Raw genomic sequence first — 144179 nt, 5'->3', positions numbered from 1 at the left:
TACAGAAAGAAAAACTTTTGATGATACGGGTTTTAATTATCATGAATTTCAAAATAACTAATAATTATTTTCTTCACTGGCACTTATAAAACGCGTGTGCCAGAGGCGGTGTTGATAGTTCGGCAGCGGCCGCATCCTCTTCATATTCCCTACTCTTGTACTATTCACAATTTCCAGTGTCAATAGTACAAGACACTGATAATTCAATGCTTCCAATGGAGATAAAAAGCTGCCTACTTGATCATCTCATAATGCTGAAAGTTCATTACGAAAAATACTTTTGTGATGATTTTGATGAATTTTATTGGATTAAAAACCCATTCGGAAATGCACCTGGGCCATCATCTCTGAAGGCAAGAACAACTCATCGATCTCACTAGTCATACTTCACTGGAAAGTAAATTTAAGGAATTGTCTTTGTCAGAGTTCTGGGTATATATTGGCAAGGAATTCCCAACTTTGAACTGAAAAGCAATGAAGATCCTTATTCCTTTTGCAACAACTAATTTGTGCGAGAAAGGCTTTTCTTCTTTGGCAGCTATGAAGTCAAAGTATCGTTCAAGACTAAATATTGCTAAAGAACTTAGAGTAGCTATTTCTGATATTAGACCACGTTTTGATAAAATTTGCTCTCAAAAGAAGGCCTATCCATCACATAAGACTTTGACATTTAAATATTTGATTATTTTTACAGATAAAAATTAAATACTTTTAGTTAAATATTGTTTCATTTCAATACATATTTTGATTAATTGCACGTGTTTAAACTAATTTTTATTGTAGGCCTAATATTGTGATACTTTAATTATTTTGTATCAAAAACTGTTAAATAGTATATAGAAAACACAAAATAAACTGAATCAACCGTCAAACGTAGTATGACTCCTATTTTGATAAATAAAACCGGCGGGGGTGGCTGACAGTGGTTTCTCTTTTGTCAGTGGGCTCAGAGGTAAAACGTTTGAGAGCCACTGCATTAATGCAATAGGTACTGTTTGGTCTTCTAAATCCCAAATTTGCCAGCTCAACCTCGTCCGTTCCATATCGAGTCAAATACCCAACAGGGTACACCACAAGAAAGTGAGATTGGACATTAGGTCAAAAGTCCTTATCTGTTCTCCGCATTCCTTAAAATGCTACGTAGAGGTATTCTCCCAGTTATACAACTGTGACACTTAAGCATCCCTTGTACATTAATTAAAGAAATATAATCAGAAAAAGTGACTATTTACATGGACGAATAATATGCTTTAATCATATTATTTTACAGCCTCTGAAACCCACCACGAGCTAATAGACTGTGTTTTTGAGCATGCGTACGAAGAGGTAAGTACCTTATGCTTAAAAAAGTTCCTTTCCTTAATTTAAGTCAATGTGCTTTGTCGATTAAATAAGAAGCAAACAAAAGTATTTTAATTAGAGTAACTGTAAAAAAATCTACGTAACACTCAAAAGCGACCAGGATTTATTTTACACCAGTGTGTTACATAAATCATATCAGAATGTTTCTGTTATTAATCTTTCTAGAACCATTATTTATTATTATTAGTATTATAATAATTGCCATTATTAATATTATTTTTATTAATATGTCTCCATAATCGATTATTACATTTTTCATCAGGCTTGTGAGATTTAATTTGGTTTCACTTGTTTGGAAACATCTAAAGCGGGTCTTTGGAAGATGTCCCTTCTGTCCAGGTCTAAGGGCAGCACTGACTCAGACGACTGTCTGCTACAACGAGAATATTTACAATAGATGAGAAAGGTATCAGTGAGATAGATGAAAACAGATTATACCAAAAGACGATATGGCAGTGGGATATACAAGGGGTCTTAAGACTTCTTTAAGTTGATGCATATCTTTCTGTGCATAGATCAACACACTAAATTTTAATTTAATACTGCCATACTGCTATTTTGATAGATTTCGTTTTCAAGATGAATTTTTCTTATACCTCGATGGGATGCTAATGGGCGAACGCTTAAAGATGTAGGTAAAAAATTAGACCGTGTACTGCAATACACCAGATACTCCAATTGCGTCCGATCGACTTGAAAGTGATAGTCCGTACGTACTAATGCGTCGGATGGGGATGTATAACAGAATAATATAAACAATGGTCGGTGAATACAGAAGTTTTGGCATTTTTGAAGAAAAAATTCCAATGTTAAGTTGTTTTAATTGTGTTAGAGTATGCACAGTTACAGAGAACAATGTACAGAACGTCATGTTGTGTTCTGTTCACAATGCTCAACAGTACATTAAATCAGTAAACAAAAGTGTTCAGTGTTTGTCTGTTAGTTCAATTATCAGACGAAATGAGGAAGCTTATAATCAGCTCAACGTACAGAGGTGCGTTGGTTGTCAAAAGAAATTGCTTGCAATGTTTGAGTGGACTTTTGTGATTCTGTAATAGAATGTAAGAGCAATGGATAAAATGAAAGAAGATGCCAAAGGAATATCTGTACACGGAATGAGAATTAACAATCTGAGATTTGTAGATGACATTGTTATTATTGAAGAAGACGAAAGAGAACTACAAAAAACACTGAAACTGTTAAATGAGGAAGGGAAGAGATTTGGACTTGTTATGAACTTTGAAAAAACAAAGGAAATGGTATTTGCTGAGAAGAACAGGAAACAAAAGATAGAAGTGGATGGAACTGATGTAGAAAATGTAGAACTATTCACATATTTGGGAAGTAAACTGATATATGACTTGGACTGTAAAAAAGAAATAAAGATCAGGATTGCAAAGGGAAGAACAAATCTGAAGGCCATGGATAACATCTGGAAAAGTAAAGTGATCAGTCTGCAAACAAAACTAAGAGTATTGGAAACATGCATCTTCAGCGGTGTACTGTACGGATCTGAAACGTGGATAATAAATAAGGAATCAAGAAAAAGAATTTTGTCATTTGAAAGAACTTATTACAGGAAGATTCTAAGAATAGGATGGGTAATGAAAATCACCAATGAAGGGCTCTATCAGAAGATACAACCAAAACAGAATCTAATGCAGAAGATTATAAAACGGAAGCTGCAATTATTTGGACACATCTGTAGAATGAGTGAGAACCGGAAGATAAAGACATTTATGTTTGGTATTTTGGATGGTTTAAACAGAAGAGGTAGGCCATTCAGAGAATGGATAGACGATATAAAAGACTAGTGGGGAATGTGTGTACAAAAACTCCGACACTGTGCACTGGATAAAGAAAGGTGGAAGAAGATAGTGAAACAGGCATCAGACATCAACGGGCAGTGAGCCCATGGTTCGTGATGATGATGATGAATAGAATTTTCTCTTGAAATAAACGGTTATCTGCAAAACATTTGAAATCAAATTAGCCTTTGCTTTACGTGATTGATTTCTATCGAAGCGTCATGATATTCAAACAACATTGCAATGTTGAAATAGGAATATAATTCAAGTTTGGACAATTATTCTGGGATTTCGATCCAAAGTGGAACTATGCATAGCTGTTTAAACACGCGCGATTTCAGCCGGTTCGCTAACAAATCATGTCTGACAGTTATTGGAAGAAAGATGTAATGTCAGACGAGGAGTTGCTGTTGTACACGAGCCATTTGAAGAAGAGGAGGGATGATTTTGGCATTCGATTGGAAGATCTTCATAACATGATTGTACTAGAATGGCCTGTGATGTATCTAAAGTTGAATTTATTTTACGCAAGCAGTTAACCGAAATAGCAAAAGATTTAGAAGCTAAAACTGTAGTTCAAATAAAGGATGCACTGCTTATTTGAATTAGGAGTTTAGATATTATCCCTTAGGGGTCATCGAGGGAGAAATACTTGTATGAAGTGGTGGACAGGTAAAAAAAAAGGTTTGAAACTTCCAGAATACACATCCGTCAATATTCTCAACACTGTTAAAATGTTTAAGGTAACAGTGGGTTACACAAATTCAATTAACCAAACGAGGCTGTGAAAGTCCGTCAAGTTTAAATATAGTTTGACAATTTCTTGTGTTAAAGAATTTTTTAAAATTTATCTTATTTCTCTTACAGCTTAAAAATCATTCGATTGCATGCGTTAATGAAATTTCTGGAAGGGATATGAACACTACTGAGGAAATGGTGGAGTATGTGTGCGAAGGAGTTAACAATGGAACCGGAATTCCAGAAGTAAGTTAGTTTTATATTTCATTGAATCGACACTTCACAGTTATAAAGAATCTTCTGCGCATTTGATGTGGTACAGCAGGATGAAGCTGGCATTATATATTTCAAATTAAATAAAAGTAGTAATTAAATAATATCCACTGGAAAAACAAAGTTGAATAAATTCCGTATCAGAACATTTCAAAATTTGCAACCTGAAATCCTGAATATATCCATTATATATACGGGGTTGTACAAAGTGAAAACAGTAAGCCATTTAGGAATAGAATTTATTTGTGCTGGCTACACTGAAAAAATCTGTGGCAGCAGCACTGAATTTTCTTGTTTTGTGATTTGTTTACGCTCTCTAGTTTTCATGAAAATACGTTAATGATTGTACTGAGGGATAATTGGGGGGGGTCGGAAAAATGGGAGACTTGGCCGACTATGAAAGAAGACAAATCGTTGGTGCACCGATGTGCACTTCACATCGAACAGTTTTTCCGATGTGAAGTGCACATCCGAAAATCCAGTATTCATGGTAGAGCTACAATTGACAAACCTCTGATTACTGAAAAGAATGGTCAGATGAGTAAATGATGATGTCAAACCTGGACATTAGAACACCGAAAACAATGATAAGGTTAGATGAGTCCACCTTCACGCTGTTCCCTACATCAAGACGAGTTTATGTTCGGAGAACACCCAAGGAAGCCTTGAGTGTTCTCCGCTCACGTGATGAAGTTTTTGGGGATTTTGGGTAATCAAGTGCATCCCAGATCGAAACGTTATTTCCAAACAACAAAGCAGTAATCTAAGACGAAAATGTCCCCTTCACACAGCTTGGACTCTACAGTGGTGGTGGTTATGAGCATGAAGGTGAACTTCAACATCTTCCCTGACCAGTACGGTCACGATATTTGAACATCATTGAACCCCTCTAGCCAGTTTTGGAGACTGGAATAAGAAATTGTACCATTCTGCTTGTAGCACAACAATAGTAGTACAAAACTCCACTTGAAAACTATTCAAAACTTGAGTCATTCCAAGAAGAATTAAGGCTGTACTGAATGCAAAAGGTTGCTCAACACTGTATTAATAACGAAATACTTATGTATAACAAGCGTTTCCATTATTTTGTCAAACTCTTGCAAATATATATATATATATATATATATATATATATATATATATATATATATACTCGTATTATCACAAACCTTCAGAGGGTCAAGGACTCATCAAAAGTGATTACCCACACCAGATGTCTCACATTCTCTTAACCTCATTGAAACCGGATGCATTCACCACTTCAAAAGATACATTGTTGTACTCACTCAGTGGTTGTTAAGAGAAAAATCCAGGTCTCACTCCTTTCTTAAAGACCGCACAAACTTAACTTTCACGGATATCCCAGTGTTCTCTTCTCCCCACCCATATAACGATAAATCTCTTTCAGTTTTATATTTATTTCATGATATAAAGAACATTCTTTATATCATGAAATCCCAATAGGTTTCATGATATCATGAAACCTATTGGGAGCATGTTCCTCCAAGTTTTGTGTCGATATCCATTTAAGTCCTTACAGTGAAGATTACCTGGTACTTGTTTTGTGACAAGTTGCATTTGTATGAGGTAGGGTTGTCGTCTCCATGATCAACCCACAACCTGGAGGACCAGGATGATTCTCTTCGTCTGGTCGCTCTCCTGTGTCTTGTCTGACTTGGGAAGCCCAGCTGGTAGAAATGATACCGCCCCTATAGATCATCTCTCCCCACCTTCCATATAACGAAAACTGTCATCAACGCTATCCTATAATGCCATGTAAACTTTTGTAGACCTCTATCATATCACCTGTCCTTCTGTTAATCAGAGTCTGTAATCCAGATGCTCGCAGATTCATATCCTCATATACCACTCATTTACATTACCCAAGTCAAAAGTTGACAAAATACAGAGTGTCATATGGTATCCATTCTCTTTACCCAAATTAGCCGTAACGTTATCATAAAACACGAGAAAATTCTTCAGACGTAACCTCCCCTTAATAAACATATGATATTTCTATGCTAGTTCTTCAAACTATTTCCCTGCTTGTCAATTTACTTTCAGAAAACGTTCACACTCGATCCAGAGATACTGATTGTCAATAGCTTGATATATCCGTCATTGTACGTTCCTTGCGCAATGGGATGCTACTTCTTCTTCATGTAGCTTCCTCAGTGAGAGGGTTTCCTGCTGAACCTCTCAGTACATGTCTTGCCAATCTCATCTTTCTCTGAATCGTTTCCTGTAATAAAGATCTCTGTGTTCTCTTTCTCAGTAGGACATCTGTATTTGTCACATGTTCTGTCCATGGGTTTTCAGAGCTCTCCTATAGCACCACATTTCAAAGGCCATTTTCTGTTACCTTACTCTCTTCTTGAATATTCACGTCTCACTTCCATATGTGAAAATTGACCACACTAATGTTCATATCATTCTTTTATTTGTCTCGATACTCACAGTACTTCTGAGCAGATCTTTAGTTTTCCAGAAGGCACATTTATCTAGGGTTGTTCTTATTTTTATTTCTTGCTTTCCATCTGCAGCAAAGTAGGTGCCTAAATAATTGTATTCTGTTGTATGTTCAATTTTCATATTGTTTATGAATATTTCTGGCTCAGACCTGCTTTCTTTTCAGATTTTCATAAATTTGGTCTTTTTTGCATTTATATCTAATCCAAATTCTTTACCTTCTTCCATTAGTAGCTGCAGTAGTTTGATTAATTTGGTTCTGTTTTCTGCTATTACAATGGTATCATCATCATATCTAAGATTATTGTATTTTTAATTTTTGTAAGATCGTTGTAAGATTGTTACAATGGGATTGTGATATTTTAATTCGATTCATTTGGGATCTTTATTTAGGTAAAACACAAGTTATATACACGTCGATGCCTAACTATTTCAGCTAAACATTCTTCAGCCCACATTTTGAAAGCCCAATCCCCTCATCCAATCTAATAGTAGCGTGCACCGAGTTACAAAGTGAGAACTCTAACTGAAACGTCTCATCAGTTTCTGACACGTGAATACAATTCCACATTCATTCTTTCTTTTCATTGTAGAATAACGATAAACCTCTTTTAGGTTGCTTCTAGTCAGCGCAGCCAAATTCTTTTCAAAAAGCGAATTAATTAATTCTCAATACAGGAAACATTCGCTTGCGTCTTATATAAAGCAACAAGATATATAATATCACTATAGCCCTTTTACAGAGGTCAACCAACATTTATTTCATTTATTTATTTACAGGCTGTTTTCCATATAAAGAGATGCATCTTCGATAAAAAAGAATTATCCGACGAAGAAATTATGAACCACATTCGGAGAGCTTACCAGGTAATGTTATATAATGACGAAAAGGTCTGGTTAACGGTGTTGCATTCGTCTAACATGTACATCCGAAAATAACTTTAGTAGCTGTAATCATAACAGAAACATTAAACTCCCTATTTTTTTTCCAGGAATGTGGGTCTGTGTTTGGCGAGTAGGTAAGTATCCTGTTTCTAAAAGATTTCGTTCAGTCGATTTTAAGGAAATAAACTTCTCTCCTAAGAACGAGATTTAAACGACAATTTTAAATGTTAAAAGCTATTTGCATTATGCAGGTTTCTTTACTGAAGAATTTCATATTTTATTACGCAGTTCAATGTATTTTGATATTTCTAAAGAAAGCTTACATCATTAGACAAAAAAATAAATAAACTGGCCTATGGAGAACAAAGAGAACACTCGATATTTCAGTGTTATCTTCCTTAAGAAGGATATGGTACTTTTTACACATCTCATCGTCATATACACGTAGCAGCCTTCAATGTTCTCGGAAGGCTGCCCACTAGATTTTAGTACGCTGCTGCAGAATGATTAACACAAGCAGACATTGTCGTGTTCATGCAGGAAGGGGTCGTCGCTGGAGTGTTGCCATAAATATAGAAGCAGAAGGTTGTGCAGAATGTCATTGTAGGTTGCAGCGCAAAGATTGCCCTTCACTTGAACTATTGCGGCCTATCTCCAAACAGCTCCAGACCAGATGCTTTCTCCAAACCTAGTCATATACATAATAAATGCGTGACAAACAAATCACGTTGTCTTGTTGTTGGTTCTGATATTTTCGCTTCAATCACCTACAGATGACCCGGGCAGCTGCAGTAGAACCGAAATGTTCCTGAGTTGACGCATAGGTGGCTTCTTTTGATACTGCCACATCGAAAATCACCGAGCTTTTCGGTACAGCTCCTCCCCCCGGACACTGATAACTGTCATTGCATTGAAGAAATGTAGCTGTACGTAAAAGAGACAAAATATATTGTTATTAATGTTCTGTCAGCTTTTCATTTTATTTTACTTGAAACGTTTTGTAAACACGATCATAAACCCTCTTTGAAATGAAGTTTCGAATTTTCTTTTTCAGAAATCCTGACGAGTTTTGGAACCGACAAGAGAAAGTCGAATTTCGAGTAAAGACCAAAACAAAACAATCCAGTCGAGTGAAAAAAAAAAACTCCCTGTACTTTCTCTGAGGGTTCAAGTCAGGAATTTTTCACGACGACGATAATGATGATGAGTGGTGAACTAGAAATCCAATTCAGGTGCTATTATTGGAAACGGAAATGTAAACACTCGTAATCTTGTAAACGATACCTTCGCTCTGCACTCACTGTAATATAATATTTCAGTTCTTACGTAAAACTGTAAAATAAATTTTTTATTTTAAATACGTGCCTATCATTATAAAGCTAACAGGATTTGCTACTTATGGTTTCTAAATCAAAACTTGTGAACATTTTAACCCTCAGATCAATGTGCGTAGTTTTCGTTAATATCGCACTCTTGTGCAGTATTGTGGTTTGAGTTCTTTTCTCGATTAAGGCCGTTGGCAATATTGAATTTCTAGCCAAAGCAACTAACATCCTGACATTAAACCTATTCGTTTTTTCTATTCCTCTTTTAAGAAACGGAAAACCAGAATTTTCTCGAGTAAAAACCATCCGCATCCGTATAAAAACGAGTAAATGAACTTTAGGTGACAAATGTCTTATTAAGGTTCACCTCATAGATGGGATTCGAAATCAAGTCTGAAACAACCATAGGACAAGATCGATTTACTTTAAGGAAGAGAAAACGCAATTAATGAATGTAAACTGACGGTTTCTATATCTAACTTTATATATTTGAAATGATATGATATAAAGCAACCATATCAAATGGACGACAACTTTACCGCGCGTGCAACGGGGTATTTATTCGTCATACTATCTCGTTTCATTTTATTCATTCTAATAGCAACAGAACCGCTTGTTTCGCAAAAACCTCACTTCGATTCTGTTGTAGCAAAATAAGAAAATAATTCATAACATATTTGTAATAACTGAAATACATTGATTTCCACTAAAGAGGTTAGATGGTCTCATTCGCCTTTTTTTTTCTTGTAGTCCCAGATTTATTTCCTTTTTAATACAAACAAACAGACAAGAGAAAGACTTTTATTTGAGTGGAAAACGGGTCATGACTCGGTGAGTGGTAGAATTATTAAGCGAATCAGCCCTACGTAAATGGATTTGTGAAGATTAAAATTTATGAATCTATGAATACTTATATTTGCATTTTATTATTATTATTAGAAGTAAGAAAAATTACTAGAAACAAGGGGCATTACCAGAGTTTGTCGAGACGTAAAGTCAAACATTAAAACTCAGCGAGAAAAAAAATATATATAAGAAAGCAATAAAGAAAATTGAAGTATTCATACAAACAAGCTAAAATCCTTCGATAACAGAAAACACAACTTTATAGGTACAAAAAGGAAGGGTTTCTCAAAAAAAAAGCAGTGAAGAAGTAAGTCTGAGCCTTACAAAATAATAAGATAAGCCAAAAGAAACTACAATGGAAGAAAATTAAGGTCTACGAAATAATATAAGAAACAGGCATCAAATTAAGCAGATGACGGATTATACTCCTAAATCTACTGTTTACGGTTTTGAAACCATAAAAAAACATATTCTTTAACGAGACCAAACCTTAGTAACAGTTAGCAAATGATTTCAGTAAGTACTTTGTAGAATCCATCCAAGAACTCCCCCAACAATCCCTGTACGCATAAAACGTGACCTTCCACCAAGTGACCAAAGTCAGACATGATTTCCACCAGTAAGAGAAGCAGAACTCTTCTCTGCAATTATACACGCCAATGAAAGCAAAGGTCCAGGAATTGATGCCGTAAGATCCAAAGGCACTAAGCAACACACACTTAATACAGGTGCGATCAATGTAAAATAAGCATTAATTTTAGTTTTAATTAATTTTAATTTTAACAAAATCCTCATTAATGACAAACAAGGTAAAGAAATTCACTCAGCAACTACAGAATGACAGTTCCACTACTAATTATCTGCCAATTCGTGAGCAGATTCGTTCTTAACTAATTGCTACATATACAGAAACATTTCTTATCATTACTAAAACACAGAAGGCACAACAACACTCCTGGAGAGTTGATTTCTCCAGGAACAGTTCTAATGAACATTCTCTACGTCAAATAAAGATCACCATGATAGTGTTCTTTCTATCTAGTGAAACTTCACAGGCAAATGGTTACTCTGTACTATAGGATGATCTGTTGCATGTAATTTGTTTCCTGTGTCGGATGAATTTTCAATCCAACACTGGATACATAAAACATGAAATACTTCTAGAAACACTAAGACATGTTGGAAGTGGGATTCAGTACACATGGTTTAAAAATTCCTCCGACACAGGAAACAAATAACATGCATCCGATCATCCCATAAAACAGAGTAACCAGTAACCTGTGGAGTTCCACTGAAAGCTTTTATCCCTCCGATGCTTTCCAGCATCTATATGGATAATATTAACCAACTCTCTCTGAGAGATATGATCTTCAAATACACAGATTGCACAGCAATGGTATATATCTATAATGACATAAACACTATTCAAGAAAACGTGTAGCATGATATAAAATCCGTAACCTGATGGCTAGCCATAAACTCCATCCAGTTAAACTCTGACAAGACCAAATCAACCATTTTCAGAAATCCATTCACTCATAATCAGTTAACAAGTACATAACAATCCCAAATCTACTCTTCGATACTCGGTAGCCACACGTACCGTATAATAAACCTTTACACAAATAAATATTACATATTAATACAACAATCATTACGGAAAAGTCACCTGGAAGTTTATATTCCAGATATGTTAAACCAAGGGCCATTTGTAAACAGATGCATAGTAGAGTACTCTAAAACGAATCTCAAGATTACTACAAAGAGAAAGATAGCCACACCAGATTATCTACAGAACTAAAGCAAAGCATTATATTCAAGCTTCAAGTTAGTGACGCATCACCAAATTCCTTGGTGGTGCGTCACTAACTTGTTTCTCAAGCTGATGCAGGGATATATGTTTGAACTACTGCCAGCACAATAACAAGAAGTGATTAATGACATCCAAAGATAAACTTAGCACGAACTTAGAGGATACATGCAATTTATACCTCTTCCAGAAGAAAAAAAATAAAAAAAACTTTGTTGTGAAGAAAGACATCATATAATGTACAACACTTCACTCGTTGTAAATATAATATTACAAATGAGTACTAAAATACCTTCTACATTTGAATGTAGATGTCTACAGGCCATTTATAACAGTAGGAGGCCTTTACACCAGTGCTGTAAGATAGGATTGTTCTGTTGAACTCAGAATAAGACATTGTTTCTGATCCTTTCAGTAAAGAGATTCGAAGAAACATATTTGCCAGACTCATACCAGTAATTTCTTTACAAATCTGAGCATTTCAAACAGAAGTCTTTTTTTTCTTTTTTTTCTCTTTTCCTCTGGTAAAGTGGAAATGAGATTTAAAATTGACAAATGGAAGGAGGTAGGTCCAAAATGTGGATAGTGATCTGGAAACTTATTGCAAAGATGTCCTCCTACAAAACAGAATGGAGTTATAGAAATCAATTATTCTTAATTGCAGGCGTAGACTTCTGTGGCTAATTGGTTCAAAAGATATATTTCGGTGATTACCCCACATTTTTTATTATTCAATTATACAAAATACTGAAATAATAGTTCCCGACAAGTTTCGTAAATCGTAGGATTTACATCTTCAGGGAATAAATAGTATAACTTAAAGTTTAAAGAAGAGAATTAATAAATACAAATCATAACCGTCTGGGTATTCATAAACTCAAACAACAGAATGCAGATATAAAACTTTACTGACGTTGAACAATACTGAACGACATCACGTGTTCTTGTTCTCGTTCATACAGTCCGAGCTCAGATTGAGGTAGAATGTTTATTAGAGCTGACCACACTTGATGGAGAATTAAACCTTGATTTGTATTGCAGTGGGTTGGGTTTTTCAGCGTATTAGCAGCTTCTTTAAATTTTCTTATATAACTGTTGCTTTCTATGTACGACATCGTCGTTTATTGCCAGAGTACGGCGTGTCCAGTGGAAATGGTATGGAAAGCAAGACCCGTTTTTTGTTCTCTTTTGTATTGTACGTCTTTTTGGTGTCCAGCCATGCGTATTTCTCCAGATCCTCCTGTCTGTCCTACGTAGCAATTATTTCAGTATTTTGTGTAACTGAATAATAAAAAATGTGTTGTAATCACCGAAATATATCTTTTGAATTATTCTTGAGTTTTTGTGTGTCTATTGCTCACATGAAGTGGCCTCTTACTACGGGAACTCACCATATCTCTAACATTAATGAATCGCAAATGATTTTTGTGATGCATGGAATTATTTTCTGAGAATCGGTGGAGATAAGTCCCGTTGGATGAAGAGTTAAAGTACTACCCGGCGACATGGAACTTTAGAACAACTTGTAGTTGAACCAATGCAGTTTGGATCGGACTGTTAGAACATAACGCAGCACAGGAAATTAGAAAATTTTTACAGGAGTTTCAGTGGTATTAAATAGATAATCATTTCTGTATTCTGCAAGAGGACACGATCTAATGGAACAAGCATGCTGGGATATCTTGGATATAAAGGAGTTTGAATGTCAGAGCAAATCTCACGTAAATATTACACAAATGTTCAAGCAACGTATGACCGAAATCATGTTTTTTCGAAGAGTAGGTAGGGAATACATGTGAAGTAATGCGGCAAACCTTTGCAGCAGTTAGCGAATAACTATAATCAATACTTTCTACACTCTATCTAAGAACTGGAGAAAAAGATGTCTCTATTACAAAACTCGATCCTCCAATAGGACCACAATTGAGAGTGCACTTTTCATCAGTAAAAAATTTGAGGACCGGCCTCTAATATAAAACTCATTCATACAAGCAAAGATCTAGGAATCGATGCCGTAAGAGTTTATGGCATTACAAGATCGTATGTCCAATCACACCTGAAATTAATAATAACATTTTTGAAACTAAATATGTATCCAACATGAAAATCCTCGCTACCCATTCGTATATACCAACAAGGGAAAGAAATGCAGTCAGTAAACACAAGCGCCTAGCTTTTCCCATCCATGGTAAAATGTTCTCTATACCTTACAATTATTCGTGGGTGCATATAGAAAATATTAGTATAATTCATAAATCAAAATAGGAGTGAGAGAAGGGTAAACGAATAATAACTGTTTTGAAAATTTCACAGATCTAATTACCGCTGCCTTTATTTATTGAAAAGCATAGTATACAGTAAAGTATGAAACACTTCCAAAAAAGCTTAAGACATTTGTTAATAGGTGGACCACTGTGCACGCGGTTTACAAATTGTCTCCACAACAGGAAACTAATAACAAGCATGGGCAAATCCCATAGTCAGGAGTCACCAGTAATCTGTGGAGTTCTACTAAGAACTATACTTTCTGCTTGCTCTTCAATATCTGTATGTACAATAAAAGTCAATTACCTCTCAGAGAAAGATCATCCTATACGTAGATGACACAACAGTGATATCCATCGATGCAGATACGCAAGAGAATATGCAACACGATATCAATATTTTCTTCAGAACGTTGCCCATAAGCCATATTAACTTAATGTCTGAACAGGACAAAACCTATAATATGCTGAAAACCTCCCAGCTAGGCGGCTTACAATAAGTATATAACAATCCAACATTACACAAGGCAAATACATAAGTGAGACTAACACCATTACAGAGGATAATATATCACGACACCTTGGAATTTATGTTTATGCAATATAAAGTGGAACAGACCATAAAAAAACCAACAAAATGAGCTTCTATTAACAAAAAAGAAACGTACACTATCTGATCAAAAGTATTCGGACACCCCTCTGTAATTTGTAAACTCACGGCTAGATGAGATGTCACCACGAACTCAGTTACCGGTACAAAAGGAGGCAATGAGCTGTGTGTTCTTCAGCGATAAGTACGAGCAGAATGGGAAGGTCAAGGAAGCTGAGTGAATTTGAACGGGGACTAGTTATTGGTTGCTACATCACTAAGATTGACATATAACAGCGACGCCACTGGACAGTGGATAATTGGAAACGTGTTATTTGTAGTTATGAATCACGCTTTTCCATGTGGCAGTCCGATGGGAGGGCCTGGGTGTGGAGAATGCCTGGAAAACGATTCCTGCAAGCGTGTGTAGTGGCAACAGTGAAATGGAGTAGGTAGCGTTAGAGTGTGGGGGTGCTTTTCCTGAAATGGACTTGGGCCTGTCGTAAAACCACACGGAAATCTAAATGCGGAAGGGCACAAGGGCATCTTAACCGTTGGGTACTATCTACGGTAGAAGATCAATACGGTGATGACTATTGTCTGTATCAGCATGAAAGTTCTAACTGTCATAAAGCAAGGGCTGTGAGGGAATGGTTTGGTTTGTGGACAATTACCTTCCAGAAATGGACTGGCCGACCCAGAGCCCTGACTTGAATCCCATAGAAACTTTTGGGATGAATTAGAACGCTGACTTCGGTACAGAGCCCAACGACCCACATCGCAAACTGCTCTGGCTACAGCTCTTCAGGAAGAATGGGCTGCCATTCCTCCAGATACGTTCCGACACCTTATAGAAAGCCTTCCCGACAGAGTTAGAGCTGTCACAGAAGCAAAGGGTGATATAATCCGTATTAATGTCTACTACGGGAAAGTGTGTCACAGGAAATGTCTGATTAGAGTTTCTAGTAGGTGTCCGGATACGTTTCTTCCCATAGTGTAAGTAGAATGCAATTTCTAGAACTTTGATACAAAAAAGATCTTACATACATATATACAAGGTATTGTGTAACATCGCATGAAATTATACTATAGCAACGTGTTCATTATGAGCAGTTATGGTAAACTAAAGAGGTTAATATCACTGCAGTATAAGACGATAAATCCCAATGTTTGGGAGAAAACAGATGGTGCCAACTTTACTTGAACTGCAATGACAGCGCATAAAATATGAACAGCAAATCATCTATGCTACTACACAGTTACGCTAGAGCATTACCATGTGCTAACCACAGAAACAGCATCTTACAGTAGACCTCAAACAAACGTAAATACAAAATCGTTACGGAAAAAACAACACGGAAATTCTATCGTTCGATATAGTAAAGAAATTACCATTTTCGAATAGGAGCTTTCCAACGTAGAGCACATTACAACGAGCGTCAAGATTATCATTAATCAAAGAAAGAGAAACAAGCTCACACTAGATAACTTGCAGATCTAAAACAACACAGTATACTAGCTCCGGGTTTCAGTCTCTGGAAGCCGAAGTCCGCTGTGTCCTGTGCGCGCGCGCGAGTGTGTGTGTGTCCGTCCAGTTACTGAGCACGCATACACAAACACACACCGAATTCCCGATTATCGGTTGTGCGTGTGTTTCTGAAGCTGATGTGGGCGTATATGTCTTAAGTAATGCCAACACATCAACAATAAATGATCAATAACATCTTTATTAAACTTAGCACGAGCTTCGAGGATGATACAATTTATACCTCATACAGAAAGAAAAAAATAAGAAAGGGTAAAAATATAAGTTATTGCAAATAACAGACTTTATTTCGCATAAAATTATTTACTGATTGTAAATATTCCATTGAAAATACGTATTCAAATGATTGCTACATCATAATTCACTTGTAAGAGTGGATATGTTTGTAGGCTTTTCATACCCCGTATTACGAAATAGAGTGCTCTTTTGAGCTAAGAATGAAGTATGTTTCTAAAACATTTGAGACTCAAATCAGTAGCTTGTTATCTGCTTTAAAATTTTGAGCATTCCAAACAGCCTATATTAGGAAAAGATGGAAAACCTAATGGTCGGTAGTCCTAAAATAAGATAGTAATCTCGACAAGCTATCGGAGAAAGGTTCCCCTTTCCTACAGAATCCGAGTATGGAGTTATAACAGGTGAACGCCCTTAAGGGTATCTACCCCCCCCCCCGAAGCAGTGTTATTGTAGAAGAAAACAGAGTGTATGTCTAACACTAATGAATCTTGACTATTCTGTGTGATGCATGATTTGTTCTCTCATGAAGACCGCTAGAAAAGGGTCCTGCTGAGTGGAATTGCAGCTATCCAGCTCAGAGATGCGATGGATTGCGATTAGATAACGGTAATAAGACACGTTGTGCCAAGTTGTAGTTGAAACAATGGAGTTTGGATCGAATTTCAATAACATGGATCACTGTATAATTAGAAAATGAAGACAGCTAGAATCCCAGGGGAATGAAATGTACGAACGGTGTGCTTCGAAGTTGTGATAATCACCATGAAGCAATTGAGATAGGCCCTTGAAACTTACACATTATTCTTCGTATTCCCCACGAAGTGTTGTACTCTTGTTACAATGCTTCTGCATGATTTGCAGTCAATCATCTGAGAAAAATGTCTTTCCCTTGTTGCACAGAGCAGTCGTTTTTGTTCATGGTGTTTATCAGAACTATTCACCCCCCCCCCCCGTATTTTTACTGTATTTTGTAAGAGGATGTAACCTAACGGAATGAGGATCCTGGCATAACTTGGATATAAAGGAGGTTGAATGTCACAGTACATCTTGAGTAAATGTTAACATAAATATTGAAGCAATATACAACAGACTGAATATTTTATGCAAGAGTATTTAGGGAGTAGTTAGGAAGTAAATCGTTAATGAATTAAGTAACAACAATCTGTGCTTTAGACACGAAATATATTTCTTTCCTAAGCCACTTCAAGTATAGCATTAAACAGTGATGGTCCCACACTAAGTGTTAGAAAACAACTACTACCTGCAAATATACAAATATACTAAGTAATGTTGGAGTATTTCTAATGCATTCTTAAATCCTGGCTTACATATTCGATTTTATTATCGCATTTTTCGTGAGTGTTTCTGAATGGATGCTTATAATACCCCAGGAAAGTTGCGTGCGTGTGTGTGTTTCGATATTTATTTGTCTCACGCTTGATTCAATGACAACAAAATATTTTCGTACACAAACTGTACTAGAAAACACTTATCCACAAATATATTAAAGATATTTCTTCATGTGTTGCTTCCTTAAAAAAGTTATCCCATTGTGCCCACTGCTGATGGGTATGCGATTGTTGAGTGCAAATTCATGATATCAAACTTGCCTAAAATAACTTCATTACATTACAACCTTCGCTGTAGAGAATCTGGTAAAAGGGCAGATTTCTTTTCCAGGTACCACATCAGTGAAAATCCTCAGACGTATAGCAGTTGATGGCGGATAGGCTCATCTTCATAGAAACTGCATCACCTAACATAAGTATAGTTTTTAGTAGTTAAATGATAATTTTCATTAGTTTATCACAAATATTTCGTTGTACTGCATCATCTATTATTCCCACAGGTTTCTGTATAATCGAACAGTTGCTGATATTGCGTTAGAATTTACTTACATAGCTATAAACAGACAGCAAGAGATAGCTTTGCAAGCATATCTTCCTAGTGAGATTATCGCTTTAACATATGTCACAGACACTAATGTGAGAACAGAGGTGGATGAATTGGAGGCTCTTAGGATATTGCAGAATCTCAATGTAAATACAGCTGAGGGATTAGATGCGATATCAGCTAGAGTTTTGAGAGAATGTGCAAGGCGACTGGCAATGCTTTTGACAAAGCTGTTTGATTTAAGCCTCATGTCTGGTAGAGTCCCAAGTGAGTGGAAAGAGGGAAAATATTCCTTAGCATAAGGAAGTTCTAAGACTATAGTACGAAATTATAGATCAATTAGTATCTCGTGCTTAGTGATAACAGATAAATTTGGTGATACTAGAAAAAATGGTACAACAGAAATCAAGAATGGGTAGATAAAATATAATATTGTATGAGGATTAACAAGGCTTTGTGAAGGGTCGGTCATGCCTCAGTAATTTACTAACATTTTTTATAATCGAGTAACAGCTGAGTTGGATAAAGGAAATGGCTACGGAATGATTTTGCTAGATTTTGCAAAGGAACATATGAAACGCTGTTACGTAAATTAGAACAAATTGGGATGGATATGACACTGGTTAAGTGGATAAGAGGGTGGCTGCTGGACAGATATCAAAAAGTGATATGTGGAGGTGCAGAATCGAGGCGAAAACAGGTGATTTGTGTCAAAAGGTTCAGTACTGGGACCATTGCTGTTTAATTTGTACACAAAGGATATAACCTGAAAGGAAATATTCAGTTGTTTGCTGATTACGCTGGATTAGGAAGAGCAATAGTTAATCAAGAAGATGTGGAGAGCTTGCAGGACGATTTACATAACTGTCAATATGGATAAAATTTAGTGAGTGTCAGTTTATTAGAGGACATATTGCTAAGGTTGCTAAGATTGCCCATAATATTACTTGGTTATTGAAGAAAACATTATCAAGCAGATGTTTTCTTGAATAAGAAATTTTGACAAAACAAAAATAAAAGCTCTATGCTTGCTGTTTGTCTTATGCTACATAAAATATACTCCTATTCTGATGAATCTTTTATATCGATATTTTATACCGATAAACTTAGTGTTTCGTGCATTTTGGAGGAAGGAATTTCTTAGAATGTTTCGTGAAGCTGAGAATTGCAGCTGTTTGGGAATACTTCATGTGGAAGGCTGTTCGTCAGGAGAGATGTAGATCGATAAAAGAGGAAGAGTGGAAACAGATCCTTGAAGGTTTTCAGAAAGAGAATGTTGGGCTGCTGTTCTAGCTCGTCTTTTCACAGACCTGACAGAAATCTGAGGGAAGATGCGAGTTCAGTGAAGCAGCGTGCATGAAAGACTTTTCCAAAAACACAGAACGAAGACTGTGCGTTTTTTGAGGAAGTGAGTGAAGTACGAAGGAGGAAAATGTTTCAACATTTGGTGTTGGAATTGGTGTTGTCTGACACCAAGAAATTTTACAGAGGCTTTAATCCATATAAATTGTATTTTAAGGAGGAAGATAGGGATTTGGGATTGTAATAAAGTTAGTAACTGGATGGGTTGAAATTAGCGTCTGCATAGGAGCAGAAAACCGATGTTTTAAGAATTGGAAAAGCTATTGGGGTAATGTGGTTAGGGCAGAGGACGCTGCTAAAATAGTTAAAGATGAGCGACCAGATCATGACAGGTGGTCTGCATATTACTGAGGTAAAGTGCAGGTAAGGAAATTTCTATTTCCAATAAAGACAAAATACGTATTTCGTATCATGTACGCGTAATTTACAAAATGACCCTCGTGTCATTTAAAGATGATTTCCTGATCAGTTTTCGAAGCATTTCGTGCAGAGGTTTTTAAACATATGATGTCTGAGTCCTGCATACCTTGTTAAATGCATAGTAGGGATGAAGACTGCACTTCCCACATTGCAATAAGAGAAAGAGAGCAGGTGATAGAAGAAAGCCCACCGCCACCTATATTGGGAGGCAATTCGAATGGAGAAACTCATCCCTCATGACACGCATTTTACGATCGGAGATAATTTAGCTATTTAGCTATAAAAGTAGGCAGGTAGACCGCACGATCGATTTATTCGGCAGACTTTGACATCAAAGTTGATGAAATGTTCTGGAAATCTTACAGAAAATCACAGTTTTCTTTATAGCTTATCTTATATAGCGTGTCTAGTGATTGGTGATATAGGAAAAGATATGAAGGGTGGATCGAGATTGGTGATAACTATAACAGCGAACTTCGATTCACATCTAGGCATTTATGTAAGGAAGAAGTAATCTGAATTTTGAAGATTTTCTTCGTTAGTTTGGAGAGAAGAAAACGATCGGTCGATAATTGGACGGTTGAATATTTCCTTGTATTTTTGGGTTGGATCACATGCTGCTTGCTTCCATGCATGGTGAAAAGCGACAAAAAAGGTGTAAAATATTGACCACACAATGCAGGAGGGGCGTTATTTCTGGAGCATATGGAGAGATGCCATTGAGAGGGACAGTCTTTAACAGCTAAGATGTTTAGTTTTCATCAGATGTCTTTGTTGGCGAAGACATGGATCGAGCGTAAAGTTTCTCTTAGAAATTTGCCCTCTGAGCAACGATTTGCTTTTAAGTTCAGAATATAACGTTTTTTTCCGAAAATAATTTCCTAACATTTAGTCACTACTACTGTTACTAACTGGAGGTAGCACGGTTATATTTTAAAATAAAACTCCTTTTGACGCCCGCCATAAACATATCTTATATTCTTTGAAGTCGAGTTTCTTCCGTCGCATGATGCTTAAAGAAGATGTCTCACATAAGACCTCAATTCATTCAGCTTCAACGTCACCTGATATTTCACTGCCACCCATTTCATGTTCGGGTAATGAAAACCATCCACGAGGAATAATCACTTAGTCCCTATCAAGGGTATTTGGCGAGGAATTGATTTGTGATTAGCAGCTGATCCACTAAGTTGGTGGCAACAACATCCACGTGTTCGATATTGTTACACTCACCTCAAGAACTTACCGATGAATTTCAGCTGGTTTAACGTTCCTCGCTTCAAGGAACGGATAAACGACCTAATTTCACATGCGACGTATGATTCGATTTACATACGGCTGGCGATTGATTTACTTAGACATTACAAAGACACACCAAGAAACTTATGCACTGCGGGAATGTCTGAAAATGGCACCAACGCCTTGCTAATGAATCAACAAACTCAGCACGCATGGCATCATTGCGATCACAGCACTGCAGTCAAAATATTTAAAAACGGATCTTATTTCCTGGACGTACCTCGTATAATAGTAATAATAATTATTATTATTACTATTTGCAGAGCTATCGAAGAAGGCCGCATACTACACGCACCAACTATCATATTTATTCTTGAATTCATTCACGTTGCTTGCACTTACAACATCCAATAGCAATCCATTACAATCAAGCACCAACCCAGGAGTGAAAAATCTAGACTTCACCCCTTTTTTTAGCGGAATTCCTTTTCAGCTTCTGGATACCGTCTTGTCCTTGTGCTACCCTTTCGGAAGTTTTTCGTCTTAGTCATATCATCCCTATTTCTGCTGTCTGCTAGTGTTTGCCGTCTACATTTTCTCAATCTGTCTTCATAATCAGTAATCCATAATCTTGCTATAATTTTTAACACATTCGTTTCACTCTCTCCAGTGTATGAGAATCACAATGGAACCCATAAAACCAGATCAGTGCACAATAGTCCAAGTGAGGTCTTATCATGTCCTTGCAAAGAGGAAAAAATGACAACCTTATCATTACATGTGAAAGTTCATTTCAGCATTGCAGTTACGCACTGCGAGAATGTCTGAAAATGGCACCAACGCCTAGCAAAGATTGTGTATCTTCATTAATTTGTGTATCTCAGTAATATCACCACTTTCGCACCTGGATTCCGAATCACTCCAACATGCATGACTTTACATTTACTCACATTGAGCTGACATCCATATTCCCATGATGCCCACAATTCGAACGTATTCAAATCATTCTGCAGGTACTGAATTTCTACCGCATTCCTGATTTCAATACCTATCTTTGCATCATCAGTAAATAGCTGTATGTCACTTGTCAAATCCTTCTCAGTATCTTTAATGTACAGATTGAATAACAGTGGACCTAGGATTCATCCTATTGTACACCGCTGCTTTTTGTTTTAATATTTGAACTGGTTATGGGCAGTTCTATACTTACGTCACGTCCACACATCTCGTCCAGACTTGGTATAGGCCTAAGCCTTTACAAGTGTTTTACCCTATGCCTGTTCTAGGTGTCATTGTAGTCATTCTCTGGAGGCAACGGCATGCCACCAGTGAGCTCTGTAGGGCCCTCAAGGAAAGAACGTTTATATACTTCTGCGTAAGCCCAAGCTGTTTTAAGTCCTTGTAACTGTCTGCCCCATGCTCCTCCTGTATCTTACTAACTAGACCTTGGTTATTTTTATAATAGTTTAGTTTATTATTATGGCTATAGCTTAGTGGGCACCACACTGGGCATCAACTACCCAAACGTCACCATCTCTTTTAATCACCAAATCTGGCTCACGCAAACCCGCGGAGGTCCTATAATCCTTCAGACTCACTACACCCATACACCACTTTTTGATATCTGTCAGTCTGCCATCCTCTTATCCACCCAAATATTTTATTATTCAGTCACATGTGCTTCAATCTATACACCAGATGTCTTTGCAGAATTCTGCCGAAAGCCTTAGCGATATTCAATGGAATCATAGGGTATTCATTCCACGTGTCTTTTTTAACATTTATTATAGAATGTGAGTAAATTTCTAAAACATGACTTTCTCTTAGCAACTCCATGCTGTTCATTGCAAAGAAATCATATGCTGTCAACCAAGCTCTCAATGTGAACCCTAACGAGCTTTACCAAAATCTTCACCACCACATATCGACCTGAGATCCTGGTTGGTCGATAGTTATATTCATCTGTACTTGCACCACCCTTGTGCAATGGGATTACCACACATTCGTTTCATTCACATGGGATCTTTCCTGTTCTGGGACTCAAACCATATAAATTGGTTAAATGGCTGTGCTGTTGAAACATGTTTCAGCATCCGTGCTGAAAGATGTTTGATCTGATCAGTTGCTATTGCTGAATTCTTATTCAGTTTGTGCAATAGCTCTAATCCCTGTTCCTCACATACTTGAGTTCCTTCATCCAGTGAAGAGGTAGCAGTGTGCTCCATATTATACGAGGGTGGTCCAAAACGTTCTCGGATTAAATTGTAAAAACGTATTTATAATTTTAAAATTATTTTTGTTTTTCAACATAATCTCCTTTAAGGCTAATACATTTATGCAAGCGAGGCTCCAGCGCCATTATCCCGTCCGTGTAGTGGTTTTCAGTAAGATCTGCAAAATACTTATCTACAGCTGCAATCACCTCTTGATTCGAAGAAAAACGTTGAAAGAGAGAAGAGTTTTAGTTTTGGAAGAGATAGAAGTCAGAAGAAGCTAAATCGGTGGAATAGGGTGGATGTTTCAACAATTCATAGTGCAGATCCCTAATTTTTCCCATTGCTAAAACTCTTTTGTTGGCAGGTGCATTGTCCTGATGAAAGATGATATTTTTCTTCAGCAAAGCTGGTCTTTTTTCACGAATTTCTTCGTCTACTCTGGTTTAAAGTTCGGAATAATATTCCCCTGTTATTGTTTACCGTTTTCAATATAATTAATAAAAAATGCCTTTAACATCCAAAAACACCGATGCCATGACCTTTCCTGCTGATGGAACCCAATTTGTCTTCTTTGGCGCTGAAAAGGCGGCTTCTATCCACTGTTTGGAGTAGTGTTTGGATTTTGGTGTGTAATGGTGAATTCATGTCTCAGCCATAGTAATAAATCTACGCAAAAAATTAGTTTTATTCTTGTTAAAATGCTCCAAGCACTGTTCAGAGATTTTCATGCGAGTGTGTTTTTGATCTGCTGTGAGCAAGTGGCACCCATCTTGCGTAAATCGTTTTCATTTGCCATTCTTCCTGCAAAATATATCCCACGCGTTCTTTTGAAATGTATATAGTGTCAGCAATATCACGCACTTTGACGTGCCGGTCAAATAATCCAATAACATATCGTGCACTTGATCATTGATTTCTAGTGTTGTTACACTTTTTGGACGTCCTTCACTTGGATCATCTTCAAGTACGGCCACGTTTAAATTCGTCAGTCCATTTCTTAATTGTCGAATACGAAGGAGAAGAGAGCCCATAAATTTTTATGAGCTTCGAATGAATTTCTCTTTGCGTTATTAAACCTTCTTTTGCAAAAGTATTTTATAACTGCACGATACATTATTTTATCCATTGCTAGATATACAAATAACACTTTTGCTTCAGACAGCGTTAAAAAACAAACTGCTCGATAGAGTGACTTGCAATTTTACATGGATGCTTATGACAGATCTGCCAAAGTAGAATAAAATCTTGCCGATAGTGTTGATATTTATGGGCGATGCCTAGAACCTTTCAGAGCACCTTCATGTATAATAGGTTGATCGCTTTAAGCAGAATGGGCAAGCATTATTTGAACAATCACTTCAGCATCTATCATCCTCACCCTGTCTGCCTTCAGTTTCTTACATTTTCATTTTTCTTCTACATGCAGCATAACGATAGAATTCTTTAGGGTTATATTCAGTTTTCAGGGCACTTTTCTTTCCTTCGGACAGCATCGCGATTAAGACGGACCTTCTACATCACATTTTCTATCTTTTGATTTTTAAGATTACAGACCCATCTGACTTCCACTTTGTTTGTTCTTCGAATCTCGGGAAACCTTCTGATTTTGCATCATTTAGCAACCGAACAACCGAACTCAACGAGCAATCGACAACGTTGTCCTGAGCAGAATATATTCCTCAGTTAGTCATATTTTCTTGCGTTGTAGTTCAGCATTTAACCTTTTCTGAATGGAACCGTCATAAAGGTCGCCATTTCCTAGGTGAGTACTAATGTTCACTGTCACCAATCTGAGGCAAAATAAGTGTGTCTTTAACTGAAATACCCTCTGACACTATAACAAATCTAAGACCCTTTGCCATCGTCTCGAGTTCTTAGTGTCTCATGCTCTTAGAGAATATTGTCTCACAACTGCTCAATTCATCGAGTAATATTACGCAGTTGAAATGTGTTTCAAATTTAATAAAAGTAGTGGAAATTTCTGAAGGCGATATCCACAACACACGTATATAAAAATATCATTCTTCTCATACCTGCTACTAAATAGAAACTTTTATGGAGATGATTCAGATGCTGCATATGAATTTTAAATATGATTTTATTCATAATTAATATGCAGCATATGAATTAGGAATTAAAGATGATTTTATTCATATGCAGCATACTTGTTCACGAGCGTTGCACTGCGATCTATTTCCGAATGCTGCTGGCCTGGAATCGTCAGTAGTGTTAATCACAATGAAAAAAAGAAAGGATCTTCCGGAGTTCGACGAAGATGTTTTCGCCAAAGTTAAGATATCCCAAGTGTTTATCCAGTGGGGAAGTAGCCTACATTGACCGTCTAAGACGTGTCATTGTGATCCTAAGATAGTCTGTCAGGAACGAGATAAGTCGTTCTGAGAAGGATTATACAGACAAACAGAAGTTCGTGCATGCAGCAATGATCGAAGCGTTTGATGAAGGCTGCTCCGAACCCATATCTCAAATAAATGAGAAGAGGAACTGCATTGGCAGTCGCATGCTTCTACAGAAACCACTCATTTCTGCAAAAAATCAGAAAGACTGGACAATGGAAGAATGGAAATATTAACGGGACCTGACGAGTCACAGGCATTTGTTCTGTACTGACGGTAGTAAGCGAGTTTAGCGGAATCGCCATGAAGATATGAATCCAGTGTTTCTTGTAAACGCAACTTCAGATTCTGAAGGTGTTGTCGTGGTGTAGGGAATGTTCTCTTGTATAGAACTTCTCATCATGTTACAAGATGGTCGGGTCCCCAAAGAGTATCCGAACATTGTTGTGAATCAAGGTCGTCCTGCAAAATTAAATTTTAAGCCAACAGGTGATGGTTATTTCATGGAGGACAATGCTACTGTCCTTTGCACCAGAATCGTCCAGCAATGGTTCTACTAATATGATAGCAACTTACTTCTATCTCCTTCCCTGACCACCACAAAGCCATTGGCTATATCCATTAAGAATGGAGTCAGAGAAACAGATCCGGGAGCAAAGTTCCCTCCTTCAAATCTCAGCAATCTAAATGGTTAGTGTTACGGGAGAGGATGGTGTCTTGTAGATGGATATGCAATCAGGCGCATTGAAGACATGTCAGTTAGCATAGAACGAACACTAATCCAGAAAATTTGTGAAGTTCAGAAATTTTCATTACAGGTTGATGAATCAACAGATGCTAACAACGGTTGTCAGCTAATTGCACTTGTTCGAATTCCTGATGAGAAACAGTTGAAAGAGAATTATTTATTTTGCAAAGAACTTCAGAAACAAACAACTGGGAAGGAAATCATTAAAGCGATCAATGAATACTTTGATATAAACAAAATTTAATGGAAAAATTGCCTAAGTTTATATACTGATGGCGCGGCTGCAATGACAGGAAAGGTCAGAAGCTTGGCGTCCGAAGTTCGGTCTGAAAACCCTGATGTTCAAATAATACACTGCTTTATTCATAGAGAAGCTCTGATGTGAAATAGTTTACCTCTAGAATTAAAGTCCACACTCAATGACATTATAAAGATGGTGAATTTGATCAAAAGTATTTATATCTTTCTATTCAATGGCTTGTTTATTTGCATATATTTTAATTCTATTAAATTTACTTTTCAATTACCCACAATAATGGACAAATATTTAAAACAAAAATCAGAAAATCCATCAAATTCGCGAGCCCAACATAGTCATAGACTATATAAAGAGGATTATCTGAAATTTGGTTTCGTGTGTTCTGATAATTCTTCAATCGCATCTTTTTTCAATTTTATGTGGCGAAATGGGATCAGAGCATCAATCTTTGCTCTTCCATACTAAAGTTCGTTGGCTGTCGAGAGGGAGAGTTCTGTGCAGAGTTCATGAGGTGAAAGAAGAATTAAAAGTATTTTTTGAGGGTAACTCTCAGTATTCAGCTAAGTTGGAAGACAATTACTGGTTGCAAAAAATGGCCTACTTAGCTGACATATTTGAATACCTAAATGAACTTAATCGAAAAATGAAAGGACCGCTTGAGACTATATTAACTTGCAATGGCAAAATTAATGTATTCAAAAAGAAAATTCAATTTTGGAAAGATGTGGTGAAAAATGTTTGCCTTGAAATATTCAGTCGGTGTTGTAGATCGAATCCTAAAAAAGAACTACTAGAACTTGTAGATCAACACATATGCATGCTTGAGAGAAAGCTTCATCACTACTTTGAATTAACGGAAACGAAGAAATTCGATTGGGTTCGAAATCCATTTGCATCTTCATTAGATCACATGGCATTCGATTTATCAGTGAAAGAAAAGGAGGAGTTATTAGACTTAAAAAGTGATCGTACCCTTGAAGTGGCGTTTAAGGATGTCTCATTATCTCAATTCTGGGTAACTGCAAAAAAGGAGTTTCCATCCATCGGCTAAAAAGCTATAAACATTCTTTTACCATTTACTACAATATACATGTGTGAACAAAGTTTCTCTTCTATGCTCACTGTCAAGAATATAAAGAGATCATCATTAGAAATAGAAGAAATTAATCATGTTAAGAGAAAAATGTTTCTTCATAGTCTGTCGTGAAATTATTTATGCTTTTGAGGGGCGCCGTGACGTGAAAAAGGTTGGGAAGCAGTGCTTTAAGAGAAAGACCATCCAATACTCAGATGACAGAGCAGTGGTATGCAACCGTGCTGATATAAACATTGCTCGATAAAACATGCAATACGACATTAATGTTGTCGCTAGATGGCTTCTCATAAACCTCATTAACCTAAATTCTGAAAAGACAAAATCTGTGATATGCTACAACCCTCTCAGCAAGCAGCTGAGAAATTTTTAAATAAGTATATAACAACTGAACATCAGTTCTGCTTCAAACAAGGCAAATACATAATCAAAATTATCAGCATAATATGCATATGAATAGCCAGACAAACACCTGCAAGAAGATTTCCGGTTAATAAAAAGCAAGCTGTATTGACCGAAATATCTAGGTCGTAGATTTAGCCAGCAATATCTAGGTCATAGATACATAGAATATATTATATACAAGACATGCCTTGTATGACACAGTATTAAGTTATGCTCTGGCAACGTATTCATTCTTCACAGATATAGTAGAGCAACCAGATTAATAACGTCGTGGTATAACATGATAACATTTGAGAGCAAAGAGATGATGTCAACTTTATTCGCTTTACAATGATAGCGCATAAAATATGAACGAATCATCTATACGCAAGAGCTTTACCTAGTTTTTACTTTTTTTACAAGAGCTTTACTTTTTTTCAGGTCTTGATACACGTGCCGTATAACAAGACAAATATAAGTACAAAATTTTTACGGAGAACATACACCTAAATTCTTATTTTCCCTATATATTAAACAAATTTCCATTTTGAAACAGAAGCCTTTGTAAAGTAGAGACTTTAAGATGTACCTCAAGGTTATTACACTATGAAAGAGAAAGAATCACACCAGATAATCTTCAGGGGTAATACAACGCAGTACATGCACCATCAAATTGCTTGGTATCATGGTAATCTGTGTGTTTGATTACAAACTGGAAAAGTGATATATGTCTTCACTTCTGTCAGCAGATAAACAATATATGGCGGTTGACATCCTCAGATAAACTTAGTAGGAGCTTCGTGGGTGCATATAATTTACAAGTCTTCCAGAACAAAAAAAAAGTAGAAATAGAATTAAAATTCAGCTATTGTATATAACAGGCTTTATGATGTATAAAATCGTTTACGTATTGTAAATATAGCATTGAGAATAAGTACTTAAATAATTACTACTACTGTATAATATAGTTGTTCTAGGGTATACATGCTTGCCGCGCCGTTATTCCCGTTGTATAACATAGAGTGCTGTTTTGATCCAAGATTGAAGTATGTTTCTAAAACGTGTCAGACTTCTAAGACGTGTCATACCAGTACTTTATTGTCGTTTATGTTTTAAAATATGAACATTCCAAACAGAAGCAAGCGTATCTGAGCAAAAGACAGAAATCTACAGAAATATTCGGTAGTGGGAACATAAGGATAGTGGCCTGGAAAGCTATAGAGAAAGGACCCATCCCACCATACAAAATCTGAGTATGAAAGTATGCAGTTAAACTACACTTCATGTATTCTACTGTCCACAAGTAGTGCCATGGTAGAAGGTAAATCCAACATATATCTAACGCTAATGAATCTTTATTATTCTACGTAATGCAAAAGTTGTTTTCTCACTCAGCACCGGTAGAAAAAATAGAAAAAGGTCCTGTTAATAAATAACTTCCACTACACGGAGTAGGGATGTGATTGGTTGCTTTTAAATAATGGTAATAAGACACGTTTCACCAAGTTGTAATTGAAACAATGAGAATTTGTTCGAAGTTTATGAATATTTAATATTCACCTGTCGTCGATCTGCAGTAATCTACATCCAATAAATATTTTAAACTTCACGCAATAACCAACATTGAATTTCTTTATCACTCGGATCAGCTCTCATCATTCACCATCATCCAGTGCGGACTCAATCCTTGCTCACGTCGCATTTCTCGCAGTATGAACTACACTAAAACTTTAGGAAACGAATGCAATGAACTATAATGCATTTGATAATTTTTTCCTTATCAGATTCGTTTGATGTTCCTTCTATCCTAGTGCAGGAGTTCATCGGTGAGAAGAAGCAGATTGATACCTTGTTAGAGGTGAACTGTTCATAAAAACAGCTATAAAATCCAGAAAGATAGAATATGTAGAAAATTGATTGGATAGAGTCCAAGAAAGAACGGCCGTTATCACTGAGAGAGAGAGAGAGAGAGAGAGAGAGAGAGAGAGAGAGAGAAAACAATTCTCTCATTGATTCCATCCAATGAGAGACTGGTAGTCTCTTATGGGAAAATCTTCTGTAGATACTGAGTGAGCCTTAAATGCGACAAAAATTTCGAAGAAGTTGGAATTTTCTTGTGACAAATTGTCGCACTACTGAGCAGCAATTGACCAGAAGAAAAGAATCGCGTGCAAGGAAAAAAATAAAGGTTTTTTGAATGCTGAACAAGATAAAGATGGTTGTGTTTAACATTTAAAAAGGATATGAATGAATTGCCAAACAGAAGCAATATGAGCGAAAGATAAACACTACATAAATATTCGGTAGTGCGAAAATTGGATTACTGGTTATAATTAGTGATAAATTTGAGAGTCGATTGAGAGTAATAAGCAAGTATGGGATAGAGAAGAGCTCCCAGGTACTCCAGTATTCGAGGATAGGCTAGAAGGTAGGATTCATCCAGCGCGATTCTCATTGGGCGATTAGAGAAAAGTTAGCTCCTCAGTTACAGAGGGTGGCCGGTAGGCCAACGGTCTGTTTACTAATAAAACGGTGATATCAAACTTGAACAAATACTCTGGAAATGCCAAGAGTGAGAGCATAATTTATATCCAAATTAAGTGGATATGGAATCCACATTGTTTCAAAATCCGAGTAGAGAAACTACAAGAGTTTTGTGTTGAATATATAGAAACTATAAAAGCGTCAGCAAACCTTTCATGATAGGGGAAACTCGTAGTAAAGGTGGAGTAAGAACTGATCACTATCCTTAGTATTTCCCATAATGTAAAGCACATCTCCTAGTGGACATGTATGATGTTATACATTATGGGGGGGGGGTCACTACCTAGACCGGTTTCGATTTTTGTTGAGGTCTCATCAATGAGTAGGCAGACCCGAAATGTAAATACACAGGTTGTAGTGATACAGAGGTTATACTTTACCATACAAATTGGCAAGAGGTGTCAAATCACAAAAGGCACAAAGAATTACTGAAATGGAGAGCCAAAATGCTTCACCGCTAGGATATGTGTTTTACATTATGGGAAATACTGAGGATAGTGATCAGAGCTTACACCACCTTTACTACGAGTTGTCTCTATCATGAAAGGTTTGCTTACGCTTGGACCCTCCGAAACGTTTATAGTTTCTATATATTCGGGAGGAAACTCTTGTAGTTTCTCTATTCGGCTTTTAAACCATGTTGGATTCAATAGCGACTTAATTTGAATAATTTTGCATCGCCGAAGTGAAGCATTTTGGCTCTCTTATTTCAATAATTTTTATCATTTCATATACTCCTAAATATTCAACCTTTTATATCGATCCCAGACAACAGATGTCGAAGAATCTATAAACTCATATGCGTCGTGGAGGACGAATCTGTTTTGTTGGAATTTTTTTTGAAGTTGCAGGTTATTGCTGTTTGGGAATACTTCGTGAAGAGGGCTGCTCCGCAGGATAGATGAGGAAAAGAGGAAAAGAAGAAGTTGGCCCTTGATTTTTACTGAAATGGCATGTCAGGCTGCTGCTGCTACTCTTGTTTTTCAGGAAATGAGAGAGAACTGAGGGATGATGGTAGTTATTGTTCGTCAATGAAAACATATTTTCCAAAAACAGAGAGCGAATATTATGCTTCTGTGATGTAGTGAGAAGTACAAAAAAGGATTATCTTTCAACCGAATCGCTGTTGCCTGGCACCAAGAATTTCAGAGGTTTTAGGTGCACATAGTCGCATTTTAAGGAAGGATAGGTAGATTTGTGATTTGTATGAAATTAATAACCTGATAAGTATAAATTAGTATTTTCAGATCAAAGTGGTTAACTAGCTTTTAAGAAAGCGTAGAAGCTATTGCTATAAGAGCCTCTGTAGCTCAGTCGATAGAGACTAAACCATTCGCAAAGAGCTGGGTTCGATTCCTATCCAAGACGCGACTTATCTTCATCTGGTCTCTTTCGACAAAAGGTGAGTTAGCAGGTGTCGTACGAAAGTAGGAAGTTTCTCACCCGGAAACCAGGGATTTCGTCTCCAGAACAGGCAAACCACCCCCTTAACACATGCATTTACAGAAATAGCTCACGGGTAAGTATAGAGCAACCACCTTATCCTCGAGAAGGTCGCAGTTGTGAAGTCCACAGCCAAGAACTTTAATGATCCGTGAAAGATTAAGAAGAATCTGTTGCTATAATATGGTTAGGGCAGAGAAGGCCACCAAAAAGCAGTAAAAGATGGATCAGAACATGTCTGCCGGGTTTTAGATTAAAGCAAGATCCCTTATTTCAAGAGAGGCGAAACTACGTTTTCGTAGCATTGAAGGTTAACTGTTTACCTCGTCTCATTCAAGGATGATTTACTGATCAGAGTTTGAAGAATTTCTCGCACTGATCTTGAAACTTGTGACGTTTAAGCGCTGCATGGTTTGTTAAATGCATAGCACTGATGAAGGGTGCTGTCTTCACATTGCTATGGTCAGGATTAGTGATACTGAGGGAGGTCACACAGGCATCACCCATCCACTATGACACGTAGTGAACAATCGGAGAAAATTCGAGCTAACGAATTAAAGAAAGTGGAGGATAAACTGAACAATCGATTTATTCAGTAGACCTTGTTCAAATGTTCTGGAAATGTCAAAGAAACAGACAACTCTATTCATGACATCACTTGTATCTAGAGATTGGTGATGTACGCTAAGATATCAAGGGCGGATCTAGAATCGCGGAAGTACAGGGTGGCCATAAAATAACTTTACCTCTTTGTAGGCATCTGAGCTAAAACCAATAAACGGAATGAGACCAAATTTTATATTGAGACTTTTGAAGGTAAGAGGAGACGAATTCCGCGAAAAAAAATATTTAGTAGCAAAAGTCGCCGATAGGAGAATTGGAGCTGGCAGAGCCGAAAACAAGCGGATAATTACCTTAAAGGAAGATAAAATGGAATAATAACATTTTGACGGCTTAAGCGACAACCGCGTCACTCATTCCAGCTTGATGTGTGGCGCGTTGTAATGATAATAATAATAATGATAATAATAATAATAATAATTATAATAATAATAATAATTAAACTAAAAGTATACAACTTGCGAGAGCCACAGAAATTAATGTAGTGATTGAACTTACAAGAAATAATGCTTTATTCATCAGAATCAGAATCGCCTGGACCACATACACGATTTTCAATGTGCTGACCTTTCTTGTGTACGACAAATTGCTTCCGGTGTGCGACATGCTCTCCAACTGAGCGTAAGGAGTCGGATTGGATGTACATAACAGCCCGTTTTATGTTCTCTTTCAAGACATGCAAGTTGGGAACGCCACCAACACAGATAACGGATTTCAAATACACCCACAGCCAAAAGTCACATGGGATGATATACGAGGATCGAGGCGTCCATGCCGACGGAAAAAACTGCCTGAACGTTCCCAATCCCGTTTTGTGTAGAATTGGTGACGCTGCTATCACGTAAGCACAGTAAAGTTTGCACAATCCTTTTTACATGCGTTTACTGCAAACATTTGACTGCTTTCGGCTCCGCCATCGCCAAAATTTCTCCCAACGGCGACTTTTGGTACTAAATCTTTTTTTCACGCAATTCATGTCCCCCATGCCTTCGAGAGTCTCAATATAAAATGTGGTCTCATTCCGAGTATTAGTTTTAGCTACAAATAGCTCCAAAGAGGGAAAGTTAAATTATGTCCACTCTGTATAATGGTGTTATTGATTAACTTATTGGTATGGCTTGACGTCGAGAGTCTTCTGTCGCATGATGCTATAGGACGTTGTGTCACACAAGAAGTTAATAAAAATCCATCTTTATTATTTTCATGATACTTCACTGCTTCTTCATTAATACTCGACCAATGAGAGCCATCCGCGATGAATAATCGTTTGAATAATCATTTGAAAAGGCACAACACATGCACTTCCGTTTATTTCTGAATCATAATTTCACTCTAACTTCATTTTCTCTGCATAATAAAAGAGAAAATTTAGAGAGAATAAAACATGCATTCAGAAACAAATCGACGGAAATCGATTTAATTAAAAATTAAACTTTTCTTTCTTTCGTCAGTTTGTTCCTCTTCCAGAGCAACTGAGAAACAGGTCACAAGTCACAGAAAGAAGATTTCCATATAAATGCAATACTCCTAAATCACTGTATTGTGTAGGCTTTGTCTTAAAGAGTTTCTAGTTAATTTCTGTATGCAAATAAACAACCTCTTGATGAATGTAAGCATTAGTTTTGTAATTTAAATTACCAACGTAATAAACACAAAATGCCCACTTGTATTTTATGGATTACTTTTACAAAAAATCAGAGGTGAAACAAACGAGCGTTTAGTGTTGAACAAATTACTTCTTAAAACAAAAATCGTTCTTTAATAACAAAAGAGGACATCTCACTTTGTTTTTCACAAATATGGGGATTATTTTTTTTTCAAAACTGTTCTTTAATATTTAATCAGTGACATTGGCTTTGCGAACTGATAAGGCCAAACATATCTGTTGGAAAACTGTATAGATTTTTAATCTTTTGCTACCTTTGGTTTATGTGATGTTTATATCCGTTGTTCATAACCATACGCAACTGATTAACATCTTTAAAATTCCCAGCTACTCTAGTAAGAAATACGTTGGCAGAACAGATATAATAGAGATAATAAATAATGCATAGATATAATTATCTCGTGTAAGCAAAATGTCCTTAATTTGATGACAAAGAGATATTGCAACAGGTGCTGCTCTTTACAGTTTTTTCAACTCTGTATAGATTATCATCGGTTCTGCCTTTCACTTTACATTTCTGGCGAAAATGACTTCAAGAGTATTTCTCTTTGTTCTTGCGGTGATCGCGGCCAATGTTAGGGCGAACGACGAATCTTTTTCCAAGACAAGAGCGAGATTTTCATGAGTTTATTGGTTTTTATAATTCTCATTATTTCATTTTATCCTTTAATTAATGAATTGCAATTGAATGCATAAACACATATTTAATTGTTTATAGCTTGCCCATTTATCCCTCATTCCACACCAAAGGATATATAACATTTAGTGATATTATAAAAACACATTTCCTTGCACTTACAATGATCTAATACTTTGTTGTTATTATTGTTATTTATTCACATAATCGATACACAGTCAATACAAGACATCATTTAAACAAAAAATTGACTGGTGATACAGAGCAATTTGGATTCAGCAATCCAAGACTCTTAAGAATAGTCTGTAAGGTAGTATTTAGTATTTAGTAAATTCGTAAACTATCGACTGTTCTAGTAATGCTGTTTGTTAGATCATACGGAGTCTCTGCTTAGATGTTTAATTTGCTATAATTAGTCGGAGAGCTTCTCTGAAATTGCATCAAGTGCACCGATAACTATTGGGATAACTTTGGTGTGTTTAAACAAACTTCGGTCAACTTCGATTGCCAGATCTCAATATTTAGTAATTGTTTCTAATTCTTTGTTATTAATGTTGTTATCAATGGGTACTGCGATATCGATAATGCAAACCTGTCGATGTTCGATAATTGTGATGTCAGGCAGGTTGTGTTCCAAATGCCGATCAGTTTGTATTCGAAAGTCCCAGAGAATTTTTGCTCTTTCGTTTTCCAGTACTGTCTCTATTTTATGCTGCCGCCAATTATCAGATGTAGGAAAGCCATATTTTTTGCATACAAGCAAATGAATTGTTTTGGCCACTTGATCATGGGGGTATTTACAATCAGTGACTACCTGATTGCTGATTGCTGCAGGCACTGATTAGATGTTCTACAGTCTCATCTTTCTGATAAATTCTGATCAAATGGCTAATCATTTACTGAACTCCTACAAGATAAGTCCCAGGTCTACCAGGAAAATAACTGTGCAATCTTCCATCAGAAAAAACCTGAAGATGGCCTCCGAGCTTCCTGAACTTGTACAGCCAGTTTCTCTTGAACAGGTACAAGAAGCCTTAAACGTCAACAAGCATGGCAAGGCTGAAGGAGTGGATGGTATCCTATCCCAGTTTCTAAAACCTCTCGGACAACGGGGTCAAACATGGCTGATCGCCCTTTTTTCAAAAATAATAACACCTGAAAAACTCCCAATACCGTGGCGAGAAGCCAAAATAATTGCTGTGCCCAAACCACAGAAAGATCCAAATAATGTGAAAAATCTACGACCTATCTCCTTGCTTTGCTCCACCTTTGAGCTCTTTGAAAGTATTCTACTTAAAAGAGTTTCGCCACTAATCGAAAGAGCACTCCGATTGAACAAGCTGGCTTCAGGGTTGGAAGATGTTGCTGTGATCAGATCATGTCCCTGACAATACAGATTGAAGCAGGCGTCCAGAAGAAACTTAAATCCAGAGTCACTTTCATCGGCCTAACATCGGCTTATGACACAGTCTGAATCAGGGGCCTCCTAAAGCTAAGCAATATCATAAGGCGCAAAACAAATTTCCAGCTTTTTGAATCCATTCTCTCCAACAGAGAGATCCTGGTCCATATTGGTGGAAGAAAGAGCAGGCCCAGATTCCACACAATGATCTTTCACAGAGCTCTGTGTTATCCCCTTTACTATTGAACATTTATATGTCTCACTAACCGCATACCCGCTCAAGCAGATATGTATACTTCGATGATCTCGCTATCCTACCTTCTTTGCCAACCTCCTTTGCGAACCTGAAAACAACCTTGAACACAGACCTGAGTATCCTGAAGGTGTACTTCAAGCAGTGGTATCTGAAGCCAAATCCAAGAAAAACTGTGTTCACCACATTCCACCTGAACAACGCAGAGGCGAATCGAAGACTCAACCTGTCCTTTGGTGGCAAAATGGTAGAACATGAGCCTCACTCGAAATACCTTGGAGTGAGCCTGTACAGAAGCCTAACCTATAAAGAAGCATCACCAACCTGTCGAACAAAATTAAAACGAGAAATTATATCATCTCACGACTTGCTGAGACAACCTGGAGTTGCGGTGCTAATGTCTTAAGGTCGTCTTCAATAGCCCTTGCGTTCTCTGCAGCAGAATACTGATTTTGTTTCCCTGTCTCGGAAAGAAGTGCACACACACACTATCATAACAGACAACCAGTCTGGGTGTCTATCATTATAGACACCCAGACATCCCATTCATAACAAGAGTGACTTAATAACAAATAACCGTCACTGTCGAAAATGGGCAAACCATGCAGGAGTTCAGAGCCGAAACTTTACGAAAGAAACTTTGGATTATTACTGAAGATTATTACACATTATTATTATTATTATTATTATTATTATTATTATTATTATTATTATTATTATTATTATTATTATTATTATTATTATTATTACTAGAAATACACATAAATATTGCAAATGAAAACCAGAACAACACTGTACAATACCTAGACACACTATCCATGTACAATCTAATACCAACAATAACATCATGTACTAGAGACGAAATATTCGGAAATACTATCACTGCCTCCTGTCTAGATCATATAAACGTCCGAGTACCAACCAAATAGTTACACTGCATCAGTCATAAAGTGCAAAGTAGCAGACCATTACTTCTCCGCTCTAAACCTGAACACCAAGACAATACCCATGCAACGTCCCACAGAAGAAAAGCGACAGAAAACAATAATAGACGAAGAAATAGTCAACCACGAAATAAGAAAAACAGACTGGGAACACCTGGCATCAGATTCAGCAGATATCTTATACAACAACATTAAACTCACACTGGAGGAAATATATACGAAAGCTACAAAGAAAGTCCGAATTCGATCAAAAACAACACAAAATCCCTGGATAACACAAAACTTAATCCTAGAAATACACAGAAAGGACGCTTTATGGAAAGAATTAAAGCGATATTCAAATAACACAACTTTAAAAACTGAATATAAGATAACAAGGAATCACCTTACAACAGAAATCAGAAATGCAAAAAGAAGCTACTACAGAGACAAACTAACCTCCGCACAAAACAACATGAAACAAACCTGGCATCTGATTAATGAGATGCTAGATTCTGTTCCCAACACCACCGCCTCCGAAACCATAAAACACACCTCCATGAAAGACGCAAAACCTATCCAACAACTAGCAAATGACTTTAACCAATACTTTGCAGACTCCATCCAAGACCTTCACAGAAATATTCCCCCAATCACAAAACGAGACCCTCCACTTGGACCGCAATCAAAACAGACATTATGGTTCCCAACCATAAAAGAAGCAGAACTTCTCTCAGCAATACATCAAATCAAACCAAACAAAGGCCCAGGAATAGTTGGTATCAGACCTAAAGATATAAAGCAACACGCAACTAGTTTGTCTTATCTATCAACTAGTAAGTCCTATCCTACTAAAATTACTAAATAAAATATTTAAAACAGGACAGATACCAAGTATGCTAAAGACCACCATAATCACACCCATATACAAACAAGGAAAAAGAAATTTAATCAGCAATTACAGACCCATAGCAACATTACCAATTATCAATCAAATTATGGAGCGGATCATACTGAAGAAACTCACAGCATACACTGAGATCTTTCATCTTATCCCCAAAACACAATATGATTTTCAGAAAAATAAGGGAACAACATCTCTCTTGGAAGACTTTACAGACTTAATTAATACCGGCTTAAGCAAAAACAAAATTGCCATGGTAGTCTTTATAGATCTAACCAAAGCATTCGATACACTTACACATCAAATCTTGTTAGAAAAGCTGAGGCATGTTGGAATAGACGGGCCTCTTCACAGGTGGTTTACAAACTACCTCCAAAATAGAAAGCATATCACAGGCATCGGATAAAACCGAAGCAGAGAGCTACCAGTAACCTGTGGAGTGCCACAGGGAGCTGTCTCTCCCCAACTCTATTCAACATTTACACGCACGATATTAATCAGTTACCACTCAAAGGTAAGATATTCCAATACGCAGACGATACAGCAATAATATCCATTCATAATAACGCAAGCATAGCCCAAACAAATATGCAACATGATATAAATCTGATCATAGACTGGCTCACGAAAAATTCCATACACCTAAACTCAGAAAAGAAAAAATTAATGATATTCAGAAATCCACTGACTCGACCAGTTGATAACAAATATATAACCATCCAACATCCACTTTCCAACATAAAAAACACACAGAACAGCAAAACCACTACAATCACTCAGGTTGAAACAATACAATACCTTGGAATTTACTTCGATGCAGATATGAACTGGAATAGCCACATAAACCATCTACACAACAAACTCCGAACAATAACTGGCAAACTCTACAGGTTAAAAGACATAGTTCCGATACGCCTAAAAACACTAATATACAAAGCACTATGCCAAAATATACTAAGATACGCTATAACAACGTATGCTTTCTGTGCACCTTACAAATTAAATAGATTAATGTCGCTACAGTACAAAATGACAAAACTGATCTTTTGGAAACAAAGAGAAAATCACGACCTTATAAACATCGCAATGGCAGAACACAAAATATTGACAGCAAAACATTTATGTCACTATGCAGCCTTGCTAAAACATTATTTCGATGCAAACTACAGTACAGTTATAAATACATACTGTATAACAAGACCTCAGACTACTAATTATATCACATATAAATACAATAATCACTACGGAAAGGCCACGCGAAACTTCTACATCCCAGACATGATAAACAAATTACCTTTTGAATAAAGAAACCTTAGAAACTACAATAGCCTGAAAAGAGCTCTAAGGACATACTACGAACAAGAAACACGCACCCAAAATACCATACAGACTTAATGAAACACAATATATTCGCTCAGGCGTCCAGTTCAGCGACGCATCAATACATTCCGAGTTATTGTTTGTCTGTGTGTGTGTGTGTGTGTGTGTGTGTGTGTGTGTGTGTGTGTGTGTGTGTGTGTGTGTGTGTGTGTGTGTGTGTGTGTGCGTGCGTGCGTGCTCGTGTGAGTGCGCGCACGCGAATTTCTCAATCATAGATTTCGTAGCTTCCCAACACAGCAAAATAAAAAAAAACAATACAAAATAACCAACTGGTGTCATCCTCAGATAAGCTTACATATAAGCTTCGAGGATGAAAGCAAAACAAAAATTAGTTCTCATCCAAGATATATCATATGTAACCAAATGCATGTAATATACGTATTGCATGAAAACCAATGTAAGTAATGTAAATATCAGATGTAAACAAATGTAAGTAATGTCATATATAAACAAATGTATGTAATGTATATAATAATTGTAACAAATGTATGTAATGTATATAATAATTGTAACAAATGTATGTAATGTATATAATAATTATAACAAATGTATGTAATGTATATAATAACTGTAACAAATGTATGCAATGTAAAAAAAAATAATTCTTCTATAAGTAAATCATGAGTTTACACCATATGTTTGTGAAAATAAGGAAAAATAATATTTAGATTGCATATGTGTAAATCCTTTTTAGGACTTCCAGGGTAACAAATGGCAATGCTGTAGTCAATGAAGTTTTAACTGAGGCTCGGCTATTCCCGTTACCCAGCCAGGACTAGAGCTTTTTAGCTCAATAACACTCCATCCACACAGATTTACTTCATTCAGATGACGGGATAAAGAGTCAAGGACTCAGTCCATCGCCCAGTTCTTATAAGAACTATAAGAACTAAATACTGTTGTATATAATCACACATTTTCAAACTTGGGAAAAAAAAATAGTAAACCACAACATGTAATATTATACAACTTATGTAACTCTGAACAATATAATTGTAAATTATTATTATGATTGTTATATAAAAAAAAAACTGTTATCATCATTACTATTTAAATCTCATTATATGTAGCACAAAGTGCTGAACCTTGTAAAATAATATAGTGAATAGATGATCATTGTACATATGTAAATATTTGAAAGAACAATAAAAAAAAATATTATTAGCAGTAGCATTTTATAGTCGGGAATCCCAGATAGAAAACAAATACTTCGGCCAGAATGAATGAGGAGACTGCTAACTAACTTTGAATTGATCCTGCTGTTTTATATAGACTTATCTAAGGATAGAGTGGCGCAGTATAATAGAAATTTCTCTACCCTTGGATTGGTGATCAATTTACAATTAGTTGTGTTTTATTTTATGAAAGTGACTTAAACAAGATGGCGGATTCGAACACGAAGAGAACAACTTTACGACAATAACATGCAAACTAGCAGACCATTATTTCACAGCATTATAGTTACACACTGAACCAGAACCCATAAAATCACTGAGACTACAAAACAGTATCTAAACGAATTGTAAATAGCATTGTAAACGAAGCAATAGTGAACGATGAAATCAGAAAAACAGACTGGATGCGGATTGCATCTTTAGACTCTGCTGAAGCTGTATATAATAATCTTAAACTTGCATTTAACAAAATATACAACAAAGCATTAACAAAAATAAAAATACGCCCCCAAACGAAACAGAATCCATGGATAACAGAAACATATTAACAGACATACAAAGAAAAGATGCCCTACGGAAACTACTTAAGTGTCCAAACAATATTGCTTTACAAGCTGAATACAAGAGGAAGCGGAATCTCCTAACAACACAGATTAAAACGGCAAAAAGAAACTATTACAGCATTAAGCACTATTACAATATAAAGGAAACTTCACCTGATTAATGAAATGCTGGGCAATATACACAGAACCATTGCCTCAGAAACAATAAAACACAGCTTTGCCTGCGACCTCTAATCTCTCAAACAGTTGGAAAACAACTGTAATCAGCACTTCCTGAACTCTGTCCAAAAACTACAAGAAACAGCCTTTCCTTATACCAAGAAGCATTCCCCACTAGGTCCACGAGCAACCCAGTCGATGTGGTTCCCCACAGTAATAAAAGAAGAATTATCACTGGCAATTCAACAAATTAATCCTAACAAAGGACCGGGGATAGATGGAATCAGACCAAAAGACATCAAGAAACACTCAACCGACCTACTTCTAGTTATACAAAAACTGTTAAATAAAATCTTCGAAACGGGACACATACCTGAAACACTGAAGACTGCATTAATCACACCCATAGACAAACAGGGAAAAATAAAACATAAATAATTACACACCAATCGCCACGCTGTCTGTAATCAACCAAATCATGGAGCGCATCGTGCATCAGAAACTCTCCGCATACGTTGAAAAATTTCAAATAATCCCCAAAACATAATATGGCTTCGAAAAAAATAAAGTAACAGTAACGCTCCTGGAAGATTTCACAGACCTAATAAACGCTGCATTGGATAAGAATAGAATAACATTGGTCGTTTTCATTGACCTAACAAACGCATTTGACACACTAACACACAAAACCTTGTTAAGGAAATTAACAAACATCGGAATCAGATATTGCCTATTCCAGTGGTTTTAAAGTATACATGAAAATCAGGAAGCACATTGCACGTATAGGATCAGCATACACAAAGCGGTACATGTAACCTGTGGAGTACCGCAAGGAGCTGTTTTATCTCCCATCCTATTTAACATATACACACACAACATAAGCCAACTCTCACTAAAAAGAAAATCTTCCAGTATGCAGACGACACGGCCATAGTATCCGTTCGCAACAATGCAAATATCGCTTATTGAAATATGCAACATGACATCAATCAAATCGCTAACTGGTTAACTGAAAATGGCATATACAGAAATAACTTTCCCTCTTTGTAGGATCTGTAGCTAAAACCAATAAACGGAATGAGACCAAATTTTATGTTGAGACTTTTGAAGGCATGCAGAGATGATTTCCGAAAAAAAAGAAAAAAGATTTAGTAACAAAAGTCGCCAATTGGGGAACGTTTGGCGCTGGCGGAGCCTTAAACAAGCGGATACTTACATTAAAGGTAGATAAAATGGAAGAGGCAAGGTAGGACGCATATTGAGCACAATTCGTCAGTCATTCGAATAACTGCCTGAACGTTCCCAATCCCTTTTTAAGTGGAATTGTTGGTGCTGCTCTCACGTACGCACAGTGAAATTTGCACAATACTTTTTACCTGCGTATACTGCAAATATTTGACTGCTTTCGCCTCTGCCAGCGCCAAAATTTCCCTTATCGGAGACTTTTGGTACTAAATCTTTTTTTTCATGGAATTCATCTCTCCATGCCTTTGAAAGTCTCGATATAAAGTGTGGTCTCATTCCAAGGATTAGTTTTAGCTACAGATGCCTCCAATGAGGGAAAGTTATTTTATGGTCACCCTGTATATAAACCCCGGAAAAACAAAGCTAATGGTATTTAAAAAACCCCAAACCCTGCCCATATAAGCTAAATACCTCACTATCCGACATTCATCCTCCTGTACACAAAAAGCGCTAAACCTAAAACCACATCCATCACACCGGTGAAAACAACACGCTTCCTCTAACTTCCCTTCGATGCTGATCAAAGTTGGAACAGCCATATAAACTACCTAAACACCAAGCTTAGGATAATAGCAAGCAAACTACACAGATTAAAAGACATTGCCCCAACCCACATAAAAATACTAATCTATAAAGCATTATGTGAAAACATTTTAAGATATGCAATCACATCATACGCATTTTGCGCAGACTACAGACTTAACAGTCTACAATGGTTGCAAGATAAAATGATAGAACTGATATTCTGGGAAGAACCCACTGTTATGCAGGAAGCACGGACAGACAATAAAATATTTAAGGTGAAACACTTATGCCACTACACAGTCATGTTAAAACACTACTACAGCCCAACCTATAGAATAACCAGAACAACATATCAGATAACAAGTCCACAGTCAACAAACTACATAACATATAAGTACAACAATCATCACGGCAAAGCCACCCGAAACTTCTGCGTACCTCACATAATAAACAAACTGCCGTTCAACAACAGAAACCTTGGGAGGACATACAGAGAGCTGCAACAGGCACTATATAAATATTATAATGAGAATGAAAATTAGAAAAATTCCTCTTACCCTCTCTCTCTCTCTCTCTCTCTTTCACTCTCTCTCTCTCTCACACACACACAACCTATGACAAACCCCCCTCTCAAAAACCATCACTACGAGAACACAAAGAAGCAAACACACCATGTCTAAATCCAACCCTACTTCAAATAAAAAGTAAAACTGTGTAACAGCAGTCGAAGTCTTCCAAGCACGTACCAACAAACAGTAAAATCAATGCCTGGCTTACGACCGCTATAGAAGCATAACCATGAAACCACCACCCTCTGTCATCTATTATCTTCCTCAGATAAACTCTGCAAAGTTTCGAGGAAGAAATCAGAAAGCCTCCGAGAGAAACAGAAGAAACAATTATTATTTTATTCTTATTATTATTAATTGTGTATATGTATATAGGCTATATAAAATCAGCGTTTAAATCAGCAACAACATAAAGAAGATCTTGTCATAAACGGTCTTCCTGAAACTGCACCTACAGAAAACCTCGGAGACGTAATTCTAAAATTAGGCCATGCAATTGATATCCCTCTACATGTTAACGACATTCAGACCATAAATCAGATTCCTAGGAAGAGCAAAAAACAAGGCTTGCCACGACCTGCACCAGTGATAGTTCGCCTTACAAGCAAGTCCACAAGAGACAATCTCATAAAACCCAGCAGATAGAAAAAACCAGTTGCCAAAGACTGGAACGCACAGCAAGACAATACACCAATCTTCCTATCCAAATATTTAACACCATTCAACCAGAATCTGTTGTACCAAGCAAGAAAAGTAAAAACAGAAAACAATTATCAATTTTTGTGGATCAGAGATGCCAAGATATCATTGAGGACGTCACACACCTCATTGCCGATACTAATTAAAACTTCAGAAGACGTAGAAAGCTGTCACAGTGAAAAACAAAAAGTATCCAAAATTAGTCCAGAAAGAAGACCACAATAAAACTGAATGTGAACCATCAAGATAGATGCAGTAACACCAGAATATATCGTCAATTTCACTTTGATCAGACTTTTCAGATCATTCATTTGACCCTCAAACATCAGCCTACTTCCAACACAGCAATCAAACTGAAAAAAAAAATCTAACCGGGGTCATCCACAGATAAACTTATTACAAAGCTTTGAGGAAATCTCAACCGAGATCAACAGAAAGGAAAAAAAAAAATATATATATATATATATATATATATATATATACTGTATATATATATATATATACGTTTATATATGTTTATATATATATATATATACAGGGTGTTCGGGATAAATTTGACATATTTATAATTAATTATATTTTTCCGTACGTTACATGTATTAACACACACTTCTCTTCATTTAAAAGTTTGGACCCTTCTTCATTCATATACAAGATGTCAGAAAGGATGGATAGCTGGAACCCACCTGAATCATGGAAGAGAATAACTTGTATCATGATGATTCGTGCCCGCCATCAAAATAAGGATATTACGACTGCTGCCCAATGCTCCCTGAATACAGTAAAAACAATCAGGCATGAACTAGAGACTTGCAATGGTGACTACGAGGATGTAGCAAGAAGAAAGATCCCTAGCAGACGATCTGATTGCGTTCGTACAGCAGAATTCCTCGCAAATCTGCAGGAACAGGTGTTGAAGAACCCTGGCATTGGAATTCGGGCTTTGTTCGTGGAGTTACTAACTGTAGTCAAGCCCTGGATAACAAGGGTAGCCAATGGTAGGCCGTATGAATGGCAGCAGGATTCGGCCCCTTGCCACACCTCTGGGAAAAGTCAAAAATGGTTGTCTGAAAATTTCTACGACTTCACCAGTCCAAATGTTTGGCCTCCAAACTCCCCAGACCTTAACCCCATGGATTATTTTGTATGGGGCGCAGTTGAAAAAGACACCAATCGCACTTCCAGTAATACAAAAGCCCAGTTAATGGATAAAATTAAAACAGTTTTTGCGGCCCTTCCCAGGGAGACTGTAGCATCAGCTTGTTCGAGGTTCCGAAGCAGAATTGAAGCTGTGATCGATGCTAATGGTGGTTATTTTGAGTAAATCTTGTTGATAGTATTGTAATTAACTCTGCCTGTAATGTTTTTTTGTCAATTCATTAAATTTAATAGATACAAAGAAGATTTTCTTTTTCCTTACGAAACTGTCAAATTTATCCCGAACACCCTGTATATAAACAAACTTAAATATATATATATATATATATATATATATATATATATATATATATATATATATATATATTTAAGTTATAACATCCCAGATAGCCATGCTGCAGTTATTCAATATTGGCGTTCACGTGAACTTGCACGCACAATTGCAACAAACAATGGCACGCCAGTTGGAACAACTTGAAAAATACAACGTTTTTATGTATCGATTATGTGAGGCAATTTGTACCTGTAATTTCCAGTTTGTTTATTTAAATAATTCAATGTTTATTAGTATTCCTTTCCTTTATAAATACCTGAAGAAGGCTGCTATATGCCGAAACTAGTAGTATTTATCATTAAAATCTTTATATGTTATCTCGGTCTTGGAGTCATTAAATCTATTTTTTGAAATGTATAACAACCGAGTAAAAACTAATCGCCACATATATATATATATATATATATATATATAAATTGGACCATCCAATACACTAGGCCAGGTGTTCTCAACGTGGATGATAGACTTGAAAGAAGTATAAGGTGTCCCAAAATTCATGCAAGAAGTAATTTTAATAGAAAACACAGGTTTTTAATTAAAAATTGTAATTTCTTATTGATTCATGAAGTATACAGTATAGGGTTATGCATGGAATAGCAAATGGGGTAAATGGCCTCCACGGCTTTGCTGGCACATACACACTCTTTTGTCCTAATTTTCCATGATACAGCGCTCAATCTCCTCCTTCAAGGCGTGGGTGGTAGTGGGCTTGTTGGCATAAACCTTAGACTTCAAAAAACCCCAAAGAAAAATGTCCAACGGCGTTAAGTCACATGATCTGGGCGGCAAATTCTGATCACCAAAACGGGAAATTACACGACCAGGAAATGACTCATGCAGTAATTGAATTGTTTCTCGGGCTGTATCGCATATGGCACCGTCTTGTTGAAACCACATGTCCTCCGCATCCATATCTTGCAATTTAGGCACAAAAAACTGGATTATCATGTCGCGATAGCGAGCACCATTAACTGTTATTGCCTTACCAGCCGCATTTTCGAAGAAGAATGGACCGATGATGCCTCCAGCCCAAAATCTGCACCAAACAGTGACACGTTGTGGATGCATTTGTTTCTCAACAATCACTCGTGGATTTTCTGAACCCCAAATGCGACAATTTTGTCGATTAACGAAGCCATCAAGATGAAAATGAGCCTCATCGCTGAAGATGATTGTTCGAAAAAAAAAAGCATCCACTTGTTGTTCCATAATCTATTCAACGAATTCTCTTCGCTGTGTGTGGTCAGTAGGCTTCAGTTCTTGAGTCAATTGAACTATGTAAGCATAAAGATGCAAATCTTTCGTGAGAATACGCTGTAGAGAGCTTCTCGAAATGCCCAGTTCAAGACCACGTTGCCGAATTGATGTTCCTGGACTCTCAGCAATACTCTAACGAACTGCTTCGATGTTTTTTGTTGAACGACTTGTTGAAGGACGGCCAGAGTGTATAAGATCACTAATTGATCCAGTTAATTGAATTTTTTAATTAATCTTTTCACAGTTGATGAAGTTAAATCACTATTCCGACCATATTATGTACGAAAATTGCGAACTGTAGCTGCCAAACCTTCATCATTTTTAAAATATTGCTCAACAATGGAAATGCATTGTGCTTTTGTGTAGCGCTCCATTTTTAAGAACCCTGACCTGTCAGCTGTCACGCTGTCTTTTCTTTTTCTCGTTGGCAACACTCTACCGCACAAATGGCGCTAAATTTAAATCTTGCGTGAATTTTGGGACACCCTGTAGTAGGTAGGTAGATAGTAATTGGTCGAATGAGATTTGAATGCCAATTATGTATAATATAATAATAATAAATATAAACAAATTATCATCAAGAGCAGCTTTCGGCATTTTGTAAAATAAAAATTCCTTAATTAACAATGTGTACACTGCGTTACAGTAATCTACAGTTCTGTAGATTTTTGTGCGGTTGTAGATTACTGTACCGCAATAAACCAATGCTGCAACTGCAGAACACAAGGAAAGAAAAACGATTCGATGTTGAACATAACGCACTAGACGAAACTGAAACAATATTTTATTTTCCGATTTGAAGGTGTTCATAATGTGATTATACTAGAATGTGACTGTGATGCATCGAATGTTGAATTTGTTTTATTAAAACTGAAAGTACGAAAGAGTTTGTCTGACAGATCTGTAGTCTAAACTAAAGTGTATGCTACTCATGTGATTTAGAGGATAAGGTGTTACTTCCGAGGCGGTCAGAAAAGGAAAACTGATTCTACGAAGGGCTCGTCAGGTAAAAATCCTCCCCTAAAATATACAAAGTTCATTATTTTGTACACTTTTTTAAAATATGTATTTCAGAACTCGCTTACACAAACTGAAATGTGCAAATTTGAATATGGCTTGACCAGTTCTTGGGTTACCGTTTTTATTTTAATTTCTATTTTCGTTACACTTTAAAAACGACTGGCTGCATTGCGCCAGAGAAGTTGGACAAAGAGAGATCTCAAACATCGAAGAACTGCTGAGCTTTTTGTGCTATAGAATTCTCCTTATGAACGGAATAAAAGAGGTAACCTCAGCTTTATATTGCACTGAATAAATACTCAGCTGTTTAGATTTTAATCGGTATAAATTAATCTTAAAATGGTCTTAAGACTTGTTTTGGTCACCTTATCAGTATTAACAATCCGAAAATCTTCACCATGAATAAAAATTAACCACAAAAGTGCTCATATTCATAGTTAATTTCTTTAGCATCCATACCGAATTTTGAACAGTTGTTCGCTATCTGTGGGGAGATTATTGTGTTCATACAGGAAAGAGACTTCAAAGAACTTCTGCCATAAAACGGAAAGCACAGAAACCTGTAGAATGTCATTATCGGCTGCAGACTTCACAGTACATTCAGCAAGTAGTATTTTCAGACGTACACGAAATCCAGAAAGGCCCATTTGAAATGCTTTATTAATAAGCGTGATTTATCTCGGAAGAGAGAGTCTTTTTTATTTTCCGTTCTCAAGTTCAAAGGCGCCAGGTTTTACTATTGTCCTGCCCCTATCGCTTGATTTTTCTTAATAAAGGTCGTTTGCTGATCTTTAATTGCATTTTTAATGCACACAACGCTCCAACTGTAGGGTTCTCTCACTACACAGATTATCCTTAGCCGCAACTAATAAACAGCGATAATATAAGAGAGTGTTAATATACAAGATATATAATAGAGATAATATATCTACATATCTATTCTTTTAGTTATCTGGTGTGATTACAAAATGACCTTCATTTGAATGTCACTTTGTTGTGTAAAATATGACCGATAAAATATGACCGATAAAAACGAAAACCGAAATTACAACAGGTGCTCCTCCTTTGCATCGTATATAAATTGGCGTGGTTTTTGCCTTTCACAGGACATTGATGGCGAAAATGAATTCCGCATTATTTCTCATCCTTCTTGGGACGGTTGTGGCTTGTCAAGGGTTTAACCTCAAACCTTTTATAATGACGATGGAGTGAGATTGCCGTAAGTTTATTCGTTTTATAATTCTCATTACTTATTTTTTACCTTTAATTTATCATTTGCGAATGAATTCATATGTAATTATTTATATCTTGTCCACGTATCCCTCGTCCGCTCCAAAAGATGTAAAACAAAATCATAATATTATCAAAACATATTTCGCTGTATCTAAAAGCACGTAATACTTATTATTATTATTATTATTATTATTATTATTATTATCATTATTATTATTATTATTAAAGAAACATTTCCTGGAGTCACGACTCATCCATTTAGACAATAGTATGACTCATTCTAATGGAAATAATATTTATCCTAACTCGTCTTCAATTTATTCAATGTTGGACACTCACTACCTCATTCACGAATACATTCTCCTCATCAACCATGCAAAAAGGCACGCTCTCATGTAGTAAATAGGCAGTCAGGGAAAAGAATAAAGCATGTCGAATGTTCTTAGCAAATAGTTAAGCTTTTGCTCTTACAGAATACATAGACCACGAATTGCCTAGACTTGCACTACTTTGCCGGTCACCTAGACTTGCACTATGTGCAGGCGAAAACTTGACTTATTTTTCTGTTTGCTTACTTGGGAACTGGAGTAAAACCAGGTTTAAAACGACTTGGCATCTTTAACATATATTATACCCAGGCAAAAAACTTTCTACATCTATCTCTCATCCTGAGATTTTTATTTAATAAGATCAAAGCACCTTATGATAACTTGTGTTGGTAAAATACTTATAAGCTCTGTATTACTTAACCTTGGTATTTCTAAGCCCGGCTCCCACTGATGAGACCTCAATAAAGGTCGAAACCGGTTGGGTCGTGGCCCCTTGCCTTTAATGCATAGCATCATGCATCTCCTCAAGGAGATGTGCTTTGCATTAAGGGTAAATATTAAGAATAATGATCAGAGCTTATTCTAACTTTACAACGAGTTGACTAGACTTGCACTACTTTGCGAGTCACCTAGACTTGCACTACGTGCAGGCGCAAACGTGACTTATTTGTCTGTTTGCTTACTTGGAAAAACGAGTAAAACCACGTTTAAAAGAGCTTTGCATCTTTAACACAAAACTATTTGGAAGACTTTGGTAAGAATATAGAAAAAAATATCAGAAAGGTGGAAAATATACTCGAGGCTATTAAAAACGTTAGTTGAGGGAAAATTCGGGAAAGTGTAATATAAAAGGAATCAGAGATGATAAAGGTGACATCGAAACTGGAGATAAAAATATCCGTGATGTATGGAGTAATTACCAAGAAAAATTGCTAAAGGAAACAAACAGTGACTGCACAGTGGGAAAAAACACTCAACAGATAATCAGGAATACGTATCCATACTTGAAATACAAAAAGCCACCAAAAGCCTGAAATGTGGAAAGACCGCTGGAGAAAATGATATTCGAGCAGATATTCTCAGGTGGAAGGTATAAAAGTTTCACAGTGTCATATTGAATAACATAGAATCCCGAGCGAGATGGTCGATTTTCAGTTGATTGCAGCAGACCACTCAAAGTAGTCATCTAAAAGAACGAAAATTGGAAAATAATGGGAGAATCACAGAGGTATTTGCATACTGAGTATTCCCAGTACGAGTTATACAATCTTTATACTTCGGAAACGATTAAAAATTTGCTTTAGGAAAGCTTGTTGAACAATAAGCTGGATTCAACACAAACAAAGGTTATTGCGATCAGAGTTTCATATTAAGACAAATAATTGTGAATATAACAGCGATCTCTATTTAAGTATCGTAGATCTGGAAAAGATATACGACAAGGTAGCAAGGGGAAAGCTATTCAAGGCTACAATTTATTGGGTGTCAAGGAGACATTATGTCAAGCAATACGTAGTCTTTGTTTGAGTAGTAAATCAACAGTTTGAATTGAAATAGGTATTGGAAGATGGCGTCATGTGAAATCAGGTGTCAGAAGGATGCATGTCATACCCTCTGGTATTTTCGTCTATATGAATCGCATTATGAAGGATAGTGGTATTAAACGTGATGTCAAAATTGAAGATTTAAGCTCAGGTCTTTAATTCAAGCAGATGATGTTATTTTTCTAAATAAAGGCACAAACGTCTTTAACATTCCCTGAATGAAGTGAATAACTGTTATTACATATTAGATACAAAAATATTTTGGGAAAATTTGAAGAAAAGAGAAAAGCTAATAATAATGGCAAATACCTATTGGATATCTGCTCAGGATGCGGACTGGTGATTACTAACACCATATTCCAACATAAAAATGTGCACAAATTCACATGTAGAGAAGAGGCAAGGAATAAGAAAAGTCTCATTGACTATGTTATTGTTGAGAGTGGTTCAGTACACCAGAGTGCACAGAGGATTTAAAATTGGAAGCGATCACTATTTAGTCTTGAGCAGGAAAAAATTGTATTTCATATTGAAAAGAATGACATGTAATAAAGTTTTAAAGCGGATAAAATTTGAGCAGCTCTCAGATGTGAACTGTAGACTAAAATACACAAAGATTATTGAAGAAAAAATGAAAGAATTTGAGAACAGGAATCAAACCTTGGAGATTCAGTGGCAAACTCTGAAGAAAGCATTGATTGATTCTGCCATAGAGGCATGTGGTGAGGTTGTCTGCAAGGATAAAAAAATCCGAACTCCATGGTGAACAGGGAAGTTAAAGAGGCAGTGAAGGAAAAGAAGAAAGCGTATCAAAAGTTCTTGGCACATAATTCAGCTTGTACTCTTAGAGAACACAGAGACAAAAGTAAGAAAGCTAAATAGTGTGTAAAACTAGCTAAAAAATTCATGGGAGGACTTTGACAAGAACATAGAAAATAAATATCAAGAAGGTGGTAAGATATTCTGTAGGTTGTTGAAGAAGCTTAGAAATGCAGGAAAGAGTGCTGTAAAAGGAGTTAGAGATGATAAAGGTGACATGAAAAGATATCCTTGAAGTATGGAGTAATTACTTTGAAAAATTGCTAAATGAAACAAGCAATGATAGCAAAATGGTAAAAAATACTCAACTGGCATACAGTCAGGAATACATATCCATACTTGAAGTAGAAAAAGCCATCAAAGGCTTCAAATGTGGAAAGGCAGCATGAATAGATGATATTCGACCAGAATTGGTGAAGTACGCTCGTATAAAAGTTTTACAGTGACTGCACTGCCTAGCTCAGAAGGCCTGGACAGAGGGACGAATTCCCGATGATGGGAGTAGAGCCCAGATAGTACCTATATATAAAAACGGAAATAAAACTGAATGTGAGAATTACAAAGGTATTTCCCTACTGAGTGTTCCGGGTAAGATTTGTGCCAGTATACTTGAGAAACGGTTGAGAAGAATTGTGGAAGAAAAGCTTGGTGAAGAACAACTGGATTCAGGCCAAATAGAGGCTGTCAGGATCAGAACTTCACTTTACGACAAATAGTCGAGAAAGCATGGAATACAACAAAGATCTGTATTTAAGTTCTGTCGATCTGGAAAAGACATACGACAAGGTGCCACGAGAGAAGCTATTCAATACGCTACAGTTATATGGTGTCAATGGGGCATTATATCAAGCAATACTTAGTCGTTATTTGAGTGGCAATTTAGCAGTTAGAATTGAAGAAAGTGCAGGAAGACGGTTTAATGTTAAATCTGGTGTGAGACAAGGATGTACATTATCCCCTCTGTTCTTCCTGATCTATATGGACCACACTATGAAGGAAAGTGGCATTAAACATGATATCAGAATTGGAGATTTTATAATGCGGACCATGTTATACTTCTAAATAAATCCGCTACATGTCTGCAGGATTCCCTGACTAAATTGAATAGCTGTTGTAAGAGATATGGTATGAAGGTTCAGCAATAAAAAGACAAAGACAATGAAAATAGGTAGAATCGTTAAAAATGTCAACTGTGTTTTGAATGAGGAACCTGTGGAATAAGTAAAACATTTCAGCTACTTAGGCAAGAATTTAGTGAAAATGGTAAATTAAATATTAGTCGGAACACTAAATTAGCTGTATACAACACAACATTCAAACCAGTTTTAACTTATGGATCTGAGAGCTGGGTCAGAAATAAAACACTTGACCAAAGACTAGAGACCACAGATATGAGAATCCTGAGAAAGATTAGAGGTGTGAACAGATGGCGTCAATGGCAATATCATATTAAAAACGAGGATATTAGGAAAGAACTTGACATTGTTAGCATCCAGGAATGCGTTAGCAGAGCTAATATCAGGTGGTATGGTCACTTAAACAGAATGGGCGAGGAAAGATTGGCAAGACTCTCTGCCAGGTTGTTCTCTGCCAGGTTGGCAGGAAAACGACCCAGAGGAAGACCAAGGTATAGGTGGATTGATACGGTACAAAGTGCCTTAGACGATTGAAATATAAGATCTGATAATGGTGGAGTCTTGACAAGTTGCAGACTGATTTGGAGGAAAATTGTAGATAGGAAGTTAGTAATGATGCAATTTTTTCATGTAGTACTATCATATCCTGTACACCCCCTTGAGGATACATGGCAGAAATTTGATGATGATGATGATGATGATGATGATGATGATAATAACATATTAGCTACGAAATCAGGAATGAAAATACAAAGAAAATAGTCAGAAACATTGAAAATATTAAACGCATCCTAAGTGGTGAACCTACAGAACAAATGTAACATTTCAGCTATTTAGGCACAATTTTAAGTGAAATGGCTAATTAAATATGGAAATAGATAACATAATTCGTGAAGCTGGTATGGTTGGAAGTTAGCTGAAGACAGTTATATGGAATAAGAGAGAACTTAGTCAAACACCAAACTAACAGTACACAAGATGTAGTTTGAAAAAAAAATCACTAATGGATCTCAGAGCTTGGTTAGAAATAAAACGCTTGATGAAAGATTGGAGGCCAGAGATATGACATATCTGAGGAAGATTAGGAGAGTGAACATATCGCATCACTGCTGCAATATCATATTAAAAATGAGGATATTAGGAAAGAACTTGGCATTCTTAACATTTATGAAAGTTTAAGCAGAGCTAATATGAGGTGGCATGGTTCCTTAAACAGAATGGGAGAGAATGGGAGAGAAAAGAATGTGAAAATATGAGCAGAAGAGGTGTTCTTTTTATGACTGGCAGAAAATGACCCAAGCGAAGAACAAGATGCACTTCAATTAGTAAAATAAAAGTTACCTTATAAAACTTAAGATCCGATAATGTGGGATTCATGAGAGACAACAGATTAACTTGGAGGAAAATTTTTGATAGGAGTTCAGTAATGGTATATGGTTTTCATGTAGTACTTTCATAACTAACCTGAACACCCCTTATTTTTACATTGGGAGGAATTTGAGGATTATGATGGTGGTGATATTGTGCGTATTCTTAATAAAAGAAATGTTTAAATTGTTTTCCATGTTTCTGCATTTCTACATTGGTTAAAGAACTATAATCAAAAGAAGTGATTTTTTGCATAGATGAAGATGATACATTTTGATTTTGTTATATTTTAGCTACCAATACCCATCTGGAGCTTATGGATTGCATTTTTAAGCAAATAGTCCAACTGGTAAGTAGATTAGGCTTTACTTCACTTAAATGTTTATATGGTGTATTGTTCTAAGTAGAGTATTTATAAAAAATCTATCAGACAGGCAAGTGAGGTTTGCTTATTGCCACCGAGTTAAATAATTATTGGTATGATAAGTGTTCATATACATCCAGAAAATAACTTCTTTCCGTCGATAGGCTTTCTTAGAGTATGAATTATTATTATTATTATTATTATTATTAAAATCTCTAAACAGTTAACAGATGATTAAAATAAGGACTGTAGAAATAGTATCGACAAACGTAATTTATCAACAGTTGATATTCATATCACAAGAAGCACAGTAACCAAGAAAACGCAATTAATACGCAAGCGCCACCACCATCACTAAGAACACAAATAAAGTTATCGCGAAACCAAGTGTCTTCAAAAAATGTAACTGGAGCTTCGAAATCAGTGGGATTGCTCCGTATCATCATCCTTCAGCAGAAATATTATCAACCAACGCATTTCATAAAATATCATTTAGTTTTCTTTACTTTATGCTTTGCATAATTTTTACACACATAAACATAAAAAAATCACGTGATGCACGTTATATGTGATTTGTACCTTCAGATCATACGTTGATAGTAACTTCATGAAAATTCACGAGTTTATTCATCCTACTCTCTTTCACTAGTTTGGCAAATAGAAAAAGTAAGTTTGTTAAATTATTAACGGGAACACATTTGTGGCACCCAAGATAAAGACATTTCAATTGCTGATAAGCTCCTCACATTCTTTTCAAGTTACATACGGCTAAAACGGCGTAGAGCTCCCTACAAGGAATAAAAGGAGTATCGTGATTTTTTTTTATTTTAATATGGGTGACAACAAACGTGTTGCTGCAGTAGAAAACCACTCTTGATAATATTTAACTAATAATTGTAAGAAATTGTTGATTTACGTCCCTCGTTATTAACTGAATAACATAAAATAAATCGCAGATCACATTCATAATAAGATTGAATTTAAAATAAATAGCAGTTATTGTTGAAAACGGGCTGATCATGCAGTAGTTCACAGGTGAACTTTGTAAAAGCAACTTGGATTATCATGTTGCACTTATATGCACCTATCACACGTATGTAAATATTGCAAACATCAATGAAGAGATAAATAAATATTCTTCTTCTTCTTATTATTATTATTAGCACTAGTACTTTATAATGTAAATGTATAGGCTACTAATGTTATATTAGAAATTAAAGATACTAAGAAATTATATACTTGGTTTAATCCTTTATCCAAGTGTAAGCAAACAAAGTTTGCGTCTGAAGCATTTTCAGGACTGGGACAACTCGTGGCAGAGGTGGTATAACTTCTCATCACTTGCCTTGGTATCCCATAATGCAAAACTCATTTCCTTGCACATATATAAAAATGGGCATTATGGGAAGAGTCACTACCCAGACCGGATACGACCTTTATTGAGGTCTCATCAGACGGATCAAGACCCAGAGGTGATACTAATGTTCGAAAAAGAACTCGGAGATGGACTGAGTCGAGGACTCAGCCCATCTTTCTCCGTCCTTAATCTGAATGAAGAAAATCTATGTGGATGGGGTGTTATTGAACTAAAAGCTCAATAACACCCGAAGGGCCGAAGCGCCCTTCGGATGTTATTGAATTTATTCGGATGTTAGTGAGTTTAAAAGCACCCGAAGGAATTTAGAAGGCTTCATAACCTATGTATACAGGTCCTGGGTCAGATGTAGCACTGAGAGCTATGATTAAGAAGTTTGAAGAAATTCGATCACTAGGAGTTCGACCTGGTAGAAAACGGAAAGCAGAGCAAGAATAAGACAGTAAAAGACGTTGCTACTGCAGTTTTCGACGACACAGGGACCAGTATGGTTCCTGTGTCGTCGAAATCACTTCAATGTTCCATTGAAGCCTCAAAAAAAGGCTGGAACCGTTCTGGGTAGTGACCTCCCACCATAACGTAATAACAGCATACATTATGGAAAATACCAAGAATAGCGATCAGAACTTTACCACCTTTGCTGCGAATTGTACTACGTACTAGGACTACTTGCATTAGCTCACGCTAGTAGTCGCCGATACTTTTATAGTTTATTATACTATATTCGGCATGAAATTCTCTGATTCCAATCTTTAACTTTCTTAGTCAGTTTTAAAACAATGTGGGATTTAATATCCCCTTAATTTAAATAATGTTTTTAGTTTATTTTCCTATATCTCGTTTTGACTTTTTGTAATTTTTTTAAAAGCCTATGTAGAAATTACTAACATTTCGGAAACACTGTGCCATTTATAACATAATAATAATAAAAGCATGGTTTGAATATATATGGAAAATAATTAATTAAATTGGAAGTAAACGATTAAAAGTGTATCATCATTGAACAAATTTTAATTTTTATTAAACAAATAAATAATATGATATAATATTTATTACTACTTACTTTTAATGAGATGTTTGAGCTTCTCGGCCCTTGCAGAGTTTCTGGATATCTGGCTCAATATTGGTCAACTTGAGTCGAAGGCACACACACACACACTAACACGATTTCTGTATTTTGTTTTTACTTGAAGGAGCGATGAAAATCCTTTCTCACAAAGATAGATTGTAGAAAACTGCATGTCTTTTTTCAATGCTTCTTCAGATAATTCAGGAAATTCACTTCTTACTGAAGGCGAGATCCAAAATCAAGCCAAACCAAGATCATGGAATTGCATTTTAAGTCCGTTGTCACTTGAAAGCTCGATTAACTGTTCTTTATCGATAACGAAAGAATGTTCTCGTGACTGCAAGCCTGAATTGAATTCCGAACCCATAGAAATTTCTTATAAACGTTATTCGGAAAGTATGTTTCAAAATTCCGTTTCAGATTTTTGAGGTGGTCACAAACCTTTTCCAGAAACTCAGAATCAACAAGAATATCATTGTTCACTAAAAGGGATTCCAATGTTGGAAAAGGTGCAAATTGCCAGTCTTTTAGTGGAAAATGATATTGTCCACTAAAAGACAATCCATAAACCTCAAAAACCCGTTTTTTCCAGAACACCTTTATTTTTTCGTAGGAATCAAGAACAGTTAAATAATTTCCCTGAAGGGAGAGATTTAGTTCATTTAATTTCGAAAAAATGTCTGAAAGATAGGAGAGTGTTGATAACCATTCTCCGTCAACAAGGAGTGATGCAAAATCAGAATTACGTTCATTTACAAATAATAAAACTTCATGCCTTAATTCAAGTAACCTTGTTAGTACTTTGCCCCTGGAATGCCAGAAAATTTCAGAATGAAACAAGCTTTAATAAAATTAACCAGCTTTACAGTTGTATAGCACTTTTAAATTCTGGTGGCATTTCTTTGGAGGCCAACGCTTCCCTTTGTATGAAACAATGCACCCAATTCATATTCGGAACTGCTTCATTGACCATAGAAACAGCCGTACTATGCCTGCCTGCAAGGGCTCAAGCTCCATTCAAACAGAAGTCTATATATTTTCCCCACTGCATCCCTTTGTATATTATGTAATTATTGAGAGTGTGAAATATTTCTTCTCCAGTTGTTCGGGAGGGCAAAGTTCTACAAAACAGAATATCATCATGAATGTTGTTATCATGCGCATATCTTACGTAGCATATTAACTGAGCATATTTTGTAATATCAGCAGTCTCGTCTATTTGTAACGCATAATACCGGCTCTTCTTAAATCTTTCGATTAACTGAGATTCTTTTTCATCTGTCATATCATTAATTCTGAGACCGACAGTGTCATTTGAATGAGGAATCAAATCAACTTGTTGCCAAACATAGTTTTACCACATCTTTTATAAATGGAAGTAGCAAATTTTCCCCGATAGAATGAGGTTCACTGTTTTTGCTATACGCAAATTTAAGAGATAGGATGCTTCCAGTGCCTTGCTATTAATGGAACCCATGGCCGAAACTATATCTTTCCCATGATTTAATATCCCGAAGCGTCGCTGAAAAAATTCAATGAAAAATTCAAATTTTCACATCACAATGTTTAGTTTCTAAACATTGTGATGTGAAAGTTTTGCTGGTTTCATGCACTCGTTCAACAATACTTCATAACACAAAACACATTGAGGTTCCTGTTCACTTTCATCTCCACACCAAGTAAACCCGAATTTCAAATATGAACTTTTATATTTCCTACTGTATTTTTTTTCTCTGAATAGCTTGTTTATTCTACTTTAATAGTATCAGATTTACTTGCCGTTACCACATGTGTATCACAATTAGGGGTGGTATCACTTGTTTCATTTGCCCTTCTTTTCAAAGTCTTAGTTCTAAGCCACTTTTCCATTATTAAAAAAAAAAACGTTTCCGAAAAATATATAAATACTGGTGGCAACTCACGACACACTTTGTCCAAGTATCACTTAGCACTTCTGAAGATATACTGAGCCTTGGTTGAAGGAGGCAAGCCTTCGATAATAAAATTCAATAAACAACAAGCCATTGGTTGAAATGTGGATAGCACATGTTTACTTCAAATCTGACAAAACAGCAAGGGAATGCGGAAACAATAAAACTATATTGTTGTTCACTTCATCCTCTTATTAATCGTCATTCTGCCCCTAAATCTGTAGCGGCAGAATGACGAAAATAAAAAGGGTAAATTCTCGGTATAACGGAGAACCCACACCTAACATAAATTCTATATTCTCTATATATTAAATAAATTTTCATTTAAATATTCATTCAGAGTACATCATAAAGTACTCTACTTCACGTAGAGTACTTTATGATGTACCTGAAGATTATTACGCTCTGACAGAGAAATAATCACACCAGATAACCTACAGGGGTAAACCAACGTAGTACATGCATCCTCAAATTTCTGGGTTTCATGTGAATATGTGTGTTTGTTTCTCAATGTGATGAAGAGGTATTTGTGTGAACTACTGTCAAGACATCAACAATAAATGATGGTTGACATCCGGAGATTAACTTAGTGCGAGTTTAGAGGATGCATATAAATTATGCATCATCCAGAAGGAAATTTAAAACTAGAAATAAAAAAATATAAATAGAAATATTGTAAATAACAGACTTTACTTTGTATAAAATCCTTTACCCATTTTAAATATAACACTGGGAATAGGTACCTAAATAATTACTAGATTATAATATAGTTGTTCTAATTTACATGCGTGCATGCCCGTTATACCGGTAGTATTAATAGAACTCTTTTGAACTAAGATTGAAGTATGTTACTAAAACTCGTCAGACTGTTTACAGTAATTTATTGTCGTATTCTGCAAACGTGAGCATTCCAAACATAAGCCTATATTAGGAAAAGTTCGAAAACCTCAGAAATGGTCGGTAGTCCGAATTTAAGGACAGTGATCTGAAAAGCTATCAGAGAATGGACCCACCCCCACCATACAAAATCAGAGTACAATTGTACAGTTCTACGCCACTAAGTGTATCTTCTGCCCACAAGTAGTGCCATGGTAGCAGGGGAACACAGCATATATTTAACACTAATGAATCTTTACAATTCTACGTGATGTAAGATTTGTTCTCTCACTCAAGACCGGTAAAAACAGGTCCTTCACACAAAAAATGTTTTAAAATCGTTACTTAAGAGAAAGGAAACAATAGCCTGTGCTTTAGATACCAAGTATAGTACTTTTCTAAGCCACATCAAGTATAAAATTAAATAGTGCTGGTCTCACGGTGAATGATGGAAGGTATCCACTACCCACAATAGAAAGAAAATGCAGTAAATAGTGGATGGGAGACGCGGAATGTTGGTTTATTTGTTGAAGAAAATAAGGTTTGTATACTATTCGATACTTATTACGCTATATTGTTGTCAGTTTCCTAAATTTCTGTATGGTAGGCTTACAATATGACAATTAATTTGTGTTTCGATTTTTCTTTGATCAAGCTTGATTTAATGACAACAAAGAGTTTTCATAAAAAATACTACTAACAAGGAGAAGGAAACGTTAGAAAAAAGGAAAGTCGAAAAAATATGGAATAAATAATATTTTAAATATTTTGTGTACGAGAAGGTATTTTCTATAGCTCACAGAATGTAATCGGTTCAGACCAGGGGAAGCAATAATTAGCACTTGGAAAGAAAGAGTTTTCCTTCTGGAGGTCGTCGCATTTGTTCTTTGTTAGAGGATTCTGATTCGTAATTAACTGGCAAGCAGAGTTGATTGAGAGCAAACGGGTATACAAAATATTTGGATAATGCATCTTTGATGTATTTTTTAAATACCTCCTATGGCTGATATCTTTCCCGTCTAGTGAAAGATTCCATCAAATTGAACATAGTAATCTCTTCCTTTGGTTTGAATTTATTGCTTTGGAGTTTAACATGTAACTTTTTCTAAAGGAAATATCTAAAGGACCATAATTCAGAGTTCACTTTCCATCAGTAAAAAAAATCGAGGACCGGCCTCTAATATAAAACTCATTCATACAAGCAAAGATATAGGAATCAATGCCATTAGAGTTTATGGCATTACACAATCGTATGTCCGATCACACTAAAATTAATAATAATATTTTTAAAACTAAATAAATTTTCATGTTGTATCCAACATGAAAAATCCTCTCTAACCATTCGCATATACCAACAAGGGAAAGAAATGCAGTCAGCAATCACAATCGCCTAGCTTTGCCCATCCATGGTAATAAAATGTTCTCTACACCTTCCAGAATTATTCGTGGGTACATATAGAAAAATTTAATATCATTCATAAGACACAATACAAGAGAGAGAGAGAAGGGTAAAGGAACAATAACTCCCTTGAAAATTTTCAGATCTAATTACCGTTGCCTTTATTTATTGAAAAGCATCGCATCCAGTAAAGCATGAAACACTTCCAGCCAGAAAACCTAAGACGTTTGTTAATAGGTGGACACTGTGCACACAGTTTACAAATTGCCTCCACAACAAGAAACAAATAACAAGCATGGGAAAATCACATAGTCAGGAGTCTCCAGTAATCTGTGGAGTTCCACTGAGAACTCTACTATCTGCTTGCTCTTCAATATCTGTATGTACAATAAAAGTCAATTACCTCTCAGAGAAAGATCATCCTATGCGCAGATGATACAGCAGTGATATCCGTCCATGGAGATATAGGCTTTACGCAAGAAATCATGCAAAACGATATTAATATTTTCTTCAGAAGACTGCCCGTAAACCGTATTATCCTAATGTCTGCACAATACAAAATCTATGATATCCTGAAACCCTACCAGCTAGGAAGTTAAGTGCACAACAATCCAACATCACACCAGGCAAATGCATAAGCGAAACTAACGCCATTACAGAGGTTAATATATTACGACACGTTGGAATTTATGTTCATGCAATATAAAATGGGAACAGCCCCATAAACACCCACAAAATGAACTTCTGTTAATAGCAATAAATGCACTATCTGATTAAAAGTATCCGGACACTCCTCTGTAATTCGTAAGCTGACGCTTAGATGAGATGTCACCCCGACCTCACTTCTCAGTACAAAAGGAGGCAAGGAGCTGTATGTTGTTCAGCGATAAGAAGTACGAGCAGAATGGGAAGGTCAAGGAAGCTGAGTGACCTCGAACGGGGACTAGTTATTGGTTGCCACATCAGTAAGATTGCCACATAACTCGACGTCACTGCACAGTGGATAATTGGAAACATATTATTTGGAGTAATGAATAACGCTTTTCCATGTGGCATTTCGATGGCAGTATCTGGGTTTGGCGAATGCCTGGGAACGATTCCTGCAAACTTGTACTGCCAACAATAAAATTTCGAGGAGGTAGCATTAAAGTCTGGGGTGCTTTTCATGGAATGGACTTGGGCCTCTCGTAAAACTACACGGAAATCTAAATGAAGAAGTGAACAAGGACATCTTACCATTTGCGCACTATCTACGGTAGAAGATCAATACGGTGATGGCTATTGTCTGTATCAGCATGACAATTCTATCTACCATAAAGCAAGGCTGAGAGAGAATGGTTTCTGGACCTGATTTGAATTCTATAGAACACTTTTTGGGATGAATTAGAATGCCGATTTCGCTCAAGACCCCAACAACCCACATCACGATCTGCTCTGGCTACAGCTCTCAGGAAGAATGGGCTGCCATTCCTCTAGATTCGTTCCGACACCTTATAGAAAGCCTCCCCGACAGAGTTAGAGCTGTCATGGAATCAAAGGATGGACCCACCCAGTATTAATGTCTACTACCGGAAAGTGTGTCACAGGAAATGTCTGCTTAGAGTTTCCAGTAGGTGTCCAGATACGTTTGCATTCCATAGCGTATATAGAATGCAATTTCTAGATATTTGACACAAAAAACATCTTACATACATACTGTATATACAAGGTATTATATGACATCGTATGAAGTTATACTATATCAACGCATTCATTCTGAGAAGTTATAGTAAACTAAACAGGTTAATACCACTGCGGTATAAGACGATAAGTCATAATGTTTGGACGAAAACAGATGGTGCCAACTTTATTTGCACTTCAATGACGCGCATAAAATGTGAACAGCAAATCATGAATACTAATATGCAGTTACGCAAGAGATTACCTACTTCCTGACGACAGAAACAATACCGTACAATAGACCTCAAACAAATGTAAATACAAAATCGTTATGGAAAAAACCACACGGAAATTCTATCGTCCTGATATAGTCCATAACAAATTCACCACTCTCCATGTAAAAAACCTAGCTCTAACACCCTTGCTAACCACAATCATGCCAAGCATCCATGTATGGCCCCTCGTCCTCCCATCACCAGTCCTATTCTAAAAAACATCTTCTGGGTTAATCTTATAGAAACCCTTCAGTGATTTGGATGCATCAACCATATCATCCCTTTTCTGCCTATCAACCAATTTCTGCAACCCACCAATCTTCAACCTGTTCTCATAAGGTTCATTCCTTATACCTGCTATAATCTTGGTCACACATCTCTGGATCCTCTCCACCTCCTCCCCATCAAGAAGAAACCCTGGCGTCCATACCTGGGTACAGTAATCCAGATGTGATCTTATCAAGGCTCGATATAGGGGAACAATATCCTGTTTGTCTCTGCTTATTAAAGTATTTTTCAGCAACCAAGTGATTTTATGAGCTGGTTTAGCCACTTTTGCGATGTTCTCCCTAAACTTCAACTCCCTATCCACCAACACTCCCAAATCCCTGGCTTTATCTATCTCATGGAGTATGGTTCCACCAATGTGATATACTGCTGCTAATCTTTTCACTCCAAAATGCATAATCTTACAGTTGGCCACATTAAATTGACATCCATTCTTCTTAGCCAAGTCCTCCAAAGTATCCAAATCGTCTTGCAAAATTTTGACATCCTGTGCATTCACTATTGCTCTACCCAACTGTGCATCATCAGCAAATAAATGAACAGTTCCCCTTCGATCCTTTCCTATATCGTTAATGAACAAATTGAAAAGTAGTGGTCCAAGAACCGAACCCTCCGACACACCATTAGTCACAGGTCGTCTTCTGGATTTTACTTCTGAATAAATCACTCTCTGATATCTCTCCATCAACCACCCTCCTATCCATCTCACCAACCCTATATCCATCCCCATATGCTGCAGTTTACTTATTAGAATTCCATGTGGTATCCTGTCAAAGGCCTTAGCAGTGTCCAGTAGAATCACTGTAAACGCATTACTCTTATCCAGTTCAGCCGTCACTGTGTTAAAAACGTGAGCAAGTTACTGAGGCATGATCTACCCTTCACAAAAACATTCTGTCCCATTCTATCCAATCCTGTATTTTTCTCTTGACTATTTTCTCCAAGATCTTGACAATGATTCCTGATATGCTGATCGGTCGGTAATTTACAACAGCAGTCTTGGAACCTCCTTTATGCAGTGGAATTATTTTCCCCTCTTTCCACCCCCTCGGAACTAACCCAGACCCGAGACTCAAATTAATTAAAATGGTGAAGGACACTAAACAATTCTTTCGGCGCTTCACGTACGACACGAGCTGGTATACGATCCAATCCCACAGATGAATTGACATTGAGCTTTTGTAATAGACTACTCACTTCCACTTCATTCACCACAATTCCGTATAAGCTATTGGTTCATTCATTCCTGCAATGTCACCACCTGGATGATATACTCTTGCAAAGTGCTCGCTCAATAATTCCACTATATCAACTGATTCGGTTACCTCCCTACCATCGGCATTCTTTAAAATCATTCTGCCATATACATTTTTTATTTTACTTGCAACATATCTAAAAAACTGTTTGGGATTCTCTTTAGCCTGCATGTCTAATGTTCTTTCCTAATCCGTTTTTGCTTTTCTTACCACACTCGTTACCCTTCTGGACTGCGCTTTATACCGTTCATGTGCCTGTCGGTAACCTATCTCCTTAAATTCCCTCCACAGTTGTTGCTTTTCTTGCAGCTCAGGCGTAATGGTATTATTCATCCATTTAACCACCAAATGATTTAATATTCGGACTCTAGGTATAAAGTCAGCCATTTTCATATGCAAACACTTCTTTACCGCCTCCCGTGCGCTATCAACATCCAGCCCTTGCAGTTTTACATGCCATGGCACTGAACCAAGCAAACTCCTAAGCTTGTCATACTTACCAGCCCGGTAATTCCACATGTACTGTCTTAATTGTAAATTCCACTCCTTTTGCCACCTCCCAAGTCAAGACCCTATGATCACTCTCACCAATTGGTGGCAACGTGGTCATGTTACAGCCAAATTCTCAGATGCAATTACTAGGTCAAGCACTCTTTGGCCCCTAGTATTTTCCATTACATGCCATGCTGACGCAGATAGTTTTCCTTTAATAACCGCATAAAATCCAATTCCTTCCTCTCAATCAATGCTACCATAGTTGAAATCTCCCATAATAATTACCCTCCTTCCACTCATTTCTTCTATTTGCTTATGCATACTATCTCCGCCATCTATTCCATCACCTGGTCTGCAGCAGAACCCAACTGTATATTTTGTTCTGCTAGTTTCAATCTCACACCAAATAGCTTCAAATGTGCTCTTTTCTCTATCCTGCAGTTCCACTTCTATTCTCCTTGGCTGTAGCTTATCAGCTATCATCAATAACACTCCCCCCCATTTTATTCTCCCTGTCACTCCTGAACACACCATGCTCCTCCCATTCAATCGCACTGGCTATATCATGTTTTGTCAGCGCCATGTTTCGCTAATGCCAATAACCTGTGGCCTGGAAATGCCAACCAAGGCCAAAAATTCTTCCTTCTTGTTCTTAATACTTCTGGCATTAGTATACATTAATTGCCGAAGCCCATTTGTTCCATCCCTATTTTGATGCCTTATACTAACTATCCCATTCTGATTCGTAGCCTTTCCTACTCGCTTGGGTATATTACACACATTCATATACTGAACTGTCTCCCTAAAGTCTGCATATATACTCCCCCACCCCTTAACAACTCTAGTTTCCGTGATTCTGTACATCCACTTCCACATCATTCAACAACACCTTTTCAAGCCTCCGTACACGAAATCCATTCAAAGGTAAACTATCTATCATATATAAATCCTTTTACCCATCGAACTCACTCCACACATCCACAAATTCCAAACCACTCCTCCTGCATAATCCGTCCATGAAGTAATTAGCAATTTTGGCCTTCCTTCTATACTTTTCACTGTCATACTGCAGCAACCCTCACCATCCTAATTCTCTCACTCTTCTCGTTTGTTACCTCAAGCAATTCCTTCAAATCCTCTCTCATAGCCATTTTGTCTCCTTTCAAATCATTCGTTCCGGCTACTACTATCAATTCTTTCTCCCTCTGCTTTTGCATTCTAATTGACTCACTTACATCCTTAACCTTCGCACCAGGTTGGTACGATTTTGTTAAACACTCATCTATCACACCTCTTACTAAAGCATCTTCATACAACACTCGCTCTTTCATTTGGTTTGCACTCACTAACATACTCTTATTTTTCTTATCATACTTTTACCGTTTATTAGTTGGTACGCTAGGTAAACATTTTTGCCAATGCCCCAGCTGCGGATTTGCCCTGTGTATCGCTCCGCATAACCTAGCGATCTCACTCATTGCATCTGTCTCATCATTTTTATTATCCGTTAATTCATTCATTCGTTCTGTATGTTTACTTTCATTCTCATTTTCAACGCCATTCTCACAGCTATTTGGTACTACCTGGCAAATATCAATATTCATTTCTCGCATATCACCATTTTCTACATTCTCACTTATAACAACGATATCACTCTCACGACCTGAAACACCCTTTAAATCCTGACATTCCTTACACTTTCTGCACAAATTCACTCCAGTATCATTATCTAACCAGACTCCAATCGCTCTCCTCAAAGCATACATTTCACAAACGGTACACTGAATAAAATCCTTTAGATTAAAATTTTTGGACAAAGATGGTGACCTAGACGCCATTGTATTCCTCCTTATCGGCGTCATGTGCAAAAGTAATCGTATCTATCAAATTACTAATTGAAATAACTCAGAAAACACACAGAAATCACCCAGACAAGCTAAGATATGAAAAGTAAATAATACTACGTAAGATTCAAGCAAATTTATCGATTATTACTTAAAATAATACTTATCTGTTCAGGAGCTCTCTACAAACACTACACACCATTCAGCTCTCTAGTGGCGATTCAAAAAAAATTCACCTGGCAGTGATGGGATCCGAACCGATGCCTCAATGAGACTGGTGGCATAGTCCATAATATTACAGTACTTGATTATTGAAGAAAACATTATCTACTTCATAATGTTTTCTTCAATAAGAAAGTTTGAAAAAACAAAAATCAAAGCGCTATAATTAATGTTTGTCTTCTGATACATAAAAGTATATTCCTATTCTGCTGAACCTTTTATATCGATATTTTACACCTATAAACTTAGTGTTGTGTGCAAGTTTGAGGTTGGAATTTGATTGAATTTTTGTTGAAGCTGAGAATTGCAGCTGTTTGGGAATACTTCATGTGGAAGACTGTTCGTCAGGAGAGATGTAGATCGATAAAAGGGGAAGAGGGGAAACAGATCCTTGAAGGATTACAGAAATTGAATGTTGGGCTGGTGTTCTAGCTCGTGTTTTGACAGACCTGACAAAAATCTGAGGGATGATACCAGTTCGGTGAAGCAGCGTCTATGAAAGACCCTTTTCAAAAACACAGAACGAAGATTGTGCTTGTTTTTGATGAAGTGACTGAAGTACAAAGGAGGAATATGTTTCAACTGAATTGCTGTTATCTGACACCAAGAATTTTACAGAGGCTTTAAGGAGAATATATAAATAGTATTTTAAGGAGGAAGATGGAGATTTGGGATTTGAATAAAGTTAGTAACCGGATGGGTAGAAATTAGGGTCTTAATAGGAACAGAAAACCTAGCTATTTAGAAATGGAGAAGCTATTTCGGTAATGTGATTAGGGCAGAGGACGCCACGAAAATAACTATTAAAGATGAGCGACCAGATCATGACAGGTGGTCTGTATATTACTGAGGTAAAGGGCAGGGAAGGAAACTCTTATTTCCAAGAAAGGCAAAATACGTATTTTAGATGTAAGTTTACCAAATGACTCTCTTGTCATTCAAGGATGTTTTAATGATCAGTTTTCGAAGCATTTCTCGCATTGATTTTGAAACTTGTGATGTATGACCTGAATACCTTGTTAAATGCATAGTAGGGATGAAGTGTGCTGTTCTCACATTGCTAAGAGAAAGAGAGCAGGTGACCAAAGAAAGCCCTCAGCCACCTATATTGGGAGGCAATTCGAATGGAGAAACTCATCCCTAATTTAGCGATCGGAGATAATTTAGCTACTTAGCTATATCAGTAAGCAGGTAGAGCACACGATCGATTTAGTCTGCAGACTTTGACATGAAGCTTGATGAAATGCTCTGGAAGTCTTACAGAAAATTACATTTTTAACATCATAGCTTATCTTGAATCTTGACGTGTGTCTAGATTGGTGATGTAGGCAAAGATATGAAAGGTGGATCTAGAATGGCGGAAACTATAATAGTGGACGTTGATTAACATCTACGCATTTATCTAAGGAAGAAGTAAACTGAATATTGACTATTTTCGTTGTTATTTTGGAGAGAAGATAGCGATCAGTCGGTAATTGGACGGTTGAATATTTCCTTGGATTTTAGGGTTGGATTACATGCTGCTTGCTTCCATCATGGCCAAAAGCGACAAAAGGATGTAAATTGTTGAACACACAATGCAGGTGGAGTGTTATTTCTGGAGCATATGGAGAAATGCCATTGGGAGGATCGGTCTTTAACAGCTATGATATTTAATTTTCATCTGATGTGTTTCTTGGCGAAGAAACTCTTCGAGCATAAAAAGTTTCTCTTCGAAATTTGCACTCTGAGCAAATATATGCTTTAAAGTTCAGAATATAACTTTTTTTTCTGAAAAGAATTTCCGGACATTTATCCACTACCACTGTTACCAACTGGAGGTAGCGCGGTTATAATTTAAACTAATACTCTTTCTGGTTCTATAAACATAACTTGAAGTCGAGTTTCTTCTCACATGATGCTTAAGGGAGATGTCTCACATAAGAGCCAATGAAAGCCATCCATGAGAAGTAATCGCTTAGTGCCCATTTGTTATATTTGGCGATGAATTGATTTTTCATTAGCAGATAACCCACTAAGTTTGTAGCAAAAACATCCACGTGTGAGATATTGCTAGGCTCCCCTTAACACTTCAAACCTTCAAACTATGCTGCTACATGGAAAGTCGTTACCACTACTGAAGACACAGATTTTCTACTGAGAACACTCAAATCATCCAATATCTTCAATATCTTTAGCATCATACCCCCCCCTTCTGCTCATATGTTGTCTGTCCTTCCAAAAATACTGAATGATATATGCACGTAAACACAAGAAAGATATATAATTAACCAAATATTTCGGTCAGGAAATAGCAGACCAACTTCAGTGGTATTACAAGAACAGTTTTTAAAAATACAAGCTAGAATACTAACAATAGATCGTTAAAAATAGAACACGCCGCATGATGTTATATCACTAAGTATTAAGTATAAAACGGAATATTTTGAAGTAGAGACATGATTGGAAAAAAATTAATGAGTAATCTTGATTAGACTTTTCCAGATTTTTGATATAGATATACAGTCATTACTATTCAGGTTGGGACGATGGAGTAAGGCCTCCACGCTTTCCTTGAAGAAACGTGCGAACCTATAACGGTATCTATGTAAGAGACGAGTCCTGGATCAAAATATGCTGTGTCAGTTTCAATCCCGTGTTGAGCCAATCCAGACTTTACAGGTTTGTTGTCAAGAATGGAGGATTGATGTTCTTGGATTCTTTTTTCAAGAGAGCGTCCAGTCTGTCCAAAATAGGAGAGATCACAGTTGCAAGGAATTTGATAAACTCCAGGAAGAGATAAAGTTCAGCGTTTGTCTTTAGGAGAAGGAAAATGAGAAGACAATTTGTTGATAGGTGAATACGTAGTTTTTAAATCATATTTCTTTAAAATTCTTGCGATAGGTTCTGAATACCGGAGATATAAGGAATAGGCACTCGACGTATTGAAACTTTGTTGTTTTGTGGAGGATTATAAGAATTGAGAAGATGTTGAGTACTTATTTAGAAAAGCCATTAAGTTTCATGTGTTGTTGGATACTAGAAAGTTCTCTCTGTAGATAATCAAAACTAGAACAATTAGTTTTCGCTCTTCTCATGAGGCATTTTATAATTCCTGTTTATTAACATGGATGATGGGCTGATTCTTTAAGAATATAACGGCCTGTGAACGTTGGTTTCCTGTATACTGTAGTTGTAAGAATATTTGAAGGTGACCGGATGAGGAGAATGTCTAAAAAAGATAACTGGTTGTTTTCTTCTATTTCCATAGTAAACTTTATACGATGATGCAAGGAATTAATACTGTTCAAAAAAGAAGGTAAAGAGTTTTTGATGTGAGGCCAAATAGTAAAGATGTCATCTATATATTTTACCCAAAAGGATGGTTGAGGGAAAATAGATGAGAAGATAATCAAAAGTTCTGTTTTTGATTATCTACAGAGAGGACTTTCTACTATCCAACAACACATGAAACTCAATGGCTTTTCTAAAAAAGTACTCAACATCTTCTCAATTCTTATAATCCTCCACAAAACAACAAAGTTTCAATACGTCGAGTGCCTATTCCTTATATCTCCGGTATTTCAGAACCTATCGCAAGAATTTTAAAGAAATATGATTTAACAACTACGTATTCACCTATCAACAAATTGTCTTCTCATTTTCCTTCTCCTAAAGACAAACGCTCAACTTTATCTCTTCCTGGAGTTTATCACATTCCGTGCAACTGTGATCTCTCCTATTTTGGACAGACTGGACATTCTCTTGAAAAAAGAATCCAAGAACATCAATCCTCCATTCTTCACAACAAACCTGAAAAGTCTGGATTGGCTCAACACGGGATTGAAACTGACCACAGCATCTTTTGGTCCAGGACTCGTCTCTTACATAGATCCCGTTATAGGTTCTCACGTTTCTTCAAGGAAAGCGCGAAGGCCTTGCTCCATCGTCCCAACCTGAATCGTAATGACTGTATATCGAAATCAAAAATCTGGAAAAGTCTAATCAAGAATTCTCATTAATTTTTTTTCCCCAATCATCTCTCTACTTCAAAATATTACGTTTCATACTTAGTGATATAACATCACGCGGCGTGTTCTATTTTTAACGATCTATTGTTAGTATTCTAGCTTGTATTTATTTTTTGAAAACTGTTCTTGTAATACCACTGAGGATGGTCTGCTATTTCCAGACCGAAATATTTGGTTAATTAAATATCTTTCTTGTTTTTACGTGCATTTATCATTCAGTCTTATGTTACAAGTATCCTTAAAACACCAAATTCCTAAAATACCGTTTTTACTCATTATTTGATTATCAAAGGACACATAACATCTACATGCATTTATTTCTGAATAATAATTAATTTTAACTTGATTTTCTCTTGCATAATTAACGAGAAACAATTTCTAGAGGATAAAATATGCTTTTCAGAAATAGATCTACGGAACGAATGATTTAAAAATGAACCTTCGCTTTCTTTGGTGAATTAGATCCTTTTCCAGAGTAATTAAGAAGAAAGTCGCAAAACACAGAAAGGAGATTTCCATCTGCTTTTGCATTTGTGAATGTACAAGATGCACGATATTAAATATTTAATCGATTTAAATAAAAATTGCAATCTTCCTAAATCACTGTTTGTGTAATCCTTGTCCCAAAGAGTTCCTCGATAAGTTCTGTATGCAATTTTAGAAGATCTCGATTAAATAATGCATACAAGCATTACTTTTGTAATTCAGATTATCAAAGCGATAAAACAAAATGTCCACTCAAAGGATTGAGTTGTATTTTATGTTTTACTTTTAAAAAATATCCAAGGACAAAAACACGAGTGTTTATTGGAGAACAAGTTAATTTATTAATTAATAAGTTAAGAAAGTAACAACAGGATTGCTTTAATATCTAACAGGGTTAATCGTAGCGCTGATACGATAACCTCGTACTTTGGTTTTCTTGAAATGATAAGGCAAAAAACATCTGTTCGAAAACTGTCTTTTTAATTTTATATCTCCGATAACGATTGGTTACATCATTTGGAGATCACTTTCGTTTAATAATACAACTGATTAACATCTTTAGAATTCACAGCCTACTTTAAGAAGAATCTTATCCGCATCTGATAAAACAGCGTAATATAAGATAGCGTTAATATAAAAGAGTTACAATGAAGATAATATATAATATATATATATATATCCTGTTAGTTATCTTGTGTGAACACAAAATGACCTTCATTTGAAGGTCATTTTGTTTACACGAGAAAATTAAATTTAATAGAGATAATACGAAAGAGATATAATAGAGATAATCTGTAAGGATTTAATTTTCTTGTGTAAAATATGACCTTGATTTGAAGGCGAAAGCAGATATTACAACGGATGCTCCTCCTTTGCATCGTATATAAATTAACGTGGCTTTTGCCTTTCACAGGACATTGCTGGCGAAAATGACTTCCGCAGTATTTCTCATCCTTCTTGGGGCTGTCGTGGCTTGTGAAGGGATTAACATCGAATCTTTTAAAATGACGATGGAGCGAGATTGCCGTAAGTTTATTTATTTTATAATTCTCATTACTTGATTTTATCCTTTAATTTATCATTTGCGATTGAATTCATAAATTTATATTTAATTATTTATGTCTTTTTCATGTATCCCTCGTTCCCCTCCAAAAGATGTAAAACATAATCATAATATTATGATTATGTCTTACATGCCTTACTTCATGTAATATACATCTGTTATTTTATCTATAGAACGGTTCCTCCCTTTCTTTCTTCTCTCTTGCTCCTTACCCCCAATGCTATTAGAATATTCGAGGGCTAGCGGTGAATCCTTCCTATCTTGCTATGTCATTTGGCCTTATGCAGCCGCCGAAGGGAGCAAGTTAGTCCCAGTAAGTGCCGGTCCCAATCCCGGATAAATGGCGAGGCTTGACGTCAGGAAGAGTATCCAGTCGTAAAACTTCACTACCAGCTCTAGCTATGATCAAATTATACAAGGGCTAGGCCGTACCCCTTAAGCGACGCGCAGCCACATCGCACTACAGCTGCGAGAAGTGGACATGGGCTACTGCATCAAGGGCAGGTGCGGTTAAAGAAGCGAGCCAAGCAAGTGGAGAAAATGTTGCGAGTGGGAACGTTGAATGTTGGAAGCATTACTGGAAGGGGAAGAGAGGTGGCAGACATGAAGAGGAAGTTGGACGTTTTATGCGTACTGGAGATAAGGTGGAAGAGGGAAAAGGCGAAGGAACTAGGAGACGGGTATAAGTTGTTCTATTCTGGAGCGAATAAAGACGGGAAAATGGTGTCCCAATTGTGGTGTCTGGCAGAATGAAGGACGAAGTACTGGAAGTGGGTAGGAACAACAACAGAAGGATCATGCGAATAAAAATGGGTCTTGGAGAAGAGCATTTGGTGGTCTTATGTGTATACGCCCCACAAGTTGGCTGTAAAGCCAACTTGTGGGGCGTATACACATAAGAGGAGAAAGATGAATTCTGGAACGTACTAAATGAAGAAATGAGGGAACGGGAAGAAAATGAGATGGTGATTGTCGGAGGAGATTTGCACGGTCACTTAGGGAAACAGAATAGGGACTGCGAAAGGGTGCAAGGCAGCCGTGAAGTGGAAAGGATGAACCAGGAAGGAGAGATGATTTTAGACTTCGCATTAGTTTAATCTGACAAATGTGAACTCCTTTTTCTAAGAGGGAAGAGCATTTACTAACATTTAGAAGTGGTTACAACAGTTCACAAATTGATTATATTTTGACTAGAAGAAAACAGAAAATAAGGGGATAAACATCCTTTGTTGTTTTATAGCCAGTAAGCGAAACTAAAGATCGATAACTACATTCTATACCATTGCCAGAAAACTAGCCATTTTGGCTTTTTATCTTAACTAGAAGAAACCATCGTAAGGTTTTGAGAAATTGTAAAGTAATCCCTTCAGATCAAATGACGCAGTGACACCGGCTGCTGTGCGCAGACTTTGAAATATAGTTGAAGATAAAAACCTTTGGAAACCATTGGAGAAAGACAATTAAGTGGTTTCACTTAAAAGAAGAGAGTGTGAGGAACCGTTTTAGGGAGTAGATGTTAGAGAGGATTTAGGATGGTCTAGAAAGTGTACAAGATAGGTGGAGACATAACTCAAAAGCAATTCTAAGCTGTGCAATTGAGGTGCTTGATGAAACATCCGGAAAGATTAGAGAGCAGAAGGAGGGTTGGTGGTGGAATAATAACGTATAAGAAGCAGCGACTGCTAAGAGGGAAACAAAGCAGAAGTGGGACTAGTCAAGAGTGGATGAGGACAAAGAGGAGTATAGAGAAAAAAAGCGAGAAGCCAAGAAAGTTGTTACACAGGCGAAGGCCATGGCATATGACCTTTATGATAAATTAGAAACAAAGGAATGACCGAGAAAGATTTATCGATTGGCAAAATGTAGAAATAAGGCATCAAAGGACATCGTACATGTGAGGCAGATTAAAAACTCTAGAGGAAGAGTATTGAGGAGGGATGTGGATATAAGAAACAGATGGAGAATATATTTTGAAGGGCTCTTGAATGAAGAAAATGTAAGGGATATTCTGCACCATCTCCTTCTGAGGTGAAAGAGGTGAAGGAGGCGTTAAAGAGGATGAAGAATGGAAAATCGGTGGGCCCTGACACGATCCCAGAAGAGGCATTGAATGCACTGGGGGAAGAGGGAATTGACTTGCTGTGGGACCTGTTAATAAAAGTTAGTCAACAGGAAAATATACCCAAGGAATGGATGGAAAGTACTCTTGTCCCCATCTATAAGAGTAAAGGGGATGCACAAGACTGTAAGAATTATAGAGGAATAAAGTTGATGTCCCACAAATGAAAATCCTAGAGAGGGTTCTTGATGGAAGACTGAGGAAGGAAGTGTAGATTGCAAAGGAGCAATTTGGATTCATGCCTGGTTGATCGAGGACAGATGCTATCTTTGGGTTACGGCAGATGATGGAAACGTTTCGAGAGAAGTAACGGTAGCTACATCTGATATTTACTGATCTGGAGAAAGCATATGATATAATGACAAGGCAGGAAGTCTGGAGATGTCTGAGGGAGAACAAGGTACCGGAGAAATATATTAGCCTGGTGCATGAGATGTACAGAAAGAAAAAGACAAGAGTTCAGACTTGCCTGGGAGAGACAGAAAGTTTTCCAGTGACAGTTGGCTTGCATTAGAGGTCAGCATTAAATCTGTTCCTGTTTATTATTGTGATGAGGTGGTAACAGAGTAGGAGAGAAAAGACGAGCCTTGGAATATGTTGTATGCAGATGACATCGTGTTGTGAGCAGAATCAAGAGAAGAAGTGGCAACTAAACTGGAAAGTTGGAGGAAATTACCAGAAGAGAGAGGTACGAAGCTGAGCAGGAGTAAGACAGAATATACAGTATGTGTTGCAAAGTAGATGGCAGCCAGGAGACAGATCTGGAGCTGGAAGTTAATGTCATCAGGAAGGTGAGGGACTTTAGATACTTAGGTTCAACAATGAAAGAGGATGGTGAGGCTGAGAAGGAAGTGGGATGCAGGATAAAAGCATCTCTTTCTATAATTCCTCTGATGGAGGAACTGGGGAGAGAGATGGATTGAGTGCTATGCGATAAGAGGGTGCCGATCAATCAAAAAGGCAAAATATATAGGACAGTGCTGAGACCAGCTATGGCGTATGCTATGGAAACTGTGGTCCTGAGGAAAGATAACATCAGCAGGATGGAGGTAGCGGAGATGAGAATGCTTAGGTGGATGTGCAGTGTGATCAGAAAGGATCATCTGAGAAATGACTATGTAAGTGGAATGGTAAAAGTTGCGAACTTAGGAGCAAAGATACAGGAGGCAAGGACGAAATGGTTTGGTCATGTGATGAGGAGGGAGGAAGAGTATGTGGAAAGAAAGGTCATGCAGATGGATGCGCAGGGGAGGAGGAGGAGCCAAAGAAGAGATGAAGGGAGATGGTGAAGGAGGATTTCAGGATGAAGGATGTAGCTATATTCCAAGACAGGAGGTTGTGGAGGAGGCTCACTACAAACAGTGATCCTACTTAAGTGAGAAAACCTGAAGAAGAAGAAGAAGAAGAAGATTTCGCTGTACCTATGAGCAATGTAATACTTATTATTATTATTTTTTTAAGGAACGTTTCCTGGAGTCAGGACTCGTCACTGTAGATAATAGTATGATTCATTCTAATAAAATAATGTTTATCTTATCTCGTCTTCAATTTATTTAATGTTGGGCACTCACTACTTCATTCGGAAATACATTCCCCTCATCAACCATGCAAAAAAGTAATGCCGCACTCCCTTATGTAGTAAGTAGGCAGTCAGGGAAACGAATAAAACATGTAGAAAGTTCTTAGGAAATAAGTAAGCGTGTGCTCTTACAGAATACACAGACAATATATATATATATATATATATATATACAGGGTGTTCGGGATAAATTTGACATATTTATAATTAATTATATTTTTCCGTAAGTTACATGTATTAACACACACTTCTCTTCATTTAAAAGTTTGGACCCTTCTTCATTCATATACAAGATGTCAGAAAGGATGGATAGCTGGAACCCACCTGAATCATGGAAGAGAATAACTTGTATCATGATGATTCGTGCCCGTCATCAAAATAAGGATATTACGACTGCTGCCCAATGCTCCCTGAATACAGTAAAAACAATCAGGCATGAACTAGAGACTTGCAATGGTGACTACGAGGATGTAGCAAGAAGAAAGATCCCTAGCAGACGATCTAATTGCGTTCGTACAGCAGAATTCCTCGCAAATCTGCAGGAACAGGTGTTGAAGAACCCTGGCATTGGAATTCGGGCTTTGTTCGTGGAGTTGCTAACTGTAGTCAAGCCCTGGATAACAAGGGTAGCCAATGGTAGGCCGTATGTATGGCAGCAGGATTCGGCCCCTTGCCACACCTCTGGGAAAAGTCAAAAATGGTTGTCTGAAAATTTCTACGACTTCACCAGTCCAAATGTTTGGCCTCCAAACTCCCCAGACCTTAACCCCATGGATTATTTTGTATGGGGCGCAGTTGAAAAAGACACCAATCGCACTTCCAGTAATACAAAAGCCCAGTTAATGGATAAAATTAAAACAGTTTTTGCGGCCCTTCCCAGGGAGACTGTAGCATCAGCTTGTTCGAGGTTCCGAAGCAGAATTGAAGCTGTGATCGATGCTAATGGTGGTTATTTTGAGTAAATCTTGTTGATAGTATTGCAATTAACTCTGCCTGTAATGTTTTTTTGTCAATTCATTAAATTTAATAGATACAAAGAAGATTTTCTTTTTCCTTACGAAACTGTCAAATTTATCCCGAACACCCTGTATATATATATATATATATATATATATATATATATTAAAACAAAAAAAGTGTGTGAAAAGCTAAACAAAAGTCTTAGCAAGACTTGGGTAAAATGTCGAAAAAATATCAGGAGGTGGAAAATATACAGGAGGCTATTATAAAGGTTAGTGGAGGAAAGATTCAGGAAAGAATAATATAAAAGGAATTAATGATGATAAAGCTGAGATGAAAACTGGAGATAAAGATATCCGTAATGAATGGAGTAATTACCACGAAAAGGTACTAAAGGAAACTAACAGTGGCTGCAGAGTGGGAAAAAACTCAAGAGGTATGCAATCAGGAATACCTATCCAAACTTGAAGTACAAAAAGCCACCAAAAGCCTGAAATGTGGAAAGGCAGCTGGAGAAATGATATTCCAGCAGAAAGTTTCAGGTTGGAGGTAAAAACGTTTTGCAGTGTCCGCATTGAATAATTTAGAATCCCGAGCGAGATGGTCGAATTTCAGTTAATTGCAGCAGACCACTCAAAGTAGCCATCTATAAGAATAAAAATGGGAAAATTAATGGGGGATTTACAAGGGTAATTCCCTACTGAGTGTTCGTAGCACGATGCATTTAATGTTGACTTGGGGAAAGGGTTAAAAAATGCTTAAGGGAAGCTTGTTAAACAATAAGCTGGATCCAACCCAAACAAAGGTTGCTGCAATCAGAGTTACATTTTAAGACAAATAGTTGTGAATATAACAGCGATCTCTATTTAAGTTTCGTAGATCTGGAAAAGGTATATGACAAGGTAGCAAGGGGAAAGCAATTCAAACGCTACAATTTATTGGGTGTCAATGAGACATTATATCAAGCAATAAGTAGTGTTTGTTTGAGTTAAATCAACAGTTAGAATTGAAATAGGTATAGGAGATGGCCTCATGTGAAATCAAGTGTCAGGCAAGGATGCATATTATACCCGCCGGTATTCATCGTCTATATGAATCACATCGTGAAGGATAGTGGTATTAAACGTGATGTCAAAATTGAAGATTTAAGCTCAGCTCTTTACTTTAAGCAGATGATGTTATTTTCTAAATAACATCATCTGCATAAAGTCTTTATACGTCTTTAACATTCTCTGAATAAATTGTATAAGTGGCAGACATTATAATAGTAACAAACATTGAAAATATCAAATGCACCCTGAGTGGAGAACCAATAGAACAAATATAACATTTCAGCTATTTAGATGCAATTTTAAGTGAAAATGGCAAATTAAATATCGAAAGAGACAACAGGATTAGTGAAACTGGTATGGTTGGAAACTAGTTGAAGAGAGTTATATCGAATAAGAGAGAAATTAGTCAAACACCAAACTAACAGTATACAAGATTTACATGGTAAACAATTTCACTTACGGATCTCAGATCTTAGTTGAAATAAAATACTTCATGAAAGATTTCTCAGAGCTGCCAGAGATGTAGCAGCTCTGAGAAAGATTAGGAGAGCGAACAGATCGTATCAGTGAAATATCATATTAAAAATGAGGATATTAGGAAAGAACTTGATATTCTTATGGATGTTTTTAGCAGAGCTAATATGAGGTGACATGGTCCCTTAAACAGAATGCGAGAGAAAATATGAGCAGAACAGAGATTCTTTTTAAGACTGCAGAAAATGACCCGAAGGAAGAACAAGATGTACTTCAATTGGTAAAATTAAACTTACCTTATAAAGATTAAGATCCGATAATGTGAGACTCTTGAGAGACAACAGATTAACTTGGAGAAAATTTTTGATAGACGTTCAGTAATGGTATATCGTTTTCATGTAGTACTTTCATAATTAACTGTAAATTGGGAGGAATTTGAGGATGATGATGATGATATTGTGCGTATTCTTAATAACAGAAATGTTGTAATTGTTTTCCATGTTTCTTTATTTCTACATTGGTTAAAGAACTGTAATCAAAAGAAGTGATTTTTTGCATAGATGAAGATGATACATTTTGATTTCGTTATTTTTTAGCCACCGATACGCATCACGAGCTTGCAGATTGTGTTTTTAACCAAGTAGGCCAACTGGTAAGTAGTTCATGCTTTAACAAATTCCTTCACTTAAATATTCATATGGTGTGTTGTTTATAAAGTACAGTATTTATAAACAAAATTCTAGCAGACAGGCAAGTGAGGTTTGTTTATTGCCACCGAGTTAAATAAAGCTTATTGGTGTGATGTGTTCATATACATCCAGAAAATAACTGCTTTCCATCGATAGGCTTTCTTAGAGTATGAATTCAAATGGAGCACATGCTACAAAAAGAAAGAAAAAAGGAATTCAAACTAGGGGAATAACAGAACAAAAGATAGATGACTTAAGCAACATAATTCAACTGATCGGCAGCAAAATTGGGATTCAAGTCGCAACCACAGACATCATCTCTATTAATCGAGGCCCACAAAAAAACAAAGAGAGACCGCCGCCAATCATCGCTCGTTTTAACGGAAATCTAAGAGAGACTCCATTCTTGCAGCAAGCAAGAAAACAAGGCCGACAACAACGATCCTAACTGATAAGAAACTCCCAACACCAATCTATATAACGGAGCACTGGACTCCATACTTCAAGAATCTTTTATACCAAACAAGGAAGACAAAAACGGAGAAAACTACAAGTTCCTGTGGACTAAGGATTCACAGATATTTATCGAAAGAATGAAAACACTGGAGTTTATATAATTACATGTGAACCCGACATACACAGCCTACCAATATAATACACTAACTCTTCACATCCATAAGAACAAGAATTAGAAATCACTTACAAACTATATAATGGAGATCCCAAATATATCCAGTCAGACAATATAAACTTTAGGTCTTTGACTCTTTGAAGAAATGGTCAGACAACATTTCCACCAATACCAACTTCACTATCGTACACACAAACATAAGAAATATAAAAAAACACTGCCTTACATTGATAACACAGCTCAACTACATCATGATAAACATAGATGCGCTAATACTGACCGACGTTGCAATAAACGACACAGAAATTTACGCATTCAACATAAATAATTACCAAACCTACAACTTATGTACACCAAACAAAAGAGGAGGCATCGTGGCATTTATCAAAGGGAAATACAATGTAACAGAAAAACAAACGCACTTCGAACATGCGGAAACACTAATTTCGGAAATCACAAATAGCCACAAACGTAGTATCAAATACACAATAAACACAATATACAGACCCCCAGATAAGAATCCGCTCAGCTTTCTTCATGAGTTAGAAGCATGGCTAAGCGGCATTGAACCCCGTACAGCACATAGGCTCATCCTAATAGGAGACATTAACATAAATACTCTTGACCAGGCTTCTTCAACCACTAACACATATCTTGATATACTAAGTCAGTACAACATAACCCCTACCATTAACTCCCCAACAAGAGAAGAAATACTCAATAACTCACTAACAAAATCATGCATTGATCATATCGACATATACGGGCTCCCATCCATACATATACATGATCAGTAATTAATGCCAAAATTGCCGATCACTACTTTGTTTCAACTTCGTTTTATTACATTTCCTACCCCCTTCCCTCCCACCACCGCAAAAGTCGACAAAACTCGATCATAATAAAGAGCATTGTCGATAACCAAATAAAGAATAAAGGCTGGAATTGCTTACTTAAAATAAATGATCCTGTTACATTATATGAGAATTTCCAACTAAAATTCACAGAAATATACAAAAAAAGCAACAAAGCCTACACAAACAAGGCGACAAACAGACAACTATCCATGGATAAATGACGATGTACTAAATACTATTACTGTTAAAGAAAATCTATGGAAAAAATTCAAAAGTCACCCACTAACACACATTTACAAACCTTATACAAAAACACAAGAAATAAACTAACAACAAAAATTCGGACGACAAAAAAGACTGTAATATTTCCAACCATTCATGGAATATAACGACATGAAGCAAACATGGGATACACTCAACGAATTAGTAACTCGAAAAAAGAAACTTCAGCACAACATTTTATTGTAGAAAGCTTCGGTCAGGACACAAACCAAGAGGAACTAGCAGACTCATTCAACCATGCTTTCAGAAACAACATCACACAACTCAAAAAAGACAAACTTCAACGATCAACAAAAAACTACCGACACAAAGTCAACAATAAACGATGTATTTTCCACCATAACAAAACAGGAACTGAAGGAATCAATACTACAACTAAACCCAAAAACCACATCCGGGAATAGACACAATAGGATTCACAGACCTTATAGCACACTTTGAGCAAATAAATCAAATTTTTTGAGACTTGTGAACATAATATTCGACACCAGCATTATTCCACAACAACTAAAGACTGCAATAATTACGCCAATATACAAACACGATAAAAGAATCGATACCCAGAACTACAGACCAATAGCTACCCTACCGGTCACCTCAAAAAGTCTAGAAGAATAACGCACGCCAGACTACAGAACTATTTACAGAAGTTCAACATCATCTCACAAAACCAATATGGATTTCAGAAAACAAAAAAGCACCATTACTTTATTAGAAGACATCGCCGACACAATAAACAAAGCTCTCGACAAAAACAAGTACGCCCGCATAATACTACTTGACTTAACCAAAGCATTTGATACATTTGAACGTGACATACTACTCACCAAACTATACTCAATAGGTATAAGAGGAGCACTGCATACATGGTTCAGAAACTACCTCTCAAACAGAACACAAGTAACAAAAATAGGTACATGTCACAGCCGGGGTATACAAATACAACGCGGTGTTCCTCAAGGCACCATATTATCACCCACTCTATTCAACGTATACATTAACGATGTTCATAACATATCGATAAGAAGTCAAATATTTCAGTAAGCAGATGACACCGCACTGTTAGCAATCCACACAGACATCAACCGGCTCTCTGCAAAGCACAACAAGACCTAAATGAAACCACAACATACTTCCACCAAAACGCACTTCTAATGAACGGCACCAAAAAAACACAGATGATGATAATACACAACCCAAGAATCATGCGTCCCGCACCACTATCGATACACTGTCATACATACCGCTGCATTCACAATACAAATACCTGCAAATGTCCCGATATCAAACCTGTAACACATGCAAAATACCTTGGTCTCTTTATAATTTGCCACCTTAAATGGACAAAACATAGAATACTTACATACCAAACTGCGGATCATCGCAGTAAAACTGCGTAAAAGTAAAAGTAAAAGCACCAAGTAAAAGACATTATTCCATCCAACATAAAAAACCTCCTATATCGCGGTATCTGCGAATCTCTATTCAGATAATGGTATAACAGTCTATGAAAACACATCAAATAACCACCTAACAAAATTAGAAATATTACATAGGAAAATTGTGTTAACACTGATTTGGTCACCTTACACGCATCAACCAATATCCGACAAGCACATGGCGATACACAGAATTCTGAGCATTAAAAACCTGAAAAACTACATGACATTAACAAGGAATTACTTCAACATCACCTATCGAAACAACAGAGACACATAATTCTATAACGCGACCCATAACATCTCTCTACATCCCTGCACCCTTCAACAACTCATACGATTCTTTTGTGAGATCACATCAGATACCCACGCAACTCAACAACTTACCAAGAAATGTAAAACACATAGATAACTACAGAACATTAAAAATGAACTCTGAAAAATATACCAACAAAATTAATATTCCGTTAACACTAATATACACATCACAAATCACAAGCATCTAATGCCTACAGCCCTTGCATAAAGAGTAACAACATAAATAGTGAAGGCTAATCCCACTCTCTTCATAAAAGCTAACCCAAGCTTCGAAGTTCGTGGGATTGACTTGCCTCACCCATCTACACGTAATCCTTATAATCAAATGCAGAAATCTAACAAAACAGTCAGTAAAGTATATAACAATAAAGAGGATACTGAAGATACTGATTATTATGTGATAATATCATTAATATAATATTAATACGTAACATGAAAAAAATAATGTAATAAATTATTCTTCTTTTTTAAAAATATGTAAATAATATGTTTACATTGTATGTTTGTGAGAAATAGGAAATATATTTTAATTGCACATGTGTAAAGTGTGATTATACTGTTGTATTATCACTCTTTCTCAAACTTTGAAAAAAAAAATAGTAAACTACATGTAATATTATATAATTTGTGTAATTATGAACTATATAATAGTAAATTATTACTGTGATTGTTATTTTAAAAGGTAGCAAAAAAACTATGTTATCATCATTATTATTGAAATTTCATTACATGTAGCACTCAGTGCTGAACCTTGTAAAATAATATATTGAATGTTACTCAAGATGATGATTGTATATATGTAAATATTTCACAGATCAGTTAAAAATATATTATTATTATTATTATTATTATTATTATTATTATTATTATTATTATTATTATTATTATTATTATTAAAACCTCTAAACAGTTACACAGAAGATTAAAATACGAACTGTAGAAATAGTATCAACACACGTAGGTTATCAACAGTTGATATTCATATCACACGAAGCACAGTAACCAATAAAACGGTATTAATACGAAAGCGCCACCACCACCTCCACCAGTAATCGCGAATAATAATAATAATAAAATAATAATAATAATCGCGAAACCATCTGTCTTCAAAAAATGTAACTGGAGCTTTGAAGTCAGTGGGATTACTCGTTATCATCATCCTTCAGCAGTAATATTATCACCCAACTCATAACATTCATAACAAGAGTTAATAAATAACCCTCAATGTCGAAAATGAACAAATTATGCACTAGTCGAAAGCTGAACTTTGTAAGAGAAACCTCGGATTATTACACAAGGCTATTGAAATATTGCAAATAATAATGAAGAAATAGTGAAATATTGCAAACCTCAATGATGGGATAAATAAATATTCTTCCGCCTATCATTATTATTAGCAGTAGTATTTTATATTTGTAATGTAAATGTCTCGCCTACAAATGTTTTGTTAGAAATTAAAGATACGAAGAAGTTATATTCTTGGTTTAATCCTTTATCCAAGTGTAAGCAAACACGTTTGCGCCTGAACTATTTTCAGAACGAGGCAACTCTTATAAAGAACCTAAGACCTTCACATCACTTGCTTTATTATCAAATCTGCTTGCAGATATATATAATAATATGCATTATGGGTAGGGTCACTACCAAGACCGGTTTCCCTTTGTTCAAGTGCGGGGATACCATTCCAAAAGCTCGTACAATCTCCAGGATCACCCAATAATGAGCGACCCCTAGGACCAGAAACGCTCATTTTCTCATCTGGAAGGATAACAGCAACAGCCGTGCCTCAGATAACTTCACCGGCACCACGTAGGCCCTGGGTGATGACAGCAACAGCCGAGTCTCAGTTAAAACTTCACGGGCTAGAGGATTGCCATTCATCACCAAAGCTTCCAATCAGTTTCGACCTTTGTATAGGTGAAGCGGGCTATAAAAATAAGACTATCCCGAAAGATCGCCCAACTCAGCGTTGTTCCACTTAGTGACAGGCTCATCCCATCATCGAGAAGAACTTCTCAGCATTGGCTCTACCCAGTGGTAAGCTCACCCCACCACCAAGCAGAACCATAATCTCAGCCGCATCCCCACTCAGAGAGAGGCAAAAACTTACCCCGCAAGCAGACCCTCTCAAATCAGAAAGAAAAAGACATTCTTCTCATCTGCGCAACCATCATGTAATTTAACAGCATCAGTTTATAGAAAACTCACTTTCAGTGGACGTTATATTTTTCAACAATCTGCATATCATCCTTCTCAAAACACAGGAATGATAAAGTGTTTAATTCAGTGAGCAAAGACTAATTGTTCAACTTCCCATCATTTACAGGAAAAACTCTCAACTAGCAAGCAATATATGAAATTAAATGGCTTCTCCGAAAGAACTACACGTCATCTGTTTGACTGCTACAAACCTAACCCAAACAACAAGGACTACGTCGGGATCCAATTCTATACATCTCCTGCATTTCAGAATGATTTTAAGAATTCTAAAGAAATATGATTTAATAGCGACTTTTATTACCATGAATAAACCCTGAACGTACTGTGTTTCCCCTCTTCTAAAGATAAACGCTCTTATGTCTCTTTCGGATGTATACCACGTTCTATGTGACTTCTATCATTCCCCTTTGGAGAAAGTAAACGATCAATAGAAAAAAAAAAGTATAAGATCATGAATCATATCTTTTGCACAAATTAAGTAATGAGTCTGGATTAGCACAACACGCAATAGAGGCAGACCACAACTTTCTTTGGTCTGCATATATATAGGTGATAATATAAATATTATCATCAAAGAGAGTTTGGAGCATTTTTTAAAATAACAAATCGTAAATAATGTCCAGAACAGTACGTTGTGTTTTGTTGGTAGCATTTAGTGGGAAAAACGATTCGATGTTTATTCAACAACCTCAGAAAACTGAAATAAGATCTGAAGATCTTCATCATATGATTATCCTGGAATGTGACTGCGATGGTTCTAATGTTGAATTCAGTTTATTCAAATAGAAATGGCAAAGATTTGGATGGCTAATTCTGTAGGGGAAACTAAGGTGTATGTTGTTCATTTGATTTAGAAGATAAGCTGTTGTTTAGGTGATGAGACAAGAAGAAACTGCTTCAACGAAGCGGTCGTGAGGTAAAAAAGCAATCATCTCCAGAATATACGTAGTTTTATTCCACATACTTTATTAAAATATTTATTGCAGAAATGGCTTACACAAATTGAAATGTGCAAATGTCAATCTGAATATGAATTATTTAGTTCCTATGTTAAAGTTTTTATTTATTTTTATTTTATTTTCCATACAGGCGAAAGACCTTTGGCTGGATTGCGCCAGAGCTTTCTCAGTCCCAGAGCTATCATCCACTGCAGACTTAATCGGCTTTTGGTGCCATGGAATTCTCAATGGTGATGGAATATCAGAGGTAACCCGAGATTCATATTGGACGGAATATAAACTTAGTAGTAAATATTTTACTTGCTATGAAAGATTAATACTAAAAATGGTTTGAAGTCTAGTTTAGATAACTTTTACAATATTAATTATCGCATATGTAAATCATAATTTTCTCCTGGATTAAGAATTAACTTCAAAGAGGCTCATATTCATAACGATTACTGAACGAGGATTTATCTCACTAAGCACTTATTTCTATTCTCTCGAATGATATTATATATATATATATATATATATACACTAGGGACCTCCAGAAAGTAAGTTAAGATGGGTCGTCAGAGAAACAAAAATATACTTACAAAAATATACTTAAATAATTTCCGCCATTGTTCAGGCACTTATCATAAAGGGAGACCAAGAGTTGTATACCTTCGTCGTAGAAGGTATACAACTCTTGGTGCCGCCTGTGATGACGCAAGCCATTTGACTGCTTCTTTGACCTCGTCGTTGTCTTGTAACCGCCACCAAGGGAAGATTTCAGATGTTTAAATAGGTAAAGTTCGCTTTGCACGAGGTCAGGACTTTATGGGGGATGATGGAATTGTTCCCAGCCGAAGGTGGCGAGAAGTTTTTTTGCTACGTTGGTAGCAGGCATTTGGTGTTATTCCAAATCGTCAGTTACTAAAGATCGTCTCCCCCTCCGTACATCATTGTGTACACCTGTCCTTCCTTCGTACCATTGCGTGTTCTTCATAAACCTCAAGAAGTTGCCGATGAATTACCTGGTGTAATGTTGCTCTCATTCAAGAAACGGATAACTGATCTAATTTCACATGCGACAGGCGATTGGATTTTCTTAGACATTATAAATACACACACCCCAAGAAGCGTACGCACTGCGGGAATGTCTGAAAATGCCACCAACGTCTTGCTATAGAATCTACAAACTCAGTACGCATGCGCACCATTCCGATCGCAGCGCTGCAGTGAAAATATTTAAAAATTGAACGAACTTACTTTCTGGAAGTTCCTCGTAAATAGTAATATTAATTTTTATTATTACTATTATTAAGGGAGACTTTTGAGGAGTTGCGGACCCATCGAAGGCGTTCTCATACTGCACGCACCCACTATCATATTTATTCTTGAATTCATTCACATTGCTTGCACACACAACATCCAATGGCAATCCATTCCAATGAAGTCAAGCACCACCCTAGGAGTGAAAAATCTAGCCCTATCCCCTAATTAGCGGCATTTATTCCCAGCATCTGAATGCCCTCTTGTCCTTTTGCTACCCTTTCGGAAGTTTTTCGTCTTAATCATATCATCCCCCATTTCTCCTGTTTGCTAGTGTCTGCCGTATACTATACTATTTCTCAATCTGTCTTCATAATCAGTAATCCATAATCTGGCTTAATTTTTAACACTTTCGTTTGCGCTTTTTCCAATATATGAGAATCGCAAGGGAACCTATTATACCAGACCAGTGCACAATAGTCCAAGTCAGGGCTTATCAAGTCCTTGCAAAGAAGCAAAATGACATCCTTATCTTTACATGTGAAACTTCGTTTCAGCATTGCAGTTATTCTCTGGGTTGCATTTGCAATCTTTTCTGCATGGCTCCTGAATTTCAACTTATTGTCTACTAATACTGCACGATTTCTAGACTGATCAATGACTTCTACCATAATCTCACCAATATAATACGACATTGGATATTTTATCACACAAAAATGCATGAATTTACATTTGCCGACATTGAACTGATTTCCATTTTCCCATAGTCAAAATTTCAACCGATTCAAATCAATCTGCAAGTACCGCATATTATTATTATTATTATTATTATTATTATTATTATTATTATTGAGAGAAACCTCCATGGAGTCAAGGACCCATCGAAAGAGGCCACATAATATACGCACCAGCCATCATACTTATTCATGAATTCATTCACACTGCTTGCACTCACAACATCCAATGGCAATCCATTACAATCACACGCCACCCAACGAGAGAAAAATCTAGCCCTCATCCCCTTCTTAGTGGTATTCATTATCTGCTTCCAACGAAGCCCGCTTTTCCTTTCCTCACCCTCCATAAATTGAAAAATTCCATCAACTGAAATCCTGTATTACCTTTCAGTAGTTTGTAAGTCTCAATCATATCACCTCTCTTTCTCCTGTTTGCTAGTGTCTACAGTTTACAAATACTCAATCTGTCTTCATAATCAGCATTTCCAAATTATGATATTATTTTTAACACTCTCCATCGCACTCTCTCCGCTGTACTAGAATCACAACGGAAACCTGGAGACGAAATTTGTGCGCAATATTCAAAATGGGTCCTTCACTACCAGACCTGTTCTGAAAAATTTCCTCGCAATTACCATTCTAAAAACACTTCATTAATTTGTTTTTATCAATAATATCACCACTTTCCCACGTGGATTTTTAATCACTCCAACATGCATGACATTACATTTACTGACATTGAACTGCCATCCATTTTCCCATGCCCACAATTCTAACGTTTTCAAATCATTCTGCAAGTACTGCATTTCTGCCTCATTTCTGATTTCAATACCTATCTTTGCATCATCAGCAATAGTTGTATGTCACTTGGAAAATCCTCCTCAATATCATTAATGTACAGATTGAATAACAGTGGACCAAGGACTCATCTAATTGTACACCGCTGCTTACATAAAATCTTTCAGATTCACATCCCCATATACCACTTTTTGATATGTGTCATTCGGCCATCCTCTTATCCACCCTAAAATTTTATTATCCAATAGTATATGCTTCAGTCTATAAATCAGACGTCTTTGCAGAATTCCTCCCAAAGCCATAATGATATCAAAAGGAATGATAGGGTATCCATTGCACGTGTCTATTTCAATGATACAATTATTATAGAATGTGAGTAAATTGCTAAAACATGACTTTCCCTTAGTAAACCCATGTTCGCTGCAAAGGAATAATGCTGTCAACCAAGCTCTGAATGCGAACACTGACGAACGTTTTCGAAATCTTCACCATCACCAGTGGATCTAGGATACTGGTAGGTAGATAGTTAGATAAATCGGTCCTTGCTCCACCCTTGCGCAAAGGGATTACCACACATTCTTTCCATCCATGTGGGATCTTTCCTGTTCTGAGACGCAAACCATATTGACTAGTCAAAGACCAGTTCTGTTGAAACATCTTTCAGCATCCGTGCTGATTTCCGATCAGTTGCTATTGCTAAATTCTTATCCAGTTTGTGCAACAGCTCTAATGCTTCTTCTTCATACACCTGAGTTTCTTTATCCAGTGAAGAGGTAGCAGTGAGCTCTATATTATTCGAGGGTGGTCTGAAAAGTTCTCGAACTAACAATGAAAAAACGAATTTATAATTTCAAATTTTTTTTTAAAATAATCTCCCTTAAGACGACTACATTTATTCCAACGATGCTCATGCGCTATTATCATGTCCTTGCAGTGATTCTCAGTAAGATCTGCGGAATACCCTTCTACTGCTGCAATCACCTCTTGATTCGAAGTAAAACGCTGAAAAGTGAAAATAGTTTTAGTTTTGGGAAGAGATAGTAATCAGAGGGAGATAAATCTGTGGGATAGGGTGGAACAATTCATACTACGGACCCCTTATATTTCCCATTGCCAAAACCCCTTTGTGGCAAGTGCATTGTTCTGATGAAACATGATTTTTGTGTTCTGCAAACCGGGTCTTTTCTCACGAATTTTTCATCTAGTCTGGTTAAAAGTCGGGAATAAGATTCTCCGGTTAGGTTTACCATTTTTAAGATTATTAATAAAAAATGAGTTTAGCATCCGAAAACACCGATGCCATGACCTTTCCTGCTGATGGAACCGACTTTGTCTTGTTTGTCCCTGAACATACGGCTTCAATCCACTGTTTTGACTGCTGTTTGTATACTGGTGTGTAATGGTGAATTGAAGTCTCGTCCATAGTAATAAATCGACGCACAAAATCAGTTTTATTCCTGTTAAAACTCTCCAAGCACTGATCAGAACAAGCGCGCACCCATCTTACGCAAAGCTTTTTCATTTGCTATTCTTCATTCAAAATATATTATACACGTCCTGTTGAAATCCCTATAGTCTTCGCAATATCACGCACTTTGACTTGCCGGTCATCAAATAACATATCTTGAACTTGATGAATGATTTCTGGTGTTGGTATACTTTTTGGACGTCCTTCACGTGGATCATCTTCAAGGCTGTACGGCAACGTTTAAACTCGGCCCATATTTCTTAATTGTCGAAAACGAAGGAGACGAGTGCCCATAAACAATTTTGAACTTGGAATGAATTTCTTTTGGCGTTAAACCTTCTTTTACTAAGAATTTTATAACAATATATTACTCAATTTTATCCATTTCAACGGATACAGAGAACACTTTTGCTTCAGACAGCTGTATAAAACAAATTACTTGATAGAATGATTTACAATTTCATCTGGATGCTTATGACAGATGCACCAACTTAGAAAAAAAAATTTCTTGCGGATAGTTTTGCCATCTATGGTCGAGGCTGAGAACGTTTCAGACCACCGTATTACAAGTTGACAGCTTTAAGCAGAATGGACAACCATTAGTTGAGCAATCACTTCAGCTTCTATCATTCTCACCCTGTCTGCATTCAGTTTATTTCATGAATTCTTTCATTTTCGTTCTTGTTTTTACATGCAGCCTAACGATAGAATTCTTTAGGGTTATCTTTAGTTTGTACAGCACTTTCCTTCGGACAGCATCGCGATTCAGACGGTATACCTTCTACAATACATTTTTCTCTTTGTTTTTTAAGCTTACACACTCATCTGACTTCTACCCTGTTTGTTCTTCGAATCTCGGGACACCTTCTGATTTGGCATCATTTAGCGACCGAACAACCCAACTCAACGAGCAATCGACGACATTGTGCTGAACAGAGTATATTCCTGAGTTAGTCATATTTTCTTGCTTTGTAGTTCAGCATTTAACCTTTTCTGAAGAACCTTCATAAGCGTAGCCATTTCCCAGGTGAATACTGCATGTTCATTGCCAAAACGGAGGCAAAATAGATGTGTCCTTAACTGAAATACTCTCTGACATTATAACAAAACTAACACCCTTTGCCATTGACTCGATTTCTTGGTGTCGCATGCTGTTGGAGGATGTTATCTCGCAACAGCTCGATTAATCAAGTACTATTACGTAATTGAATTGGGTTTGAAATTTAATAAATGTAGTGTAAATTTCTAACACTGATATCCACAACACACTTATATAGGGATTACATCTTTCTCTTACCGGCTTCTAAATAGAAACGTTTATGGAGATGTAAGAAAAACGTACCTTACGCAAATCATATGCAACATACTTGGTCATGGGCATCTCAACGCGTTCTAGGAAAGACATCTATTTCCGAATGCAGCTGGCCTGGAATTGTCAGTAGTGTTGATCACAATGAAAAAAACAGAAGATCTTTTGGAGGTCGATGAAGGACTTTTTGTGAATGCTCGTCTTGCTGGACGCACAATTCTGAAAACGAAAGAGTTGAATGTTTTCTCCAAAGGTAAGATAGCCCAAGTGTTTATCCAGTGGGGAATAAACCTACATTGACCGTCTAAGACGTGTCACTGTGGTCCTATGATAGTCTGTCAGGAACGAGATAGCAGTCGTTCTGAGAAGGATTGTACGGACAAACAGAAGTTCGCGCATGCAGCAATTGACCAAAGCGTTTGATGAAGGCTGCTCCGAACCCATATCTCAAATAAATGAGCGGAGAATAAATGAGAAGAGGATCTGTATTGGAAGTCTCATCTCTATATAGAAACCTCTCATTCTGCAAAGGTTCAGAAAGTTCGTTTATATTGGTGTCTGGAATCTCGTGACTGGAGACGGGAAGAATGGTAAAAATTAACGGGGCCTGACTAGGCAGAGGCATTTGTTCTGTACTGAGAGTAGGCAGAGAGTTTAACTGAATCGCCATGAAGATATGAATCCAGTGTTTCTTGTAAACGCAACTCCAGGTTCTGAATGTGTTGTTGTGGTGTGGAGAATGTTCTCTTGTATACGACTTTTAATGATGTTGCAAGATGCTCTGGTCCTCCAAAGAGTATCCGAACATTGTTGTGAATCAAGTCCATCCTGCAATATTAAGTTTTAAGCCAACATGTGAAGGATGTTTCATGGACGATAATGCTACTGTCCATTGCCCAAGAATTGTCCAGCAATGGTTCTGCTAATATGATAGCGACTTCTAACTCCTTCCCTAATCACCAAAAATCCATTGTCTATCTCCATTGAGAATACAGTTAGTGAAACAGATCCGTGAGCAAGGTTCCCTCCTTCAAATCTGACCCATCCAAATGGTTAGTGTTAACGGAGAGGATTGTGTGTTGTAGATGGATATGTAATTCGACACCTTATATAGTCTATATCTAACTTCATGTGTGCTGTAATTCAGGCTAAAGGAGGTCACACACGGTATTAAATGAAAGGTTTTAATTCATGTATGTGTACAGGATTATCAAAATCTCTACTCAAATAAACCATTCGAATGTGATGATCCCATTTATATAGTAATAATATTCAGTAAGTATTTATTTACCATGAATCAGGTGCTATTTTAATACTATTTTAGTTTGATAACAGATTTGTACAAGTACAATCAGTGGATCGTGTTGCGTGAAAATCGTGTATCATATTTGAACACTGTCAGTAGACACCATAATGTGAAAAAGAAACACCAATAGCGCCCACATTATAAGATTTACGACCTGTTTCTGCTGCATGAGTGTAGCAGCCCTACGGGGCTTATTTTCCACAAGAGCACGATACAGATCAATGGTAAATTTGAACCAGTCTTCCTTTAGGCATATAATGAGTTCCTGGCGTGATCTGGAAAGGACGTCCCTAGATTTCACCAGATCCCTCAACACAAACCATGAATACTCAGTTGAGTTGAGATCAGGGAATTGTAGAGGCCAGTCAAGTATGATGAAGTTCACGTCCACGCTGATAGATCAGAAGCTTAAGGACATTGTGCATTTTCTTTCTGAAAGTGACAGTGGTCAGTTCCTTGCAAACGGTAAAAACTAAGAAGCATTACATTGTTCAGAATGTTCAGATACCTCTCGTCGTTCGTGTCAGGGGAACCACAAACACAGTTCCGAGGCAAAAACAAGAAAAACAGGATATACAGACACCCCGCCACCTCCGAATTTCATAGTTGGGGTAACGCACTTTGCTAAGAGATGTTCACCAGGCTTCCGCCACACCCACACACACATCTCCATCTTCTCTTAAAGGGATATGTATGATTCATCGCTCTAGAATACAGTTTTCGAAGCTTCCACGTACGTCCCATTCAACACACTCTTTGCACTACAGAAGACAACGAGCATGATGGTTTGGGTAATGCGGGGCTTGCATATTCCGGGCCTACCATGTTATCCGATGTGTGAGCCTCTGATTGAATGTTTTCGTGCCGATTCGTGTTGCAGTCGATGCAGGGAATACACATTGAACATCTCCGCAGAAGAACTTTGGATCTTACATATTATCTTTCTTTTACTGCAATCAAGTTCGGTGAGTGTTGTGGGTCGCCCACTTAGAGTAGCACTTGCAGTTAAATCCTTCACTTTCACATCGTATTGCATCACTGATTGTTAACATGGGATAGCCCAATGTTTTAACAGTTTGATGATCAGATAGGCTTAAAACATTGCATCTTCTCACGCCTATACGAAGTGTGTTTGTTCCCTTAGCGCAAAAATTTCACCCACACACATTTGTAGTGATTTGGTAGCTGCATATCTCACCAATTCATACCGGGTACAAACATGTAACGTGCTACATTTTACGATGCATCTTTCCCAGGGTGGGGGGTGTCCGTTGACTTTTTCCAAGTAGTGTATTTTGGTAATGATCGTTTTTATGGGTATTCAACATATGTTTTAGAAAACATATGTTGAATACCCATATGTTTTAGAAAATTCGAATATCAGTAAAATATCTGTTTTATATATCAGCTATTCCTGTCTTTTTCATTTTATTATTATTACTATTATCATTATTATTACACTCTTTATGGATTGGAGACATATTGAGGAAGGCAGTAGATCCTGCCACAAGATATCACTTCCTCTACTTCTTCAATCTTATGGTTCTGTCCACTGCTGGACGAAGGTCTTCCCTATGATATTCTGGATCACTCGGTTTTCTTCATTTCCAATCCACCTCACTCCAGAGATTTGTTCCAGTTCATCCCTCCATACTCTTCTCGGTCTTCTTCTTCTTTACCCAAGGAGAAGAAGACCGAGATTTCTCCATCCATTAGTCTCCACTCTGCTGTTTTTCTAGTCCATCTCCCGTCACTGCATCTGGTATATGGCCAGCCCATCTCTACTTAGAATGCCTTTATGTATTTTACAAGATATCATACCTTATCTTAAACCTTAATTATTCCATCACGTCCTGCTCTGATCCTTTCTTAACAGTCCACAAATTTAACTTCCATAGATGTCCCTGTATTGTTCCCCACCTTCAATATACAAAGAAGAATTTCATCACACGAGATATTTCTGACATCCTCAGAAGGTTATGTACTTTTATCATATAATCAATCGCATTTTTGTGTGAGAGTGTCTGCTTTCAATCTTTTAAGCTGTACACTCGTTATTCACCTCGTTATTTTCGGGCCTACCATGTTAACCGATGTGTGAGCCTCTATCTGAATGTTTTCGTGCTGATTCGTATTGCAGTCGATGCAGGGAATTAATCGACTTTTTTTTAACTATCTTTTTAATTATCTCCAGCCTTTCCACACCTTCTTCAGAGTCGGTTGGTCTCATGAATCCCGTTATCAGTTGTAGCAAGCTGACTGGAGGGTGCGAGTGAGGCATCAACAACATGAAGACTTGGTCCAGTCATGACAGCTCCGCTCTGTTCAAGGAGGTAGTAGCTCTGTGGTGATAGAGAGAGCCTTCTGAGGTAACATATTACGTCCGTTGATGGGACTGGAGAGGTACTTTAACGCTGTGCGCTACCAGAATGCGTTGGCTGATCACCTACACCAGGCACGTCAAACTCGTTTACCTACAAGTGCCAAATTAAGAATTATACATCAAAACACGGGCCGCACCAGAAAAAAAATCTCGAAATAAAGAGGGAACAGATTTTTTGATATTAACATTACAGTATATAAGTACAAATACAACCATGTTAGAAAAATAGATATAAAATATAAAGTTCACATATTTAAATAAAATTATACATATAATTTTTTGATCAGCCAACGCATTAACGAAATCTTCAAATTTTGGTTGAATTTGTTAAGCTGTAGTTATTTTCAATGCTGCTTGCATATGATGGTTTGTTAATCTTGATCTTTCGGCAGTTGAAAATAGTTGTTCGCATAAATATGTACTACGGCTAATTGCACATGACACATTGGGGTATCGATCGACTGATAAATAATTATAGAACTTTGGAATTCAAACATCCATATATTTTGTTTCAATACGGAATGACACTGCAATTCGATTAATTCCAACTGTGAATTGTCATCAACAGTTTCAACATCAATCAAACTTATTTTCATATTTCTTAAAATGCAAAAATCTTCTTCCGAATTCATTTTCTAATAACTTAATTTAATTGGCATATTCTAAAATTTTAATTTCGGTGATTTTTGTAATAATTATTGACAACATTCAAAATGGGATAAATTTTCTTTTTGAATTTATTTTTGCCAAAGTAATAATTTCTGATTGAAAATGTTAATATTGTCAAATAACATGGTAACTACTTTGATGATGTTTGACTTGTAGCTTAAGATTAAGTTGATAAGGTGACTTGTAATGTAAACTTAAAAAGCCAGGTCCTTTATCCATTGATCAGTTTTTAATATTTCACATTCATAATTTTTCGATTCTAAAAAAATGTTAATTTCGTCCAGCAATTCGAAGAATCGATTTAAAACTTTATGAGTGGAAAGCCATCGAATTTCTGAATAATAAGGAGGATCGCTATGTTCACATTCTATATCTTCTAGAAATTTACTAAATTGGCGATGATTAAGCCCACGTTCATGAATATAATTTACAATTTTCGTGATTTTTTAAGACATGTCCAATATTTAAAACTTGGGAGCATATTGTTTGCTGTGAATAATGCAATGAAAATGTTGAAAATTATTATTACCTTGTTTTTTGCATTTTTGTTTTAAATTTGTAACTACTCCTTTAATTACACCAGTCATGGTAGGAGCACCATCAGTTGCAAGACAAACTTGCTTTTTTAACCGTAATTTGCATTCATTCAAAACTTACATAAGTGATTCTCAAAAATATCAACTCCAGTGATTGTATCATGCATATGAATAATTTCTAGAAGTTTTCCACTTACTTTTAAGTTCATATCACATCCACGAATGAAAGCAGCCAGCTGAGAGATATCCCTAACCTGTACTTTCGTCAATTGCAAGGGAATAGATCTGAAATGTTGGAATTATTCGTTTTAGTTGATTCCTTAAGTTTTAGGCTATATCATGAATTCTCCTAGCAATGGTATTTCGAGATAAGCTTATATTTTTAAATTTCTTTAATTGATCAGGGCACAACACTTTCACTGTTTTAATAATACATTCGCGAAAAAATTTCCCTTCAGTGAATGGTTTCAACTTGCTTACAATTCAATGTGATATCAAATAACTGGTTTTTACCGTAGCTCTGTTATCTTCAATAGGTTTGGTAAATACACTTTGTTGATTTTCAAGTGTGAACTTTAATTCTGACAATTTATCTTCACGAAGTTTCGCAACCTATTTGTCATAATTGTCTTTATGATTTGTATCGTAATGCCTCTTAATATTATATTATTTGCAAAATGCAATCGAATTTCTATATGTTAAAGATACCAAGCTATTTTATATGGATATAAATATAAACTTGGTTTTAATCGATTTCCCAAGTAAGCAAACAGACAAGTAAATCAAGTTTGCGCCTGCAAGTAGTGCAAGTCTGGGCGACTCCGCACGTAGTGGAAGTCTTAGGCAACTCTTGGTAAAGGTGGAATAAGCTCTGATCACTATTCTTAGTATTTACCCTTAATGTAAAGCACATCTCCTCCTCAACTTTAATGTATTTTATATCCAAGTTAAAAAAAAAAAACTTTCTATAGAATTTCTATATATCAGGCATATTTATTCCCCATTGAATACAAAACTATCGTAACTCCCATTTTTCTTGAAAACTACGATGTTCTTCTTCAATTAATCATTTTTTTACTCATACTGGTTGAAGGATTAGACATTATGTTTTATAAATTCTTTATAATTATAAAGAAAATACTACACTTTCTTACGACTTGAAAATTGCAAACGGCTTGCCTCCGATTGCTGTGGTCAGCGGACGTAGCCGCGTACGTACACTTGCTCGATAAAATTCGGTAAAATTTGATATTTATGCAGTGGTGTAACAAGATTTTTTGAAATGACAAATAGAACATTATTTCCTTTAGAAACTGCAGAGGAGTTTGGCGTAAAAAATAATCTTAAGTGGAAATGTTAATTTTTTTAAATATGTTGATTTAATTCGGTGTTATCAAAAGTTAAATAACCATATTGGTTACAAAGTTTGGCAGGCATCATGCAGCCCGCTGGCCGCGTGTTTGACATGCTTGACCTACACACTTTCTTTGCCTTCGCGTATCCTGGAGCCGATGGTCTGTTTCAGCAGGACAATGCGCCGTCCCACCGAACCGCAACACCTACCATGGATTGTTGAACACTCATTTGAGTTCGATATCATCCAGTGTTCCGAAAGTTCACGTACGAGGGTGGTCTGAAAAGTTCTCTGCCTCGATCATAGATAGAAATATAATCGGCAAGTTTTCTTTTTCTATATCGATCATAAACATCCATGTAAAATTGCGAGTCATTCCATCAAGTAGTTTTGTTTTATACAGCTGTCTGAAGCAAACGTGTTGTCAGTATCCTTGAAATGGATAAAATTGAGTATCGTGTGTTTATAAAATTCTCTGTAAAGAAGGTTTAACGCCAAAAGATATTCATTCCAAGTTCATAAAATTTATGGGCACATTCTTTTTTGACAATTAAGAAATGGGCTTTCGAGTTTAAACGTGGCTGTACTAGCCTTGAAGATGATGATTCACATGAAGGACGTCCTAAAAGTCTAACAACACCAAAATCATTGATCAAGTGCTACACATGTTATTGGATGACCGGCTCGTCAAACTGCATGATATTGTCGAGACTACAGGCATCACAAAAGAACGTGGGGAAAGTTTTGGCATGAAGAATTGCAAATGAAAACGCTTTGCGCAAGATGGGTGCTGCGCTTGCTCACAGCAGATCAAGAACACACTCGCATCTGTGAGCAGTGCTCGGAGCGTTTTAACAAGAATAAAGCTGATTTTAGGCGTCGATTTATTACTATGGATGAGACATGGATTCACCATTACCCACCAGAATCCAAATAGCAGTTAAACAGTGGAGAGAAGACTGTTTTTCAGCGTCAAAAAGACAAATTCGGTTCTATCAACAGGGAAGGTCATGGCATCAGTGTTTTGGGATGATAACGGTATTTTGTTCATTAGTTTTCTTGAAAAGATTAAAACAATAACTGGCGAATATTACTCAGATCTTTTAACCAGACTAGACGAAAAAAAATTCGTGAGAAAATATCCAGTTGATAGAAGAAAAAAATTCATCCTTCATCAGGACAATGTACCTGCTTACAGAGGTGTTTTGCAATGGATAAATTAAGGGATCTGCCCTATGATTTGTTGGAACATCCACCCGCTTCCCCAGATTTGGCTCCCTCTGAATCTCTTCCCAAACTAAAACTCTTCCTCGCTGGTCAGCGTTTTTCTTCTAATCAAGAGGTGATTGCAGCTGTAGAGTGATATTTTGTAGGTCTTATTGAGAACCACAACAGGGATGGGATAATGGTGCTAATGAATCGCTGGAATGAATGTTTTAGTCGTAAGAGAGATTATGTTGAAAAATAAAAATAATTTTGAAATTAGAAATCGTTATTTCATTGTTAGGTTGAGGAATTTTCAGACCACCCTGGCATTTAAATCCAATCGAATCTTTCTGAAATGCCATAGAGCGAAACATGAGAATCATGTATTCAGGACCGACGTCTAATGTGCTGCTGTGGACAATGCTGTGACAGCGTGGCTGAAATTGTCTCAGGGAAACCTCCGGCATCTTGTAGAGTCCATGCCTTGGAGAATAGAGGATGTTTCTAGCTAGAGGAACACCGACACGCTTTTAGCTACATATCTCTGCGCATAAGAAAGACAGAGCGAGTTATATATATGTATATATATATATATATATATATATATATAGATAGATAGATAGATAGATAGATAGATATAGATAGCGAGAGAGAGAGAGAGAAAGTGAAGTTTACAAAAATTATTTAAGTATTTATTTATTTACAGGATGTTCTAAATGCAGTGAGATGCGTCTACACTAAAAGTGGAATAGCTGACAGTTGTGTTTTCGAGATCTTCCGACAGGGTTACAAGGTAAAGTTATGTTATGACTAAAGTGCATTTCAGTAGTTGTAGGTTGCATACTTGTAACATTAGGTGGTGATAACAACTCTAGTTGTTGTTATTATAAAAATAAACATTAAAGTTCCGTTTCTTTCCAGGCATGCGGTTCTACGCTTCTTGAATAGGTAAGTGCCTTGTTTCTGAAGAAAAAAAATTATGAAAAGAAAGGACAACTGAATTATAATTGTGAACATTAACAAATTTTGTATTATGCAGCTTTGATTAGCAATTTCTATTTATTTATTCATATGGAGTTTCTTCCCCTTCCCTACTGGGGAGAGTTGAGCCCCCTCATGGGGGTTTAAGTATTTATGGTTGTAGATCCGTGTGTTCACGGGGACGGTTTGCCTGCTTCCGGGATAAGAGTAAAATCCCTGCTGTCAACGCCCAAGACCGGCTAACTTGGCTATGGCTGAGGAAAATACTTAAACTTCTACCGTCGGTGACGGGAATCGAACCCAGGGCACTCCTTCCCCAGCCATATGGTTGCGAAGCGCATAGCCACTAGGCTAACCGCGCGGAGTAGTTAGCAATGCATTTATTATTGTGTTAGGTTATTCAATGAATTTTATTGATATTTCCGAATAATGTTAAAAGAGTAGATATACAAAAATGAGAAAATATGCCTACCAGTACAAAGAGAAAACACCTGTTTTGTGCTTATCTTGTTTAAGAGACGTTTCTGCTAGTTTTCTCACTTCTCATCGTTGTTGATTTGTGCTCATTCCAATTGCTGCTCTCATGTATGAAAGCGTTTAATTTAGAGTTAGATCACCAATCACTAATATAGCAGCATTCAATTTTTTCTACTAAATGGTTGCAAGTTGTTGCAGAAACCTTGGCGTCAGGGTTTTGTGCAGGCGAGAAAGTCTTTAGCGCCCATACCATCGAACGAATTCCTAACAGTTCTTCGCTGTGGGGAGATTATGGTGCTCATACAGGAAAGAGACTTCGAAGAACTTCTGCCATAAAAATGGAAAGCACAGAAACTTGTGGAATGTGAATATCGGCTGCAGACTTCACAGCACATTCGGCAAGTAGTATTTTTCTGGCATGCACGAAATCGAGAGTCGCCCGTTTCAACTGCTTTATTAACAAGCATGATGTACTTCTTCACAGAGTCTTCTTTTGTTTCTGTTCTCAGGTTCAAAGGCGCCAGATTTTACTATTGCCCTGCCCCTATTGCTTGATTTGTCTTAATAAAGGTCGTGGGCTGATGTTTAATTGCATTTTTACTGCATACAACGTTCCAACTGTAGGGTTCTCTCACAACAAACTTCACGACCTGCATCGCCTTCACTAAATATAGCTATAAGTAAAACAGAAAAAAATGTAATCTCAGTACAGTTTCCTCAATATTTTTTTAAATTCCTTTATTTCTTGACAATTTGTAAACAAGATGAAAATTCTCTCTCTGACCTTTTGAATTTTACTTTTCAGAAATTCGAAATGGAAAGAGAAGTGAGGTTTCGAATAAAGCAAAAAAAATTATCAATTCAAGTAAATCAGTTAAATATCTAATCCACTTGCTTCTAATGAAAATGGAATGTTTTGTAAAATGTTCTCTTAAAAAGAGTGCTTTTAATGAATATTTCAATTCTTATGTAAACTTGCACAATAAATGTTTATTTTATCTTCGTGAATCTTTGTTGGTTTATTATAAAAGAACCAGCTTTTGCTTTTATGATTTTGTAAACCAAAACTTTTGACTATTCAAATCAATTAGCTTAATTTACTGATCTCAGATTCTTGTCCTTATCTTTAGTGTCGTGTTTTCATTGTTTCTCTAGCAAGATTGTTAGCCTTGCTAGAGAAATAGCAAGGTGCTTTGTGTTTTCTATAATAAGAAAATGAGAATCGTTTTCTAATATAAACCTCATTCATCCAAGCAAAGATCTAGGAATCGATGCCATAAGACTCGAAGGTATTCCGCAACACGCTCTTACCCAATGTCTGAACATACTGAAATAAATAATAACATTTTTGAAACTAAATATGTATCCAAAATTAAATTTCTAGCTATCCATATCTGTAAGGTCGTGAGGCGAGTGCATTTTATCTGATCATTGCTTGTATTCGTCTGTTTCAATAGATGGGGAAAAAAGAATATTTTCTCTATATATAAGAATCGAGTAACTGATTTGTATATAAATATTTTCTTATAAAGAGGTCTACTTCATTCAGAATGACAGAATGTGAATACTTCAACAGTTCTAATTATTTCGAGATTTAAATTCGCTTCAATAGCGGGAGGGCAGTCAATTTGCAGAAGTAAACTTCAATTCGGTTGTATGAAATGAAGAGAATAATCCATCATTAATCTGGTACTGATTAGTCTTTAGCTGAGATAAAATGTATTCCCACCAACAGTTCAAATACCTCCATTTCAACTAAATCAGCGTTGGCTGATCTCATTTGAATTTATTTCGAAATCACTCTCTTGCCATTCTCGTTTGTAGCATTCATCCAAGCAAAGATCTAGGAATCGATGCCATAAGACTCGAAGGTATTACGCAACACCCTCTTAGAAAATGTCTGAACATATAAATAATAACATTTTTGAAACTAAATATTTATCGAAAACACAATATTAGTCTTGAGAGAAGAGTAAACGAACAATAACTCTCTTGGAGAATTTAATAGATCTAATTACCGCTGCCTTCAATAAACCAAGTTTGTCACGATGTTGATTATTGAACTGTGAAAAGCATTTCATCCAATAAAATATGAAACCACGAGAAACGGTAAGACACAATGGAAGAGGTGGACGACTGTACACACGGTTTAAAATTTGCTTCCACAACAGGAAATTAATAACACGCATGGGAAAATCACGAGGTACAGTGTTAACAGCAACTTGAGGAGTACCACTGAGAACTGTCATTTCTCCTCGCAATTCAGTATTAATATGTACAACATGTCACTTGCCTCTCAGAGAAATTTCATCCAATACTCAGATGACACCGCAGTGGTATGCAACCATGCTGATATAAGCATTGCTCGATAAAACATGCAATACGACATTAATGTTATCGCTAGATGGCTTCTCATAAACCTCATTAACCTAAATTCTGAAAAGGCAAAATCTGTGATATGCTACAACCCTCTCAGCAAGCAGCTGAGAAAATTTTAAATAAGTATATAATAACTGAACATCAGTTCTGCTACAAACAAGGCAAATACATAAGTGAAAATATCAGCATTACACACATTAAGATGAATATGAATAGCCAGACAAACACCTGCAAGAAGATTTCCGGTTAATAGCAAACAAGCTGTTTATTAACCGGAATGTTAAAAATTTTTATTGAAGACCGAAATATCTGGGGCGTCGATTTAGACTGCAATATCTAGATCATAGATACATAGAATATATTATAAACAAGGCATGCCTTGTATGACACAGTATTAAGTTATGCTCTGGCAACGTATTCATTCTGAACAGATATAGTAGAGTAAACAGATTAATAACATCGTGGTATAACATGATAATATTTGAGAGCAAAGAGATGATGCCAACTTTATTCGCTTTACAATGATAGCGCATAAAATATAAACGAATCATCTATGCCAATACTCAAGAGCATTACCTACATACTATCTACAGAATAACCAGATTCACGTGCCATATAACATGACCTCAAACAAATATAAATACAAAATTGTTACGGAGAACCCACACCTAAATTCTATATTCCCTATATATTAAACAAATTTCCATTTTGAAACAGGAGCTTTGTGAAGTAGAGTACTTTAAGATGTACCTCAAGATTATTACACTCTGAAAGAGAAATAATCACACCAGATAACCTTCAGGGATAATACAACGCAGTACATGCACCCACAAATTGCTGGGTATCATGTTAATGTGTGTGTTTGATTCTCAACCTGATAAAGTGATATATGTCTTCACTTCTGTCAGCAGATAAACAATATATGGCGGTTGCCATCCTCAGATAAACTTAGTAGGAGCTTCGGGGATGCATATAATTTACAAGTCTTCCAGAACAAAAAAAATGTAGAAATAGAATTAAAAATCAGCTATTGTATATAACAGGCTTTATTGTGTATAAAATCGTTTACTATTGTAAATATAGCATTGAGAATAAGTTCTTAAATAATTACAACTACTGTATAATATAGTTGATCTAAGGTATACATGTTTGCAGCCCCGTTGTATAACATAGAGTGCTGTTTTGATCCAAGATTGAAGTATGTTTCTAAAACGTGTCAGACTTCTAAGACGTGTACTTTATTGTCGTTTATGTTTTAAAATATGAACATTCCAAACAGAAGCAAGCGTATCTAAGCAAAAGATAGAAATCTACAGAAATATTCGGTAGTGGGAACATAAGGGTAGTGGCCTGGAAAGCTATAGAGAAAGGACCAATCCCACCATACAAAATCTGAGTATGAAAGTATGCAGTTAAACTACTCTTCATGTTTTCTACTGTCCACAAGTAGTGCCATGGTAGAAGGTAAATCCAACATATATCTAACGCTAATGAATCTTTACTATTCTACGTGATGCAGGAATTGTTCTGTCACTCAACACCGGTAGAAAAAGGTCCTGTTAATAAATAACTTCCACTACCCTGAGAAGAGATGTGATTGATTGCTTTTAGATAATGGTAATAAGACACGTTTTGCCAAGTTGTATTTGAAACAATGCAGATTGGTTCGTAGTTTATGAATATTTAATATTCAACTGTCGTCTACCTGCAGTAATCTACATCCAATAAACATTTTAAACTTCATGCAGTAACTAACAATGAATTTTTTTTCATATTTGTGAATTTAGGGACACAAAACACGTGTTGAAAAGATTATTTTATTGATTAATAATAAAATAATAACTTGACGTTTCGACCCCTGTATTGAGGTCATCATCAGAAGGATACATGTGTATAAGAACCAAACTACATGCTCGTGCACTCTATACAGGTAAATTACATCTACGTTGTTAACTAATATTTTTTATTAGCCTGCCCTATAGTGATAAAAAAAAACTACAATAAACTCTGCTAAAGTTCTCACGTACTAAGATTCTTCTGGAATTATACAGTTCATATTGTTATATTACGATTATCTTCTGGATTTGTACAGTAAGGTTGCAATTGAATGTTCAGAAAAAAAAACACTTCACCAAGTCTTCTTGTATTGAGATTTTTCTTTGTGGTTGCTATGAAGGTTGCAGATAGGTCCTCCACATTCTTGGAATGATTAGACCATCATTTGTATTCAGATTCGGAATGATGGTATAACCATTCCAAGAATTTCTTTATTACTCGGAGCAGCTCTCATCATTCAACATCCTCCAGTGCGGACTCCATCCATGCACACATCGCATTTCTCTCAGTATGAACTACACTAAAACTTTAGGAAACGAATGCAATGAACTTTAATGCATTTGATAATATTTTTTCCTTATCAGATTCATTTGATTTTCCTTCTATCTTAGTGCAGGAGTTCTTTGGTGAGAAGAAGACCGATGCCTTGTTTAGAGGTGCAGCTTTCATAAAAACAGCTATAAAATCCGGGAAGATAGAATTTGTAGGAAATTGATTGAATGGAGAGAATGGCCGTCATAACTGAGAGAGAGAGAGAGAGAAGAGAGAACAATTCTCTCATTGACTCTATCCAATGAGAGAATGGTCGTCTCTTATGGAAAACTCTTCTGTAGATACTATGAGTGCGCCTTAAATACGACAACAATTTCTAAGTTCCGACGAAATTGGAATTTTCTTGTGACAAATTGTCGCACTACCGAGCAGCAATTGAGCAAAAGAAAAGAATCGCATGTAAGGACAGAAATAAAGGTTTTTTGAATGCTGAAGATGATAAAGATCGATGTGTTTAACATTTAACAAGGACATGAATGAATTGCCAAATAGAAGCCTATATGAGCAAAAGTTAGAAAACTACAGAAATATTCGGTAGTGCAAAAATTGGATTAGTGATAATATTAGTGGTTAGGATTAGTGATAAATTTGAGTGTGGATTGACAGGAATAAGCGAGTATAGGACAGAGAAGAGCTCCCGGGTACTCCAGTATTCGAGATTAGGATAGAAAGTAGGATTCATCCAGCGTGATCCTCATTGTGCGATTAGAGAAAAGTTAGCTCCTCAGTTACTAATAAAATTAGTAACTGAGGAGCTAATAAAACGGTGATGTCAAACTTGAACAAATACTCTGGGAATGCCAAGACCTGAGAGCGTAATTTATATCCAAATTAAGTGGATATTGAATCCACATTGTTTCAAAGCCGAGTAGAGAAACTACAAGAGTTTCGTGTCGAATATATAGAAACTATAAAAGTTTCGGCGGATCCAAGCGTAAACAAACCTGTCATGACAGAGGCAACTCGTAGTAAAGGTGGAGTAAGAACTGATCACTATCCTTAGTATTTCCCATAATGTAAAACACATTAACATACAATGATAATAATAATAATAATAATAATAATAATAATAATTAAACTTAAACAACAAATTTCGAGAGCCACAGAAATTAATGTAGTGATTGAACTCACAGGAAATAATGCTTTATTCGTCAGAATCAGGGTCACCTGGACCACATACACGATTTTCAATGTGCTGACCTTTCTTGTGTACAACAAATTGCTTCCGGTGTGCGACATGCTCTCCAACTGAGCGTAAGGAGTCGGATTGGATTTTCATAACAGCCCGTTTTATTTTCGCTTTCAAGACATGCAAGTTGGGAAAGCCACCAACATACACAACGGATTTCAAATACCCCACAGCCAAAAGTCACATGGGGTGATGTCCAGGGATCAAAGGCAACCATGCCGTAGGAAAGAACTAACTTGACGTTCCCAGTCCCTTTTTAAGTGGAATTGATGGCGCTGCTGTCACCTACGCACAGCAAACTTTGCATAATCCTTATTACGTGCGTTTACTGCAAATATTTGACTGTTTTCGGATCCGCCATCGCCAAAATTTCCCTTATCGGTGACTTTTGGTCCTAAATATTTTTTCCCGCAATTCACGTCCCCATGCCTTCGAAAGTCTCAATATAAATGTGATCTCATTCCGTGTATTAGTATCTGTAGCTACTAATATTGAATATTGAACATAAATTAACTTTCCCTCCAAAGAGGGAAAAATAATTTATGTTCACTCTGAATAATGGTGGTTATTGATTAAATTATTGGTACGACTTGACGTCGAGTGTCTTCTGTCGCATGATGGTAAAGGATGTTGTGTCACACAAGAAGTTAATAAAAATCCATCTTTATTATTTTCATGATACTTCACTGCTTCTTCATTGATGTTCGACCAATGAGAGCCATCCACGATGAATAATCGTTTGAATAATCATTTGAAAAGGCACAACACATGCACTTCCGTTTATTTCTGAATCATAATTTCACTCTAACTTCATTTTCTCTGCATAATAAAAGAGAGAAAATTTAGAAAGAATAAAACATGCGTTCAGAAACAAATCGCCGGAAAACGATTTATTTAAAAGTTAAACTTCTCTTTCTTTGGTGAGTTAGTTCCTCTTACAGAGCAACTAAGAAGAAGGTCACAAGTCACAGAAAGGAGATTTCCATAAAAATGCAATAGTCCTAAATCACTGTATTGTGTAAGCTTTGTCTTAAACAGTTTGTTTGCATACAGAAATTAATTAGAAACAACCTCTTGATGAATGAAAGCATTAGTTTTGTAATTTAAATTATCAAAGTAATAAACACAAAATGCCCACTTATATTTTATGTATTACGTTTACAAAAAACCATAGGTGAAACATACGAGCGTTTAGTGTTGAAAAAATTTACTTCTTAAAACAAAAATTTTTCTTTAAAAACTAAAGAAGATATCTCACTTCGTTTTTCACAAATAAGGCTATTAATTTTTTTCAAAACTGCTCTTTAATATCTAACCAGGGACATTGGCTTTGCGAACTGATAAGGCCAAACACATCTGTCCGAAAACTGTATACATTTTTAATCTTTTGCGACGTTTGGTTTATGTGATGTTTACATCCGTTGTTCATAACCATACACAACTGATTAACATCTTTAAAATTCCCAGCTATTTTAGTAAGAAATACTTTGGCACAACAGATATAATAGAGATAACAAATAATGCATAGATATAATTATCTCGAGGGAGGCCCTAAACATCAGGTCCACACAACTATTCGACATTCTCACAGTATCTATCATGCCTTGCCTTGAACTCACTCCCCGTCATAGCACCCACAACAGACTCTGGTAGCTTATTCCACTCATTTACCACTCTAAAAGTAAAGAACCAGCTCTAACATCCTTGCTAACCACACTCTTACCCAGCTTCCATAGATGTCCCCTAGTTCACCCACCACCAGTCCTGATCTCAAAAACATCCTCTGAATTAATCCTATAGAAACCCTTTAGCAATTTGAATGTCTCAATTATATCTCCCCTTTTCTGCCTATCAGGTTGAAGATTTCTGCAACCCACAAATCTTCAACCTGTTCTCATAAGGTTCATTCCATAGACCTGCTATCATCTTGGTCACTCGCCTCTGGATCCTCTCCACCTCCTCCCCATCAAGAAGAAACCTCGGTGACCAAATCTAGGCACGCATAAGATGAGGTCTTATGAAGGCTCGGTACAGAGGTACAATAACTTGCTTGTCAGCTCGTCAAAGTATTTTTCAACAACCAGGTGAGTCGATGAGCCGATTTAGCCACTTTTGCAATGTGCCCCTAAACTTCATCTTCCTATCCACCAACACTCCTAAGTTCCTGGCTTCAATATCATGGAGTACAGTTCCACCAATGTGGTATACTGCTGCTAATATTTTCACCCCAAACTGCTTAACCTTACATTTTGTCACATTAAATTGACATTCATTCTCCTTAGCCCAGAACTCCAATCTATCCAAGTCCTCCTGGAAGATTTTGACATCTTCTGCATTCACTATTGCCCTACCCAACTTTGCATCATCAGCGAACAAATGAACTGTTCCTCTTAGATCCTTCCCTATATAGTTAATGAACAAATTAAACAGCAGTGGTCCAAGAACAGACCCCTGCGGCACACCTCTAGTCACAGGCCGTCTTTTATACTCTACTCCTGAATAAAGTACTCTCTGATCTCTCTCCATCAACCAACCACCTATCTATCTCACCAACCCTATATATATTCCCATATGTTATAGTTTACGGATTAGAATTCCATGTAGTATCCTGTCAAATGCCTTAGCCAAGTCCAGCAGTATCACTATAAACCCATTACCCTTATCCAGTTCAGCCGTCACTGTGTTATAAAACTTGAGCAAGTTACTGAGGCATGATCTACCCTTCACAAAGCCATGCTGTCCCCTGTACAGTATCTCATTTTCATCAATCCATTCCTCTATTTTTCCCTTGACTACTTTCTCCAAGACCTTGACAACAACTCCTGATATGCTGATCGGTCGGTAATTTACAACAGTAGTCTTGGATCCTCCTTTATGCAGTGGAACTATTTTCCCCTCTTTCCACACACTCGGGACTAAACCAGACCTAAGACTCAGATTAAACAACATGGTCAAGGGCAATAATAACTCTTTAACCGCTTCACGTAAGAACATATGAACACCTGCTTTCTAGTTTTCCCTACTCAACTCATATCGGACTCTTATGGATCCTTGAATGATTAAGTTAAGATGCTCCTGTGGTGCTATCGACATATGGGTTATTTGTGTCAGTGATGTGTAGGAGTGCCAGCAATATTTCACAGATCCTTTGTTTGATAGCTGTAAAACATTGCAATTTGTAATTGCAATGTTTTCAAAGAGGCTATAAAATGATCGTAAAATAATAGGCCAATCTGTCTACTTCCAATTTACTTCAAAATATCAGAGAAATTATAAAAAATAGACTAGTATATTTTCAGCAGAAAAACTACTTCACTAAGAACTAGTGTGAATTTATACAGAAACTAAGTAGCGATCACGCGCTTTTGAATTTCACGAAATTCATTTACTCATCACAAGAGCAACACGTACGACTAGAGTTTTTTTTACTCCTCTAGACCTCCAAGAAAGCATTTGACAGTTGTATAAACTGAACGGATACGTTTTTGATAATGTTGGAATATGCTAGTAGTATGGGAGCCACTTCTGACCAGATCAAGATCAAGATAAGATAAGGAAAGTGGGCGTGGCTTCCTGACGTCATTGTGAGTGACGTCATGAGTTTGGAATTTCCATGTGGGCAAGTGTGTGAATGGCTTCAGTTCTTGTGTTTTGGTTCGCGTATGGGATTATGGGGGATTTTTTTGGTTCGCCTATGGAATTATGGGTGATGATAGAGATAAGGATTCGTGTTGTGATTGGTGGGACAGTTTAAACCAAATGCTTCCGGTGTGCGTGGCTTCCTGAGTCAGGAATTTCCCTGGGAGCATATGTGGTCACTGGCTTCAGTTCTTGTGTTTTGGTTCGCGTATGGAATTATGGGTGATGGTAGAGATAAGGATTCGTGTTGTGGGTGTGTGTTGTTTTCAGATGTAGATAAGTGACGTCATTTGTTATTTGTAAATAAATGTCGTCATTTGTAAATAAGTGACGTTGTTGTTTTGAATGGAAAGGATGATATTAGTGGATAAGAAATCGTGTCGTGATTGGTGGGACACTTCTGACCAGATCAAGATCAAGATAAGATAAGGAATCGTGACGTGAATATTTGTTGTTAGTTGTAAATAAGTGACGTTATTGTTTTGAATGGGAAGGATGATTTTAGTGGTTAAGTAATCGTGTCGTGATTGGTGGGACACTTTTAACCAAATCAAGATCAAGATAACATTAGGATTCGTGACGTGAATGTTTGTTGTTATTGAGTTTGGAATGATAATTTAATTTAACTATATTCTATGTCACACAAACATACAGTTTTTTTTTTTCTTCTCTAGATGGTTGTACTAATTTTACAATACATTTTGGGTATTTCTTTCCTGTTAAAGTGTGGGAATTCTTAGAGAAAGTCGTGATGGCTCTCGTGTTTCGAGCTTTTCTGAATAATTAATTATATACTTAAAGTACCTGTCCTTAAACACACACACACACACACATACACATTAGACATAAAAAATCGCTAATGTGTCCATGTTGATACTCTAATATATAACCTATGATTATTCTTATGGAAAAAAAAACAAAAACTATTCAGTATTAGAATTACGCTTACCAAACAACATGCGATCAGTTATGTTTAAGTTAAAAAAGTACTTACAGCTTTCCAGATGACTCTTCGAAATTCGATTATTCCAAAATAGTTCAATTTTATATCCACAACACAACACAAACACAAAAACCACAAAGAATGAAATTTCTGTAAATACTGTAACCTGAACTAGTTACTTCGTCCTTTAGATTACGGAGCGTAGATGGTGAGGTTTTGTCATTGCAATATCCCCCAGCGAGCGCTTTTCTTCAAAGGGGATGACATGAGTCACATCCGTAAATTGGGAATTTATTTTCAAACACTGAATATTTCTCATTAAGTCTTTTACAGTAGGTTTTCTGAATATTCCAATTGTTGATTAACATGTATTCACAGAACACAAACACAAATCTGAAAAGAACATTTCACTTTTTCATTATAGCTTACTGTGGCTAACATATATTCACACCACAAAACACACAAAACATAGGAGTTTTGTGTGTTTTGTGGCTCCCCCACCCTCCCTATCCTCCAGAAGATGTCTGCTCATCTAAGGGAGATGAGCTAGTTTGCCTTTGTCGGATTTCTTTTAGTCATGTCACTTCCAACTGATGCTAAATGCTCCCCCATCCCATACTCTAACCCATCATCCCTCTCTCCTCCAGCAGATGTCTGCTCAGGCTAGCGGAGATTAGCGAGATTATTATTCGCGGATATCTTTTAGTGATGTTACCTCCAACTGATACTGATAACTTTGGAGGAAAAAAAATAGCATCAGGTTGTGGAAGTGAAAAGATAGTCAAGAGGGTGACTGAGGTCTTCCCTGCAATACTCCCCTAACCCCTCTCCTCCAGAAAATGTCTGCTCAGCCTCGTGGAGATGAGCGAGCTCGTCATTTGCGGATATCTTTTAGTGATGTCACCTCCAATTGATACTGATAACTTTTTTTGGGAAAAAAAATTTAAAAAACTGGTTTTTTATGATAACTTTTTAGGAAAAAACGCGTTTTTTATGAAAACTTTTTTGGAAAAAAAATAAAAAACGCGTTTTTTTTATTTTTTTCATCCAGTGCAGCTATCGTATTGTGTTGTGTTGTGGTGTTTAGGTCCAGTAAAGTAAAATAATGAGTGAACCACAAAAGTCTTTGAAATTTTCTTTCTTCAGGAAAATAGTGTAAACTAAATATTGTGAAATATTTTTAGGTAATTACAAGTTTCGATTTTTTTTCTCGTTGTAAGTAATATTTCAGCAAAATAAAATAAGCATTTGTAAAACTTAAATGAACAAAAAAAAAAAAATCGAAACTTGTAATTACCTACAAATATTTCACAATATTTAGTTTACACTATTTTCCTGAAGAAAGAAAATTTCAAAGACTTTTGTGGTTCACTCATTATTTTACTTTACTGGACCTAAACACCACAACACAACACAATACGATAGCTGCACTGGATGAAAAAAATAAAAAAACGCGTTTTTTATTTTTTTTCCAAAAAAGTTTTCATAAAAAACGCGTTTTTTCCTAAAAAGTTATCATAAAAAACCAGTTTTTTAAATTTTTTTTCCCAAAAAAAGTTATCAGTATCAATTGGAGGTGACATCACTAAAAGATATCCGCAAATGACGAGCTCGCTCATCTCCACGAGGCTGAGCAGACATTTTCTGGAGGAGAGGGGTTAGGGGAGTATTGCAGGGAAGACCTCAGTCACCCTCTTGACTATCTTTTCACTTCCACAACCTGATGCTATTTTTTTTCCTCCAAAGTTATCAGTATCAGTTGGAGGTAACATCACTAAAAGATATCCGCGAATAATAATCTCGCTAATCTCCGCTAGCCTGAGCAGACATCTGCTGGAGGAGAGAGGGATGATGGGTTAGAGTATGGGATGGGGGAGCATTTAGCATCAGTTGGAAGTGACATGACTAAAAGAAATCCGACAAAGGCAAACTAGCTCATCTCCCTTAGATGAGCAGACATCTTCTGGAGGATAGGGAGGGTGGGGGAGCCACAAAACACACAAAACTCCTATGTTTTGTGTGTTTTGTGGTGTGAATATATGTTAGCCACAGTAAGCTATAATGAAAAAGTGAAATGTTCTTTTCAGATTTGTGTTTGTGTTCTGTGAATACATGTTAATCAACAATTGGAATATTCAGAAAACCTACTGTAAAAGACTTAATGAGAAATATTCAGTGTTGGAAAATAAATTCCCAATTTACGGATGTGACTCATGTCATCCCCTTTGAAGAAAAGCGCTCGCTGGGGGATATTGCAATGACAAAACCTCACCATCTACGCTCCGTAATCTAAAGGACGAAGTAACTAGTTCAGGTTACAGTATTTACAGAAATTTCATTCTTTGTGGTTTTTGTGTTTGTGTTGTGTTGTGGATATAAAATTGAACTATTTTGGAATAATCGAATTTCGAAGAGTCATCTGGAAAGCTGTAAGTACTTTTTTAACTTAAACATAACTGATCGCATGTTGTTTGGTAAGCGTAATTCTAATACTGAATAGTTTTTGTTTTTTTTTCCATAAGAATAATCATAGGTTATATATTAGAGTATCAACATGGACACATTAGCGATTTTTTATGTCTAATGTGTATGTGTGTGTGTGTGTGTGTTTAAGGACAGGTACTTTAAGTATATAATTAATTATTCAGAAAAGCTCGAAACACGAGAGCCATCACGACTTTCTCTAAGAATTCCCACACTTTAACAGGAAAGAAATACCCAAAATGTATTGGAAAATTAGTACAACCATCTAGAGAAGAAAAAAAAAACTGTATGTTTGTGTGACATAGAATATAGTTAAATTAAATTATCATTCCAAACTCAATAACAACAAACATTCACGTCACGAATCCTAATGTTATCTTGATCTTGATTTGGTTAAAAGTGTCCCACCAATCACGACACGATTACTTAACCACTAAAATCATCCTTCCCATTCAAAACAATAACGTCACTTATTTACAACTAACAACAAATATTCACGTCACGATTCCTTATCTTATCTTGATCTTGATCTGGTCAGAAGTGTCCCACCAATCACGACACGATTTCTTATCCACTAATATCATCCTTTCCATTCAAAACAACAACGTCACTTATTTACAAATGACGACATTTATTTACAAATAACAAATGACGTCACTTATCTACATCTGAAAACAACACACACCCACAACACGAATCCTTATCTCTACCATCACCCATAATTCCATACGCGAACCAAAACACAAGAACTGAAGCCAGTGACCACATATGCTCCCAGGGAAATTCCTGACTCAGGAAGCCACGCACACCGGAAGCATTTGGTTTAAACTGTCCCACCAATCACAACACGAATCCTTATCTCTATCATCACCCATAATTCCATAGGCGAACCAAAAAAATCCCCCATAATCCCATACGCGAACCAAAACACAAGAACTGAAGCCATTCACACACTTGCCCACATGGAAATTCCAAACTCATGACGTCACTCACAATGACGTCAGGAAGCCACGCCCACTTTCCTTATCTTATCTTGATCTTGATCTGGTCAGAAGTGGCTCCCATACTACTTATGCTAAAGCATTTGATATCTAAGATATGCAAGATGAAGATATCCAAGTCAAGAGAATATATTCTCTTGACTTGGATAAGTGGATGGCTGACGGATAGATAACAACATGTATAAAAAGCAGAAAAGAACGAAATGTGAATCTGCCAGATGTACGCTGACCTGTGTTGTATTTCAGGGTTCAGTCGTCAGGCCATTATTATTCAGTCTATACGTTAATGATATCAGTCAGGGTGTAACATCAGATGTGCAATTGTTGGCCCATGACGTAAAGATAGGCAGGGGCAATCAACGATGCTGTTGACGATTTCCAGCGACATATTATATTAGCGGTGTTATTCAACAAAAAACTGATGAGGTTATGGATCTTGGCGCAATGGTGGCGGGGCATTTCAAGTTTAAAGGTCACATAGCAAACGTTGCAAATAGAACTCAGAGAATAAGTGCGATGTTGAAGCGAACCTTTACATATAAGGATAAGGATGTCATTTTGCCTTTTGATAACACCGCACCTGGATTTGACGCTGATGATGATGATGATGGCGATAAGCTATATGTATTTGAGACACGCACCAGAACAGCTGCTATCAAGTGAAAATAAGCGAACAATGGAATATTTAAGCGAACCTCATTAAACAACGGAAGTGGCAGCGTTGACTCATATTTTTCATAAAAGATAAACACGTGGAATGTAGAGGAATAGGACTAAAGTAATAAAACCAGTGGAGCAGAACTTCAAAAAGCGTTGTTTATATATTTCTAACGATATTCGCAAGTTTTAAGCAAAGAGTATTAAAACAGCCCATTGCTTCGGAATATGAATATCGTAATTCAAAATCCGAAAAAGTACATTCTGGTTAGAATTTAGATGTCGATAAATGTGTGTCCAGATCTTTATCTTCATAAACATGTAACTAGGAAATAGCGACCGACATTACGTGATAAAATAAAAAATAAAATTCATAAACTGAAATCATAATAAAACTGAAGTGAATTCTTATTGATGCACAACAGTTTTCTCTGCAATAAAGGGATCGTTCTGATGAGTAGTTGAATCGAATTATTGCATCCGCATGATTGTAATCCCATAACAGTTTCCATAACATACAGAACTACTACGTCACAAATTATCGGAAGAACTACACGCCATAATACTTGGAAACGACGTTAACACTTCGTCGAAGATAATGTGAAATACCATCGTGGTTACTTTCAGAAATCTCTGAACAGCCTCAGTTCAAACGAAACAGAATAAATATCAGACGGTTCTTCTGTTTTTCAGTTATCCAGGAAAGTGCCAGTTCAGCTGGAAAGAAAGCAAGGAATAAAAATTCACAAAGTATGCAAATGTTTGCTTCACGTTGTTCTTTGTAATCTGTTTTTTACCCTTCAATCTCTGTAGTACTTTGAAGAAAGATTTTTCTTACGTGATGTAGTTAGGCTGGATTTCGTTTTTATCTTTAGTGTGGTAACATGCTATATTAAGAACGTACATTTCTCTAAAAATCTCTATATGCTCATGTAGTAGGAAAGTTGCATTTGCCTACAATCTAGTTTAAATAAAATGAAACAGAAATATTGTTTCCCTATTTGCGCGTGCATATGGGTGAGTGAGGGAGAGAGGGATCATTTTCTCCCAGTGTCACACGATGGGGTTTCTGTTACTTGGCAGTAGAGGTGATTTTTTACAGATGAACTCTTTCTTCATTTTCGTTTTGTGACTTGATTTTGATATTTCCTTTGGCTCTGTTTGGCTCACTTTGTTCTCTTAGTTGTGCAGGGTGAGTCGGAATCAGTTCCCTGCGCGAAAGGGAATCTGTTCCGTGGTGGCTTTATTTTTATTTTTAAAAAAGATAAATGTTTGTTGGTTTTCGTTTGGAGAGTGGATTTGAAAATTTCCTTTTTCTCTACTTGCTGACAATTATCGTAGTTATGATTTATTTCAGATGCATTGTTTGTGTGAAGAGGATGACGATTTCTGTTCCAGAAACCTAACTTCTCTTCACCCACCCCTCCCCCACCATGATAAGCATTAGGAATGTCTATTTGCTGAATTTGTATTTCATGTAGAATTTTCTGTTTCTCTTTTTGTCCCTACTGTTGGTGACTTAAACTTGATTTTGTATTCCTCACTGTTTAGCAAAATAATCGATGGTACAATAGAAAAAAAAAATCCTCGAGAAATCGCACACACTGGTGTGTGCGCGATTTCTCATCGCACATCAATAAAACAAGTAAATCCTAAACTTCAATTTCAGCTTTACCAATATCCGATTTTTAAATACAAAGATTCATTAAATCCTCGCGAATGAACTCAGAGAAGTCCTTCGTCTTCTCAGAGAAATACCAAATCCAAGAATAGTGTTCGTTTATCCAAATCATCAAAGCAATCTTAAGGGAGCATTAAAACAAGTAAAAAAATGTATGTACAAACAAAATTACTCACATCCCTTCCAAGAAATACAAATCACACGAAGAACAAACCCACTCAAAATCCAACGACCACATTGAGCCGCTGAACAAAAGTCTCATCTCAATACAAATATTCTTAATACAAATAACTTTCATACCAGAGAAACCCCCGAAGTTAAGGGATACAAAAAACATCTCTGTTCGTATTCACGATGAAAACACTCGCGGGAAACGAAGAGTTACTTCTATCTTCCCGTACCACTCTCTCTCTCTCATCCCCTCTCATGTTCTTCCTCTCCCGTTCCACTCCGCAGGGATACATTTACACACACGATCAGAGAGACACCTGCGGGTAACGAACACGTCTATCTCTCTCTTCCTCCTCTTCCACTCCGCCGAGGACCATCACCTTCACCGTCAGGCAAAACAGCTGTGAGCTACGGGGCTCTATTGACGGGACATGTCCAGTCAGAAGTTCCTCCTTATCTCCTAAGCGATTTAGTTGGACGAATGAGTCAAAAGACACGTTAAAATTGTGCCCTATAAGAGTTCCCGATGCATAACGTGGGTCTGCTCTACTGATCATACACTAGTGGCAAAATTGTGGAAACCTTTTGGACAAAGTATCTTTTTGAGGTTTGATGGCTCATAACACCACTTTGTTTGGTGTAATACCATAAAATTATATATCAGTGGAAAGATAATTTAATCACGAATGTAATGCAATAAAGTTTGTTCAATTATCTGTATTGTGTGAAATGTTATAGCTAAATAACCAGAAAAAAGAAGCACAACATGCTCAGGTTGATATAAAGTAGCTTTCCTTCATTTGAATGTAACCAATGATCAGGTGTCATCTTGTTTTGGCAATGAGCCAGTAAGGTCACAGTAGGATTCAGCTATTGATGTCAGGTGATTTTCAGGTGATTAAGGGAGCATTAAAACAAGTAAAAAAATGTATGTACAAATAAAATTTATTATTGTATTGGAGCTGAGAGGAGGACATTTGTCAATATGTTATGTGATTGCTATCAAGTTTTTTTTTGTTCTTTCATTTAGTGAGCTTGTAAAACGTAATAAAATTAAAGAAATGGCGCAAAGAGTTGACTCGTCACCCAGAAAGCGATGTAAATTAGTACTAGTAAGTGAACAAGGCTATAGTTATGAAGAATTTAGATGAAAAATTGGTGGAAACTAAACTAAAAGTGGCATTTCTAAATTTTTAAGAGGTATAATGGGACTCAGTCACTACAAAACCAGACTGGTAAACGCAGGAAAAGGTGCACAACAGCAAGTGATGAGAGAAGAATTCAGAAACTGTGCCTACATAACAGAAGAAAATCACCTGGCTGTATACAAGATGAAATGGCGCAATACAATGTGAAGTTGAATGCAAGGACTGTTCGGCACAGACTGCAGGAATTTGGTCTAAATGCTAGAATTCCATGAAAAAAACAATTTTTATCTCTCAAACAAAGGCTGAAAAGATTAAACTGGGTTAAAATCCATGTTAACTGGACAGCGGAACAATGGGACGGTGTTATTAGGGCGATGCTGCGGTTATGGTGTGGGGAGACATTATGTTTACTGGATTTACAAAGCTGCAAGTGCTGGATAAAGGGGACTATGACTGGTGAAAGATATTGCAACCAGTTTGATGTCACCTTTTCGATTGTTCCGTGATGCTCTAGGTGAAGAGCTCTTTATGGATGACAGTGCCACACCACATAGTACACGACCAGTGGAGATACTTCCAGAGACCTAGGATATTAATCGAATAGAGTGTCCAGCACGCTCCCTAGATCTCAACCCCATAGAACACGTTTTGGTCGCAATAGTGAGACGCATTGCTACTCAAAATTTCCATGGTGTAAACAAACAAGGCATAATCCTTGCTCTGAAGGAGTTGTCCAGTTTGTCTTCCTGAATCACTTGATGCTATGCATGGTATGACGTTCTGAGCGCTGCATCGTAGTTCGGGATGAACATTCCAAACTGAAATATTTCTCCACATAGTGTTCTGTAAGCATTGTACATTACTTAATTAGGTCTGCCTGTGAGAAATTTGTAACTTTTATCAAAAATGTATTGCAATTTAATTTGTACAAAATTTTTGACATTTTTTGGTGCTATAAATAATTTGTATGATGGCAATAAATTTGTGTGCATTTTTGGCTGAAGTCATGAAAATGTTTCATGTAGAGGTAAAAATGTAGTTCGTCCTTAGCTTTTGGTTACCAGTGTAGTTGTAATTCACAGTAAAGAAATTGTATCATTATCCCATGTTAGATTGTGATAGAGTGGATAATTAAGTATTCCTATCTTATCACAGTCTAACATACTTTTCCAAACAAAAAAATGAGATAAATACAATAAATTGCCTCTAAGTGTAGAATAAGTATTATGTATATATAAATCAAATGTGTTCTGTTAAGAAAAGCTTAAATAAGTGTATATTTTGTGCCATTCGCGAACGTGATTAATTTAGTATTGAAAAGGTAAAACATTACCAGAGCTTTAGAAATTAACCTGTGCAAAAGGATTATAAAATGTAAGCACAAATTCAACAGTTGGGGGGGGGGGAGTCAATTCCAAAGGTCGTAACGCGATGGAGCGACTCGCACGTCCGCGTACGTGCGAGTCGCTCCATCGCGAGATAGAGACAGTACTGGAAAACGAAACAGCAAAAATTCTGTAGGACTTTCGAATACAAACTGATCGGCATTAGAAACACAATAGCATGACATTACTATTATCGAATATCGACAGGTTTGGATTATCGATATCGCAGTACCCAGTGATAACAACATTAACAACAAAGAACTGGAAAAAAATTACTAAATATCGAGATCTGGCAATCGAAGTTTGCTCTCTGTGGCTGAAACACACCAAAGTCATCCCAACAGTTATCGTTGCACTTGGTGTAGTTTCAAAGACGCTATCCAACTACAATTAAACATGAACGAAGTGACCTCATATGATCTACAAAAAAACAGCATTACTTGGAACAGCCCATATTTTACGACGCTACCTGACAAACTATTCTTAGATTCTTGGGTGGAATCTCAGTTGTTCTGATGATACAGTCAAATATTTGTTTACATGATATCTTGTTTTGACAGTGTGTCAATTATGTGAAGAAAATAATAATAATTATCATTTTCAACTGTCGATAAACTGCACTCATTTGGGTCAAAAATCGGGATCAACTTCTTTAATACAGAACACCACGATGCAATCAAATCAGACAGTGCAGACTCTCTATCTTTGCTCATGCCAAATGTCTCTCAGAATGAACCACATAAATGTTTTATGTAACTCAAGAAAGGTACTGATCTTTAGTGCACTTTGTTAATTTTTTCTTAACAGGTTCTGTTGAGGGTCCTTCTCTAGTAATGCAGGAATTCCTTAGATGGTACTGGAGGAATGATCGTGGGTAGTTCAGCGGAGCAGAGTTCATGGAATAGCTGTAGAAAATATTACAGAAACAGACAGTGTACATGAAAGCGATTGGATGAAGTTGAAGACAGAATGATCTTTCTTTCTTGATCTCGGTATTAGAAGAGGAGGGCGGTAACCCGTTTATTTATTTATTTTTTAAACTAATATATCTTAATTTCATAATTTTTTAAAGTAACAAAAGCACTAACAACACCAGACCTTCGACAAAAAAGGCCGTACATATTATATAAACTAGACTGATTATTTTAAATTGCATACTGCAAGGATGACTCAGCTTTGTCCGTCTTGAAATCTTCAAGAAATCTAAGATTATTCAACGTTTATGAGGGGTAAAACAAAGTGAAGTCTGACACTTCCATCTACAATGGCACTGCCTGTAGTTTCATGCTATTCTTATAACAATAAGTCATTAGAATCACAATTGGTTTCTAAGTTATTTTGACAACACAAAAATCAAAGCTCCGTACTTAATATTGGTGTTATGTCGCATTCAAACACACCCATCTTCTGTTGAAATGTCATTTTATTATTGTTATTTTTACGTGTCTATCGATTTGATGAGCTTCAGGTTGTAGTTGCTTGGAAATAGTTACATAGGAAGGCTGTTCTAGAGGACAAAATTAGATGTAATAAAAGAAGCAGGTTTGGTATATGAAAAGTTTACTAAAAAGGGATGTTAGGCTGCTGCTGCTATCGTCGTGTTTTGGTTTCTCATGGACGGTCAGACTGTCCAAAGTCTGACAGTCCATGAGATATCTTCCAACTGGACTGCTGTTCTGTAGCAACAACTGTTTTCAGGGAGGATTTAGGTGCATCTAAAACCTGGAAATACCATTCTGAGGAAGAATGAGTATAAATTAGCATTTTCAGAGGAACAGAATAACTGGCTTTTAAGAAAATGTTTGAATATGTTGTGCTTATGGCAGAAGAAACCAGATAAATATCAATACAAGTAGAGACGTAAGTTCTTGTGTGATGGTTGAAAATCGTTGAAGGAAAAGACAGGTAACGAAAGACTCCTTTTACAGGAAAAGGCGAAAGTGTCTTTTAGTAGATTGAAGGCTAAGGTTAACTGTCTTCCAAGGAATACAGTATCTGAAAATTGTTGCCAATCAAGTCCATCCTTCAATGTTGAATTTTTATTCAACAGATGATGGTTGTTCGTAGAGGACATGTTACTATCTATCTGGCAAGAAACGTTCTGTACTGCTTTAGCAAGCATAATAGCGACTTCCAGCATGTTTTCTGGTCACCACAAAGTCCAGAAATGAACCCCATTGAAAATGTATGAGAAATGCTAGAAAAATAGATCCGAGAGCAAATTATTTTTCCATCGAACCTGAGCCAGCTAAAGGACTGTCTTGTGAATTCTTCGTAATTTGCAGATGTAAATGCAATCCAATACCTTATGGAATCTTTGGCAAACAGCATACGTGCTGTAATTCGCGCAAAAGGAGGTCCAACACAGGAATAAATAAACGTTTCTACTGTAATTCAGTGGCCCATGAATTTCTCCTCTCGTATTATGACCTGAGCATGGCTGTATATATAAAAACACACAGTTTGGAAACAAGTCAACGGACACCATGGTGTGAGGAAGAATTTGATACGGCTCCCACCTCAAAAAGTTGTAGGATGTAGGACCTCCTTTCACGGCTATGACGGCAGTAATCTAACTGAGCATGCTTTCTACAAACATACGTTAGCAATCAATGTGAAGTTTGGACCATTCTTCATGTAGACATATAATGAGGTGAAGGACTGTTGCGGAGCAGACGTCCCTTGACCTCACACAGCACTAATTCATCCCACAGATTTTCAATAGAGCTATGTGATGGACAGTCAAATGTGGTAACGTTGATGTCCACAAACCACGTGCAGTTACAGCAGCCTTATGGTAATGTGCATTGTCTTGTTGAAAGAGACAATGGTCAATTCAGTAGAAACGTCTTGAAGTAGGAAGCATTGCATTGTCCAGAAATTTCAGATACCTCTCGGGGTTCAATATTAATTAGTTGCATCACAAACAAAGGTTCGAGGCCAAGCAAGGACTGTCAGCTGCGAATTTCATAGTTGCGTTAGTGTAATGTGGGGTTTGCACATTGCGGTCCTACCATGGAAACCCATGTTGTGAGTATCGGTTCAGAACGTTTTTGTGCAGACTCGTGTTCCAGTCGATGCCCAGAACTCCTCATTTAAGCGATCGGCCGATGAATGGTGGTTTTTACATATTATCCCTCATAGCACCCTACGGTGACGTTCGTGAGTATGGTGGGTTGTCCACTGCAGCTAGTACTTGCAGTTGACTCTCTGCGCTTCTATGTCAGTTTGCTATCACTGACTGCTGACCTGGGATGGCCCATTTTGTCAACAATTTTCTAAATTGTTAGGCCTGCAATGTGGCGTCCTATCACAATGCCTCTTTCAAACTTCGTCAGTTCCCGTCTCGCTGCTGTCTTACTCGGCACCGTTACATCATATTCCTCCAATTTATACGGGCTACGAACACCTGACTAGTTATGATGCACGATGCTCCTTTCCCATGGGATCATCCGTTGACGTTATTCAAAGCAGTATAGCTTGTATCAAATTTTCAGTGAGTTGAGTTGAGAAAAATTGATTTGTTAGTGATTTTTGTTCGAAAGAAACATCAACATAAAATAAACAATAAGCGGACAACACCACAACATGCAGTCTGATTTATGCTTGATTTATGATAAAAACTAGAAATTTGTCTTTCGCTTTTGTGAATTACTCTCCCAGAGATCTATCTGAGCCACAGGGAAGTGTTTTCCACTGACATGTGCAAGGCATTTGACATTCCAGTTCGTACTAAATCGTGATCTTCATAAATCGCTGTATTCTGTGATATTTCTCCTAAATGATTCGTCAATATCTCTGTATGCAAATAAACGCAACTCCAGTAAACATCACATGCATCTAATTCTAATGACCAGGTCGCCAAATTCATGTAATATGTTTAAAATAGGAACGAGGATCAGTGAATTGAGATATTTCCCCGAGTTATATATATATATGTATATAAAAGCCATTGCTGAAACAACATGTCGCTTTACTGTTACAACTAGTCTGTGACGAGTGAGTGTATGGGTATTTTACACAATGTTGCTGAAATAGAAAGCTGCCAAGGTCGTCTTCAATGACTAACGAGGACATCTTAGTTTGTTATTCAGAAGTTTGTACATGGCGTATATTATACAAGCATAAAGCACAACGACAGATTCTTTCAAATGTGTATGTTTCAAAGTATAGCAACGATTGATTTATGTTAACCTTTTAAAATATTTTTAGATCAAGTTTCAAAAGAAATCCTTTGCTATAAATATTATAGAGAAATTGCTATTGTTTTGGCTAGAAAAAACTCGCTGCAACTGGACCTATTTTCAGTTTACATTTTTACTTACAGGTAAAAAGCAAAATGCACTTTTCTTGTTTAAACAATGATACAAATATAATGTACTCGTACTTCGTTTGAAGCCACAATTCAAGCGCTTTGATTTATAGCATTTCTAACGTCATATAAATAAGAATCGTTTTTGCCTTTTCTCATAAGGGTGCCGAACAAAAATGACTCGAGCTCTTGTAATCGTGCTTTTGGTGATAGCGGCTACTGTTGAGGCAGACAATAATGCATTTACGAAGACGTTGGAGCGAGACTGCCGTAAGATTATTTATTTCATGGTTTTAATTTTATCACTTTAATCAATGGGTCGCTTTATATTCCTAGAGTTTTGCGCATTTTCTGGCTTTTCTAAAAATGTTCTAATAAATAGGAGTTTGAAGGGATGTGAAAATCGAATATATTTTCAAAGGCTGGTTCAAGTTCGGAAAAGGAATAAAACTTAGAATTGGAGTTTTCTTTATTTTCGAACAATACATAAAGTAATATATTCAATAAAAATTGATTCTTTTAATTGTAGTGAATAATATTTTTTAAAATTATTATTTTACAGAGTCCGATTCCCATCACGAGCTTCTGGACTGCGTATTTGAGCATGCCGGCCAAGTGGTACGTAGTTCTTGCTTTAAGAAATCCGTTCTTTCGCTTAAAAGTTCACGTGGTGTGTTGATTTGATGAGAAGCAAATAAAAAAGTTTGTTGAGTAGATTAACTATTGAAAATCTCTGCCTGACCAACAAAGGAATTAAGATTTATTTTCAACTTTATTTATTTAAAGCATGTCGTTTTGGCAAAGTACCTTTTTTTTACCTCAGTATATTTACTAAAAGATACTCCCTAACTCATTTGATATAGATTGTCCTTTGACAAAGGTCCGGAAAGATCTTTTCAGGTTTTTTCAAACAAATGGTGCGTTAGGCGGTCTCATAAGGTGGTCGAGGGGTCCCTGGAAACTCGGGATTTTCGTCCCTCTGAACAGGCAAACCGGCCCTATGACCACACAAAGGGGTTTTTACAGCTATAAATACTTATTATTTGGGGATGCAGCAGTGGAGTGACGTGTCGGCTGCTGCATTGAATCGTCGTAACCCCTAATGAGGGGAATCGACGAGTCCGAAGACCGAAGAGTTGAAGACGAAGGAGATACTTTTTAGCAGAATAAATTATAATTCTAATAAAAAAATAATAATTAATAATACTTTATTATTCGATCGAAAAAAATATTATTATTATTATTATCATCATCATCATTACACAGAAGGCTTCTTGCTGGTTATTGGACATGATTAATTAGGTCTTACATGCTATTTTATCTTAGGTAATTCATTATTCTTTTATTTATAGGATTCTATACATTGTTATCTTACAACATCTTCAGTTTTATTCATGATTTTGCAGTATCTCAAGTCTGACTGTTACTTCTGAATAATTTATTTATTTTTTCATTTTCAATGTTAATGTATACTGGACTCTTAATCTCGATTTCAAGCTGCGTTTGCATACTTGGATGAAATTCAAGCTACCCAATTAGGTTTTCGATCGTCTCCTTTTCAATAACGATTAAAACAGAGCCCTTCTTCTCGTTAACCTAATCAGAAATGAACCTTTCGTAATCTGAAATCAATCGTAGCCCAATGCAGAAAGTTAGAGGAGGGTCTTCCAAAGACTAAAACCTTGCTTATGCGTTTTTAATTTCAACTTCAGCAGAAGCATGAACATAAGATTCGGAATAATTCAATAAGCCTTATTGAATTATTCCGAATTGTGTTGTGTGTTCTACATAGAGAGTATGCGGTGGAAAAACGTAAGTAAAGAACCCCATGATGCTCATCAAGAGGGCTTTCAGTCTGTTAATTGAACAAGCAGGTGATCAACCTATGCCTTGAATGATCATCTGTTTGTTCAATTAAGAGACGAAAAATGAGGAAGTCCCAACAGCTTCTTTTACATAGAAAGCTGAGTTCGCTGTCAAAATAAATTGTTTGTAAAGTTTGATTGGCGATTGGTTTTATTTCAATATCAGATTTTCTTCTTAAAATAACGAAACTGACTATGCATTGCTAATTTTATGTCATTTATATTATATCTTATATTATATTAAATCTTTGTTGTCTCCGTCATTGTAAAATTCTATTACAATTGTTTCATTCCTGATTTTTATTTCATGTAACTTTAACAGTCGTAATTCCGAGTTCTTAATATGTTGCTTGAACTAGTTACTTAATTTTAATCCTCTCATTCAACCTTTATCTCCCTTTTTTCTCAAGCCCGCAAATAAAAAGTTTCACTTGTACAAAACCTCCAGAACTAAGAAATTTCCTCTGGCTGGAACCACTCTCTTTATCTGAACAACTGGCGTTTTTCTAAATTGAATTCTGAAAATTAATTTTGATTTCCGACTGCACCATCAAAATTCGTGTATAGGAGATGAATATCCTTCCAAAGAAAAACACGCAGCAAAACACTGAACCTTTTTCTCTTACTTATGACTAAACCTGGCAATGCAAAATTTCTATTCTACAGTCGTGGCTACTCAAAACTCTAGGACACACAGATTCGATTTTTATGAGCTGTGCATTGGTATGCGGGAATCAGGCAAATTATTTGACAAAGAAAACAATTTATTCACACTTAATGAATGTACAAAAGAGTTAATACTAAAATTACTAGTTAAGTCAGTCTCTATACTTCAACAGCAACCTATGTTCGGAATTATAATTAATCCTCTTAAATAAAAACATTCTCTCAAAAACATTGTGTCTATGGTATTATTTTAGTTAACACTTAATCAAACACAGAGCAATCTTACACATGCTAAATAAAAGGCAGGCTTAGCCAAAAATTATTAATCACATAATATCTCATCTTAAGCCTCCTACCGGCCAAGGTAGATGAAATAGCCAGACAACCCCAGAATTTTTCATGGATCAAAACTTCATCGGCATTTTATCTTTAATCCAGGATTTACCCTCATCCATTTTAGAGCCATTACAGATTAGCTGTGGTGGAGGGACTTTTGAGTCACTTGTCTTTACATGCACTGTGGTACTTGGAATTTGTTTTACTGTACTAGGATATCTGATCGTTTTATTTATTTTTTGTGGTGCACAATTTATTGTGTCTCTTTCCAAAAATAGAAGCTTCACATCTTCCAAAATAAATAATCAATCCTGAAATGACCGCAGATCAGTCTTTGGAAAGAATATATTTTAGTAATAGTAAATTTCCTTCATTTTACTGAAAATATAAATTCTTTTCACGAATTTTCAAATGTTCGATTGCATTTAAAATATTTTGTCAAATATTTATATTTTTAAATAACATTTAGTGAAATAAATATGACATTTTGCTTTCTTTCTTTGCAAAACACCTTTATATGGATCTTCACATTTCAATTTTAGGAAGGAAATTTTTTTTTATGAACAACGGATGGTTATAAACTGCATTAATCGGTTTCCGATGTGTCCTTTTAGTGTCAAAAATTTATATCGAATGGTATTTTATCAGAGACTCCTCACCTTCTGCTTTTGCATAAAATTATAACAGATTTTTTATTATTTTTATTTTTTATAGGATGCACATTACTATAATATCCAGTGCTTAACCGCTGTAGATATGTTGAAAATATAATAGGAAGGATATCCTGTATGGAATGATTCAATATTTTCTACAGCTTTGAAAGATTTCAGACGGTATTCAAAATCTCTTATTCCAGTTTACCGTTTTGCCCAAAGAAATAAAGCAATAATATTTTTGTATATTGGAAGCTTTTAATTCTGTACTCTTTCTTTGCATCTGAAATCAGCTGGTCAGCAGTCTGCTGACATTTTTCTAAGATTTAAAATACTATGCTATATTGTCATTATATAAAACTGTCTACCACACAAAAGAAAGTTCAGTTGTGTTATTTTTGTTTGTTTGTTTCTTTTTTTTTAATTCTAAATATTACTATATACTTCTATTGCTGCTTGTTGCTATTTCTGAAATACGTCCTCGAAATGCTGGACAATAATCCTCTTAGCTGGAGGAAAAGCTAAAAGTCTTAGATTACTCTTTTGAGAAACACAAGACAGAAAGTTTCCGAGAAGTCGCACTAAATCGCCTCAAGCAAGAATGTCTTGTTTCGTTTTAAGTTGTTCAGATATCCTAACACAGTAAAACTGACATTTCTTTTACAGGCTATTGCAGTGTTTATGCCAAAATGATTTCTTTATTTATAGTGATCAGTTGCACTTTTATTATCGAAGAATTCTGAATTATTTGATACAATTATCTTGAAAAAGGATTTGAATTTTTTAAGGGAAAATGTGCATATCTGTTACATAATCATTTATTTTTTGGTCGGGGAGGGGTTAGATATATTCAATCTGTTAATTATTGCAAACATAAATCACTTCGAGAACATGCCCATGCAGTTAAGGGTAAAATAGTAGCCAAGCTACAATTATACGAGTGACATTTAACCGTTTTTCTCCCACAGGAGAAAAGCAATAAGGCAATAATATTGTTCAATCTGTCGAACTTTATTGTAGTGCAAATATTTATTATTATCAAACTTCGCTGTTTTGTAATAAAAAATATTCATGCTATTTGAAAATTTCTAATCTGTGGCACACACTGCTATGAAAATTTAATAGACAAAGTTTTGGCAAACTGTATTCTTATTTACACCTTAATTGGCAATTAAGGTATTATATATATATATATATATATATATATATATATATACATACCTTCGTAACACCTTCTTGGCAATTCTCATAGAAGGGATGTAAGTTCTGTTCGCTAAAAACTTGGTATTAACTAGGTCTACCTAATCACTGATGAGACCCCAATGAGGGTGGAAACTGATGCGGGGCAGATCTGGCTTTGAGAGGCTCCACTTGGAGGTAGGTTTTTGCCTGTCTCTGAGTGGGGCCACTGCTATCTATATATATAGATAGACGGATTTATATATATATATATAAATCCATCTATCTATATATATATATATATATGATAAAAATGTGATATAAGTTCCAAAAAATTTGGAACTTATATAATAGTGTAATAGTGTGTGTTGGCAAGGGGGAAATGTTATCGTTATTATTTACATATTTTAATTATTTTATCTTATTATTTATATTTTAATTTGTTTGGTGAAATAATTTACTTGAAAGATGAAATCGAAAGAGCATAATCAGGCATCAATCCATCATACAGAGGGAGGGGGAAATATCAAAGTCGAAATAAAGTTCAATTCTATTATGAAAATATGAAATTTCACATTTCATGCATGCACATATACATATTTTGTATCATAGAATATACACAAAAGTAAGCGATACTTTTGCGTATATTCTCTGATACAAAATATGTATATGTGCATGCATGAAATGTGAAATTTCATATTTTCATAATAGAATTGAACATTGTTTCGACTTTGATAGACTGGAGAAAAATATATAAACTAGCAGAAAATATATACATATCAATTTAAATAATAACCGTTTATTTCATTTTGTTGAGACCGATTATGCAGGGAAACCAACAAGGTGAAAGTGCAAAGAACAGTAGATTACGATATTTTGAAAAACCTTAGTATTATGACATGACAAAATTAGCACAAAAACATTAAACGTTGGTTCTCCACAGTAACGCAATACTTAAATGAAGAAAGTATGCAAGGATTTATATTTTGTCCTTAAATTATAAACTGTACAATAAAAAGAGAAAATAAAAATAATTACTAATTATATGAAGAGCCAAAGGCTTCAATTCGGTGACATGAACTTATTTAAGTTAAGGGATATTACATCCGATATTGTTTCTTAGCCGAATAAGAAACTCAAAGAATTTCATGCCGAATATAGAAACTATATAAAGTTCGGCGATTCCAAGCATAAGCAAATACCTGGATAGTGCAGCACCTGACCTTCTCTCATAATGTAGAATAGTAATACAGCTCCTAGGAGCTAAGTTTATATTATGAGTAAATACCAAGAGTAGTGATCGGAGCTTGCTCACTCTTACTATGAGTTGCCTCAGCTTGCACTATCCAGGTATTTGCTTACGCTTGGAATCGCCGAACTTTATATAGTTTCTACATTTGGCATGAAACGCTTTTGAGTTTCTTATTCGTCTAAGAAACGATATGAGATGTAATATCCCTTAACTTAAATAAAAAATAATTATATTTTTAGCCTCTGTAATATAACTAACAGTCAAATTGCCCAGCATAAGACAAGGAACTGTTTTCCTTGTTATAGAGAACTGAGACTCAGCTTTGCGAGATAATCTGTTTAAGTGTTCTCTACAGCATGAAGAATTATCGCACCTTCTAAAGGACAGAACAGCCAAATTGTACTTCTTATCCATGTTCTTTCAGTCGGTGTATTGAATCGTATCCAGATTTACCTGGACTTATATTATATATATACGTCATGGCAGATTGGGAAGTTAAGCAAATGCTAATTTTTCTCTCACACAACTGAACAAGATAGTCCAATGATTAGCTTAATGCCTACAGTCCTCAAGTACTATTAACATACAAAACTTTAGACAAATCACCATCACAAATTCTGTCTCTAGTAAAAACAATATATAAAACCTTACTTTGTAATAGTCGTCTAGTCCACTCTCATAGATTCTTGAAATCACTTTCCTCTGTTACATTCCTATCTTGGCTACATACGCGGGTATCTTTTCCCGGGATTTGTGAGGTCACTGCTTATTTTTTTCCCTCAGGAAACTTGGCAGCATGAAAATCCGGTAATAAATTTCTTCAAAAACAACTCAAATGCGTTATCTCGCGCTTCTGGCATTTATTGGCTGCAACACACGACTCCGACCTTGAATCGGCGCAACTTTACCTAACCTGGATTCATAATAGAACGAAGACGAACTTATTCTGCCACAAACATCGATACTGCCTCCTCTTCTGCCTGAAGACGATTCACCTCTGATAAAGTCTACGAAAATTCCCGTTGAGGACTATGAACCATCTCCGATGACGAATACCAAACTCTGTTCCGATCCTGTAACCTGTGACCTCCGTTGTCGTAACTTTCGTCACTTATGTTGTCGTAACCATCTCATAACCGCGTCCTAACATCATAACTCCGTAACCTGTTTTTTTGGCCGATGTCTCTCCTTTTTATCTTCATCACTTGACCTTGGGTTCTGCCACGATTTTAATCCCTTGAATACTTCGTGAGACTTCACCCGCCACCTTTTTCCGTCGTTGTATTAAGGCAGGAAAACTGCTTACAAACTTGACCTTCGCCATAGTAATTGCCTTAGGTCATACGTTAATCCGTATGGAATATTACTTTGTCTCGAACTTTCTTTTTCCACAATTACATTATATAACAATTCACAAAAATTATTTCCACATTACTAAACTATAAAAAGTTTGCTAATTAATCAGAAGAATTTTGTAAGGATTTTCGTTTTCCAGTAAAATCGGTATATAAGCTATTTTTGTACAAAAAAATCCTTTATATCAGATTTTAAAGCATAACTAATGAAATGGGAAAACATATCGCTTACTTGGCTCACATAAACTGCTTTCCATAAGTTAAGAAACAAACGAAAAATGAAGATAATGTCAATATTGTATTTTTATACAAATCAGGTTCATGTGAAATGGCAACGAAGAAACAAAAATTGTAAATAAATAGTTTAATTCAGAAACAAATGGATGCATGAAGACAATGAAAATAATAATAAAAAAAAATAAGTGGAGATTATCAAAGGGCCTCAAAGAAAGGGATACACCTCAGTGTCACATAAATTAAAATATTCATAAATATGTTAAATCTTTTATACGTTTGAAAAGTTATTGTGTTAAAGCTGTTTTTTCCCCTTATAGTTGAAAGAGGACTGGATGGCGTGCGCTACAGAATTTTCAGGAATGGAGATATCAACCATTCATCAATTAGTGAGTTTCTTCTGTGAGGGATTTGAAAAAGGATCTGGAATAACAGAAGTACGTCAGCTTTACATGGCACTGAATCAAAACTTTAGTTTATACTTTAATCTCTATAAACAATGATGTAATATCAGCAAAGTTGTTAAAATATATTTCTATCTGAATACAAGTAGTATAAATGGAAAAAAATAATGGTTCTGTAAAGGCCTGTTTCCAGTTTACATGGTAGAAAGTATTTGTGTGAAAGTATTTATGTGTGGAGAGGTACACATCAGTGTGTACCTCTCCACTTATTGATTATACAAAGATATCACGTGGTAGCCAGTTGGTCTGAAGATTCGCACACATGCTGATATCCCATCTGTTATATACACTAGCTTGATCGATCTTATGAAGTTAGCGCTGACTATTTGAACAATCGCATCAGATACGATTGTTCAAAGAGGAAGACATATAGGATTCTGACATGGAACTGTCTGCTCTCAGTACATTTATTCTACCACATTCATCGTTATGGTTACTTCCAGAATAGCAATGAAATTCTTTGTTTCTTTCTTTACTAGCTACACATTATATATTGCATAATATCCTCTTATCTGCCAAGGAGGAACTACATTTTTACTTGTATATGAAAAAACAATTTCATGACTACAGCCAAATGGGACATAAATTTATTGCCAGCATACTAATAAATTATATTACACAAAACATGTGTTATAAACATTGTACAAATTGAATTGCAATACAGCTTTGCTAAAAGTTACAAATTTCCTAAGGACGTAGTTAAGGAATTAATGAGTGCTTAGAGAAATCAATGCGGAGAGACATTTCAGTATGGAATATGTCCACTCTGAACTGTGATGCAACTCAGGGTGGACATATTGTTTGTTTGTTTGTTTTCTGGAGGGGAATTCTGAGTAACAATGTGTCTTCCTGTTTCATCCTGAATGAGTTCTATGGCATTGAGTGTGCTGGACACTCGATTAATATACTCGATCTACAGAAGTATTGACACTGCTCATGTATAATGTGATGCGGTATTCTTACCCATAAAAGTGAATATTTTCTCCTATAGCACCAGGGAATAATACAACATCACATTGAAGAAATTTGTTGCAATATCATGGTGATTTTGTCAATGCATATCTTCAAGTAATTCCATCAGAAATAAAAATTTCTTTAGGAAATAAATTTGAAGTCTTATTCAAAAGAAATTGTTCATCAATTTTACCAATGATAACCGAAAATTTGTATTTTTCACCCACTGTAGATTTTTCATATTCGTTTTCCTTCATTCTTACATTACTTCATTTGGAACCACAAATAAATAGTTATTTATTATTATTTCAGTGATTGTTAGCTCTGATCTTATATTTATGTTAACTTTCTGTTACAAAATTCTCAACAACTGGAACTTTTTACAAAGAAACTTTCAAAGACTTTTATGGCTCACACATTATTTTTACTTTACCAGACACAAAACACCACAACACAATACAATAGCTACAGTGGATGAACGATTGCCTTTATTCCAAAGTCACTTGACTCGATTGTTGTTCCCTAGTACTGTTTACCCTTACCATGCCCTACCCTGACCGTTCCTTCAAAAATGAAACTTTTGCACAGATGACTCACAGATATGTTTTTGCATGCTTGTGGACATGCTGTCGATGTGAGTTTATCTTACTTTGTGTGGGGAAAGGCAAAATTTGTATTATCTGCAAAATGCAAACCTTTTTTCTATACCAAACATTTTTAAGAGTTTAAGTTAAGTTATTGGGTTAAATAATTTGATGTCTCTCTGTAAAAATCACCACATTCTAACAGGTCGGATTTTCGAGTATGTGAACGAAGTGTTTACAGATAACTCAAGCAATGTCAATAGGTAGTATTAGACAATTTTCTAAAATAATTAATTACAGGATATTAGTTTTACTGAATCCCCCCCACATTCCCTGCATTAATTTCACAGTAGTGAATTTTTTACAAAAATTAAACAGAATTGCATTAAGGTATAAAGTTATGGATTATGGATTTAAATATAAAATTATAAACTGAATAACTGAGTAAAAAGTTCACTGTGGAAAACACAACAATACACATCTTTGTTCATTTAAGTTTTACAAAAGCATAGTTAATTTTGCTGAACTATTATTGTTTACAAAGAAAAAAAATTTGAAACTTGTAATTACCTAAAATATTTCACAATATTTAGTTTACACTCTTAACATTTTTCAAAGAGTTCAACAAAGAAATTTTCATTACTCACTGTTTCTTGGTTACATTACATCAAAATAGTTGGTCATGCAAAAGAGATTTTAGCCAGATACCATAGTAAGTATAACTCCATACATTCTATATTCCATCAGTTTGAAAAATGTTCATAAATATCCCAAAATAAAGAATCTTTAATCGAATTGAATAAAATCTTGAAGGTCTAATTTTACCATTGATGAATTTAGATGACTAGCGATAATTTTTACCATGATGTGAATTGCTGGTAATTCAGTTTCTAAAAATAGTAAATCATTATCAATGTTGTACATTTCTCATGAAATTCTCTTCGCTTCTTCACAACCAATAGAGAAAACTTTACATCCACCACTCGATGTATCACTGAGCATTAATTCCCTATTTTGGCATTTATATAACACCTCACTGATGTCCTTTTCGTAATCAACTCTTCTTTGCAAGTAGCATAGGATATCAGACCACTTCCTGTGTAACTTTTCCCAAGTGGTCTTGAATAAATACATCACAATATATGTGTCTTCTAAAATAATAATCGGTTTTCATCCTTTTAGAGCTTTGTGAAAAGTTTTATCTCATGCTATTTTCCTGAAGAAAGAAAATTTCAAAGACTTTTGTGGTTTACTCATTATTTTACTTTACTGGACACAAAAAACACCACTACACAATACAATAGCTGCACCGGATGAATGAATTGCAGTAACTGAAAAGGCACTTGAATCGTTTGTTTTCCTTATAGTAGTGTTTACCTGACCCTTAACCTGACTATTCCTTCAAAAATTAAACTTTCACACTGATGACTCACAGACATGTTTTTGCATGCTGGCGGATTTGATGTTGATGTAAGTTTATCTTACTTCATGGGGCAAAATTTATCATGGGATATCATTATCATGGGACATCTTGGGGAAAAATTTATTTCTGTGGCTCGAATTTATCCAAGGGGAGATGAGCAAGCTCAGCATTTGCAGATATTTTTAGTGACGTCACCTCAAACTGATAACCAATGAGATGAGCGAGCTAGCCATTTGCAGATGTCCAAAATCGTTGGGATGAAAAAAAATGCATTACATGGTGGAAGCGAAAAGGCAGTCGAGAGGTTGACAGGGGAGTCTTCCCTGCAAGGCTCCTCACTCTCACTCTCTTCCAGATGTCCACTCTTCCATGGGGAGATGAGCGAGCTCACCATTTACCAATATTGTTTAGTAATGTCACCTCCAACTGATAGTGATAACTTCGGAGAAAAAGAAACGAAGGTGGCGGAGGTGAAAGGGTAGTCAGAGGGTGACAATAGTCTTCCCTGTAATCCTTGCCCACTGCTATCCCCCATCCCCTCTCTCCCCTCTCCTTCAGAAGATGTCTGCTCAACCTAGTGGTGATGAGCGAGCTCCTCATTTGAGGATATATTTTAGTGATATCACCTCCAACTGATAACGATAACTGCAGAGCAAATAAATCAATAAGTTGGGGAAAAAATAATTCACACACATTTATTTATTTATTTATTGCTCAGTCATTCTGGATAAAAATGATGGTAACTGATTTACTAAAGTAAAATAGAGAAAAAAAATTACGAGTCCTAGTACCAAATCTACCAGAATTCCAAAAACAGGAAGAAGCATGTACTCTCAACTCTATGATGTCATTTTGGACAGAAAGTGTGAGAAAACATAGCATGAGGCACTGTGCGAAGGAATTAACGAAAGTACCAAACGGACGGAAATCTAAAGGATCTACAGTAGTCAACTAGATTTTCTGGTTATTTACAGAAATATTGTTCTTTCAACTCATATATTTTGTGTGTGTGTGTGTTGTGCTGTGGTATAAAATTCAACTATTTTGGAATATCTATTTGCATTAAGAAGAGCCATTCTGGAAACCCTGCAAGTAATTTAAATTATCTAGACTACATACAAAAGTTATTGTAATCCATTTAAGTCTCCGTTTATTTTAATTAATTTATTTTTTTTAAATAAATAAATTTGAAATTATTTATGAAAAAGAAGTGTGTTTTTGAAGGGATACCAGCATATAATTAATTATTCAAAAAGTCTAAACGCTGCCGCCTTCTCAACTCTAAGAATTCCCATAGTCTTTAACAGGAAAGAAATATCCTCAAACTATATTGGAAAATTAGTACTACCATCTATAGACGACCAAAGACAAAACTTGACAAACAACGATGGCTGTTTGTCACCCTGGGAAATTCCAAGCTATCTTATCTCAAAAACATCGCCCACAGTTCCATAGGCAAACCAAAACACCATGTGATGACACAGAGACATATGTTCCCCAGAAATTTCCAAACACATAACGTCATGATTCCTTATCTCTAAACATCACCCACAATGCATTACACAGACCAAACACACCACGTGATGTCCCTCACAGAAGGGGCCCCCCAGCAAAATTCCAAACATTCCCAACTATATCTTATCACTATCCATTACCCATAATGCCATACGCAAACCATTTACTTATCTACATCTCACAACAGGACACATCCATGACACTGGTATCGCTTCCCCCATTCACCCTACCCCTATTTTTGTTCATACTGCCCACCAATCACAACACGAATATTTATCCACTAATATATCTTCCTTTTCCATTCAAATCAATAACGCCACTTATTTACAACTAACAAATTAAGTTACTTTTTACAAGTAACAAATTATGTCACTTATCTGCATCTCATAACAACACACACATCCATGACAATGACGTCCCTTTCCCCATTCACCCTGCCCCTATTTGGTTTAAACTGCTCCACCAATCACGACACGATTCCTTATCTCTAACTATCACCCACAATTCCGTACGGGAACAAAAGAAACAATGTTTCGTAACAGACACGCATGTTCCCCAGAAAATTCCAAACATTCCAATCTCATGATGTCACTCACATCATCACACACAATGAATTCACGATTCCTTATCTTATCTTGATCAGAGTGATCCCACTTGTACTGGGTGTATATACCTGCTTGTCGCAGATGTCTTGCCACAGTATGTTGAATACCGCGTACCTGTGCTTGAATGGAGCCGATTTGCAAGCTGACCTGCCCAGGTGCGTTGATGAAGTTTTGCAGTTATAGAAAACGTCGGTCTTCGTGGTAGAGCGAGGGCGACCTTCTAGCAAACGTCTTGAACACATTCCATTGTTTTGAAACGCTGCCTAGCGCCTGGATACAACGCTATATGAGATTCCAAACTTTCTGGCAATATCATTAATCCTGCGGACCTTTTTTCAAGCTTCGTAAAATTCTTATAAAATTCTGACTATCCATGTCGCGCTAACCCTAAAGAGATGTTTTTACAAGAATTATTTATTTAATTCATTCTTTTATTATTTTTTACAGACTCATTTAAATGCAAAGAGATGCGTCATCGCTAAGAGTGAATTATCTGAAGCAGAAGTAATAAACAACGTTCGGAGAGCTTACAAGGTAAAGTGGAGATGTTTTGTCCGAAGTTTTTCTTTACGCAAAGATTGCTTTTTTTTTAACATGCGATAAAAACTCGTTAGTAGCTATGATCACATCATAAACATTACAAAATAATTTTTTTGTTGTTGTTTAGAATTGCGGGACCATAGTTGCTGAGTAGGTAAGTGTCCATTTTCTATGTTTTCGTTCAGTCGTTTTTAAGTAAAGAAACTTCGATCTCACAAGTACAAGAATTACTACTTCCACTGTAAATATCAGCAGCATTTTTCTGCAGATTTAATTAGTTAGCCTGTAAATGCCTATAAATTCTTATTTCCTGTATTTGTATTGATATTTTCGAAGAATATATACACAAGAAGACGAAAAATAAATAAATATCCATTCATAGTACAAACAAAAAATCTCAATATCTAGGATTGACAGGAAATAGGAAGGGTAGTTTCAGAGAACCAAGTAGGATTACGTATAAACAGGAATAGAATAGCGAAACGCAATGCATCTCATTGGAGAAAAATATATTGAGGATAATAAAATACTGTGTCACAACTTTATAGTTTTAGAGAAGGCCTTCGATTCAGTATGGCAGGAGATATTGTGGAGAATAATGAACCAGAATGGAATAGATAATAAAACAGCACTTCTAATTAACATTCTTTACTGTTCCTCAGGAATGCTAACGGAAATCAATGGCAACTACAGCAAGAATTTCAAAATGGAATGAGGTGTGCATCAAGGCTGTGCTTTTAAATCTTTATTTGGAATATATAATAAACTGATCAGGAGCCTGTGTAGCTCAGTGGATGTGGCGTTTGTGCACCACGGCGCTTGGCCGCACGAAGGAAGACTTGATTTCGAGTCTAGTCGTCGACTAGAGGAAATTTTTCTAACCCTTTTTTCGACCGGTTCCCGAGTTATTCGATCTCTGGCACAGTCAAGCGGTTTTTTTTCTCCCGGAAACTCGGGATTTTCGTCCCGTAAACATAAGAAAATCGACCGTAGAACCCACATTATTTCAGACATTAAATACGAGTGTTAGGGTTAAGGACCACGAGATGGTGGGACTTGTTGAGCCGTCACTCTTCACTGTGTGCCTCTTAATTAGTGATAGCCTTGGGCCAGCTACCTCTGATTGGGTACCAGTGGAGATTGAACTGCCCACTCAGTCTCCAAAAGTTAGATAGGGCTAAAAACAGCCTCGCCTACTCTCTATATATGCGGGAATAAAAAGGCGTTAGCTGATTTGATTTTGCTGAATAAACTTATCATTGGAAAACACTGGTATTGGAATTAAGTTGGTAGCAAAAAACTGATAATCGAAGATATGCAGATGGTGACCCAATACCAGAGAATGAACATCAGTTACCACAAATAACAGACAGAGTTTCTGAGACAATTAGTGATTATGGATTAAAGATCGGTATTCACCAATCAAATCAAAAACGATGTCTTCAGGCAATAACCCTATGAAACTTTCAGTTAACGATGAAAAATTCGAAGAAATATATATACCTACTTGGGAAGCGTACAACACAGAGATGGCCACTCTAAACATTACATTAAAACACGCACTTGTTGACCTTCACAGGTTGTTAAAGTCACTTTGGAAGGATAACAAAATACAGCGAACCTGAAAACTCTACCTCATCGGTACCTTTGCTAACTCAATCTTCACAATATGGATGTGAAAGTTGGACATTGCTAAAGAAAAATGAGATAAGATTATTGACATCTGAGATGAAGTGCTAAAGAAAACTGTTGAAGATATCTTACACAGCACACACACACACACATAACAGCTGAAGAGGTTAGAAGGAAATTCAGCTCCATTGGTGGAATACAGGAAAATATCATCACTAAAATAAATCGGAAACAGTCCGGTGGCTAAATGACATAGTTTCAGGTAAAAATCAGCGGGTGCGATTTAGACTCCGTCGGATAGAAAATAAACTGATTCTCCGCCTTGTTAGGGAGATCCCAAGGTTAAAACACCCGGAGAGAGTATGATAGGACTGTCCTCTTTATAGGGCCCCAATGGTCTACGTAGACCGTTGGGGTGAAGAAGAAGTACAAAGAGATTAGAGAATGTTTTACTTTCATGTCGACGCCTTTTCTGTTCATTGCGTATATTTGAACGTCACTTATGTGACTGCAATTAAATTTGCCAATTTAAAGCTATATGCATTTTATAATTTATGAATAACAATTGAACTTCAAGAAAGATTGAATTTAATTCTAACATTCAAGATGGAGGATTACTTTTGGGATTAAAGAACGTCTGTCATACACTTTGGTGAGGGGAGAAGAAGAGAATACGTCATTCTTATACAATGAAAACATTAAATAACAGGTCCTGGAAGGCCTTCTGATCCAAGTTATGCTACGTTTGTAATCTGATGTGAAGGAGAAATTGTTGGCGAGTGGTGAAATGCTGGAAACAACGACCAATACGAATGGTACACCGAGCTTCAAGGAATGCAATGAACGCATTTGCCACACGCTGCTTGTGACACGAGCAGTTACCAAACCTAAAATTATGGAAGGAGGATGATTTGCATACGGAACTTATTCAAATGATTGCGTTTAATATCGTTTACGCGCCAATGTTGAATTTTATTTTTCCTACACGCTGTCTATCAGAAGAACAGAACGGAATGAAATCGAAGTGTAGCGCGACAAAATTAAAAATCGTATCCGAACCCCCCCCCCCAGCCACACAAACACACATTTCATAGGCAACCGTTGCACTGGAATGTAAGCTTAAGTAAAAGAGGGGGAAATGTTGTGATTACTTGCCTATAAGCATTCACTTCATTCACAATCACAGAAACCTCTTTTAATGGAGCTTTTTTTTATTTTCAGTTGCTGGAATCCTGATGCGGGTTTACGAAAATGTTCCTTGGGATTCAAGCGAAGACAAAACAAAAAAATCAAGTCAAGTAAACCTATAAGAAGTCTACTTTAGTTACTATTAATAAGAACCGAATATCTTTTTGCGAAAACCTCTCTCAGAAACACTGCATTTACTGCGCGGTGAATGAAATATAATTCAGCCAATGAGCAGTGAATTCTACTGTAAACTTGTGCAATAAATGATGTGCTTTCTATAGTTGCAATGGTTTCTCTGTAGTATCTTAACATCGCACGAATTTGCTGTTTATGATGTTTTAATTTTAAGTGATCAATATTTTAACAATAAAATCAATACCACGAGATCATGTGACTGTTCCCTTACTGTTCCCTCGATTTTAGATTCGTGCTTACTGCTGTTATCAAGCAAGACTGTTGTCCTGTATTGGATCTATGGCCAACGCAACTAACACTGTTCGGCATATATTGCTTTTCGGCATTTGCTTGTATTTAAAGCAGGTGCACTTGCTTTAAAAAGAGGAAAAACCCGAGCTTAACAGAGTTAAATTCTTCCACCATCACATGAAATCAGTTAACTCATCCTCAGATAAAAATCTCATCGCATCTAAATAACATTCGAAAACAATTATTTTCAATCAAACAGCACCTTCGATAACTTACGGTTTTCTGTCTTTTTTTTTTTTTTTTGTAAATTAGACAGGAATTGTACGCCATTTGAGTTCGATTCTATTGCAGAACAAAAGGAAAACCCCAAGTTATTTATTAGTTCAAATTCATTTCCTTCCAGTGAAACTGTGTTAGCTGGACTTATACGCAGCGCTTTACTTCGAAGCATTTCGGTTTTAGTTTGTTTTTATAGAGCACAGCTCGCAAAGAAAAAGCTGCAAGAGAATGAGTGCTTGTGACGAGGAAAGGAGAGGGATTACTGACTCAGTTAGGAGCATGTTAATACAACTATAGGCACTATACAAATACTTGCTTGGAAAGAAATCACAGGGCACTCCCATGGGAAAAGTGCCATGTAAGTAGTCACGTGTTTTGTAGCCGGTATAATTGGGCAAAAATTATGCATCTATGCATCCTAGTCAGTGCAACTGTGTCTCGAGTTTGAAAGAAACATTGCTTAGGATGCCATCTTGCAGGATTATCTGTTCAACAAATTGTTGACATATTCGGTCATCGCAGGTCAACAATCAGTGACCACATACTGAATGGAAGCATAGGGATTCAACTGCAAGTGCTAGCCGCACTGGATAACCCACCATACTCACCGGATGTGAGTGTAGGGTGCAACGAAAGTAATATTTTCAACATGTCGGCCGCCATTCGTCGGCCGACATGTTGAAAGCTGCGTTCCGGGAATCTACAAAGACTCACAACGTACGTTTCCATGGTAGGACCGAAATAAGCAAGCCTCACATTACCCGAAGCAACATGCACCGTCGACTTCAATAGTGCAAACGGCGTGTACAGTACAGTTGGACGCGGAAGCTATTAAGTTCTTAAAAATATCTATATTTATAAGTATTAAATTCATAAGCGTGAATTTTCCAGTCAAGAGAGAAAAACAAAATTCTGCATACTTTTCACATTAAAACCATCTTTCAAGCATCGAAATTTCACAACTAAGAAAAGAGGTCAAACAAATAAATTACTTTTGAATTTCTTGTATGCTGTTCTTTTTCTGAGTTACTCTAACACCGAAACTAGTTAATACAATTCCTTGGATGACGTACTTGAAAGGAAAGATATACGCCGTCCTCTTCTTACGTCACTCCTGCATCACGTAAATAAACGCCTGTTCTTGTCAGTGAATAACCTTTCGTGCACATTTCAGGCAAAGCTGTCCACGACACAGCGTAATCAATATTCCACCCCATAATATAAACTACTTGTTTATTCTGAATTGGCAAAGAAGAAGTGACACGAATAATTTATTGCTTGTAATTCAGAAAAACTCAGATAATATTATAATCTGCTACAAAACCTTTCCCCCTTTTAGATTAACTAATGAAAATGTGTGGGGTTGATTTTTCCGACTGTGATCGGATCATGATTACTAAAATATATATTGTATCGCGAGAATCAAGTCTTGAATATTGCTAAAAAAAAATGAATTTCTTCATTAGAATTGTGATTGTTCGAAATTAGGCAAGCACTCAAATTCCATTTGTTCGGAAGCAAATTCATGACGCTAATGGGAGGAAATCGGAAATATTGCAGTCTAGTCGCATGTTTGTCAGCTTACTCTGAGGGTGAGTATCCACTGACGGAGAACGGATCGTATTGATTAAATATTGTATTTTTCTTATATTAATTTTAGAATAATATCAATAGTAGGTTAAACTATAAAAGTAAAGTACTTGAATAACACAATTTACGCGGAAGCATGTCTTAACAACCATATTTCTGTGAAGCAAAAGAAAAGTTAAATATTATTAGTCATATACGTGCATATCAGCATAGGTTATGACTTTAATAAATAATACGTGTGCAGTATGAACCCCTAATATTATTCATCGCAAAAATAGTGTTAGATAAGTACACAAATGCTGTCTGTTGATTCACGAAACAAATCTGCAAGCAATTATTGTGATGGATACACAATGATTTTGCGACTTCCAGAAGCATGCAT

The 144179-nt window shown here is 36.4% G+C and overlaps 3 protein-coding genes across 3 annotated transcripts in view; all 3 read left to right on the top strand.

Moving 5' to 3' along the window:
* Positions 1–8860, top strand: part of LOC150107897 (uncharacterized) — a 12607-nt gene extending 3747 nt beyond the window's left edge. Inside the window, exons 2-6 of the mRNA XM_090415423.1 lie at positions 1271–1326; positions 4038–4154; positions 7431–7517; positions 7643–7669; positions 8590–8860. Coding sequence (XP_090271549.1) covers positions 1271–1326; positions 4038–4154; positions 7431–7517; positions 7643–7669 — 287 coding nt within the window. The 3' untranslated portion in view covers positions 8590–8860. The remainder of the gene's footprint in view (positions 1–1270; positions 1327–4037; positions 4155–7430; positions 7518–7642; positions 7670–8589) is intronic.
* An 18210-nt stretch (positions 8861–27070) lies between these two features.
* Positions 27071–27694, top strand: LOC150107896 (zinc finger BED domain-containing protein 5-like). The gene has a single exon (XM_090415376.1). It carries the CDS (start codon positions 27071–27073, stop codon positions 27692–27694), a length of 624 nt encoding a protein of 207 aa, XP_090271502.1.
* A 21989-nt stretch (positions 27695–49683) lies between these two features.
* Positions 49684–102677, top strand: LOC150107895 (uncharacterized). The gene is made up of 8 exons (XM_090415422.1): positions 49684–49816; positions 55320–55375; positions 73489–73601; positions 80419–80474; positions 87348–87464; positions 100929–101015; positions 101144–101170; positions 102486–102677. Exons 3-7 carry the CDS (start codon positions 73505–73507, stop codon positions 101168–101170), a joined length of 384 nt encoding a protein of 127 aa, XP_090271548.1. The 5' UTR covers positions 49684–49816; positions 55320–55375; positions 73489–73504; the 3' UTR covers positions 102486–102677.
* Positions 102678–144179: the final 41502 nt, after the last annotated feature.

Source organism: Typopeltis vanoorti, chromosome 3, assembly GCF_054136105.1.
Source record: "Typopeltis vanoorti isolate ZY-2024b chromosome 3, IOZ_Tvanoo_1.0, whole genome shotgun sequence".
Lineage (NCBI taxonomy): Eukaryota > Metazoa > Arthropoda > Arachnida > Uropygi > Thelyphonidae > Typopeltis > Typopeltis vanoorti.
Note: the sequence above shows the minus strand (reverse complement) of the source record. Positions and strands in the feature narration are given on the sequence as shown.

What these genes read in the sequence shown, in the direction of transcription:
- LOC150107896 (XM_090415376.1), top strand. Translation starts at nt 27,071, where the DNA reads ATGGGATCAGAGCATCAATCTTTGCTCTTCCATACTAAAGTTCGTTGG.
- LOC150107895 (XM_090415422.1), top strand. Translation starts at nt 73,505, where the DNA reads ATGACTTCCGCAGTATTTCTCATCCTTCTTGGGGCTGTCGTGGCTTGT. An exon ending in TTAACCAAGTAGGCCAACTG is followed by an intron (nt 80,475 to 87,347) that starts GTAAGTAGTTCA and finishes TTTTCCATACAG; the next exon opens with GCGAAAGACCTTTGGCTGGA. An exon ending in ATGGTGATGGAATATCAGAG is followed by an intron (nt 87,465 to 100,928) that starts GTAACCCGAGAT and finishes ATTTATTTACAG; the next exon opens with GATGTTCTAAATGCAGTGAG.